The sequence below is a fragment of the Ylistrum balloti genome, unplaced genomic scaffold (genome assembly GCF_031769215.1).
Source record: "Ylistrum balloti isolate Yb309-2 unplaced genomic scaffold, AGI_CSIRO_Ybal_v1 Utg370508, whole genome shotgun sequence".
Classification (NCBI taxonomy): Eukaryota; Metazoa; Mollusca; class Bivalvia; order Pectinida; family Pectinidae; genus Ylistrum; species Ylistrum balloti.
In genome coordinates this window covers 855,258-959,781 of record NW_026782328.1, presented here as the reverse complement: position 1 = coordinate 959,781, position 104,524 = coordinate 855,258, and the positions used below count along the sequence as shown (strand labels likewise).

Genomic DNA, 104,524 nt, shown 5'->3' with positions numbered 1-104,524 from the left:
GTTCACTTTCGGTTTCAGTGGGTGATTGTGGTCTTGATGAAACTCCATAAATTTTGCCGTCGGGTTGTTGGTATGTGTCTCTAAACTGTGACCTATATATATTACACCGAGGCTTAAACTTTCTAATAAATGTTCATAGGCTTCGAATGTCAGAAGATTGTCTGACGAATATTTATCAAATATGTAATCTACGATAGCGTCAGCGGTGAGTTTGCTAACACTTTCTAGAGTAGACACTTCCTGTGTGGAAACATCAGACACTTCCGATGTTGGTGTTTTAGACACTTCCGGTGTTGGAACTTTAGACACTTCCGGTGTTGGTACTTGTGCAGGCGATGAATGGATGCTTTGTGAAATAATCAGCAAAGTGATAATAAATATGCTCAGGTGTGCCATTTTGGTCATTCCTGCAAAAAGAACAGTCCAATATATATTTGATATTTGATATAAAATATGTTATTAATTGACTTATATGTTTTCGATAATAAAATGACTTCACGCATATACATGATTGTATAGTGACAATGTAGATCAGGGTGTCGAACCGCTTTCTGAAATACTTGCCTCCATTGAACATGTTATGTTAAGAATTCAATCATTGTTATCATGATGAATCTGAAAGAAAGAACAATGAATAGGAAGTTATTGTACCGACTTACAAATTAAAACCATATGTACATACCTTTATCACCCGCCAGACGAATGAAACTAGGACGTAATGACGAGGTTGTGTAAAATTGTTTAGTGTGTATACGTCCCTGCATACGTAATGAAGTGGATGTTTATTTTGTGTGTCACATGGAGATCTCCATACTCACAGATGTAGTATCATTTGGCCGTGCTGCAGTATCATATATACAGACTAAACCCCATTGTGTTTAAAAGCCTTTTGTAAATCTTTTTTCAGATACAATGTTTTATTTTTGTACTTTTACATCACTGAGATGGAAATATTTGAGTCAGGACATACCGTAAAACAAGTGTACAAAGTACAATACTATATGTGAAATAAAATCCTTCACTTACCGTACCGCCTGGTTGATTTTCATTCATGCCGTTCTTCGTTGACGGTATCGTGTACACCAGGTTGTCATGTTTTTTTCCAAATGTATACGGTATCTATATTCCATGATAATTAGTTATGCACTAGACACCAACATGTGACTTAGAATTCATAATGGTGGACCTAATACCAGGGTATTATGGTAGTCGAGTTTGTTTACATGCACAATTTTTTAACCGTTTAAGACGATTCTCTACACAAGATACTTTGTATAAATAAAGATTTTTAAAGTTAAACATTTACAGAATTCGTTTTGAATCTGTACATACAACCTTACTTTAATGTTGACATGGATGAATTCCCATGTCTGGGGAGTTTGTTGCCGGTTAGGAATTTTTTGATGGTAGATATATTATTCTCTGACCACCACACTGCTTTAGTTAAGGTTAGCGTGGTAGGGGCTTGACCTTCTGGTCAGTTTAAATGGAATGTTCTCCCTCCATTCAAATATCCCATTTCGATTCATGTTTACATTCGTGCAATTAAGAGGAGTCTGTCTTCTTTCAAAAAACATTTGATATGCATGCTATTATTTATAATATGTGTTGTATGGTTGTCTGTTGAATGGTAAGGTGTCGCAGTGGAGTGTGACCAACCTGTCAACTGAACGGCCGGGTTTCGCTGTAGAGGATTTGACCAACCTGTCAACTGAATGGCCGGGTGTCGCTGTAGAGGATGTGACCAACCTGTCAACTGAATGGCCGGGTGTCGCTGTAGAGGATGTGACTAACCTGTCAACTGAATGGCCGGGTGTCGCTGTAGAGGATGTGACTAACCTGTCAACTGATAGGCCGGGTGTCGCTGTAGAGGATGTGACCAACCTGTCAACTTAATGGCCGGGCGTCGCTGTAGAGGATGTGACCAACCTGTCAACTGATAGGCCGGGTGTCGCTGTAGAGGATGTGACCAACCTGTCAACTTAATGACCGGGTGTTGCTGTAGAGGATGTGACCAACCTGTCAACTGAATGGCCGGGTGTCGCTGTAGAGGATGTGACCAACCTGTCAACTGATAGGCCGGGTGTCGCTGTAGAGGATGTGACCAACCTGTCAACTTAATGGCCGGGTGTCGCTGTAGAGGATGTGACCAACCTGTCAACTGATAGGCCGGGTGTCGCTGTAGAGGATGTGACCAACCTGTCAACTTAATGACCGGGTGTCGCTGTAGAGGATGTGACCAACCTGTCAACTGAATGGCCGGGTGTCGCTGTAGAGGATGTGACCAACCTGTCAACTGAATGGTCGGGTGTCTCTGTAGAGGATGTGACAAACCTGTCAACTGAATGGCCGGGTGTCGCTGTAGAGGATGTGACAAACCTGTCAACTGAATGGCCGGGTGTCGCTGTAGAGGATGTGACCAACCTGTCAACTGAATGGCCGGGTGTCGCTGTAGAGGATGTGACCAACCTGTCAACTGAATGGCCAGGTGTCGCTGTAGAGGATGTGACAAACCTGTCAACTGAATGGCCGGGTGTCGCTGTAGAGGATGTGACTAACCTGTCAACTGAATGGCCGGTTGTCGCTGTAGAGGATGTGACCAACCTGTCAATTGAATGACCAGATGGCGAAGTGGAGAGTGTGGTCAAATTGCCTGTTGAGGGGTCGGACCCCGCATTGAATAGTGTGGTCCGACTGCCTGTTGAGTCATCTGGTGATAAAGTGGTCCAATCGTCACGTGATGGTCGGCCGACCTAGTGTGATCTGATCGTTAGTTTCGGATGAGGCAGTGGAGAGTGTGATCAGACAATCGGATGAATGGTTGAATGACGCAGTAGATAGTGTGAACAGACAGTCGACTGAGTGGTCGGTTCGGGCAGTGGATAGTGTGTCAGTCGATTGAGTGGTCGGGTGACACAGTGTAAAGTGTGGTCGGGTCCTGCAGTGGATAATCAGATCAGGCAGACCAGTGAGAGGTCTGGCTGACATACAGTGGTCGGATCACACAGTAAATAGTGTGATCAGGTAGTCTAGTGATAGGTCAGGTGATATAGTAGATAATATGGTACATCTGTATGTTGAGTGGTCGGGTCCCGCAATGGGTAATGGTGTTTGTCTGTCAAAGGGTCGGATTGGTCAGTGGATAATGTGGACAGAGAGTTGGTTGAGTGCTGGGCTTGGACAATAGTACTGTGGACAGACAGTTGGTTAAGTGGTCGGGTGACGAAGTGGATAGTGTGGACAGACATTATGTTCATGTATTTGCATGTATGAATCAACCGAATTATTTATGCAAATACTTGTGTATGTATAAATTATTTAAAACATGAGACTGTCATTTTTCCTATCCTGACAAATAGTGTATTCTGTTTTATACACTATGAACATGCGTAGTAGTTCCGAGAGAAATGTTTCACTAACAGGGAGAAATATGCTGATTTCTACCTCCGTTTTTATGCGCTTACACGAACAGATGTAATATCGGCATATGACCCGGAAATGCACCGCAGTAACGCCAGAAACACAAGTGATGACAATAGCTTTGAGAGCGCACTTTATAAATGAATAGAACATGTTAAAAAGATTATAATAAAATATGTTGGAATTAGCACTTCAAACATGAACATCGGTTACCGTTTGTTTGTTTTCTGTGTTTATTCTGAGGCGGGGTCTCCAGGTAGTAGATAGTGGCTACCTCACAGAACACCATACGGGAAGCCAGTCATATGCCATACATAGCGATTAGGGTAATCAGATGGCTTGCCCAAGGACACACCACGTCACCACACACACCTCCGTTCCTGGGAAACAGATACCACCACGGATAGGTTTTACCTGAAGTTATCTAGGTCAACGACCTAACTAGCTGAGTATATCTCTGCACAAATACATTAATGTATTATAATTGAAAATATTAGTTAAATGCGTATAATTTATAGCCTTTTTCGTGTGATATTTATATTCTTGAAACGCATTTTTGAAATACGTATTGAAGACATTAAAACACATATTTTAGAGCTAACTTTTAATTTTCTTCCCATGACAAAAGGAGGCGAAATGGCCGAATGTCAAATATGTACCTAAGCACTCCTAGTCGCCCTAACCAATCTACATAATGAGATAGTTGCGGATAACCAACTCGCTTGATCTGCCGGTGATAAGTGGTAACATAAACATGTAGGATGCCTATTTGAGATAAATGTGTTGTGTATTCAATGTAAACAAATATTTACATATTTATATCGTTATATAGTCAATCTAATATCACCATCGACTTTTATGATTAAACTCGCGAAATCTTCATTTTATCACAGTGATTTGAATCGTAGTTTTTAAAAATACCAACCTGAATTACTTGCAACCACAATGACGTAAACTGAGCACAATAATTCTTGTAATTTATTTATTCTAATTGTATGTTTTGTGTTATTTATCTATTTATGTAAATGAAAGCATAATTTCTATTAAAGTTATCGTAAAATGGTGACAATTTCTGCAATTATCCATAACTTACTATACCCGTATTGTCCATGTTGATAGTTTGATAATTTCTGACGAGTATGTCCTACCGCCCGAACGTATCATGTTGCGAGTAGTGACACATTTAGTCTGTCCAGTCTGAACAACAAATGCTTGAATTGTGACACCTGTCAGCTGCAGATTGAAAGATTAAGTTTTACAGAATTCGTGAAATGTATCCCCTGAACAATACCAGAATTAATACTACCTTATTTAACTTTTTTCCCTTGACGTAACAATAAAATTCGTATGTTTTCGCTTCTTTTCCTGACATTTCTGGCTGGTTGATGTAATGTGTTGGATCTATTAATGTAAAGGTCACCCCAATGTCAAGGAAAATGTAATGGATCAATGAATACTTTCAATTTCATACTTTAACACGGTTTTCATTTCAAACTAAATAATAATTTCCATAAAACTTCTTTTGTTCCGTGTCACCAATTAATATTCTGTTTTTAACGATCAAATCGATAATAACTTGTCGTATATCTGTAGAATTTGTTACCAAGAAGCATTTCTCAGTTGTTAACGGTCCAAGTAAACATCTTTGTAGAACAAGACCAGTAAAATGTTCTTTTAGGATGGCAAGGGTGGCCGTGTGGAGCAGTGGTAACGCACTCGCCTTTTACCTAGCCGTTCGGGGTTCGATTCCCGGAATGAATGTGAAAAGGTATAGGGTCACCTGCCCGACCACGTGGGTTTTCCCCGGATACTGCGCTTTCCACCCACACTAAGACCCCTCGCCCACTTCCATCCGAGCAAACAAGAGTGATTAATATAAGCTGGAAAAACTTTCTTCGCAATTGTTTTAAAATAAACAAAGTTTAGTATTATTTAAAGGGAACAATAAAACCTTTTTTTTAATTTTGCCACGATTGCAAAATAATCCAACATATCAATCACACATTGCCAGGATGGAAGCCCTCGAGGAAACCGGAAAACCCGGTGAAAGCCCACGTAGTCGAGCAGGTCACTCTATACCTTTTCATGTCCGTTACGGGAATCGAACCCCGGACGGCTAGTTGATAGATGAGTGCGTTACCAATGCGCAACCCGATGTTCTTTTACACTATCAAAGTTCAGAGAAGGAATTTTGAACACTTTTTTATCAATACCATAAACGTATATTGATTTCAAGTCAACACCTTTAAAGAATCCGTGAAGCGTATTTTTTATCTTTTTTGTTGTTTAAACAAAATGATGATACGACCATCCATATTCGTGACTGTGATGCAAACAAGGAAGACATTTTGACAAAGACATTGTAAACTCTTCTGCTGTCCTTTATGTAGAGAATCCTGAGAGAGTTGTTATAGTTGATTAATCAGACATAACCTTGAAAGAAGACGGAGTCCCGAATACTAGATTTTCTTTTCTACTCTAACAGCTTTAAGTCTTCAGTCGTTATACACAAAACCGATACTAATTACATTAAAAAGACTGAAACAAAGGTAAAAAAATGCGTTCTTGAAATTGCCATAGGATTAGAATTTAAGAACTGGTATACTGTTTTGTGTTTCCATGGTGAACTATCAAAATGAAGATAAACTTGACAATAGTTACCTGAAAACTTCAAAAGGATTATCCTTTTCGGATAATGTGTCTGTCTAAACTATTTATTTCCATATAACTCGCCCACAAAAGAAAACACGACAGCATAAAATGCATTTCGCTTGCTAAACACAAAGCTGGTATTTATTTGAATACAGGTTCTACAACTTAATTTGTGCTGTTGAGTAATCCACTGTAAAAGCTAAATGCTGTGGTAAAACCCTTATGGATCATTACTTAGCTAATTAAGGAAAAACATTCTAAATAGGATAGTACTGAAATTTATCTATTGTATATCGTAATATATCGGATATCTTAAATGTTACACAAGTGTCCCTATACACATATGTATAATCTGAAGTTTAAAAATTACTGTTTACAAAGTAATTTTTCCACTTTGTGGAGTTGTTCTACCGAACCCCCACCTTTATATTAAGTGTGAGAATTATATAAATACTGTATTTTTATATTTGTATGTATCTTGTTAATAGCTACATATGTTTCCTATAATTTCTAATAAACTTGTCACCTTATGGTGGCCATTTTCAATTCATACTAATCTTTTAGTTTTCTGTATGTGGAGTATACATAAATGCTGGCTATATGTACAGCTAATTTTATGTGGCAACACATATAGAACTACTGTCCTCTATGTTGCCCCTTACTTGTTTAGGTTAACCCTTAGGAGCCTAATATAAGCTTGTTTTTGATTGGCTGAGATTTAAGCGATTGACGTCATTAGGAATCCAGCCTTCTGATTGGCTCATAAGGTATACCTTTCATCAGAGAAAAAAATTCACTGGCGCCATTTTGTTTTCGAAGAATTGCTCAAATTAATTTTAATTTAATCTACGAAAAACCAACCCCCCCCCCCCCCATTATTTTCCCACCCTATACTTAATTAGGCTATATATACCTTACAAGATTTCATTGTTCTCTTTATGTGGCGTTGTTTTACCGAACCCCCACCTTTATATTGAGTGTGAGAATTATATAAATACTGTATTTTTATAATATTTGTATGTATCTTGTTAATAGCTACATATGTTTCATGTAATTTCTAATAAACTTGTCTCTTGATGGTGGCCATTTTCAATTCATATTAATCTTTTAGTTTTCTGTATGTGGAGTATACATAAATTTATCTATTGTATATCGTAACATATCGGATATCTTAAATGTTACACAAGTGTCCCTATACACATATGTATAATCTATATGTATTACACATGTATAAACATATATGATACTTGTTCGCATATATGCATTATATACGTGTATGTTACCATGCATGCGAGGCGTGTTGTTTAGGTGATCCGTCTGTGTTCCTGTTATCGAACCAGTCCGTCGTGACATGGACATCAAAAATAACGCCCAACACTTTAAAGTGTACCCTGAGTGAAAATAGACATGAATATGGAATTATCATTTATGATTCGAAATCAATTAAGGTTGAAATCCGCATCAAAATTAACCGTTCCAATACCGAGATATTGACGTATAAAATGTACGATTTTCATCTGTCCTTCTTTCTATTGTTAACTTATCAGTCTAAGGTCGACTTGCGCTGAATGAGACACTATAGGCTGTGACGTCACAGGTTCAAAGAATAGACGAGATCGAGAAAAGTTGTACTACGCAACGTTAGACTGCAGATGAACGTTTTATAGTTTTGAGGAATTAGATGATTTTGACGATAACATAATGTAGACGCTATAGTCTTATGAAATTTTCTAGGATTTTCAGACAGTATCAATTAAACCATACTCAGTTTCAAACTTAGAACAAGGTATGAGACACCAGTTATACAACTTAACAGACTAACTGAAGGACTACACAGGTCTGTATATATTTGAATGAAGGTCTAAGGTAAGGTGAGGATTTCCGAAGAACATTGTATCCAAACTGAAGTGAACATCCAAAGTAGTGAACTTTTAGATCAAAATGTAAATCTCACTGGTATAATGAGTATAAAAAACTGTGAAAGATATTTTCACGAGGATAAACACAAGTGCACGAAATTGTATTTACTATTGAGTTTTTAATTGAACCCAAACAGACGACTCAATGGTGACGAGACCTGTTAGCATTATAAACAGTTTCCAAGCACTGATGATGAATTTGCCGTACTTCGTGACAGAATTTCTAAACTCCAAAAGCTACGGCCCAAAAATACAGAAATGTATCAGTGATAGATAGATATAAACTAATTTCAACGTTGGCGTCTACTGTTATTAGAATAATGAAATAAAATGGTTAGTTATTTATAGTTTTCTCTAAAATACAAATGAATCACGAGGTCTCATTTTTTCTACATATACATACACAAGCTATGATGTAGCATCTTGGTCCATTTAATCATCGCGGTTTCCACCACCCATACCACTACCCATACCACCACCCGTACCATAACCCATATCGAGCCCTAACTACGACGTACGCACTTTCTTGGTCTTTCATGGTAGAACATGAAGTATTTCATAGCTCTCTCTCTCTCTCTCTCTCTCTCTCTCTCTCTCTCTCTCTCTCTCTCTCTCTCTCTCTTATATTTAATTTTGTTGTTGGACGTTAACCTTAATTGCTATCACGATGGAATGGCAAAAACACCTGTAGTATTTACTGTTGCCATAAAGAAAATACATACTGTTGCAATATGAGCATGTGTGGCTGGGGTAGTGTTCGTTTCGGATGCTGAAAATATGTATGTTTATCTTGACTTGCGGGTTTGGCTTTAGATTAATACATAAACAAATACATGTTAAGACATTTATGACGATTTCATTTCTTTTGGTTCGATTTCATTTCTTTTGGTTCGGGTTGTTGTTCAACAAGTAGTAAGTATTCTCATATCATTCAACCTCTGACATATTCATAACATTCTCAGTCCTATCAACTGTCAATTTTATCGCAATACCATCTGATAGAGTGAAAAAGAAAGTCAATTTGTCAGGGATAATAACTTGCCCCTCCCATACTGCCATGTCCTGGAACATGTCATAACAAAATTTAAGGCACTAATGAAGTCATTTGATTGGTTCCAGGAGAAAAAAACCAGACCAATTACAAGCTGATACGCTCCGTTTGAAGACACACAACTTCAAATTCACTACAGTATATCGTTTTACGACCTCGAGATTCGTTTGGTGTATATCAAAATTTAATGATCAAACTATCTTTTTGTCTTGTCCATAGGATGTTTACAAATTGAACTTTCAACTTTGTATGACATGTTCCATAGGTGCAGAGAGCAAAAGTGGTTGGAATCCCTCGGGTATCGAGGATGTATGTGACAGACGAAAAATGTAAGCCATTTTTTCTGCTATATAACGAAACGCAGCAAAAAGTAATTATTTTCAGGCATGTGTACTAGCTAATTGTTCGGGGGTTCTGAGTACTGTATGCGTCCCCGGGACGTCGCGACTATTCCATATGTAATCTAGGTGATCGCTTGCTTTAACCGCTTGATTAAACCACTGCCTTAAATAAATATTGAATCGCCTCTTTTACACATCGCTCACGTAAATATACATGATAGTTACTTGTCCAAAATTATGCATAGTCAGCGTCTAAATTAGACTATAATAGTATTTTAGTTTTTATATCACAAGGGACGAAAATTCAAGTGACCTATTGCAATTGCCTTTTGTCCTGCGCCGTCCGTCGTGTGTCAGCGGTGTGCGTCGTGTGTCCCGAAACAATTGCCATTTTCGAAATCTTCTCAATAACTAATAAACCCACACTGCTGATATTGGGCCTGTAATATGCTGGAATGAAGAACTACCAAGTTTGATAAAATGAATGACATTGACCCAATATCAATGTCAAAGGGGTCAAACTCTTTAAACGGCTTCTTTTCAATAATCAAAAGGGCCAGAGTACTAATATTGGGCATGTAATATGATGAAATAAAGGGCTACCAAGCCATGTTTGTTTAAATGAATGATCATGATCTACTTTCAAGGTCAAAAGAGCCGAATGTGTTGAAATATTTAAAAACTTTTCGATAACCGAAAGGCTCAAGGTGCAGATCTTGGTCCTGTATCATGCTGGCATAAGGACTAATGAAACGAATGACCTTGACCCACTGTCAAACAAATATTGTTAGATGTTTGAATTACTTCCTCTCTATAAACAAAAGACACAGGGTGCCTCGGGCATACTGGGGTGAAGGACAGCCAAGTTTGTATAAATTAATTACCCTGAATTAATTTGAAGGTCACAGGTACCTATTATGTCAATATCTTTAAACAACGTCTTCTTAATAACCAAACGACCAAGAGTGCTGATATTTGGCCAGTAGCATGCTGAAATGAAGTTCTACCAAGTGTATTAATATTATTGACATTGACCTTTTTCCAAGGTAACATGTGTCAAATATGTCAAAATCTTTAAACAACTTCTTCTAAATAACCTAAAGGTTTAGGGTGATTACATTGGGTCTGCGTCATGCTGGAATCGACCATTGCTCTTTTTAAGGTCACATGGGTCAAATGTGTTAAAACCTTCAAATGACTTATTCTCAGTAATAAAATGGCCAAGGCTGTTGGTAATGGTTCTTGAAGTGGATGAAGGGCCTTGACTTATATTCAAGGTCTCTTGAGTGAAATGAGTTGTGATCGGAAAATATATTTTTCAACAAGAAATAGTTCCGGAGTAATGGCATGTGTGTATATTAGGAATATGACATTACAGAAAATGTTTTATAGACCAACAAATCTATAGAATAGTTGAGCAATTTTATAGGCACATTGACCTCTTGCATATATAAGTCTTAACAATCAGATGATCGTTAAGACCATGAAAAATGGGCTTCTTTGATCAGCATAAGTTGTTTATTTTCTTTCAGAAATAATTCAAACTTTATTCAAAATTCAAACATCTTCTTCTCAATCCCCGGATAAAGTAGAAATAAATACTCTTCATGGATGGTGGTGTCTTACAGCTCTTTACCAAAATTGTGAATTTCATGACCCCAAGGTATCCCATTTCCGATGGAGGAGGAAGGGGGTATTTACTATAGTGTATATATTAAATAGATATTTTTGAGCATGTTTCCACATTTCAGAAATAGTTCAAACTTGGTTTAAATTATCAGTATAAGCTGGCAGTTTCATGTTATGCACATATTGACCTATGCTGACCCCAGGGGCTGAAGGACGGGGCCAAAATGGGTCAAAGATTTGATATAGAGTGAATTTAATTTCTTTTGATTCAAACTTGGTTAAAAGCCTTAGCATGGGACAGCAGATAATGTTTTGCACAATTTTCATTTGCATTGTGTGTACAATGTAGTTAAAGTTATCTTACCTTTTTCACAAAAGCATTTCTTTGACAAGTAACACAAGCGCTTTTGTAACTCGGGTGACCGTTCAGGCCCTTGGGCCTCTTGTTCTTGGTTATACTATTTTTCGACAAAATCTCGAAACATTCCCGATCAAGCTATCCATCAAATGGTGACTGGTAATGTCAATACATCTTTATACAAACATTTTCGTCGTTATTTTCAGTTTGACATGACTCGTCATTGCATCTTAAATATCTTTACACTTAACTAGAAACATTTAAAACAACAAAAGACTCATTTTTAACATGTTAAGTTATTTGTGCCAAAGTTATTTAACCTTCTTGCCAGTTGAAAATGAAGTTTATTTTCTTCTTTCTTTCTTTTTCCCAATGGGAACGGAATTACCTTTTCCTTTTTATTTCTTTTGTTTTTATATTGTTACAACGGCTAGCTGATGATTTCCCTGCAGTCAATGTCTTAATACGACCTTTCTGATAACTCGGGCTCGAACTTCAGTAAATCATTAGGTGTTACTGGGGTATCAGGGACTACATATAATGCGATCTACCATTTTTTCTTGTGGAGAGTAGTCCAAATTATTCTGAAGTTCCATCAGCTTTATTTTATGAACAAACATAACACGAGTACTGCCGGACGGCACGCCCGTTCCATGCCAAAGAAATATTCAGAGTTTATTGTAACGAAAAACATAGATATATGGAAATGGTAATAATAAATCAAAGTTTTAAGAGAAAAAATGCAGCCACATCTATCTACATTAATGTTCAATTAAAGCATATCAGGTTTTAAAGAGATGGGTGGAAACCTGGCGGAAATTTCTGGACAAGATTAGAATGCTGAAAAGAACAAGGGGCAATAACTGTTTTGAAATACTGTAATGGTTTTCAATCCTACCAAGCTCACAGAAACTGTCTGAAGTTGTTCCACACACAAAGGGCAATAACTCTTTCCAAAATTGTAAAACCACAATGCCAGTGAGGACACCACATTTTATGTAATGGTTATAAAGTCGTCAAGTTTCCGATAAATTGATGAAAAAAAATGAGGAAGAAGATTCTTACAAAATTATTTCCAGTGGGAAATAAACAACGATACACTCAAAATGCAATTTTTCTGTAAAAATTAAAGTTAAGTTAATCTCCTCTCCAGGAAGACATGAGAGAGCCATTTTGGTAATTAAAGCACCTTAAGACAATTCCATCCAAGAAAAGCATTTGATTTGACCAAATCTTGGTGTTGAAAGGAAGATTTTTGAAATTTCAGTCACTTTGACCCCTTCTGGCCATACCCATCAGTCTCTGTGGGTAAACCAGGATCAATATGGGCATGTCATCAAACCATCATCCTTCACTCACAATCCTAACCAAGTTTGAAATATTTTGTATGGAAATTAAACAGATTATGCTCAAAAATCCTATATAAACTATAATAAACTTTACCCCGTTTCCACAGAGAAATGTGAGACTTAGGGCCATGAAATTCACAATTTTTGTAAACCACCTTAAGATGCTTCCAACCATGAAGAGGATTTGATTATACCTTATCTTGGTGTTGAGAAAAAGATTTTTGAAATTTGAGTAAATTTAACACTTTTGGCCGTGGTCCTCAGGCCCCCATGGTGTGGGGACCATATAATTCAATATTTTGTTTCATCTTATGCCAGGGAAAGTTTCTTCAAAATTTCATTGAAATCAGTTCAGGAGGTTTTGAGAAGTAGTCGACAATATTAAATTGTTTATGGACGTATGAGGATGAAAGCAGCACCTTCAATCTGAATTTCTCTTTTTTAACGTAAGGAAAGGAATTAAGATACCACACAATGTATGTCTTTTCAGTAAGTTTTATTCATGAAAACAAGGAATGAAAACAGAAATAATTTTTTCAAAACTTATTAGGAACAACATTTACACTACAAAGTATAAGTTACAAGTTTATACATTCTAAAAATAAACATTGAAAGAAATTTGGATTGAATGTATATTGTAAAATTTACTTTTAAAGGAACTTAAAAACAATTTAAACATTAATTCAACAGCTTAAGATGAACAACAAATCTACATATCTGATTGTAAATTATGACACAAAATGGAGATTGTTATCACAAATAAACAAAAAGAAACAGACTCAAACAGATATACTGCACTACAATTAAATCATACAAAAATGAGATATCTAAAAATTGTGCCAACAGACTGTCTGCTACTAGTTGTCATGACTTGATTAAAATGAACATTGTATGAATATCTTGTATAAATTCTATAGAAATTGGATATGCACTTTTTCTTGTGTACAAAATGCAGGACCTATGAAATTATTCAATTTTCACATGTTGGTATAACTACCACCTTCTTCACAAATTCAAGTTATTTCAAGAAATTACACAACCAGAACCTAAAATGTTCCTTTGCTCATAAATACATATTTTTTTCTAATTCTCTGGACACAGACATTTTGGCAATACCCATAAACTTATTCACACACAAAAGGAAAATTCTGATTTTCTGACATCATAGTGTTACTGAGCAGTATAGCCTAGGCATCTATTTTACAATTCAAGGAAAATATTTGGCATTAGGAGTATCTGTGAGATACTCCCTACCAAAATTAACATTTGTTAAACAAATAAAAAAACAAAATATCCGAGTAGCAATATGAAAAGAAATAAAATGAAATTATGGTTCACATGCTTCAGCTGTGAGGGAATTAAAAATTCCGAATATATATTTAGTGCCCTCTATTTGATATGTGTGCATGAGGTAAGTAAGTAGCTACATAATGGAAATTCATTAGGAAATAGACTTCTTACAAAAAATAAAATCATTAATATCTGACATCAAGTTGTTTACAATATAAAATGTCTACAAAAAAGAATGGTTTCTGATGCTGGTTTAACATGATAATAATGCTGATGATTTATCACAGATTGTAGTCAAAATTACCATAACATCTGCAAATCCTACCATTCTATGAAAACTGAACTATCCACATAATACAAGAGATCCGAGAGGGATCTTGGCACCAACCATTGTGTGATCTTTATTTGCTCTTTGAATGTTGGATCTTATCTCTTCTTTTCTCTTCTCTGTTTTTACTTTTAATGGTAAGATATTGGAACATTCCTTAGCAAAAATCACAATGATAATCTTTACTTGCCAAATCCAAGATGGTCACCTGAAAGCCATTTTGTTTTTTCTGATCAGTCCCAAAATCAAAAGGGCACAAGAAGAGACCAAAGGGCACCGACACATGAAATTTGGGAAAAATCCATCCAGTATTCTCAAGAAATAGTGATTTCTAAAATAGTTGACGAATGGACGACCGAACAATGGATGGACGGACCACAGATACAGGGCGATTTGTATAGCCTACCATCATCAGATGGTGGGCTTATAAAAGAATCAAACTTCTTTCAAATACCACTGAAGAAAAAATAAACCGTCTGTAATTATCAGTTTCTTTAAATTTATGGCTTTGTGAGAGATTTTTGCATGTTTCATTTTTTTAATCAATCTTCGAAAAAATTCTTTCTAGATATACCTTCAGGAATGCCATACAATACAATGAAAACTATGATTATTTAAACTTGCATGACTGGGACTTTTCTTGTGAAAAAAAAAAAACAGAAACCATAAAACATTTATGGTAAGATTTTGATGTTTGGTAATGTCCTTCCGTTGTCTACAAGGTAAAGTCATCATCAAATTCTCTATACCTGCGCTGAGTTCCCTGTACTGCCTGGCCCTGGAACGTGGCCTGCTGTGCTCGGTTGGGGAGGTAGCCCGGGGGAGGTGGCTGCAATTAAGGAGAAACACTTGTCTGTTCAGAAGATGCTTTTTCTTTTGAAGTTAAAAATAAAATAACAAGAGAAAGACCACATTTCACGCTAGTTCAACAGATATTTGTGAATAGATTATGGGAATACAATACAGCAACTGGCCAAGACATAATCACCTTACAAGTTCATCATACCAACTTTGAAACTACTTTGCATTAAATGAAAATTTCATTGTCTTGACAACCATCATTTCATTCTTTTATTCTTACCTCTGATGACCCGAGATATTTTTAACTCTTTCTGACTGACCAATCCAATACGTACAAAGTCCATTTAGATGGCTTTCCTGGAAGGATTTTTCTTCTTTCTTAATTTAGACTAATTTTCAAACAACCTTGGTACATTTCTCTTTGTGTTTATAATTCAATGTAACAAGAACAAACCTTCCATGATTATTACATGGCCTCCGTATCACCTATTTTAGCAAAGAAATAGTGGTCTGAAATAAAACAAGCCTGATTGATGGCATTTTCATCTCATTTTTCAAATAAAATTTGTTAATCAACAACAGCAAACACATAAATGTGTTACAGCAGGATTTAAGTCTGCAGACAAGAACTCTCTCCACTATGTATCTAGTGTCATTTTGACAGAGAACATAACTCATCATTCTAATCACAGGCCATGAAGTATAATGTAAAATAATAACAAAATCAGGTCTAGACTGTCTTTAAAAAAACAAATTTATTATTTATCAACAGGTATAAATATGAAACAATAAATTCCAAAGCAACTTAAAATTGCATGATTTAATTAAAAATCATTATAAATTATAACTTTCATGATCTCCCATCCTCAGAAATGTTGGAATTATGATTGAATGTACAGTTTATGATAAATTTCATGTTTTGAGAGGAAAAATACAAGTAATCACTAACCTAGATCACTGGTTATCTACTGCAAAAAATAACAGAAAGAAAGGAAAGGAAAATTGTCAGCCAATCATCTTCAACGGCTAGCTCAAATTGTTAAGAGTTTTGCCATTTACTTTGCCCTGAAACATCGCAACAGTCCAAGCAAAATTAACAATGCCAGAGACTATGCTAATTGTAATGGAATTCTTTAAAGGATTGAGGTTTAATACACAAAGATTTCTTTATAATGTTTTATACATAAAATCCATTATCGACACAATGAAATATTTGAAATATGAGTATTTTAACTATGTTTCATGTATCTCAATCAATTATTTGAAATGAAATCAGTTTAATATGGTCCTCTGTTTTAGATACATTGTATTTGCAAAAGCAAGCCATTCCTGACAGCAGATTGGGAAATTCATGCCATTTGGTATATATATCACAGATAACTGTAGGTAGAGCAAATGTGGCTGCATTATCCAAATCCTTAAAACATATCATGCAAATGTTATGAATTGTCAATCAAAAGTACCTGTCATTTTTACTCCTTCATTGCTTGTCTGAAGTACAAAATTTATCAATAATTCTGAAATCTTAATTCCATTTCAAGATGAAAAGGCTTTAAATATTGGGTAGTAATGTGCCATATTAATATCTATAAACAGTCTATCATTTAAACATTTAATAACCCAGAGGTAAAATACACCTCCTTCATTAGTACCAAATTCTGTGAAAAGGGAACATTACAATTAGATAAGAAATATCACAATGAAGTTTTTACATTTTATATTGATTTTTATTGTGTTATAAATCCTCAATACATTTTATTCTGAAGTAATCTGATACATTTGATTCTAGTGATTTGGAATGAAGGCAGGGGTTCTCAAATTTGAACAAAATCATTTTCATACACAATTCATTGACAAAATATTCTGACAATAATTTTCTGTTTCTTTAGAGATAATTGATATCTGTGTAAAAGTATAAAAAAAAAAGGGGGGGGGGGGGTCAAATCCATTGATCACAACTTTTCTCTCATATTCTTAATACTAACTGGTAAACTGGGGGCCAATTTTGGGTAAGAACGAAAAGTTATCTCCCTTTAGATTGACAGAAATTATGATCAAAACATTAAAATTCACTGCACTCACATGTACATTTAATGTTGTTATTAAATTACAAAACATTTTTGGGTTCAGATGTAAAAGAAAATCTAGCACACACATTTCCTATTAATTGTATTTACTAATGTTTTTTAGGTATTCCCTTCTCCTTGGTCCTCATACTTCATAAACAATTGTCGAGGATTCTGATAAATCTCCACTTTCCTACCAGGTGAAGCCCTCATCACACTTGCTTTATCTTAGTTCTCTACCAGGTGATGTCCTCATCACATGCACTCTACCAGGTGAAGCCCCCGTCACACTCTCTATATCCACGTGTAGTTCCTCTTACTGCATGACCTTGGGCTGCAGCCATCTGTGCCTGATTAGGGAGGTAACCAGGGGGAGGTGGCTGCAATTCATTGTTGAAAGAAAATTAGGATGTGTAACAATAAAAAGTCATGAATAAAGACAATTTATCATAAGTGCTTGTTTTTGTTACCTTTGCGATGGGACTTAGTCTTTTGATTTTTTTTTTTTTTTGGGGGGGGGGTTGGGGGATGGGGGGGGGGGGGTTGGGGGGTCTGACCGAATCAATAAATAAATTATGAAGAAATGTTAATTCAATCCTATTATGATATAGACAAACAAATAAATAAATGTCATCAAAATAACGTATTGGAATATAACAAATGATCAAGAACTTGTCAGAATATTTCAGTTTAATCATGTGTATTCTGTCTCTGTATTGGAAAAAAAAGTTAATAAAATTGTGAATATCAAGCATTGTTTGTATAGTAAAATCTTTGAAATTTTCTTGTGAAATGATCTTTCATTCTATAAGAGGTAAGTAATAAATAAATCTGAGTTCCTGATTTAACACCAATATTACAAGATTAAAACCAATACAATATTCATTAACAGTACATGAGGATATTCGGATAGTTTAGGTTCAAAGAACAGGATTTTCTCTGTATGTCATTCCATACAATTGCAGCACAAATCCATGAAGAAACTAATGCTTGCAATATATAACGTAAATACTTACACTGGTGGTAGAAGAATAAGCTACATTCCATCAACTTTAATGGCACAGGGTTCACGCCAGCAGTCTTGTCTATCACATTTTGCAAAATATTATCATTAAATCTGGAGGCCGACAATATTTCCCGTGAATAAAGATCCTTTTCAGTTATGAAGGTAATGACCCTCAGGGAGATAAAGAATCAATTTGTCCCTTCAGGGAGCCCATTCCTGTTAAGGTATCAGCTAGGTGAATTATGTACTTGTCAATACAAGGTGTATGGGATAGTTGAAACAGTTCTGAATATCTACCCATGTTTTTATTTCTGTCTAGGTTGTGGTCAAGTATAAAATTCCAATGACAAACAATGTTGGAAATATAACCCAGACAATTTTTTCTTTGATGTAGATCAAAGGTTAGAATATAGCTCAGAGTGATCCAGTGACAAGTATTGAAGGAGAATGAGTCTGAACAAGATTGCAGAAGGACAGATGAAAGGAAGGAAGGAAGGAGAGATGGACAAAGTACTCAGTGTTCTGATTCATTGAGAAAGCTTGCCATGTAATCCTAGACAATATCAGTAATCAATATTGTATTCTCAAATGAGACATGGTTTTTGTTACTGATAATCAAATGAAACAGAAAATCACAGATACAACTGATTATGGGAGATCATTATCAATACAATAATGTATATCTGTCAACATAGGTGACATCAGTCTATACTACTGAAATATATTGATCAGAACAATACGTCATATTTCATCAGTATATCAAGGAAGTACAACTTACACCTGGTTAATATCAATACATAGGTCATCAATGATTACAGAATTGATAAACTAAATATGGTATACTTTCATTTATAAATCATATTACAATCTATGTTAGTTTAATCTATCCTTGATACCCAGTTAAGGATATGAAAAACTCTATATGATAAATATCAATAAAAAGATAAACAATCAACATAAAAAAGTTTACTGTAGTGAACTATGTAATCTTTCTTATCAACATTTGTAAATAGAAATTTACAAATTGATGTTACAAAATAAAATTTGGGGAAAAATGGAACAAAAATGTCAAAAGCTGGTGTGAACCCTGGCCCAATTTATAAACACTAACTGCAATAGTGGGCTCCATTACATATATATTGGTATACAAAGATATTTACAAAATAATCAACAGTGGCTTGGTTCATGGCCATTATCTTTGATTCAGGAATGAACAATGTAAAAACAAATGTACCACAAACATAAAACTGGCATCTAATAGACCTTGAGTAAGACTCAAGGCCAGAAAAAATTAATATTTACTATGAAAAAAAATGTCATGCCAGAAGATTGCTTCAAAATCTATATGTGGGCTCAAACTCTAGGTAATGATATATTTCTGTAGGATACAGGAATAGATGGTTAATAACAGACTATTTCAATAGAAATACTTACAGGGATTCTTGGTTGAGCTACTCCATCAAATCTACACCCATTGTCAAAAGTTGCACCAACATTTACGGTCTGTTGAGGTTGTTGGTAGTATACAGCTGGGGGTGGGGCCTGCCCACCATAGTGCTGTGGCATTGGGTTCTGTAGAAAACGAACATAGAAAATTCAAACTAAATTCAATGAGACTATGACAATATATCAAGGAGAAGATCAGATATTCCAGGATAAACATCTTTTGCAACAGACTGTATCTGCTGTGTAAATCTTTGTCAATCAAAGTAAGTAATGTCATGCTCCCAAAAGAGAAAAAGGTGAGCGACATTGGAACCATTGAGCAAACATGATCAACTTCATATGGAGCAAAATGATCCCCTATAACCCTTATCAACCAGGATCACTTGAAACCATGTGTGGTAAATTCATCTATCAGTTGTCCAAATCTTGCATAAAAATTGTATAGGTATAGGTCTATTAAAAGATCTTACCACTTACCACATTTTTGATGGTTTCATCCTTTGCATACTTCTTTGATTTTGAGACATTTAACAAGAAATACACTACTGTATTTAGTTTACAGCCAAATAATTGTACCACTGTCTTTTTAGAAAAGAAAACTCTTATAATGAAGGCTTTCCTTGGAATGGGGCATGGTAGTATATAGACTAGAAAATCAAATGTTCTTATAGCAGAAATGTACTTCAGAAGGAGTATAAGATCATACAAAAACTCTTTGCAGTCTACATACCATCAAAATCACTTTTCAAGGAAACATATAATTACATTACAGTTTCACTGAAGAACTGTAACACTGATTTGATAGTTCTAACAATACAAGAGTTCCTCAGAACTGTATGTGTCGCCTGCATAAAGTGTCACAGTCACCCAGAAATTGAACTGGATGTGTAACAATCAACTATAAAGTTGTAATACCAAATTTCATTTCTATAACTTTAAGCATATAGGGAAAACTGCGCAAAGCAATATTCCTGAGAAATTTTCCAAGTTCAAAGGGACATAACTCAGCCAAGATCACAGACAGCTGGGAATCGAACGTAATCTGTACCCTTGCAACAAGAAGCCATATGCCAAATTTCATTTTGATACTGCAAAGCATTACCGGAAAGCTTTCGTACGGACGACTGATACCACCACCGCCAACTGACGACGGACAAACTGATCCCTAAGTATCCGCCAGCTCTGTAGGCAACACAATAAATGAGAGAGGTCTGTATTCTTATCATTAATAGCTAATCTAAATGATTGTAATACTGAAGCATGATTACCCAGTATATCTTCTTTAGAAATATTGCATAATGTATAGGTAGGGTTTCCTTTGTTATTGAGCATACTTCATAAAAATATTTCTATAGTAGAATGGAAGAATATCCTCCCCTCAATCTCACTGACAGAGGGAACATATTGTTAATCATGGAAAACTTTGATTTTTATGTCTTAACCAGAAACATTTTACTTCTCGGACATTTAATGGATCCATCTACATTTGTAGCTAATACACATTTATAACAGAATATTTCAAAGATGCTGATATTTCTAAATGAAGATATATAGCACCAAATGGAGAGTAACACACACTGGTGGAATGTTGCTATCTTGTTATCTCCAAAAGGAGATTAGTACTGGGAAGGGACTTATATTCTAGATTACATAGTACTGGTAGGTACTCACTGTGGCTACAGGTGTGTACGGAGGAGGTGGAGCAGAGGCATAGGCTGGAGGCTGCATCACTGGAAAAAATTAGTTTTTTTTAATAACTTATAACAATATACCACATATTAGTAAAAACTATAAAAAAAAAAAAAAATTCAAATTGACATACATATATAAATACATATATATATATATATTTATCCTGCAACTGTCACTGCCATTGTTGGAATAGACCTCCCAGATATATTTTTGCTGTGTAACAGAAAACAATTGTATTTTTGCATGCGCAGTAATTCAACAGAATTACTCTCTGAATTCACTTAAATATAACATTCAGAAATATAAACAGTTGTTGAAATAAGCGACCTTACTTGTTGTAATAAACATGTTGATTTATGAAAATCCATAAAATTGCTGTTATACCCGAGGAGGTCTGGTACTATGTACCATGTGGAGCAATTATTTTGGCGTCCATAATCAGGCAAAATTCAGCATAACATCAATGTCAGGTGAGCAAAGATTGAACAACAAAACTGTTTAAGTTTCAATAGTTTGATTTTCAATCAATTTTGCAGGATAAATAGAATACACTTTTGTCTTTTTTCATTTTAACCAAAATACAGCTTATATTTTAAGACACTGACCATGTATTCTCTCTCTCTCTCCCTCTCTCTCTATATATATATATAAGTATTTTGCATTTGTTTGGATTTTTTTAACCATATGAATTAGTGGCAATGCATAGGTTGTTTTTTAGGTCTAAATATCTCAATCTTTAAAAGCATACCTCGCATTGAATCAACTGACTGATGAAGTCAATCAGGTTGACTTCAATGTCAAATTTGCTTGGACTTACCATCTTACCATGATTTTAACCCAATTAAAGGGATAATCTGCACACGTTAGGATTTCATGGGATGTTTTTGAAGAAAACTTTACAAAATCACTACTTCTGTTCTTATGGATTTCAGACAATTCAATTTTCCATGTAAAATTCTTTATAAACCCAGCTTGATCAATTTATAAACATTTGTACAGCCCTGATTGCATCAAAACAAGTTTGTGTTACAGAATGAAATATTTGTGTAAATCATGAAATCAACACAAAGCAGTTTAATGATGTAATAAAATTGTAACCCAAGCAAAAAGCATAATGTACAGCATACACTTGTGTATTTACTCAATACCCGGCATATTACTATGATCCAGTGACCTTTCAATTCCTGATTTCCTGATGTGCTCTATTTAGATGGTTTGGCTGGGAGCATTTCCACCCAAAACTGACCACAGGATAGATATTTTGATGATAACACTAGTTTTACAAGTCATTAAAACAAGTTCTTAAAAAGATACATTTTCTTTCCGACTTGGATTTCATGGGAAAACCTTGCTCACAAAAACCACTAGCAATATAATCCTAGTCAACTGTTATTTGTTTATCTTTTTGAGGACAGATAAGTACGTGGATATATTGCACTCACAATGTCAATGAAAATAAATCTCCAATGAAAATTAACTCTTTCTTTTTACATTACAGAATGTCTGCTGCTATTGATATGTTTTGTGTGGTCGTTATATATTTTTTTTTACTTTCAAGTGACACTTGCTTCAGTTATTTTCGTAGAATTTTCTTTATCCTGATGAGTCCAGAGCATCAGTTTCAATATTTTACAAATCCAGCGAAGAAAAAGTAGGGTGGTTCTCAATATCAGAGCGAGTCCACAGGAACAGCAGGGATCAGAGACTAAAACGAAGTATCTGTCTTAAAGGAAGAAAACATTTACCTGCTGATGGCTGTGGTCCCATGGCATAGCCTTGTGGCATCATTTGTTGGTGGTATTGTTGTTGTGGGTACCCACCAGATGGCTGTGTCGGATAGGGGGGCTGTGTTGGATAACCACCTTTTCCTAATGAAAGAAAGATGTCAAAATATTGAAACGGAAGACTGTATCAATAAAATACAATGTCGCATAAAAAGAGAAAAGATAAAATGTGAAATCAGCTTTATCATCACTAAACACACAGATCAACCCACGACTTGACCTATTGGTTAGTTGTTTGTTTACATTTCTTCTCTCTTCCTGCCCTGGTGACAACCCGTCTTGTAAAAATCCATCTCAAACTTATTTACTTGACATCTATAACATCAAATAAAATTAATGCATATTTTTTATTCCACTGAAGACTTACCAGACATTCTTGTGCTGTGTGTCCTTTCTAAAGACTGTCCTTTTGTGGAAATATTGTGAGATTGCTCAATCACGGTCTCAGTAAACACTTGGTGGCGCTGTGAGTAATGGTCAAGTGATCAATGAACAGAAGGAAAATATAATCGATAAATATCTGACATTGTATATATTCACTATAATATGTTGTCAAAAGTTGTACTTGCAAAGATGAAGAATTTTTAATCAATTTTTATGTGTATGTTGATTCTGTATAAAATTTTCTTATTAGATTTCAAAGATATCCCTGTTATCGGTTATTTTTCAGATTTAACTTCGCCTAGCGGTGAATATTTCTGTAGAAGGGAGATAACTATATCTGAAAAAGAGGGAAATAGTCTGACCGTGTGGGAAAAACTAGGCCATTCTTCGAGGGATTTGACGAACATCGTATAGCTTGAAAATGGATTTAAATGAGACAAGTTTGTTTGTAAGATTGCGTTTCTCACTATAAACTTTTGATGTCGTACATGGAACCTTAGGTTGTAATATGGAAATAACATTTATGTTTCGAAATTCCTTTTTTGTTTGGTCGCCATATTGTTCACAGAAAAATGCCAATATACAAACATTTGAGTGACTCAGCTTCTATTATAGATATACATTTCTCGATATATATCACTTGGTACCTTGATCGAAAGTCATTTATTCGTATGCCTATATCTTATCAGATTTTGTTGGAGACGTGATTTTACGGTTTTTTAGTTGTACTGAAAATCGATTTTCGAAAATGAAAATTACTAGATCCAAACCTATTTTTTTAATTATACCCCTCCCCAATCCTCAAACACGTTAAACTCTGTTGGTAAACGCGTGTTACTTTGTTTAAGAAACGTCTTTGATACTAAAACTGGTGACAGTCTACTTATATATATGGAATAGAACTAGGATTTGGTGAGCCTGTGCATATTGATTGTGGTATAGACGTCAACATCTAGTTTTTAGCAATTACACAAAATAAAAATTTAATTCTTTTCTTATTTTAATCATTAAGAATGGCTGGAATTGCTAGTAGCCTATTATATGTATATGTATTATGTTAAAACTGAATTTTGTTATGAAATTGAAATATATTTATTCATAAGAAACAGCATCCTGTGTACTCAGGTGTTACAATTACTTCAGCTCTCTGCACCCTTGGAACATGTCGTGGCAACATTGAAGGCACAAATGAAGTAATCTGATTGGTTCAGGAGGAAAAAAAGACCACACTAGTCATTTTCTCCCATCCACAAGGTGTCGCACATGAAATCTTCGATTTTGCCATGACATTTTCAAGCTACAGAGAGCGAAAATGATCATAACCCCTCGAGTATTAAGGATGAAGAAACAGCTATGCAGTGTAACTGTGTATGTTATTTTCAATATTGTTCACAAGTTCAGTTATTATAAACTTTGAATGCTCATATATAGATTGTAGTTTACTAGTTGCTGTAATCACTCTGCAGATTTTTTATGTTTTATTACAGGTTGTGTCTCCAGAAAATCTAGGATAAGCTACCATGGAAAAGTGTGGATAAAACCTAATTTCTCCTCTGGATTTTGTTAGAATACCAGTGGGATTGAAGGAGTTTTGTTACCACCTGTTGTTGTTTCTGTTGTGCTAAATTTAAATAAGTTATTTTGTTGAAACAGTGTGATAAGTTTTGTTAATAAAAATGTCTGGATCATCAAGAACACAAAACCCACACGGGTTAAGACAGATAGGATTGGACCAGATTTGGGATGACCTACGCGGTGGCATTCAACATGTTTATAGACGGCAGAGTATGGCTAAGACTCGATACATGGAACTCTACACGTATCCTTTTATTACCTAGCAGAAATAAGCTATGCAAAACACATATTTGGACAAGAAAAAAAGTGTTTATGTCAGTTTGTTGCCTCAAGTAAAAAACTTTATTCCCCCACCAAGATATGATATGAAATATTTCACGTGATAGAAATGGTTAAATCTCTTTGTTATTTCAAAAGATCAAGTTTGAATGAAAGAATGCCAAATTATGGCAGTGGTTTGAAATTTAAGTTAGTTTTAATTACCATTTTTGAGTAAATGAGACAAATGTTCACCAAGATTTATTTTGTTGTTTATAGACCAATGTGTACAGTTTCATAGCAAAAAAATGTAGAGTTAGCTTTGTATTCCTGTAGTATGATTGTTTTACAGTTGTAGACATCCTGAAATACATTTGTTACATTGTGTTAAGTGTGCCATAAATATACCATAATATGATACTTTTGTAATCATTTTCACCAATTTTTAGTCAACACCAAATGTAAGATTAAAAGAACATGGAAAAAATGTAGTGGCTAATTTCTACCTTGTGGAACAGATCGCCCCATGCAGTGATCCCTTATCCCTGCTCTTTTATTATACATTGCTAAAGCACAGTTTCCTTGGATCCCTTAATACACACATATAATTGTCAAGGTCACACAGCTATATATAGCTAACAGTCTTACTTTCAAATGCTGATACTCATATACTGATATAACATTACTTGTGTGAATTTTCAGCATACTAAAGTATTGAAAGTTGTGCTTTTCTTGGAACGGAACCATCAGTCTGGCAGAGGACGTATAGAGAAGTAACTCAAAATTTGAAATACCAGAAAAAAAACATGATCCTTAACCTGTATGCAGACATGTCTATAATTATTGTACAAGTGTCCACAACCCAGGTCAAGGTGGTCAACAGCAAGCCAGAGGACCTGCTGGGCGTCGCCAAAGACCTCCCACTGGAGGAGCACAATTTGTTGGCCTAGAGCTATATAAGAGACTGCGAGAGTTCCTCAAATCCTATCTCGTCAACTTGTTAACAGTATGTCTCTATAAGAAAGTGTGATAGTGTTTATCAGTTTATACAACGAATTATGCTATTCCATGTCATAATAGATCAAGGAAGTTAATTGAGTGATATCTCATTGAGCTGTTCATATATGAATTAAGAAGTCCTCAAATATTTCCTGTCAGTTGGTTTGTCATATCATCTCTTTTAAGTTCAATTCCTTTTTAAATGATATCATTACATTATCAAAATGTAATTTTATGATATTAATAATTTTGAAAAAAAATATGTATGTTTGAATACATGTCTTCATCATTACACTGTCAGTCACTACTCCTATATATTATTTTTAGTCCCTGAGGTTGACAGTAACTTGCAAGCCATGTTATTATTCATCCAAATAATGGCACAGTTTATAGTATACACATATCAGTCACATTCTAAAAGGATCAGATATATATATATATGAAAATTACAAAATTTATTGAATTATGGGGCTAGTCTCTTTTGTACAATCCTTATGACCTGTACCTTTGTTATAGAATGGGCAAGATCTGCTGGACGAACAAGTGTTGTCCTTTTACACCAAGCAGTGGGAGGACTATCAGTTCTCGAGTAAAGTGCTGAATGGTGTGTGTGCCTACCTCAATCGTCACTGGGTTCGACGTGAATGTGATGAGGGTACCAAAGGCATCTATGAAATCTATTCTGTAAGTTAAGCAGTACAAGACATTAAGATAAACTTTTTATACTACAACTGGTTCTGCCATTGTTGGGAACACCTTCAACATGTATTTTTTCTGTATTTGGCAATGACAGAATAGACAAAATTGCTTTCTGACTAACCAGACTATTGATGTGAAAATATATATATATAGTTGTTTAATTAAGAGAAAATTCTTAAAATCGTCGTTTTGTCCTCTAAAATTTTAAACTATAGTTTTGCATGGAGCAAGTGTTTTTGTGTATGTCATCAGGAAAAATTCAGTGATAGGTCAGCATCAGGTAATCAATAAAGATTGAACAAGAAATTGTTGGAAGTTTTGACAGTCAGATTATTCAATGAATGTTGCACAAATAGATGGTCAGTGTCTTACTATTTAGTATTTAAGTTGTAGTCTGGCTGGGGATAGAAAGGCAATAATGGCTCACCAAGGTTTTCTTATTTAACCCGTGCCAAAATAAAGCTTATTTTTAAATCACTGACCATGTATACTCTATGTAAGTCTCTGCTTGTATGAAATATGAAAAAAAACACATCAATTTGATAATGTTGGACATGTCAAAATAAGTGACATAGTCTGCTGTTCTTTTTTGACATGTTTACAAAGAAAATTTGTGATCTTGCTCTCACTCTGAAATTTTCATTGTTACAGCTTGCACTTATAACCTGGAAGGACAATCTATTCAAGCCTCTGAACAAACAGGTAACAAATGCAGTGCTAAAGTTAATTGAGAAGGAACGAAATGGAGAAACCATTAAAACTGGCCTAGTGAGTGGTGTCATCAACTGCTATGGTGAGTTCTGTTTAGGTGTTTTCCACTTGTGTTCATGCAATGTGCTTGGTATCGGAAATATCGGTCTTTTTTCATAATTGTGGATCATCATTGAAATTTGTTTGATTATGGCATTTGTTAGTACTGAAAAATGGTGAAAATAAAAGTTGAATAAGTGTAAATATCAGCAACTTTTTAAAAGCGTTCTTAGGAAAAAAAATTAATAGTATGGACTTGACTTGTCTCATTATAATAGTATGTTAATGTATAAGGATCAGATGAAATAATCATTTCTGTATCTGACAGATGAATGATCAGGTTTGAGCATAATAAATTGTATATTGAAGAACCAACTTTGTATTTTTGCTGCTCCTTGCAAAACTTTGCTTGATAACCTGCATTGAGGTATTTTTATCACAGGATTTGGGACCAAATATGGACTCCTTTTCCAATGACAAAACCTGTATTATTTTATCAATCAGTGAAGTTTCAAAGAATGATAGTTAAAGTATTTTCTAATAGACGGTGCTGTCCATTGTGTAACTTATTGACCGTCCGTCCTCGATTAGAATGGTTGAGCTTTTAACTCGGGATTCTGTGATAGTGTAGGAGAGAAATACGTTATGTTTAGATTTCCCAACTTGAGATTTTGACACACTTTTCTCCCAAATTCAAAACCATTGGCCATATCCAAAGTAATGAAAAAGGGTCCTGATATTGCTGAAACACTCTTGTAGAGGTAACCTATGAAGTCATATAACTAGTTAAGAAAGAAGAAAAATTAAATATAGTCGCTGGTAACTGGGAGCGATCATGAAAACTACACAATTCGAGCTTAAATATGTTTAATACAGTAAGATACGGAAGGGTATATGTATCTCAAAAGTAGTCTGAAATGTTTTGGTAAATTTTCTCTTCACAGTGGAACTTGGTCTAAATGAAGAAGACCCTACAGCTAAAGGGCCAACATTGACAGTTTACAAAGAAAACTTTGAGTCCCCCTTCCTGGATGATACAGAAAGGTTCTTCACTCGAGAGAGTACAGAATTTCTACGTCAGAATCCAGTTACAGAATATATGAAAAAGGTAGAGTATCACATCATTTCTCATTGGCATGAATTTGTGCTTCTTAGTAACAATTTATATTTATGAAAATTTGTAAAACATATTTTCATGAAAATATTATAAGTGATGTTGGGTTAAAACTTTCAATACATGTATTCTTTAGAAGATTGCTTTTTGACATTCTGAATATTTGGCACATCATTTCTTTATCCTGTTGTATGAAATTGCTATCTGTAGGCCGAAGCTCGGTTGATGGAAGAGCAGAAGCGTGTCCAGCTGTATCTGCATGAAAGCACACAGGACGTCTTAGCACGCAAGTGTGAAAAAGTCCTCATTGAGAAACACTTGGAGATTTTCCATTATGAGTTTCAGAATCTGCTTGATGATGACAAAAATGATGGTAATTTTTCTTTCCTTTTCTGTTTCGATATTTATCGATTGAAATTGTCTTGTACAGCTGGGTTCTAGTAGGTAATTTTTCTATCCCCTTGTTAGAGCATATGCATTTTATTGATTGCACAATACAATAGTGCACTATACTGTTGTTTTAACATTGACTCTGGCACATGCTTGTAATAAGTCATATTCTTAAAATTTTTGCCATCTACCAAATAGAGGTTGAATTATGGTATGTAAAATGTCTGGTAGAAATATTTATGCTTTCTGCCATATACTTGTGTAATTTAACCTGTTAAATGAAAGTATTTTGAACTTGAAACCTGGTGGCAATTACATGTGCAGGGAATGTTGTTGTTCCAGATCTGGGGCGTATGTACCAATTAGTGTCAAGGATTCAAGATGGGCTTGGAGAGCTAAAATCCCTTTTGGAGACCCACATTTACAACCAGGGAGTGGCTGCTATAGACAAATGTGGAGAATCAGCCCTTAATGTAAGTCACAATGGGCCTTATACCCCTGAAGAGAATCTGTACTTGCTAATATAACCATGAGAAAGCTGTATATAATTACATAGAAAAACAACTTTCAATGGTGTAATTTATGCTGACATGTTGCATTTCTCCTATTCAGATGAAAAAAATCTTCAAATCAAATTTTAATAAGTCATCCTGTTCAAAATTAAGTGTAACCTTGCATTACCATTGTTAAATACCAGAACACAACTTCAGAATTACTGGAGATAATAACTCTTGTTTTTGTTGTAGGATCCAAAAGTGTATGTTCAGACTATCCTTGATGTCCATAAGAAGTACCATGCTCTCGTCATGACGGCCTTCAGTAATGATGCTGGATTTGTTGCTGCCCTTGATAAGGTAATGAAGACTGTAACTAGTTTTTATACAGTTACTTTAAAAAACACAAAGTTAAAATTCAGAGAGAAAAAAAGTATTTTGTGAAAGAGCTAATCACCAGAATTATAGAATTTTGTTTCATAGTGTGATTTTTTGTTCAGTTATCAAATATCACTGGACTTGATTGCATTTTTATTTGACCTATTTGAATTTTAGATTTAAAAACTGTTGTTTTAATTAATTTAATTAAAAGTTTAAGGTTTTTTTTTTTTTTTTTTTTTGAGTGAGGTGTCAATTCCCAGCTCTATAGGATGATCTTAGAGACATTGTTTTGCTAGTTTGTTGTTGTTGATTGACATTTGATAAATGTTTTTTTTCCAGGCCTGTGGCAGGTTCATTAACAATAACTCTGTAACCAAGCTAGCCAATGCTTCCAGTAAATCACCAGAGCTACTGGCACGATACTGTGACCTACTTCTCAAAAAGAGGTGAGCACTCGATTAGTCAGAGGAGATCAATCTTGAATTAAAGTTTTTGTGCTTTTAGAAAAAAAGATCTGTGAAATGTTATTGAATGAAGTTTCTTTTGAGTATTTGTCAAATATTGTACAACATATGAAAAATGGAGTTTAAAGTAACATTACACTTTGTGCAATCTACCCATAATACATTTCTGTACATTTCTGTAATCTCCCTGAATTTGAATACACTATTTTCTTTCATTTTAAAACTTTCAAAATATTCTTTCACTAGTAGCTGATGCTTGTGTCATCTTTAGTAAAAACTTGAATGTAACATTTAATCATTAAAAAATTATTGGTAAGTTGGTACGAAAAAAAAGTATAAATTAAAAATATAGTAACTTCTTGATGTATCAATATATAGCAATATCTTTCCTTATGAACATGAATTGGTAATTGGTTAAAATTTGGATTTGTTGACCAGATGAATTGAATTGTAACGAGATAAATTAAATTGTGACCATCCGTTTTTCAGTTCAAAGAACCCAGAAGAGGCAGAACTTGAAGATACCTTAAACCAAGTTGTAAGTATCAGATAGTAACAGATCCTTCAATCTTCCAGTTTGTCCTTTTCATGATCACAGTATAACTTTGTCTACATTTTATCAAGTACTACAACTTATATGTAGTACATTTCAAAGTCCCAATTCTTTGAATTCTTTATTATCTCCCACATGATTGACAATACAAGAAGGCTCATAAAAACACATGATAGAAACAGTCAGTGCTTTTAGTAGTAATGTATATTATGTATCAGACTGAGTGAAGTATTTCCATTGGGCTTTGTCTTTTTGTGAGTGGCTGTATTTATTTGATTCTGGAAGCAAAATCATTTCTTTGATTTAGATAAGGTAGATGGTGAAGTTGATTGCATGTAACAATGTAAAATTATGCATACATTTTAAATTCATCTATCACTCACTTTTTTAATGTTTTTCATTTTATGGAGGTAGTAACTGACCATTGCTTTGTTGTATAGATGGTGGTTTTCAAGTACATTGAGGACAAGGATGTGTTCCAGAAATTCTACAGCAAGATGCTAGCCAAACGGCTTGTACAACACATGTCTGCCAGCGATGATGCTGAGGCTAGCATGATCTCCAAGCTAAAGGTCAGTATACTTCTGATGCTTGAACGGTCCTTAGTCTTGTCAAAGTAGTGATCCTCTTTGTATATGAAGCTATGCCTTTATCTATAGAAGAAGCTAGATATCTGTAAAGGAAGCTGTCCTTGTATCTATAAAGGAAGCCAGATGTCTGTAAAGGAAGCTGTGTTTGTATCTGTTAAATAAGCTCTGCTTGTATCTGTAAAGGTACCAACATGATTGTTTGTATAACATCTATGTCTTAATATAATGAATTATATGTTAATTAATGCAAGATTGTGTTTTCTGGTACACACCTAAGAATTTGGATATACCCAGGTACATTTTAGTTTTTAACATTTTTTAATATCAATATTCTGTTTTGTGTATATAAAAAAGGCAAATGGATTATAAAATTGAATTATGTAAAGTTTGTAAAGTTTCTTTGTTGTGTTGTTGCAAGTGTGTTAGTTTGAATACAAACCAAGTTACAACACAAGTGTTCAAGTATTGCAACAAGTTATGGTACATATGTTATAGTACATCAAGTTACAGCTCAACATTGTTTATATAACATTTACAATTTATTTTTAACAGCAAGCTTGTGGGTTTGAGTACACATCAAAGTTACAGCGCATGTTCCAGGACATCAGTGTCAGCAAAGAGCTTAATGATCAATTTAAGGATCATCTCAAAAAATCATCGGAGGATGAACTCGACAGTAAGCAGTCTTTTTTCTTTAAATGTCTTAATTGTTTAATTTCAAGTTGTAAAATTTATGAAAATGGAGAGCAAAGATTTACACGAAGTTTCAATAAAATGTTTATTGAAAGAAGCCAAAGAAAATTTCAGGTGTTTAAATTTCAATTATTGGCTTTATACATGTATTTAGCTTTGTTTTGAAAGTGGGCATATTATGTGTTTGTATGTGACATCTTAACACGACAGAATGAATAGCCATCATGTTTCATCCATCGTCGTGTGTAAACCTTTTACTTTAAAACCCTACTCATCTGTCATATTCCTGGATGGTTTTCTACCAAATTTGGTTTGCTTCATCATCGGTTAAGGGTAAGCATTTCTCAAAACCCTTCCTCTCCTGTATTCCTGGGTGAGTTTCAACAAACTTTGGCCTGGTTTATCAATTAGGGTAGGAAATTATTTCTTAAATTCAGAAATTTTATTCAACCCATAGGGACTTGGGGACAGGGCCCAAAAGAGGAAGTTAGACAAGATTTTGCTTCCAAATGCTATTCTTATTTAATGCTTGAATGGATTTTAACCAAATTTAGACATAATCATCGCTATGTGTGGGGAATCATTTCTTAAATTTAGAAAATTGATTCAACCCCTAGTGAATAGGAATGACCTTGATCTGCTTGAAAGATCACAGGGATCAAATAGGTTAAAATCTTTAAATGACTTCTTCTCAATAACCAAAAGGCTAAGGATGATGATATTAGGCCTGTGGCATGGAAAGATAAAGGGCTACCGACTTATATAATATGAATGACATCAACCCATTTTCAAGGTCACAGGTATCCAGTATGTTAAAATGTTTAAATGACTTCTTCTCAATAACCAAAAGGCCAAGGGTCTTGATATTGGGGCTCCTGTAGCTTGCTTTTTCAACAAGCGATATATCAAGAGTAATGGCAATTATGCAGTGCATGTGTAAAGAATATGATTTCAAATTTGCAGAAAATGTCTTGTTGAACCAATAATTTCTTCTGTGTAAGCAGTACAGAAATTGAGCATTTTATTTTAGGCCTATTTTGCCTCTTTCAATAAAAGGCTTTATAGGCGGATGACAGTTAAGGCCCATGGGCCTCTTGCAATTGTTATACACCATATTATGAAGAAAATAAAAAGAATGTTATGTTTGATATTTTAACACCACTGACACTAAATAAAATGTGTTTGTATTTTCAGTTGACTTCAGTATAGAAGTTCTGAGTTCTGGATCATGGCCATTCCAACAATCGTCGTCAGCTTTCTCTTTACCTCAGGAGGTAGGTTTGAGCTGGTAACACTGGCAGTGCAGGCGTATTATCTTTATGACTTAAAATTCAGTACCAAAAGTTATTTGGATATTCCCTAATCATAGATTTATTGAAACAGTAGCATACAGGTATTTTTGGATCTGTGAGGCTGAACATTAGCATCTGAAGGGAACATTAAACAGTTTTATGGTAGAAGTTATGCTGGGAGCAAAAGAAATTCTGTGACATACAATGTTTGGACACATGTATGTATTCCTGTTTTCATTGCAGGCATTCAGGTCAATTTTTTTCTGATTATTTACTGTTTACCTTATACCATACCCCAAACTTTGTAATAATCACTTTTCAAACAGGCTTTTACATCAGATGATGTCATGTTTCAGTAGAGACGATAGCTTTTGTTTTATCATGTCGGACTGACAAATCTTAACACAAGCTGCTATATTTCTTTTAACTTTTAAGACTTTGAAAAGGATGACAACTGCAACATTTTTACCAGCATTTGTGTAAGAAAGATGAAAAAAAATTATGTAATGACAATTTAAGAAAAAGATGTGAATTTATAATATTACATGTAACAAGAAATTTTGTATTCTTTTAGATGGAAAGGAGCTTCCAAAGATTTACATGTTTCTATAGCAATCGTCACAGTGGTCGAAAACTGAATTGGTTATACCACATGTCTAAAGGCGAGTTGGTGACGCATTGCTTCAAAAACAGATACACTCTACAGGTTGGTGTTGAAATTTTCATGTCTTCGGAAAACTTCTAATGATTTTATAGCTTTAAGTATGATCACTTTAAGTTCTGTTGTGACTTCATTTCATTGATGTCTGCGGTGTAAAGGTAACTCAGGTCAAACCATTAGAATATTTATGAAGTATTCCATAATCATTTTATTACTACATTTTATTCTCAATGTGCTGCCGGCAGGGATTCTTGTTACACTGATATATTTATTCCAAAAATATTTTGGTTTTCTAAATATAGGTGCATTACTATAATTCTCACAATTCCTCTGCTTTGTTTCCAATATGAACAGATATGGCAACCATGTAAACAAGATTATGATTATCATTTTTCACTTATGCATTGACTGACTTCATTCATATTCACACCCACTAATCGAGCCCCGGATCACTTTGCTTTATTTTACCAATTTTCTCAGAAATCTTTGAATATTAGTGGGCAGTATTTCTACTCGTTTTACTAGTTGTGAGATACAAATTGAAAATGTGTAAGCATCTTTCTGGTAGCATTATTAGAGATAACATTAATCATGCTGGAATATGAAATGGGAGAAGAAAACATGTAAATTTGAAATAAAAATGACAAATGTTATAATTCAGCGATATCATTTTAACTAGTGATGTAGATTTTGGTACTTATTGACTTGACTAAAAAAAATTGTCACAAACCTATCTTCAGGCAGTCTGGGTGCTAATTTTGTAAATATGGTATAGCTTATTTTATATGAAATCTTGCTTAACATAGATTACGGAAGCTATTTAAGATGCTAATACCACTGATTCAGTATTGTGCATCAGGTTGACACTGGTGTATATATTCATCTGATCTATTTCAGGCGTCAACTTTTCAAATTGCCGTCCTTCTACAGTTCAACACTACAGACTCTATGTCTGTTCAACAAGTACAAGACAGTACACAGATCAAAATGGTATGTATGTAATAAGGAACAAATTATCACAGGTCAAAGTCCTATATACATCCATTCAGTTTTGTATAAAATATTACTGACATTAGATTGCAATTGAAATAATATGTTTCACAGCTAAATTATAACTGAAGAAAAAGGTAGATAACAAATGATAAATTAAAGATACATAATGATCAGAGGGAAAGAAGAGATGCATTTAGGTGTCATAGTTTCTATAAACGTCCACTCTCTGTCTACAGGACACTCTTGTACAAGTACTGCAGATCCTGTTGAAATCCAAACTACTGGTGACCGAAGATGATGAGAACTCTCTTTCGCCCTCTACACAGCTTTCGCTATACTTTGGCTACAAAAAGTAGGTAGAACTGCAATTTTGTACATCATATAGCTTTTAAAAGTTAAAGGAGTCTTAACAATCTATTTGTTCTCCTTCCTAGCTCATATGATTGGATTGTTGGCAGCTTAATATTCAAGGCAAAAGATAGTGAAGTAATGGATTAGCTAAAGGACTTAATTGTGAAGTGACAAAATTGTAAAGCTGGCTGAATTGTCAAGGCATTAGCTTATGAAGTAACTGGATTGCCAGTGCACTAAATTGTGAAGTAACTGAATTATAAAGCTGAATGAATTGTCACGGCATTCGATTATATGGAGTAACTAAATTGTCAAAGCACTTAATTTTCTCTATGAAGTATGATCAAACGTTGACTGTAAATTCTGACACATGATTACAACTAGACAACTGCATCAAAACTGGTTGACAAAGATGACTTAAATTGGAGTTTTAGATCATCTTACTATAAGGGTTTCAAGAACTTAAAGGCCCATGGTACTGAAAGAATAGGCTTATAGCATACTTGGATACAGGGCTACCAAGTTTGTTAAAATAAATTACCTTGACCCACATTGAAAATCACAGGGATCAAATGTCTTTAAAATCTTTTAACAACTTCTCTATAAGCAAACAGCTTATGGTGCTGATATTAGTCCTCTGACATGCTGGGATAAAGGGCTACCAAGGTTTTTTCGAGTAAATGATTCTGTCCCATTTTGAGGTCACAAGGATCATACATATTAAAATCTTAAATATCTTCATCTCAAAAACCTTCCTTGTAAGCTGTAGAACAGATGAACAATTCAGGCCAATTGGACCTCCTGATTGCCTGCCCTTGAAAACATTCTGAGTCTGAACTGTTTTTATCTTTTATATTGAAGTCTTACTTTTATACAAGAGTTTATGAGTTGAACAACGTACTTCAGAATGTGCTGTTTACTTACTAGTATGTTAGGTTCTTGGACTTTTGTCATGTTTTCTTGCTGATTACACTAACAGAAAAAGTGTTTTTATTTCAGTAAAAAGCTTCGTGTGAATATCAATGTCCCCATGAAGTCTGAAGTGAAGACTGAACAAGAGGCAACACATAAACATATAGAGGAGGATAGAAAGCTTCTTATACAGGTCACTGTCTTAAACTGCAAATTCAACTCCCTTTATTTTGTCATTTTTTCGGGGCTGAAAAAAAGTTTTTCATGGCAAATTACCACCATTAAAATACAACTTAAAATCAACATGTAAGAATGAATATCTCAATGTGAAAGTGGTAGTACACAGTGATGAGTTTTAGATGTTATAGAATGAGGGCCAGTAGAATTTTAATTCTGGCAGGAGTTGTTTCTATTTGTCATATCCCATCTTTTATACTTACAGGCGGCCATAGTTAGGATAATGAAGATGAGGAAAATGTTGAAACATCAACAGTTACTGGCTGAAGTGCTCAACCAGCTTTCTTCTCGATTCAAACCCCGTGTTCCTGTTATTAAGGTATATTTTACTTTCTTTAATCTTTCTTTCACATAAATGTAAGCAAGTTTTCATAACATTTTCAACAAAATTCTGTACAAAAGATTATTTTGTGCAGCTCCAAAGAATAGTAGTCACTTAAAAGTATAATAAGTATATATAAATAAAAAACTTTTGAACAAAATAACAAAGATTGTATTATTGAACAATTTTCTGATATTGTTTTGACTTTGTGAAGTACATTTTACCAACTCTCAATTATTTACATTTTTGTCTCTTTTTCAGAAATGTATAGATATCCTGATTGAGAAAGAGTATCTTGCTCGTGTGGAAGGACAGAAGGACACATACAGTTACCTAGCCTAATTGGAGGTGCCTTTCTGTCTGTCAAAGTCAGACCTGGACTAGTGAGATTAGAGTGGGTGATTTGCATTTATTTGTTTCATCTTAAACAATTGCAATCACACTGAACAGGATGGAGAGTTTTCAGAGGATAATTGAGAGACTGTGATTACTGAAGTATTATAGCAGACTTCTCTGTTTTCTTCTTTTATCGTGGACTGATGGAAAGCTAGAATTTTCTTACTGTCAGTACAGATGAACAGTTCTTTGGACAACTGTAAGAATCTGAAATATACCGAAAAACTGTATGTTTTGGTATTTTGGGAAAGGTCTTTGGGGAAAAAGAAATGATATTTCATACAATATCCAGAAGAATCGTATGGGAATTGTGATTGGAAGAGAAATGTATTTTTAAATAAAATGACAAGGGATGCATAAACTTGGGGGTAACTCCCCTTTCTTTAAGACTTGAGCTGGTAAAGGACATGTACAAAGTGTTTTCTTTTCTGTGAAAGGAGACAAGGTACCACAAAGACATATTTAAGATTATCTGGAACAAAGTAATGAATTAGTTGAATGAAAGGTTATATATGCAGGATGTTTGTGAGCAAAGCTTGTTTTGTTTTTTGGGTTTTTTTTTTACTAAAGTTCTGGAAATGTGCTGTTTGACTAATGTTCAAACATTAATTTGGTACTTTGCGATGAGATGACGAACATCTCCAGTGTCACTGAAGATGTGACATTGTTTAGTTGTCACATGTAAGAAATTTTCATGGATTACAGCTCGCGACGTGATACATTTGTTGCTGGTGTTGTAGCATTTTTTCTGGTACTGCAACAAGTCTCATTTTAGCAGACCTCTGTAACAATAACTTTTGTAATATCATGGAATACATTGTTTGTATAGATTTGACTAAATTTTTATGTGAAAGTTAGTGATGCATTGGCGAGTGTCCTGATGTGTGTGCGATGTCATTGTTGTGTATCACTGGATTCAACACAACACTACTGAAGTCATATGTACATTTCAGATATATTTATTTCTCGAGGCATCAAAATGCTTATGATTGCAAGAAATTTGTAATGTCTTTTAAGAGAAGGATGTTAATTCTCTACAAAAAATATCTGATATTTACTTAAATTCATTAATATTTCTGATAATTTTAGAAATTAAGGGTTAGTTAAGAAGCTGGAACTTATAGACCAGTGTTAACTGAAGCTGGTTGTGATTGTAATAAAAATTAAATTATTCTGTATTATTACTGTCAATTAATTTGGATTTCAAAAGAATGATCAACAGATAAAGAAAGACACAATTACAGCTGAAACTTCAAAGTTTTTGATTAAAAGTGAAACAATTTTCACAAAATGTATTTGTTCTTTCAGTAGATTCTTACTTAATAACTTTTGTTGGGAACATATTTCTTTTATCATGATACCATCAATCATTTGATTTTGTCAGTCTCTCATCGAATACATTGCAGTCTTTTACATACATTGCTGTGTTATGTCATAGATATCACTTAAAAATTGCTTACATTGAATACAACAGTGTTTGATTACTGTTGTGATTTCATCAGTTAAGATTAAGATATTTTTAACGCAGTCCCATGAACATTAACTATTTTTTCTATGTTGTTAGATCAACAAAACCAAAATATACAATGTGATTTAAGTTCAAATATAAAATTTGATGAAGGAAATGAACTTTTGTAGCTTGTAATAAAATTGATATCCCTGTTGGCCACGGCTCATCAACTCCTATCTAAAATACTTGTAATTATGCTGCTCTGTCCGGTTGTGTCCATCTTGATACCAACAAAAATCTTTGTACATGAGGTCAAGCAGTGCATTCTCTAAGCCAGTTGGATGAATTGAAAGCAATGGAAGAGGCCTCGGAGGATAATTTGTTTTTGTATTTTGACATTCATGCATAAAAACGAAATTGAATGTATAAAGTTTGGTAAAAGTGTAGACATTGCTTTAGCTATACAAGTGCTTAAAAAGTTAGTCACAAAGTTTTGATGGCAATATTCTGTTACATGTACAAACTGTTGTGTCAACATATTTTCCTAGTGTTTGAGCTAAATCTACTGGTTTGAGAGTTGTTGAATGATCCTGATTGTGTCTTCTGCATGTTAGTGTAGTAGTATGAGAGAATTGATTGTTATGGAGATATGAATCCAAGTTCTGAAAGAAACCTTTTTCTCCCATCTTCTTTTGTTTGATACATAGCTGAAAAAGAGGAGGTATGTTTGTATTGCCTACCAGATAAGATTTTTATAAGAATATGTTCCACTGTGACTTATTTTCCACGGTAGCTTATTCTTTAGTGTGCTGGAAATAAAACCATCGAGAAAAGAGTGAGTGTGAACGTTGTTTAGAGAAATGAATTATTTATTTGACTCCGAAGTGTAGTGCTGGAAGAGCTCTGTGCTTTTTTGTTTCACTGTAGACTTGATTGAAGGGTAAACCGCTGTGCACAGTTATTTTCAACCTGTTTGTTTTCATCCTTTCTAATCTCATGCATTTTCTAAAAGAGGGGTTGAATTTGATGGCCTTACTTTGTATTTTGCTGCAGCTGTTTGCATATATTGACTTACTTTCTCCATATCAGTTTTAGTTACCATGAATTCTACATTATATTTTTCATTCAAGAAAGTTCAGAATTCAATGTAGAAGTAAAGTGATGAATTTTCTGCATTCTCATGAAAAGATAACATGCATCATTATGCCTTTGTTTTGGTTAAAAGGGCATAAATTGATGTAAGATTAACCCACTATAAATCTGTTTTTAGGAAAAGATATTGTGATTTATGGTACAAAACATTCAAAATGTCACTGAAGAATTTGAAGAATATAGTTTAAAAACCAAAACCAAAAGCTGTATTGAAAATAAAAAGATGATTTGTATCTAATGTGTAACAGACGACTGGTATGTTGGTTGTTTAGTCGATACTGGAATATTACACTATTTATACCACAGATGATTCTGTTTTGTTTTTGCTTCTTCAAACGGTATTTGCACTTGTTTACAAGAAATCAGGATGGTAAGAAAGAAAAGAACATTTTATGATGTATGTTTCAATAAATTTACAGTGATAAATCACAAGTGAGTTGAATTCTTGTCATGCATTGTATCTTTAATTTGTAAGCCGTGTACCAGCACAGAATATAGCATTGATTTGGAAATGAGGATGTACCGGTATAGGGTACAGATATAACATGAAGGGTGCTAGGTATATGATCTTGTATATGATGGTAGATAAATGATGACGTTAAAGAACAGAAACATCAGCTCTTCAGAGGATTAACATTACAACAAAAAAGACAATATTACAGACATCCACATCACAAAAATGTATGCCAAGGATACCCTTTTAGGTAGAAAGATGGATACAAATAGTGTAAATGAAACATGAAAAATTGATATCGTGCACAAAATCACATGTACTAAACGTTTGAAATCATGACTTATGAATTGAACAAATTGGCACTGATGCAATACTGGAGTGCATGTGATACCTAGTGTATAGAATATGATAAAGGAGTAATTATACGGTATGTTAAGAGAAAAAGGTGACATTTCAATACTGTACAAACGAACGAGCATAAAAATAAGTTAGTATATGGTAAGTATGATCAAACTGGGGGCATTGAAGTAGGTCAACAGCTGCCAATAAAGTCACCCTGGACATTTTTAAGTTCAGTTAAATTTTAGGGTTTTAAGAGACGAAAAAATGACGACTATAAAAACTTTGACCATTAATTTAACGCTCCTCGCATGTAAAATAAAACCCTCCAACTTGCAGTACATGGTGTATTTTGAATTTGTGTATAAGGCATTATAAAATTACACGTAATAATCTTTTCTGTGTCTTTAATACAGCGATGTTGCTTCCTGTGGAAAATGCCAGATTGAACATTAAAAGTTTGATTAAAGAAAGGATTGCTTGATGGAGACTGCAATATTTTCGGGTTATTATATTTGCTACTTGTAGAATGAGAAGCAATCTGATTAAAATACAGATCTTAACTTACCACTCTGAATACTTCACGTTTACGGAAAGCATGGTGAGGTAAATTAAGATCAGTATTTTTAATTAGACTGAGGGAGAAGAAAAGATATCCAAATTTTGGACGCCTCTTATAAGGTTAGTGTAGTATTTCATTTATTTTTATATTGAGCTAGGACCGATCTTTTTGACGAGTCAAACTATTCATTCAGAAAGACCCATTTAGACCCGCAACTTCAGTAAATCTAAATAAACATTCTTAAATGTGAGCCTATCGGGGTGTTTCATGGAAGGCTGACATTGACTTTAATTACAACTACGTAATATAAAAGGCAAACCGAACCCTTATATGCTGACATAAAGAGATGATAAATAATGACTACTTGTATGTACGGACTTGAAATTCAATGATAAACATATTAAGCATCCATGCTGTCATAGTGACCAGGAAAAGAAAAAAGAATATTCTGTCTTGACCTATAAACACAATAACCATTTCAATTCGCAAAAAAGAACTAGGATGAAAGATTAACCATGAGATATTGTGAAGTATAATTTAATTAGTTTTCTGGAAGAGAGGCCTTATATATATTTGTCTTTTACAGCAGTCCACCACAAAATGGACATCAAACTCTTATGTCTGTGTCTATAGTTACCATGGTGAAGTAATTCATTGTAAGATATACCTATCTTTCCTATGTAAGCCTTTTTAACAAGTTTTCCTGAGCTACTGTATGACTATTTCTCACAAGACTAATCCATTCCAAATTTTCATTCCATATATTTTACAGTGTGAACGCATTCGTTCTTTTGTTGCGAGGTTTTACTTTTCAGTGAAAATAATCGTTGATGATATTCATTACTGGAGTTTGGTGGCGATTCCTTACTGGGAAAACGTCGATATTGTGTCTCGCCGTTAATGGGGACAAATTCAAACAAAGATTTTATGGTATTAGTGACGAAAATAAAAAAAAAGAATTAACGCGCTATAAGTACTTGCCTATTTCAAGAATTCACACAGAGTATGGTTAAACAACACATACGGAATAAATAACACATGTTAACAGCAAGTACTTAATCAAAAGACATTCCATGTACTGTATGTATCTAACGTTATAAGGAGTAAGATAATGTACGTATTTTATTGATGTCAATTGATATGTTTAAGAATGTTTTAGATTTGCTCCATGAAAAAGGATTCTACGATGGAACAACAGTGTCGGATGACATTCTGCGCTTATTTCCCGTTCGGCAGCAGATCATATTCTCCCCGCGTTTACACTCGGATATCTCCAAAATAATCGACACAAATATTTCGGTTAATGCTACAGCTGGAAAGGTACGTAAGTCATCCAAGACAACCAGCACGAGGTTGACATCAGCCGGAAGTGATGTCACAGTTGTGAAAGGTTTATACACTAGTGTTCGGTATGACATCACAAGAAAAACAGCGGTACTGTTCCCAACATGGTACGCCGGAAATTTTTCTCTTCGTTCTCGTGTATTGGCAATGATCACATACAAGCGAGGAAAGACTGGACTGCATACCCTTCAAATGCTCATCAGACTGGGATTGAAGTCTGTCACAGCGACTTGGATTCGAGCATGCACGTTGCCAATTACGAATACTTACGTTATTGTACGGAAACAGCAACAGACGCCTCTTTATCTGGGTACTTCAGCCAATATCGCCGAGACATGGATTGGTACCTATTATTAGAGCTTGATTTCATCCATGTGGAAGAAACTCGAGCGGGAGAGACATTCGTACTTGGCCCATCAAGATAGTCCTGTCATTTATTTTTCTATCCACCGTGATACAACTGCCGTTGCTGTTTCTACGTTTAGGTTTGGATCTGGTGAAATGACAGCTTCACTTTAACGAAAATGACAGAGGATGCATAGAAAAGAATGCTATAAAATGCGTTGTGAAGTAGCGGACTACAATTCCAGCTCTATATTTACATTACCAATATCTATAGAGGCTTCCGTTATCTAAGAAACATGATGGCACAATAAGGTGTTACTTTGACGTTCTTCACTGTGAAACACCAGAAAATACAAATATTTCATCAGAAACTTACTCCGAACTCAAAAAAGTTGGTGTTTTGGTCAGGACTTACTCTGCCATGCTGTCCGTCACTTAGTCTTTACAAATCTGTCTCTAACCACAAGGTCTTATAGTGCTCATTTCCTGTCTGATGTTCTCAAACATCTCTCTGTCCACGGTAAGTGTTTCCGGAACTTCAGACCATCACTATGCTAGAGGATCTTCATGACTTCAAGTCAGGTCCAGGTTTAAAGTGTCCTTCAATTAGTTCCAGGTGAGCCTGTTTTAGGTGATGATGGTATTTGCGTGTTGAAGTTTGATGGGCGCATGTTCAGTGATAGTATTGGTCAGAGGAATGAGACTGTATTGTATGTGATCAGTTTGAGTCCTACAGAGTTGATCGTTTAAGGGAGAGATTCAGTAATGGGGCTGACTCTGAGGTCATAACTGCCATTTCTGAAGTGTTATGTAGAAAAGGGACTTGACCGTGAGTTTGTAGGAACTTTAGTGGGATACACAGGAAAGTGTGGTTTAAAGAAGGAGTTGTTATATATTATAAAAACCTGTGTATGTAACAGGTTCGGAACCAGATCCTTGGGTCACTTACTACAGCGTTGATGGACGACAGGGGTCATCATGTTCTATGATGCTGTATTCAAATTTAGGAGGATTCACACCAGCGACAATTTCACCATCAACTTAAGAACTGGACCATACAAATGATGTCTTTGTGATTTAGGAGAAGATTCACACAATTTCTAGTCGAACAGCAGCATGTTAGTGCAGGTGACTTCATACGTGTATTTATTTCTAATACATGGAATTACCAAAGCTATTTAACACGATAGTATAGTCAACTTCCTCTTTATAAACTGTGTAATGATAGTGAATGTATCTATAATACATAAAAACACCTAGGTCATGCTATTTAGCATGGGGTGTATACATTTTTCAATTGATGTGTAAAGGCCTATTACACCAACGGGGAAAAAAAGGAAAGTGTAAAATGGACTTTGACAAGTCATTTTATGTAAATGATGGTCATGTCTTGTTTTTATTAATGTTGTAATAAATAAGATAGGGCTACACTATGTTTTCTGTTGAATTGTTGTTCTGGTTTTTAATGTAAATGCAAATCAAATGTAACAAAATAATAACCTTTCAAAACGATATTGTTAGATATTAAACACCAGAACATATTAGTTGGTGGAATATGTAACTGAAAGCAAAACGATAAGCTTCATCAATCAAAGACTCTTAAAAACATTCCAACGAACTGGCTCCAAAGTATTATAATATTTGGCGATAAAAAATTGAACTTTGCACATATTTTGGTGCCAGAAGTTCAAAAGCTGGCGTGAACAGTAGGGAAAAGCTATCTTGCCGTAATGTTGCTGGACTGTATTTTTTCTACTCCAGTGTTGACCACTATATAACCGCAGAAATGATGACCGAAACTATTTACCTGAAACCTAAATGTAGTAGAGCATATATCCATTCAAAACTAGTCCATTGACAGCAGTTAATTACATTTCAAACTAAACATTTGATTCATCGTTTGGTGGTTTACATAAGTATGTCTATATGGGTTAATTAATTTACCAGTTGTGGAGAACGGAGATATATACTGAAATTTTAGTTTTTTAATTTTAATTTTCGTTACTACTGAACACCAGTGAACAATTTCAGATTCATTTATTTCACACTGACACGCGTATTGCGTGAAACAAGGATCATTTTATAAAGTAAGAATTGAAGCATGGCTCGCAAATTAAGTTTTGGCTAATTACATAATTATACATAGTAATACACGTATGTTTAAATTACAAAAATGACATTTCTCTAGAAATCTGATATATGTATGTATGTCCAGTGAAAACTGGAAACAGTGCATGAAGTGAATAAAGTTGTTGTAACTAGAAATAAACAATATTGATATATCACTTCATAGTATGTTCAACTTTTTAAAAATCTACAAACGTTTAAAATTAAATGCTTATTCAAATGGAAAACGATCCCTTCATTTTAATGGGATTTTAAAATTTGCATTAATAATCTGGGATGAATTTCATAATAGCATTGTAGCGTCTGAAATGGTATAGTCGCAGGTGAAAAAGATTAAATAATAGTTTAAAAACATAGATGATGTACGAATATATCGACTCTGCCTTTTTTAACCAAGTGGAGGCCTCGATAGTGTATAGCTGATGAAATATTGACCCTCGCAATCTTAGCTGAAGGACTCTATTAACCCATTACCGGTTACTGACCTTGATGACTCTTCATACATGTGCACAAGGTTTATGTTTTCCGTTGAAAATACAACAGGATATATAATTGATGCCTCATTGATATTACACATTAAACATGGTTGAACAGCGATAAGAAAACAAAAACCGTGACAGACTCTACGCTGTACAACGTTTTACAAAATTCCCAGCGTTACAGATTTCACTATGAAAAGATATTATCTCCTTTTTACGTGTATCTAACAAGGGGACATAATTGTAGAAAATGATATTATCTTCCTATATGTAACTAACAAGGGGACACAACTGTAGAAAATGATATGATCTTCCTATATGTAACTAACATGGGGACACAACTGTAAAAATGACATTATCTTTTTAGGTGTATCTAACAAGGGGACAAAACCGTAGAAAATGAAAATGACTTACTACGTATATCATTGTGAAATATGATTGTGGCTAGACATCAGCTAAAAATCTTTATGATCTCATAAATGACGCATTTAAATATCGAATTTCCAAAAATCGATTTTGTTTGATATAATTTGCATTCCCTGTACATACATTGTATAGAACATTTATGGAAATGCTGTTTCTTCTTCAACTATATGTCTGCTGGTGTACCGCAATGATTTGTCCTCGGCTCCCTTTTGTATTCGTTTCATTTTAATGATCTTGTCGACCCTATTAAAACTGTTACAAGCTGTTTGTCGATGACTCTTCTCTTCAAAATTATACGGCAGACATAAACGTTATAGAACAAGACAAACTATGTCATTCAGTGAGTTACAAGATTGGTCCAATCAGTGGTTAATGCAGTTCAACGGCTATTCTCTTCTCTTGATAGAATATTACATTACAAATTTTGTAGGTATAATTGAACCAGTGTGTGATTCAGTTGTTTGGTCGAAGATATCTAATCGTCTAATTAACAATAAAGAGAAATTGTATTTAGCATGTACTTACTCGTCCTCGTCAAATTATCTTTATTATAATTTATACAGTTGTGATTTGTTTTTCGAGTATGAAAACAGTGTTGGAAAATATAGTTGATTTGGTGATGTAATGTTGGGTGATTTTAATAGTCGAACAGGTAATCAATACGATTTTTTATTAAATGATGTAGTTCATTCCAGTTTCCATGATCTTTTGTCAGACATTTTTGATTATGAATCCGATGAAGTATTTAGTGCAAGTAATAACCCGGATGTTTTAATTAATACCTTTGGTAATTGTCTAATCGAATTATGTATATTTTGTGATATCCGTTTATGTAACGGACGAAACAGACGGATTTTGGGCATAATGATATGAGTACTATTGACTATTGTATAATTGTAAAAATACTACTTCATTATCAGCATTCAATATGAGAATATCGACTATACCACGTGTTTTACCTAAATATCTAAATACTGGCAAACACCGAACGATTCCGTTAACAGGAATCACACACAAGTGCAGTGATCTTAAAGGTGATTTATTTCGTGTAGATGTATGTCCGTCACGCTTTTGCTATTGCCGTTTCGGTAATGGACATGTGTAGCATTATTGTTTCATATGTTCGCAATTTTCGAATTCAAGAATAGCGTTCTTAATTCTCTATCGGACATTAGCGTCCGACCGGTTCCCCAACGGTCAAATCAACAAAAATGTTCGAAAAATGATCTGTGGCCAACCTAGGCACTAGAACTTCCCCTTCTTATCTTTCAAAAACAAAAGCTAATGAAAAAAAGAGTACACTGGACAGTTGGGCTTGTGAATCTCAAATGTAGGTCTAAATTATATAAAAAATAAAAAAGCTAATAAGTCTTCAAACTGACTGAATACGGACATGTATAAGAAATTGATAATAAGATCCATGTATAGTAACGTATAAAAATAAGATTTCTGAAAATGCATGTGTAATGCATTAATTCTATACAAAAGAAAAAGTTCATGAACTTTCCTCTCAACGATTACGGATTGACCAATGAAAATCTAGGTCACTGCGTTCAGTCTCACCGGCGACAGAACCGCTCAACACCTGCTGTCAGAAAACCGAAACGCCATGGCTTCTGGGGAAATTGGTAAGTGTTTTGTGAGTAACTTGGATGATGACAACTAAATGTTTGACTGTTACGATCTTAAATGGATTATTTATGACGTATATGTTTGATGAAAAATTCTTTCACCGTTTTAATTTGACTGAATTGTTGTCTCTTTTCATCGAGTTTGCTCCACTCCTTCAAATTGTCTAACCATATCCCTGGCGGTCGGATTTGAGCATTTTTTGTTTCAAATCTACTCGTCTTGCGGATTTAAAATGTTAAGGGGATGACAAAATAGGTTTCTCCATATACCATTTAACGTCGGGATAAAATGAAAAATAAATGACAAAACACATGTATCAGGGTAGATTTGTCACTCGTGATCGGCTGACTTGCCTGTAAACAATTGCCTTACACAAGCCCGAAAAAGTTGACAATACGAAAATCTGCATACTATACACCCGATCAGTTTACAAACGTACTACTCTCAACACACGTTTGAAAGATAATTTTATGGAAGTTACGTGTAAGCCATGTGGTCAACCCTCAGCAGGGTCAGTATTTTTACCGACACCGTACATGGTGAAAGTATATGATTTACCCGATTATAAAGTAACACGATTTGCACCATCCAAGACATACTATGTATTATAGGGTTATTTGTACACCTGGATGATAATATAAGGATTTATATATATATACACCTATGTAAAGTTGTATAGCGTGCTTGGATGAAGTTTGTTCAAATGAACTATCTTAACTTACTTTCAAGGTCACAGGGGTCAAATTCAAATAACTTGTCAAAAATCATGAGGCCAAAACCCAAAATATGTGAAGAAATCTTTATTGAAAAGAAAACAGTGACAGCAGACTAAAAAAAGTCTGCAGTGACTGGTTTCATCTTACCAAAATGATAAAGTGAAGCCCCATGCCCCACCCTAACTTTTCCCCACCCCAGACATATTCTAGGTTGTTACTGTGTTTAATAAAATGAATCAAGGAGATCTCAAAAAGATTTGATGAAAAAGTTTTTATAAAAAAAAGAAATGGTTAAGTGATTTTGACATGGATATAAAACTAAATATAGGCATGGCATCACTTTACCATAATGGGGAAGTGAGGTGTGGACCACTTTACCATGGGCTCCACTTTACCATACTACTCCTGGTCAAATGTTTTAAAATTTTGAAGTACATGTAAATTCTTGGAAAAAATCAAGAAACCTAGGCTATTGTAATAATAGGGATGCCAGGTTGGTTCAGATGAATGACCTTGACCTGTTTTCAACTCAACTTTGTTACCTTCACCATCCAGGCCTTTCGAAACTTCACTTAAGGTACTTGCTAGTCAAGAAAGTATGACCTTTACAGTAGTGTTAGAAAAGCTGTATAGTGAAAAATTTGGTGGATGACGCATGATTTAGGGTAATAATAGGAATACCAGGTTGGTTCAGATGAGTGTCCTTGACCTGCTTTCAACTCAACTTTGTTACCTTCACCAGTCAGGTCTTCTGAAATTCACTCAAGGGACCTGCCAGTCAAGAAAGTATGACCTTTACAGTAGTGTTAGAAAAGCTGTATAGTGAAAAATTTGGTGGGTGACACATGATTCTCCCCACCCCAAGTTTTCCACCAACCTCTCTTTAACTTGGCAGGCTTTATAACCTTATAACCACATAAAATTGTGTTTTCTTTATTGGCCATGTCATTTGCAATTTTTGGGTGAGTTTTTTTTCTTCTTTTTGATCTTGTCCAGAGATCTCCACTCTCAGTGTTTGGACTAGAATTAGTTCCATATAACATTAATCATCAAATATATTAACTTACATTTAGAGTCAAACAACAGTTAAGTCATTTTCCTTTGTTTTTAAATGTTTAGTGAGATGTTTTTTTCTGAAGAAATCTTTGATTGTAGTTTATACATCAACAAGGGTACTGCAGAGCAAAGTAATGTTATATGATATTGAATTTTGAAGTTATTTTGAGTCCTTCCATACCTTAAGATAATTTATTGTTTGTGAATTTATTAAATGATGTCTATTTTTTTTCATCAATTCATTAATTACTTCTGTTTTGTTTTCCTTTAGCACTGATCAGTGTTTCAGACAAAACAGGTTTAATTCCATTTGCAAAAGAATTAGTTGCCCTTGGATTGAGGCTTGCTGCATCAGGTGGCACTGCGAAAGCTATCAAGGATGCTGGGTTACCAGTCAGGTAAGATCAAATCAAACAGTTGTTACAGTGATATTGTGTCTTTATATGTAGATCACCCTGTTTATGTATTTGTGGTCTCATTTTTCAACACATGATGACATGCTGATAAACCTACTCCAAATACACTCTAGGAAGGGTATGCTTAATGACAAAATTTACAAGACTGATGCTGTCTTTACAGCTGTGTATCAGAGATCACTGGAGCAGCAGAAATGTTGGGAGGTCGTGTCAAAACTCTCCATCCTGCTGTTCATGGAGGTAAATATTAGATAATGTTTTGGAAATAATATTACCCTGAGTTTCTAGAGCCTTCCATCTTGCCCTTTTAAAAGTTGTATTCTTAGACCATAGTCAAAGATTAACAAAAGACACAAAAGTGATTGGCAGCTTTTACTACAAATTTTAAATTAGAGTAAAACAAAATACTGAATTAGACTGCATCATACAGCTGTTTTGTTCATCTAGGAATGGTCAGAGATGCTAAAGGCCTAACACAAATGTTAAGTTAAGTTCTCTATTATCAATGCTGTCTTTCAAGGTATTTTGGCACGAATGACAGAATCAGACCAGGCAGACATGAAAAAGGCAGGATATACAATGATACGGTGAGTCTGGCCGCTGGCAAAAATGAAAGTAGGTTGGTTGAAGGTTGAAATTTTGTTAATTTTACTAATATGTACAGCAGTGTCTTTTGACTGAAACGCCACAGTTATTACTGAGAATAATGAAATACTTTTTGTTGAAAATATAATTTATACCTGGTAGTTTATTGGTAAAGGAAAGTAACATTCCATTAAATATACCAGTACATACACCACTACAGGAGAAAATATTGATACTTTAAACTTATACCTGGTAATATTAATACAATTCTTTTTTCAGTTTGGTAGCATGTAACTTGTATCCCTTTGTGAAGACTGTAGCTGACCCGAATGTCTTGCCCGAGAATGCTGTGGAACAAATTGACATAGGTTTGTTGATCTATATATACAAAATTTGATTTGGAAACATTAATAATAATGTATGGTGCATTTTCATGTTTTATGTCTGTTCTAAAGTTTTAGACATGCCATTGTCTCATAATACTTTACTTCCAAAGTTTTACAGTTGATGTGATAGTCATAAATTTCAGGGGGAGTAACTCTGCTGCGAGCAGCTGCCAAGAACCATGCCCGTGTAACAGTAGTGTGTGATCCTGCAGATTACAGCCGGTTTGTATCACTCTTTGAATAGCCACATAAAAATCTCTTCCTGACCTAATCAAGAAGTTTTTCAATGTTTTATTGAGGATGACATACTTTCAAATGTACAATGTTGATCATTATTTCAGTTCTGAAAATGTTCAACAAAAAATATAGAAAAATGATTTATTGTAAAAAGTAGTGCTTTCCAGTAAGATTTTACATATGAAATGAATTTTAATGAACAAAGCAACTTATCATTGAAGCATTTTGGAAGAAATGAAGAAGACGGACAACATAGATACAACAGTGGCCACAAGACAACAATTGGCGGTCAAGGTGAGAAATGATAATTAAATTGCTGCAAAGCATTGATTTGCTGTGTTTTTTGTGTTGCCAAGAATGATTTGCTTTTAAGGTGCCTTTGGAGTAGCCTGGTAATGATTTGCAGACACTTAGTAAAGTAGCATTTGAGGTACCCATACATGTACGAAAGACACATTGGCAGTAAAATATCAGTATTCAACTGTTGGCTAAATCTGATCAAAAAGAAAAAACAGCAATGCCCTATTTTTTTTTATACTTTTTGGTGCAGACTTGTTTTATAGCCTGTTTGATAAAGGCTCTTAAGTTCTGTATTTCTAAGTTAGTCATTGTCATTGTGAACACAAACAATTCTTCATATTATACAGACCAACGATTTTCTTGTTTCAGGCATTTAATCATACAGCTGAGTATGATGCAGCCATATCTGATTATTTCCGCCGTCGGTACAGTGCAGGTGTTTCACAGTTATCTCTTCGATATGGAATGAACCCACATCAGAAACCTGCTCAGATATCCACCACCCTTCCCAACCTCCCAATTAAAGGTATTAGTCTAGAAACAACAGTAGAAACCTTTTGTATCTGAAAGTCTATGGTCAAATTCACTTAATGTGGATGATTGGTAAAATAATTTTTTAAAAGATATACTAGAGTTTCTTGAGCTAAAATATTTTCAGAAGATAAAGTAGAGTTTCTTGAGCTTACAAAATTCAAACTCCACATACTGATTCCTTGTTTAAAGTGCTGCTTGGTGTTGGCTTTAATGTTTTAAACTGAAATGTTTAGGTTACTCATAGTTTGTATACAAAACTTTATTTCAGTTTTACTGCAGTTCCCACCTACATCAAACTTCATACTATGGTTCTTTACACTAATGGAATCTACTAGTATAATTCAGACTGCTGCATTAAAATATGGTCTGATGAAAAAGTTTAAATCAATTAAGGGTTTTCATAAGCTAGATATTTTTCTTTAATGTGATTACAGTACTGAATGGCTCCCCAGGATTCATCAATTTATTAGATGCTCTCAATGGTTGGCAGTTGGTACGAGAAATCAGTCAAGCTTGCAACAAACCAGCTGCAACTTCTTTCAAGCATGTCAGTCCAGCAGGTAATACAGGGAGCAGGTATCAGACAGTATTCAATATCTTAATGTTAAAATTTCAGGATAGCCATTTTATTTTAGCTGATAACTTGAAGTAGCTTACAACCTTTTTGATCTTTCTACCAAGTTATGGTGAATCTGCATTAATCATATGAAGGTCTACCTATGAGATTATACTGAACCAAAGAAATTTGAATTTCTAACACTGCACTATTAATGTTTGAAGTTCTCTAGTTGATAAGGCCATTTTCAGAAAATTATTCTTGGCATGAAAGTACTACTTAAGGATGTAGATTGTTAATGGTCCTACTTTGATGTAAATCGTCTAGTTTTTGGGACAGAGAAATGTAGGAGAGTCAGTCGTATAAAATTTAACTTGAACTATTGTTGCCAGGTGCAGCCATAGGAGGGCAGGGGATGAGTGAGGCTGACCGTAAGGTCTGCATGGTGGACGATATGGAGGGGTTATCTCCCTTGGCTGAGGCATATGCAAGGGCAAGAGGTAGGTAGTTTGTATCAAATGTTTCAAAGTGCATAAATAAGAACAGATTTTATTGTCTGATGCAGCAGTTTTCCTTTGTTGTCTTCATACACCACTAATGAAATGTTGGGTCTGTTACACAGGAGCAGACCGGATGTCATCTTTCGGAGATTTCATTTCTCTATCTGACACATGTGATGTTTCCACTGCCAAGATAATCTCACGGGAGGTAAGGAAATATGACCTGATATCAGTGTCCTGGTAACTTTAACTAAACAACTAATAATGTCTTCTAACTTCTATCATAAGGGCTTTTTGTTTCAGGGCTTCTTTGGGCAGATAATTGGCCTGATTCTCAATTAAAATTTTTATTTCATTTTTAGCTCACCTGGCCCGAAGGGCTTAAATAGTTCTGAGGTCAGTGTGAATATTATTTCTATATAGTATATGCTACTATTAAATTTTGTTATCAACAGGATTTTGATGGATAAGTTGTCACAAACCATAATATGTGTGGTGTATGCTTTGTATAACAGGTATCAGATGGTATCATCGCACCAGGCTATGACAATGAAGCCTTGGAAATCCTACAGAAGAAGAAAGGCGGAAACTATTGTGTTTTACAGGTAAGAACAGTGTCTATTTTACAGCCTTACTGTAGTCATTCTCCATTTGATAATGAATGTATACACCATGTTAAGCCGATATAAAGGTTGTCTTAAGAACAGTGATTAATCTGCAGTGTATTTTCCACTTTTTTTGCCAAAAAACCAAGTTGACATTATAAAATTAAAGTATTTCTAGAAATTCTGTACTCATTATTTTGTGTTTAATCTTTCATTGTCTTTATCATGTATATAGATATAGCAAGTGATTGATATTGTTAAATGTTATCTAAGGGTATGTCAGATTTCTATTATTGCAGAGTTCTGCTTAAAATAGACATATTTATTAATAGATCTATCTGCTCTGCACGTTTTGGAGTAAAATTACAGTTGACAAGCTTAAAGAGGGCTAACATAAGAGGACTGTCGATGAGGGATTGTTTTTCAGTGGAAAAAGAGGGCTAACATAAGAGGACTGTTGATGAGGGATTGTTTTTCAGTAAAAAAGAGGGCATAAGAGGACTTTTCAGTCTAGATGAGGGATTGTTTTTCAGTGAAAAAAGAGGGCTAACATAATTGTTTTTCAAAGAGGGCTAACATAAGAGGACTGTTGATGAGGGATTGTTTTTCAGTGAAAAAAGAGGGCTAGCATAAGAGGACTGTAGATGAGGGATTGTTTTTCAGTGAAAAAAGAGGGCTAGCATAAGAGGACTGTCGATGAGGGATTGTTTTTCAGTGAAAAAAGAGGGCTAACATAAGAGGACTGTTGATGAGGGATTGTTTTTCAGTGAAAAAAGAGGGCTAGCATAAGAGGACTGTCGATGAGGGATTGTTTTTCAGTGAAAAAAGAGGGCTAACATAAGAGGACTGTCGATGAGGGATTGTTTTTCAGTGAAAAAAGAGGGCTAACATAAGAGGACTGTCGATGAGGGATTGTTTTTCAGTGAAAAAAGAGGGCTAATTGTTTTTCATAAGAGGACTGTCGATGAGGGATTGTTTTTCAGTGAAAAAAGGGCTAGGGACTATGAGGGATTGTTTTTCAGTGAAAAAAGAGGGCTAACATAAGAGGACTGTCGATGAGGGATTGTTTTTCAGTGAAAAAAGAGGGCTAACATAAGAGGACTGTCGATGAGGGATTGTTTTTCAGTGAAAAAAGAGGGCTAACATAAGAGGACCGTCGATGAGGGATTGTTTTTCAGTGAAAAAAGAGGGCTAACATAAGAGGACTGTTGATGAGGGATTGTTTTTCAGTGAAAAAAGAGGGCTAGCATAAGAGGACTGTTGATGAGGGATTGTTTTTCAGTGAAAAAAGAGGGCTAGCATAAGAGGACTGTCGATGAGGGATTGTTTTTCAGTGAAACATTAAGTTATCTCATTGACCACTTCAGATTGACCCAACTTACGATCCACCAGCCACTGAAACACGGACAGTGTTTGGACTTCAGATGCAGCAGAAGCAGAATGATGCTGTCATCAATGCAGCAATGATGACGAATACAGTTACTACTAGAACAGAGGTCTGTCAATTTACATATAGATTTATAACATATCTAGTTTACTGACTGATCTAATATTGATAATTCTGATTAGATTGAATTGACATGATGATATTTAAATCATATGACTGCAATATCAATCTAAGGTTTTGAGTTTTATAGTCTTAATTCTTGAAGGGCTCCTTTCCTTTATTCCTCTTCAAGCTTTCATAGTTTGGAGTTATTATTTTATGTGATAATCTTTTTGGATTTTGTTTACAAAAATTGTTTTCCACCAGGATACACTTTGGAATATTTTTGTCAAAGAAACACTACCCATTTTTACAAAATTCATGGAACTTTCTTCCAGTGAATAAACCCTCCTAAATGGAAATGTTCTTATTTTACAATTAGACAAATTATACTTTAATTAGACTTACTCTTTCATACAGAAAACAAAAGTGCATTACTGTACAATTAACATTACAGCTGGAGCAAGGTGTATTAGAGGACCTGATTGTGGCTAGCATCACCCTTAAATACACACAGTCTAACTCTGTCTGCTACGCCAAGGGTGGTCAAGTTATCGGAATAGGGGCAGGCCAGCAGTCGCGTATACACTGTACACGTCTGGCTGGGGACAAGGCTAACAACTGGTAGGTCTACATATGAAGCTTTACAGACTTGTAAACACTGAGAAATGACATTTGGTGTATAAGCAAGCATGCAGTGAAAAAGTTTTTTCAAAGTCATAAGAATCTAAAGATCATTAAATTCCACAGATTAAAAGGAGAAATTTCCATAAAAGGCATCAACTTAAATTTATGATATTGTATTTCAAATTCAAGAAAATCAAATGAAATGTAAAGCATTCACATATGTTATATGTTGGGTTAGAGTTTCTGCTATCATTCATTGCAGTTAAACAAAGCTAAAATCTTGAATGTATAGTTCCAGGAGCAAAGTCAAATTCCTGACCATGTGAATTGGCAGACTTTTTACACTTGAAAACTGTTCTGGTTCCATTGTAATTGACAAAATGATGGATATGGTAATGATATTACATTAATTTGTAGGTGGTTGAGACAGCATCCAAAAGTCATGGAGATGAAGTTCAAGAAAGGAGTGAAGAGGGCAGAGAGAAATAATGCAATAGATCAGTTTGTGCTTGGTACAGTTGGATCAGTAAGTACACAACATGTTACATGGACCTTTTCCACAACCATAATAGATCCACCCACATGTAGTGGTCATTGATAAAACATGCAGAAATAAGAAAGGATGACTTTGTAAGGGGTCACCACATGCAACAAGAGAGACTTGATCATGTGAAATTTATCAACTGCTAGGCATAGGATGACTCATAACACATTTAACCTGGAGAAGTGGTGAGAACTTAAGGGATCTTTTAAAACTCTGTTGTAGGACATGGATGTTGAGACATGGCAGGAGTTGTTTGAAGATCAACCACCCACATTGCTCTCTCAGGTAAAAACATATATGTTGACTCACAGGTGTGAAAGTAAAACATTTAATTTATTTCTAACAGAAAAATATATGATTTTAATACTCACAACTGAGAATAACTGGTTATCTATCATTTTCTCAAATAAATTTGCTCTTCAGTTGACATGCCCTCCTTCATGTACATGGGTAAAAATGGTAATTCAAAATTATCATACAAGTATCACTGAAGTAATGGATCTGTGAAACTGTGATTCTAGTTCTTTTTAAAAAAATGTGTGTCAAATTCTCTCAATGGAGTTACTAAATCAACTATATTTAACATTTACATATGATATTGTGCTAGGAGGAGAAAACTCAGGAAAAAATATTCTATATGTGCCAATTTGTTGTAAATAATGTATTCACTTTTTTAATTTTGAGTGGATGGTATCATTTTTTCTTTCTGAGAGTGCGTAATAACCCTTTTTTCGTTACTGATTTTTATGTATTTTATAACTTAAAATGTTCCTATAACAGGAGGAAAGAAAGGAATGGATATCACAATTAAAAGGCGTGTCCCTCAGCTCAGATGCCTTCTTCCCTTTCCGAGACAACATCGACCGGGCAGCACAGGTGAGTTAACTGATAAACTTTTGGAGGTATTAACCTGGGTTTTGTTGACTTGATAGCATGTGTTAGTTACTTGTAATTTTTTAGAGATGTCAACCTGGGTTTCATTGACCAGGATACACAGTTCAGTTTACTGGTAAAATTTTGGAGGTATCAGTCTGGTTTTCATGACCTGGCAGCACAAGCAAGTTAACTAGTAAATTTTTGAAGGTTTCAGTCTGGGCTACCAATCTATCTATTCTGAGGTATAAAACTGGTTCACCAGTAATAAGGAGGTATATAACTGGGTTACCAGTCTATCTATTTGGAGGTATAAAACTGGGTTACCAGTGTATGAGGAGGTATAAACCTGGGTCACCAGTCAATGTGGAGGTATAAAACTGGGTTACCAGTCTATGAGGATGTATAAATCTGGGTTACCAGTCTATGAGGAGGTATATATCTGGGTTACCAGTCTATGAGGAGGTATATATCTGGGTCACCAGTCTATGAGGCGGTATATACCTGGGTCACCAGACTATGAGGAGGTATAAACCTAGGTTACCAGTCTATGTGGAGGTATAAACCTGGGTTACCAGTCTATGAGGAGGTATATACCTGGGTTACCAGTCTATGAGGAGGTATATACCTGGGTTACCAGTCTATGAGGAGGTATGTACCTGGGTTACCAGTCTATGAGGAGGTATAAACCTAGGTTACCAGTCTATGAGGAGGTATACCAGTCTATGAGGAGGTATATACCTGGGTTACCTGGGTTACCAGTCTATGAGGAGGTATAAACCTGGGTCACCAGTCTATCTATTTGGAGGTATTAACCTCAGTTACCAGTCTATGAGGAGGTATATACCTGGGTCACCTGTCTATCTATTTGGAGGTAATAACCTCAGTTACCAGTCTATGAGGAAGTATATACCTGGGTCACCAGTCTATCTATTTGGAGGAGGTATATACCTGGGTATATACCTGGGTCACCAGTCTATCTAGGAGGTATAACCTCAGTTACCAGTCTATGAGGAGGTATATACCTGGGTCACCTGTCTATCTATTTGGAGGTAATAACCTCAGTTACCAGTCTATGAGGAGGTATATACCTGGGTCACCTGTCTATCTATTTGGAGGTAATAACCTCAGTTACCAGTCTATGTGGAGGTATATACCTGGGTCACCTGTCTATTTATTTGGAGGTATTAACCTGTTACCAGTCTATGAGGAGGTATATACCTGGGTCACCAGTCTATGAGGAGGTATATACCTGGGTCACCTGTCTATCTATTTGGAGGTAATAACCTCAGTTACCAGTCTATGAGGAAGTATATACCTGGGTCACCAGTCTATCTATTTGGAGGTAATTACCTCAGTTACCAGTCTATGAGGGGGTATATACCTGGGTCACCAGTCTATGAGGAGGTATATACCTGGGTCACCAGTCTATGAGGAGGTATATACCTGGGTCACCAGTCTATCTATTTGGAGGTAATAACCTCAGTTACCTGTCTATGAGGTATATACCTGGGTCACCAGTCTATCTATTTGGAGGTAATAACCTCAGTTACCAGTCTATGAGGAGGTATATACCTGGGTCACCAGTCTATGAGGAGGTATATACCTGGGTCACCTGTCTATCTATTTGGAGGTAATAACCTCAGTTACCAGTCTATGAGGAGGATTATACCTGGGTCACCAGTTTATCTACTGTGGATTCATTTATTTTCGTTGGGTTCAATTTTCGTTGTTTCTACAAATTAGACAGTTTCGTGGACTCATAAATTCGTGGATTTTTGGTTCTGTGGGAAAAAAATAAAAACCTCTTTTTGCTTCCAGTCTTTTTTTCTGTTTGTATTAAGGCTATGTTCACAGGAGACAAGTATTTTTTTTTCATACCTGTGTTTTTATAACGCTGTTTACCAGTCTATTAATATCAAACCACAAATCAGTATATATCCTGGAGGTAATATTGGTAATTATCCAATTGTTTTCAGTGGATAAACAGTGTGCTATGAGGTGTAGGTATATACCACGGTATCGACCAGTGTGTAAACAGGTGTGTATCTGCATTATTAATAATTATTGTGAGGTATATACCTGACCAATCTTCAATCGACAGGTTGGTCCGATAAGCCTAGTGTCCAGTGTCGCTAACGACTGCGATCCCATCATACTTAGCATCACAATGGGTACTTACCCTTTGTTACCAGTAATATATAATTATATATCGTTGACACCAATTTAGCGTATCCATGTCGACCTCAGTTACCAGTCTATGAATTACGGGGGTATATACCTTTCCGGGTCACAAAGATTACTTGGTCAAATTTCTTACTTTAGAGGTATTTCGTTGTGTTTTTAAATTCGTGGACCATCCACGAAAACAACGAAAATCAGTTACCAGTCTATGAGGAGGTAGTCTATGAGGAGGTATATACCTGGGTTACCAGTCTATGTATATACTATTTCTATCTATTTGGAGGTATATAACCTGGGTTACCAGTCTATGAGGAGGTATATACCTGGGTTACCAGTCTATGAGGAGGTATATACCAGTGGGTTACCAGTCTATGGAGGTATATACCTGGGTTACCAGTCTATGAGGAGGTATATACCTGGAGGTATGTGGAGGTACCTGGGTTACCAGTCTATGAGGAGGTATATACCTGGGTCACCAGTCTATATATACCTACCAGTTATTAACCTGGAGGTATGATAATACCTCTATGAGGAGGTATATACCTGGGTTACCAGTCTATATACCTGGGTTACCAGTCTATGAGGTATATACCTGGGTTACCAGTCTATGAGGAGGTATATACCAGTCTATGAGGAGGTATATACTTGGGTAACCTGTCTATCTATTTGGAGGTAGTTACCTCAGTTACCAGTCTATGAGGAGGTATATACCCGGGTCACCAGTCTATCTATTTGGAGGTGGTAACCTTAGTTACCAGTGTATGAGGAGGTATATACCTGGGTTACCAGTCTATGAGGAGGTATATACCTGGGTCACCAGTCTATGTGGAGGTATATACCTGGGTCACCAGTCTATCTATTTGGAGGTAATAACCTCAGTTACCAGTCTATGAGGAGGTATATACCTGGGTCACCAGTCTATCTATTTGGAGGTAATAACCTCAGTTACCAGTCTATGAGGAGGTATATACCTGGGTCACCAGTCTATGAGGAGGTATATACCTGGGTTACCAGTCTATGAGGAGGTATATACCTGGGTATACCTGGAGGAGGTATATACCTGGGTCACCAGTCTATCTATTTGGGAGGTAGAGGTATATACCTTTGTCACCAGTCTATGTGGAGGTATATACCTGGGTCACCAGTCTATTTATTTGGAGGTATTAACCTGTTACCAGTCTATGAGGAGGTATATACCTGGCTTACCAGTCTATGAGGAGGTATATACCAGTGTTACCAGTCTATGAGGAGGTATATTCCCTGGTCACCAGTCTATCTATTTGGAGGTGGTAACCTCAGTTACCAGTGTATGAGGAGGTATATACCTGGGTTACCAGTCTATGTGGAGGTATATACCTGGGTTACCAGTCTATGAGGAGGTATATACCTGGGTTACCAGTCTATGTGGAGGTATATACCTGGGTTACCAGTCTATGAGGAGGTATATACCTGGGTTACCAGTCTATGAGGAGGTATATACCTGGGTCACCTGTCTATCTATTTGGAGGTAGTTACCTCAGTTACCAGTCTATGAGGAGGTATATACCTGGGTCACCAGTCTATCTATTTGGAGGTAATAACCTCAGTTACTATGAGGAGGTATATACCTGGGTCACCAGTCTATCTATTTGGAGGTAATAACCTCAGTTACCAGTCTATGAGGAGGTATATACCTGGGTCACCAGTCTATGAGGAGGTATATACCTGGGTCACCAGTCTATCTATTTGGAGGTAATAACCTCAGTTATCAGTCTATGAGGAGGATTATACCTGGGTCACCAGTCTATCTATTTGGAGGTATATACCTGGGTCACCAGTCTATGAGGAGGTATATACCTGGGTTACTAGTCTATGAGGAGGTATATACCTGGGTTACCAGTCTATGAGGAGGTATATACCTGGGTTACCAGTCTATGAGGAGGTATATACCTGGGTTACCAGTCTATGAGGAGGTATATACCTGGGTCACCAGTCTATGTGGAGGTATATACCTGGGTCACCAGTCTATCTATTTGGAGGTATTAACCTGTTACCAGTCTATGAGGAGGTATTAACCTGTTACCAGTCTATGAGGAGGTATATACCTGGGTTACCAGTCTATGAGGAGGTATATACCTGGGTCACCAGTCTATCTATTTGGAGGTAATAACCTCAGTTACCAGTCTATGAGGAGGTATATACCTGGGTCACCAGTCTATGAGGAGGTATATACCTGCGTTACCAGTCTATCTATTTGGAGGTATATACCTGGGTCACCAGTCTATGAGGAGGTATATACCTGGGTTACCAGTCTATGAGGAGGTATAAACCTAGGTTACCAGTCTATGAGGAGGTATATACCTGCGTTACCAGTCTATCTATTTGGAGGTAATAACCTCAGTTACCTGTCTATGAGGAGGTATATACCTGGGTCACCAGTCTATGGGTGTCTATGAGGAGGTACATACCTGGGTTACCAGTCTATGAGGAGGTATATACCTGGGTTACCAGTCTATGAGGAGGTATATACCTGGGTCACCAGTCTATCTATTTGGAGGTAATAACCTCAGTTACCAGTCTATGAGGAGGTATATACCTGGGTCACCAGTCTATCTATTTGGAGGTAATAACCTAAGTTACCCTGGGTCACCAGTCTATGAGGGTAATAACCTCAGTTACCAGTCTATGAGGAGGTATATACCTGGGTCACCAGTATATACTACCAGTCTATTTGGAGGTATATAACCTCAGTTACCAGTCTATGAGGAGGTACATACCTGGGTTACCAGTCTATGAGGAGGTATATACCTGGGTTACCAGTCTATGTGGAGGTATATACCTGCGTTACCAGTCTATCTATTTGGAGGTATATACCTGGGTCACCAGTCTATGAGGAGGTATATACCTGGGTTACTAGTCTATGAGGAGGTATATACCTGGGTTACCAGTCTATCTATTTGGAGGTTACCTCTAGTATATACCTGGGTCACCAGTCTATGAGGAGGTATATACCTGGGTCACCAGTCTATCTATTTGGAGGTAATAACCTCAGTTACCAGTCTATGAGGAGGTATATACCTGGGTCACCAGTCTATGTGGAGGTATATACCTGGGTCACCAGTCTATCTATTTGGAGGTATTAACCTCAGTTACCAGTCTATGAGGAGGTATATACCTGGGTTACCAGTCTATGAGGAGGTATATACCTGGGTCACCAGTCTATCTATTTGGAGGTATATATACCTCAGTTACCAGTCTATGAGGAGGTATATACCTGCGTTACCATTCTTTCTTTCTTGAGTTTTTCTGCTGTTTTTACGTTTTATGAGGAGGTATATACCTGGGTCACCAGTCTATCTATTTAAAGGTAATAACCTAAGTTACCAGTCTATGAGGAGGATAATACCTGGGTCACCAGTCTATCTATTTGGAGGTATTAACCTCAGTTACCAGTCTATGAGGAGGTATATACCTGGGTCACCTGTCTATCTATTTGGAGGTAGTTACCTCAGTTACCAGTCTATGAGGAGGTATATACCTGGGTTACCAGTCTATGAGGAGGTATATACCTGGGTTACCAGTCTATGAGGAGGTATATACCCGGGTCACCAGTCTATCTATTTGGAGGTATATACCTGGGTCACCAGTCATCTATTTGGAGGTAATAACCTCAGTCTATGATGAGGAGGTATATACCTGGGTCACCAGTCTATGAGGAGGTATATACCTGGGTTACCAGTCTATGAGGAGGTATGTACCTGGGTTACCAGTCTATGAGGAGGTATATACCAGTGTTACCAGTCTATGAGGAGGTATATACCTGGTTTACCAGTCTATGAGGAGGTATAAACCTGGGTCACCAGTCTATCTATTTGGAGGTATTAACCTCAGTTACCAGTCTATGAGGAGGTATATACCTGGGTCACCTGTCTATCTATTTAGAGGTAATAACCTCAGTTACCAGTCTATGAGGAGGATTATACCTGGGTCACCAGTTTATCTATTTGGAGGTATTAACCTCAGTAACCAGTCTATGAGGAGGTATATACCTGGGTCACCAGTCTATCTATTTGGAGGTAATAACCTCAGTTACCTGTCTATGAGGAGGTATATACCTGGGTCACCAGTCTATCTATTTGGAGGTAATAACCTCAGTTACCTGTCTATGAGGAGGTATATACCTGGGTCACCAGTCTATCTATTTGGAGGTAGTTACCTCAGTTACCAGTCTATGAGGAGGTATATACCTGGGTCACCAGTCTATCTATTTGGAGGTAATAACCTCAGTTACCAGTCTATGAGGAGGTATATACCTGGGTCACCAGTCTATCTATTTGGAGGTAATAACCTCAGTTACCTGTCTATGAGGAGGTATATACCTGGGTCACCAGTCTATCTATTTGGAGGTAATAACCTCAGTTACCAGTCTATGAGGAGGTATATACCTGGGTCACCAGTTTATCTATTTGGAGGTATTAACCTCAGTAACCAGTCTATGAGGAGGTATATACCTGGGTTACCAGTCTATGAGGACGTATATACCTGGGTTACCAGTCTATGAGGAGGTATATACCTGGGTCACCTGTCTATCTATTTGGAGGGAATAACCTCAGTTACCTGTCTATGAGGAGGTATATACCTGGGTCACCAGTCTATCTATTTGGAGGTAATAACCTCAGTTACCTGTCTATGAGGTATATACCTGGGTCACCAGTCTATCTATTTGGAGGTAATAACCTCAGTTACCAGTCTATGAGGAGGTATATACCTGGGTCACCAGTCTATCTATTTGGAGGTAATAACCTCAGATACCAGTCTATGAGGAGGTATATACCTGGGTTACCAGTCTATGTGGAGGTATATACCTGGGTCACCTGTCTATCTATTTGGAGGTAATAACCTCAGTTACCTGTCAAACTAAAGAATAGTTGTAGTTATGATACTTTAACTTTAATGACCACAATTTGATACTGTTTCAGAGTGGGGTGGAGTACATTGTGTCACCTGCAGGATCCACAAATGATGGGGGAGTTATCAAGGCCTGTAACGAACACAAGATGGTCATGGTTCATACGAACATGCGGCTCTTCCATCATTAGAGTGCAATCCCCACTCCAAGAACCTAAACCGAAGGAGTGGCTCTTTAATTACTAGTGTAACAACCCTACATAAAAATCCTAGGGAGTGATCTCGGTTGGTGTAGATACAAGAAATTCACTTGAAAGATTTACACATCAACAACAGCTCTCTAAAAGAGACACTTTGAATCGGATATAAGCAATACTCAACAATTATTGTCAATATGTTGCATGTTATTCATTAATTCAATCATTCCATAGTTTATTATTGATCATGTTATATTGGTTCTATGTTTCTCGTTGTTTCAAAACTTGACAGATCTGAAATAGCCATTTGATCAAATAAATTGCATTTGAAAGCAAAAATGTTTTCGCTTTTTAAGATTATTAGTGAGCTGTAGCTGGTCTTGTGTAGTTTTCGTGTCACTGCCAGAACATGGTTCCATCTTGTGATTAATGCATCAATTTAGTCAAAAGAACACTATAGAGAAGTCTACATAGTCACTTTCTCAATCTGAATATATCTAAAATGTAACTTATGCAGTCACTGTGGGACAATCACCAAATGCCATTTCACACAAAGCAGAGGTCATGTGTTTCCTTCTACAAGTTGCCACCAAATCAGTAAGCAGTCCAAAGTCTTGATTATTGATAAATGAATGACCTTGACCCACTTGCAAGGTCAAATTATTTAAGTCATTTGCTACATCCTCTCATTCAACAAGACTAATAGTCATGTTTTTCAAGCATTAACTTAAAAAGAAAGGGTTTATTAGCATGCTCGAATTCAATAAAATTACATTCATGTAAATTATACAGGCCCAACAGGTCTCTTATTAATACTACACACATGATATTCATGGTTGTCATATTAATTTTACAGCTCTTTTGGCAAATTGAGAAAATGCTTAAAAACTGGTAGCTTTGTTTTCCAATTAACCGCTGACCACGACTACATACAGTGATACAAGCTAGGGAGTCACTATTTAAAAAATTGAGTATTTCAAAAGAATTTATTTTGATAAAAACATCTTTATTTCTCAAACAAAAAGCCTCAGAATACTGAAAATTAGTTCAGTATTACAGTCTTCTTAATATCTTACACAGTAAAAAAATACCCATTTTGAAATGTCATACATTTTCTTTATCATTGATGTGGATTAAAACTTATGCCTAGCTTTGCAGCCAGTAACAGCCAGCACAAGCTGGACTTTAGCGGAGGTCCTGCATTGGTGCTGTACATCAAGCTGTCTAATCCTGATGAGCAGGAAACCTGCATACACAGAACAATCAGCTCTAGAAATCATCCAAATGATGATTTAAAGTAATACACATGAAGTTGCTCCAGATATAGATTGAAATGATTTGTGTAAGGTATGCTGTGTGATAGACTGTTTAGTGTTAACTGTGCTGTGTGATAGACTGTTTTGTGTTAACTGTGCTGAGATCGACTGTTTTGTGTTAGGTGTGCTGTGTGATAGACGGTTTTGTGTAAGCTGTGCTATGTGATGGACTATTTTGTGTTAAATGTGCTATGAGATAGCTGTGCTGTGTGAGAGGTTATACGTTTCGCGTTAGCTGTGCTATGAGATAGACTGTTTTGTGTTAGCTGTGCTGTGTGATAGACTGTTTTGTGTTAGCGGTGCTGTGCGATAGACTATTTATTCTGTATAGCCAGACGGTGTCCACTCCTTCACCCAGAGTCAGGACTGGCTCCCAGTTTGGGAATCGGAAACGACAAGCTACAACAACACTTTCCTGTGCTAACTCTTTTTCGAGTTTTTGTTCCAAGGGCTCCATCTGAAACAGACAACCAAAGATTTATACAACTTGTGGGCTCATGATGTATTTACAGTAAATTTCTGAAGGGATTCTTTCAAACTTGAGGAAACGGTAATACATATGTATACATTTGTTTTAGCATTCAGCTGGATTGAATAAAAGTTTTGCAATGATTTAAGAAAATCTGTTACAAAATAGATGTCAATTTTTGTATAAACCAAATTCTCTTTGACAGAAATTAACATAAGATTATATAACCTCATATATTTTACATGTATACAATATCATGGTATAATTACACCCTGGGTAACTTACCATTTGTCTCACACCAAATATCACCACATTGTTGTAAGGACTGACATCAGTCTGGGAAGCAGATAAGAAAGGTAAGAAATCTTCATTAGTATTGAAAAACTTGGGGACCTGATTATAAACAAGTTTCACAAAATTGGAATTTCACCTGCATTACCAAATACTTTTGTAAAACACTTTTAATTTAATTATGAAATTCCACATGCTACCTTGAGTTTTGATTTTTTGACTAAGGAAAAAAAACATTTTAGCAAACCCAACATTTTAGAAGGCACTGATATTTGAACCTGATCAACCAAAAGTAACAAGAGATCCCAGAGGGATCTTGGGGGGCCCATCATTGCATGCTTTTTCAAAACATTCAGCAAGACACAAATCGGATATATAACTGATGCCAAAAAAGTAATTCTGAAAGGTGACAAGATCTCTTTTTTTAAACACTGTATAAGGAACTTGGAACATTTGCAAAAGAGAGACAGCAGTAAATGGTGATGATATTTCAGCACTGATGAGGATTAATATTAGTATTATTGTAAATCTCAGATTTGATCATTTATATGGAGAGTTTTGCATTATATGCAGTGAGGAAGCAAGCAACCATTCTTCTCTTTTTTGAAGCGTTTTTATCTTCTGTACAAGAGGTATACAAGGGAGACAAGTCATGCACACTTAATTTACAGTTTAATATATTGAATTGGAAATAAATATGAATATTTTGCTTTGAATATCTTTGTTAATATTAAGGTGTTACAGAAAGATGTAGCACAAAAACAAGCTTTTTTATTTTGGCAATCTCTTTCACACCTACTTTCCACAGATCCTGACGCTTGAAGGTAGCCTGTGTGTTCATGCCTGCTCGTCTTGCAGCCAAGCGGGAATAAAGTACCAGCCACATATTCAACTCAATCCCTGAAGCTTTGTAACCATTTTTGGCGGCTTCGATCACCTGATACAGATTTTCATACATTTACATAATCATAAAAGAAAAAGTTTGTGAATTACCTTCAAAGCACAATATAAGTATGACTCTGATGCCTATCATATAAGTTCTTTATCAAAACCAGAAACTTTTAACAACTAGAAGCTCATACTGATACAAAATCTAATAACATCTTTCTGACTTCAATTTCTCAAAACCTACTGCAAGGCCAATATCTATTTCATATATGTATGCTTGTTATGCATGCAACAACATAGAGGGGTCTTGAAAATGTGAAATCCCATCTCTGTTTTAGTTTATTAAAATTTATTAGGAGATAGTGCATCTGCTGTAAGCAAGTTTTCAAAAATGTGTACTTTGTTGGTATGGAACTCATTCTCTAGACAGTTATCTTGATGTTAGAGCAAGGGTACAGTCAGCTTGCAGTTTAGCCAATTTAATGGGCAACAAATTAATGCCTCAAGAGATGGGTATTTGGTAAGCAACAAGGGGCCCAATAAACCTGTATCATTTGCCTGTACATCAGTTCATGAAGACTATAACATAACTTAAATGGAAGAGTGTACCAGCAACTTCAATATTAATCATAAACTTTCTACCACATTTTCCTATTTTTTGCATACAAATAACATTATTCCAGATGTTTAGCTTAATTTGAAATCATTTGAAGATGATTACAATTTGACCTGTGACCTCGAGAGTGGGTGAACTTTATACTCTAATTGATTATTTTAGCTCTTGCCTTTGTGAAATTTACATTGAGTCAAGGTTTTTCACATTACCATCTCGATATACCATGAGCATCATATCATGATCATGGACATTTTGATTATTTAGAAGTTGTTTTTCATGAAGATTTTTAAACATTTGACCCTTCGATCTTCAAAGTTGGTCAAAGTTATTAATTTGGACAAACTTTAGAGCCCTTAGTGGGCCAAGGTCATGATTTTTATTCAACAAATGTAAAAGCTATCTACTAAACTAAAAGTTGTTTAAGGAAAAAGATGATGGAATGAATTAAAAATAACAAGCAAATTAATAAATAGATAAATCAATCAATCAATCAATAAAATTTTTGAGGTATGATTAAATTATTGCATACAATTCGCCCATCTCCACTTCCAATATCCAATAGGCTTCCCTTTCTGCTGCCAAGTGCTTTAAACACATTTCTCATTTGTGTAGGTGATGCTGGCAGAAATGGTAAACAAATTTTTCTGAGGGCTGGGGCCAGAAATGGGCCGGTTAATGTGTAGACTCCAACAAACAAGCCACCAAATACTCCAAGCAGGACACTTCCCTTTTTTGTTAGTCCAATACTGGTCTTGTCATCTTCTGATGATTCCAGCACCGACTCAATGCCCATGCTGAATACCTGTAAAGTATAAATATAGCATGTATAATATAAAAGGAGAAGAGGTGTGATATCAATCACTTCAGTTTATTAAGACCGTTATTTGAGTAGTTACATTGAAATATACATTCGTAATATATATGACAAAAAAGCTAGTAAAGCTACTTGTGCTTAGAGGCTGGAAGGGGCGTGACGATTTACCCAAATACACCCAAATATACCCAAATACACCCCAATACACCCAAATCTTTCACAAATATACCCACAATCTACCCAAATAAAGCCAAATCTTACCCAAATATACCCCAATATACCCAAATTAAGCCAAATCTTACCCAAATATACCTACAATCTACCCAAATATACCCAAATCTTACCCAAATATACTCAAATAAAGCGTGCCGTAACGGGCTCTGTATTATCAGGGACGTATATCTGTTATATACGTTCCTGGTATTATATTTTATTACTAATAAACGATATACACATGATCAAATAGACTATCTTTGTCTAATTTTAGCTTCCATTTACTAAGGCAATTCATATAAATTCCGTAATACCATATAGGCTAACGGACAAAAATGAAGCGGGGACGAATTTGGGTATATTTGGGTAAGATTTTTTTTTCGATGTACATGGATCCGATTTGGCTTTATTTGGGTATGCTTGGTTTTGATTTGGCTTTGTTTGGGTGTATTTGTGTAGATTTGGGTAAATCGTCGCGCCGGCTGGAAGGGTTCCTGTACAAACATTAATTGCCTCCTACCCCGACCGGCAAAATCTAACAATAAATTCATAATGCTGACAGAGCTTATAAAACAACAACTAAATAATCGAGTTGTGTTTAGTGACTGACATATGTATTCTTTCACCAGTCTCAAAATGAACCAGTCCATTCTACATCGTATAAGATACAGGTGTCTTTGGGCTATGCACCGGGTGTACGTGACGTCCTTCGACGAGTGAACAAGAGATGAAAGATTTTAAAAGTACATCTATTCGAGAGGGTAATGCTTGCCAAACTCAATACTTGAATTTAAAAAGAAACATTACGATTGAATTCGTTACCAGTAATGAGTCAGGAAACTAAGAATTCCAATTACATGCTAATATGAACTTCTCGAGTGCAGTTTCATGAGCGCAGACATCTTGGACAAGGGAAATAACTCTAAATGTATTTAAGATTTTATACAACATATACAGAGAGCAAGAAACAGTTAATTTGCGTTTTTCCTGAAATTATCTATCATGTTTGAGATATACAGGTATAGCAGATTGTTCATAAATAATAGACCTTTCTATACATATATACACAACAAAACAATTGCACTAACAGTGGAGAAATAAAGATTGTGTAAACACTCTTGTTGGCTTGACAGCGGTTTTACTGGACGAGCTGGGAGAAAGATGTAAATGATAGAGTTGAAACCTGTGGCCATTGTCATAGACGCAAGACTCCAGTCAAACCTAAAACTGGACTTGTTCCCATTCAAAGTTCTAGACAATTGGAAATTGTTTGTACTGATTTACTCAGTCTTGAGCGGTCAAAATGTGGATTTGAAAACATTTTTGTCATTACTTATCATTTCACTAGGTATGCCCAGGCAGTGCCGTGCCGAAGTCAGAAGGCACATGTGACAGCTAAGGCGCTTTTACAGCGTTCCTGAGCGTTTACATAGTGATTAGGGACGTGACTTTGAAAGCAAAGTAATCAAAGATCTCTGCAAGCGTGCAGGAGTCTCTAAGTCCCGAATCACACCATACCATCCAATGGGAAACGGCCAAGTTGAAAGGTTCAACAGAACTTCGTTAGCAATGCTCGGTACCTTAGAGCATGACCATAGAGCTGACTAGAAATCTTACGTAGCGCCTCTGGTGCAGGCCTACAATGCCACAAAGAATGACTCCACCAGGAGTGAGGGATCAGCAGAACCAACTTCATATGTTGGCAAGCTCAAAGATAGGATGGAATATGCCTATAAAGCTGCTCGAGCATCCAAGAATGCTGCCCGCAACAAAGACCGGTATGATCGGTCCATACGGGTATCTCGGCTCAATGTTAGTGACCGTATACTGGTTAGAAATGTCGGTCTCCAGGGAAAGCACAAATTAGCTGACAAATGGGAACAGGAACCATATTTGGTTTTGAAGATACCAGATAGTGATATTTCAGTCTACCAGGTGAAACTTGAATCGGGCAAAAGTGGCGTACGCACCCTGCACAATGCTGTAGACGTTCCTGAGGAGGTAGTTATCCTCAGAGCAAGACCCTCCGTTCCAGCTACAGCCGAGAATGAGAATTCGTCATCTGCTGATGCCGACAGCAGTGACGACTATACTTCTGTTCCTCTTCCGTGTCCAAAGAGGCGTTCCAGGGTCCAGAATGTGAGGCCAGCGGAGCCAGTCAGTGAGGTCATCACCCTAGATGACACTCAGCTCACGGTGAATGATAGCTCTACCCGTGAAACAGTTTTTGAAGCTTGTCCATACCGGAAGTGCGCCCGCCTTCTCCGGATGTAAGGACCTGTGAATAGTACTTAGCCATGCCCCACGTTGGGCGGCGTTTTGTAACCCTTTGTAATGCAGGGCCGGCCATTTAATAGAAGAAGTCGGGGGGTTCTTGTTTAGCACTTTATTTCTGGTAAAACAGGAGCATGCAATGCACATTACATGCATTACGTTACATATAACATAAAACAGTTAATTATAATTAACTTACAACGCAATATTACATTTTGGACCAATACTCAACAGGGGAGAATGCGCTTGTGCACACGGTGCCGGCCAGGTGCGGAATGACGTGACTGGAATCCGAGGACAGGGTGCTTCGCGACACGCGCATGCTAAACTCTCACAGTCTCTCACAACTCGTGCTAATTTCGCGCGCGCTGGTGACATAGAGAATAATGTACACCTGAATACATAAATTAAAAATATCCCTGATTTCCAAAGGCCACCAACTCAAAAAATGCCTTAAAATGCGAACACACGACTAATTTCAACATAGCACTACAACTGTATAGATAAAATTATTAACTATAGTACTAACAGCTGTAGCTTAGCTCGTCCGCTGAAAGGCCGTAAAAATACATATAATGTAGCTGTAGCTAGATAAGGCATTTCTCCATGTTGTCTCTAACAAAAGTAATTATCCATGTTCCTGCAGGTAGTTTAATCTTTATGGTAACTGTTCGATTTTGTTTCATTACAATGTACACATTTATGACAATACTGAGTTGTTCTTTATCACGTGCACACCTGACTCACTCTACGCTCCTGACTTTTACAAAACAATCATCCCGATAACAAAACAATGTGCCCGGTTATACATTCAACTCGGCGCTAAAATATTCAATATTTCCTCCATCGATAGAGAAGTATATTCAAGTGATAAAATATTTTTACGAGGACAATGGTTTTTTGCTATAGTTTAGAGTAACTCTATCATAAAGTAAAATCGAAATGTGAACTATCCATTTTAATGGTCCCTTTTTATAGTTTTCCGCAGTAGGGTTCGCGATAAGTATTTTATAACCACATATTTAAGCGTAAATCAAATACCAATTTCTTGTGTAATTTTGAAATAAAGAATCCATCTACACGTTTACCGTCGACAGATGTTCCTAGAATATTCATAAAGTTGACAATCTATTAAAGATCAACATTTTACCTAGTTGAATGCCTCCTTTCTCTTCCAGAATCTGCTGCTGATCTCGTAGTTCCAACAGTCTTACACTCACAAGTGGTATTGATAAAACATGATTGATATCAAACCTTTATTAGGATTTCGAACATTATTTTCCTTAATGCAGATTTCGTTAGAAATGCATCAACTTATACGGAATTAACAACTTCAGCTTGATTAATGAAAAATAATGATAAAGATTGCACCGACAGGATGTAGGATGTTTTTTTCTCTCACACATCGGAGTAATCTTTGAGTTTTGTCGATTCAATATATTTTCATATTTGTTGAAATTTTATGTTTGCCAAGTGACGAAAGTCTTAAGAAAAAATGTTTTGAAAATTATGTTTATTTTTTGACAGAAAATACGAAAATCAAAAGAATAATACATGTATTTTGAGTAGGGACTACATTAAATGGAATCGTGTACAGAAAATTACGTATACATGGGATGCAACATATCAAGAGGTTTGATGGATGGATGGATGGATGGATGGACGAACGGACGGATGGATGGATGGATGGACAGATAGGATAGGTAGGGTAGGTAGGCAATGTTAAGTTCTATGGCAAGGTCATTCACCATTACTAAAATGACAATGCAGATAACACTCGGCCTTGACCGAAGCCCCGCATGATGTCATAAGGTTCTGATAGACGTCCTTTAAACAGCACACGCGATGTTACTGAACTAAATGAGTCCCGGTGCAATCGTCATGTATTGCCGTTGAAGCCTAGTTTCAATAACTTGTAGAACAATCCGTTAATCCAAACCTGGTAGAAAGCCTTATGGCTGCCAAAGAATGCTATCAAAACCGTAGACCCTATATCCGTAAAGTGTATGATAACTATCCGGTTGTAACACTATCATACTGTAGTCTCAAAACTTGTAGGGTAGCATGGACCCAAGATTGTCCGATCGTTTAAATATTCTACGATATAGAAGTTTAAAATTTAAAAAAAAAATCTTCAATACGAATATAAAAAATGTGATGTCGCGACAACTATTGACGTCCATTTGGTTTTTCTTGCAGCCCTTGAATAAACTTATATAACAATTCGTGTTATGAAATCACCATCAAATACCACTTATATCGCAGCGAAGCGTCTTTGTTGTATTTGCTTACATGTATACCTGGTGTACGCGCGTGTTTGCGAGTCACGAGAGAAAACGATCCACTACAAACGTTCATGGTGCATATCATCTGATAATTTGGTTGCCTCTAAATTACAATCATAAGAGGTGCCGATACCTCTCTCCCTATCACCTATGATTGGGAGTAAATTCGTTTTACTCGTAAATGGACGTCCGATATGCCATTAGTTATCAGGACAGAAGAACATCCGTTCTTATATTTGCTGACGAGCCTTCGTAATACCTCTTCTATTATGCTGTCGCTTTGCGGATGGTCGGCTGATCTTCGGTTTTTTTCCGTTTCCCAAGTAACTCGAATATTTCTGTAAACATTCAAATTGGTGTCCATGGTCTGAGTACCAAATCTGGCTATAACCTCCTGAACCAAAATGTTTGCCACAGCCAGCGTTTCCTGATCCGTCATCACAAAAGCTTCAGTCCATTAGGTGACGTAGTCGGCCACGAATAGGATGTACTGGTTTCCATCCTTGGTCAATTGAAGAGGTCCAGCAGTATCGACGGAAATACGTTCCATTGAAAGACCACTCTGCCCAGTCTGCACATGAGCCTTTGACGAATGTAAAAGCTTACTTTGATGGCACTCCTGCGATAAAACGGCGCCAATCAAAAACAAAAACTATTCTTCTTTGTAAGCGCGTTCTGCAATGGACGATCTGCACAAATTCTAAATATATTTAAAAAAAAAAAAAAAAAAGCAGCGGCATACACCGAGAAATTACAGAACTTGCGAAACGAAGGACGGTAGGTTTTGCGACTGTGCCGGATCAGTAGCAATTCGCTTGCATGACACAATGTGCCCTAAGAATGATACGTCCTTAGCGAAATAACCTAGATGTTTGAATTGTTTCTACACTCCGTAAACGGTTCCTCCGTGCACGACGATGTCGTCTAAGTATATCCAACAAAACAACCTGGGTAAGACGAGTTCCATTTATATATATAGGACCACTGCGCATCACGAACACCAATTTTGTGTTTGCAAAAGAGTCCATTTCAAACTGCCATTACCCAGGCGAATGGTTTTAGTTGAGTGATTCATCCAAGCATGAAAGCGGATAGGCGTCGTAGACCGTGTCGTTGTTAAACTGCTGATAATCCACAATAAAGCACAGACTTCCGCCTTTCTTGCCTTGGAGAATTATTCGAGATGTCCATGGTCACGACGAAGGGTTTATTATATCTTCAACCTGGTTGTCTTCTTCTATTTTGGGATGATGCGGAAGCCTTACAGGGGTTGAGCTGGACGGGTCGGTTGTTACCGGTGTCTATGCAGTGCTTCATGATTCCCCCTTTCCCGAAATAATTATCATCTTTTCAGGAAAGGTCATTGAACCTGTAAAATAAACGCTTAAAGCATTTGAATTAATTTTTGTTAAGCCTTAGCTTTGTCTCATGTTAAAGCGCATCTAGGTTCGACGAGACATATTTTGTAGATTGTCGTACAAATCCGATGGCTGGCTCAAACTCGCAAACAGCAGTACTTTTATATAGAATTTGTGGGTGGCTATCTGATGATACTTTTTAAAATCCCACCGAGACAACGAGCTCATGGCATGCGGGGATCGTGATCGTTTCCACGAGATGAAGAAGAGCGCAACTGAATCTGCGAATAACTTAATTGGTATTACCGCTGCGCATCCATTGATTTTTTTTTCAGAAGATCGACTTACCAGTTTTGTGTACGCTCAATATCTAATAGCACGAAATATTGGCAACCACTGTGCTAATTTAACGTCGAGCTTGGTTGACCAAAAGTATGTTTTTATCATCATTAGCGACCAATACGTCTTTCTAAATTGCTCACGTGCGGATGTTTTATCTCTGACATCACCGTAATTATTATGCACGGTTTACCATACATTACGGCTGTGAAATACAAACCGCGTTTTAGTTGCTAATTCCCAGCACACATATTTTTCTTCGTGTTACTGATTGTGTCATCATTGGAGAGTTCAAAAAGACCCAATTTTCCACATTTGTAATAGTGTCTTCCTCCTTTGCAAAAGGTCTTCCGAGATGCTTTCAGAGCCTAAACGTCAACTTGAAGGTTTGTAAGCATTGCTATGCATTTGTACGTCTTTGTAAAATCATGACGAATACGATTCTCATGGCAAAATGAATCTGTTGCCTTCCACGGTCATTCTGGCATGACATTTGTGTTGGCAACGTCTCGCTTCGAAAGCCGCTAATTCTACTGCTGTAGGTTTTGCATCATTTAGGCCAATTAGTTGACTTTGTTGGTCGCTCAGACGGATTTCTGAGGTAGTCAAACGAGAACGTATATTTATATCTCTCAACGTTCCGGCAAGCGCTATGGCATGCCATCTGCACAGGCTACACTTTTTTAGCAGTGATGAAAACTTTTTTTCACACATATCAAGACTTATCTTTAAATAAATCATGGGGTATGATCTCTTATATGTGTCTAGCTCTACGTGACCCTTTCCGCAGTCCACTGCACACAGCCGCTTTTATAGGCAATGTGATAAAACGCGCCTCGGTAGCTCGTAATTTGATACCTTTCCATTGTAAGAGATATGAATTATGCAGTGATTTCAACATTTAACGTTCGCCCAGGCACACCACAGATATCACATCCGTGAGAGCCTACAGATAAGGAAACATGGCGGTGACAACACGACGTATTGACAACTGGGCGGACATTCTAGTCCTTGTTCTATACTTCGTGGCAGTGCTAGCGATTGGATTATGGGTATGTAAACTAAGTCTTTGTGCACCTAACGATAATAGTAACATTCCTGAAATAGACTCAAAATATAAAAAGGGACTGGGTACACGTTCTTACGAGGTCATTTCTTAAACATAAAAAAAATAAAAAAAAAATTGGGTTTCCATCGAGTATGAAAATGGTCTGATTTATCATGAGATATATGTTTGCTGATTCTTTATAGCTTGGGGACATGCAATTTATCAATCAGATTGATAGGGGATTTCGTTTTAGTCTAAATTAAAAATTTTAATATGATTTTAGATTAAAACGTTCAATCTGTTATATTAGCTGCAAGTACTAAAATTTTAGATATGTTTATTAGGATACTGATATCGGGTAAGAGGGTAGTTTTGGGTTGTATGAATAATTGAGCAGAGTGAATTAAGTGAATTAGGGTTTTTACATTTGACTTTTCCCCTATGATAACGATATCTTCAGGTCAACGTACATATGGGCATGGCAGGCATTTTCTAAATAACGAACTATGCAGCATTTTATTGCCCTTTTAAAAAAAGTTACTGACAACACAATGTCATATATAATAAAATTTGTTTTTATACTATGGTTCAACATTTCATGGTTTTGTCAACGTTTGAATGCATAAAAGGTGTATTTTTCGCAGAAGTCATTAAAGCGGACAATATTTTTTACTATAAATAACATCTTTAAAGATATAGCACAAAATACAACTCAGCCAGAGCAACACAATATGATACACTTGTATCATATTATCAATTCTTTGGAAAGGAACTGTTTTTGTTTCTGCATTTTCAGTCAATGAGGCGACCCAGCCGTGGGAATGTGAAGAGTTATTTCCTCGCTGGACGATCCATGCCTTGGTTAGCAGTATGTAACATTCGTGGTTTCTATCTCGGCACATGTTTTTCAGGCTGATGATGTCACTAGAATATAAATTCTTATAACATACCCATTACAAGATGATGTTTTAATGACTACACCGTCACCTTCAAAAGACAGACTGTCTGCAGGACTGATGAAGGTGACCGCGTAAACATCAAAACATCTCACTCTAATCTTCTACTTATTGTGTTATAAGAACTTCTATTCCATTTTTGTTTTCCTAATTATAAACATTAAATTTGATATTCACATATACTATGGGATGTGAGATATAATAAATGAGAACAATTATATGTTGTGGATATGTACAGATGGAATCAACAATTTATTTACCTCATTATCTTATTCATACCTCCATGCTGAAGATAAAATTCCTTGCTGACACAACTACGATAGTCATTAATATGTTTGTTCAAGCAATAATGATACTCTTTTTTCCAGGTAGGCGCTTCCTTATTCTCCAGCAATATCGGAAGCGAACACTTCGTTGGTCTCGCAGGATCTGGTGCCTCTAGTGGGATCGCCAATATCATGTTTGAATGGCTGGTTTGTTAACCCTATATTACAATATTTTATCAATGTAACATGTGTTTGTGAAACTACCTTTTCATTTTCATTAAAGACGGGGCAACACTATCACAAAATTAGTCACAATGACTTAACAAAACGTAACAAAAACGTATGCAGGAAAAACGCTTAATTTTTTCTCATTGTTCTGTTTGCTAAAAACATCATGAGTCGAGGCCTGCAGCCACAAATGTAAACGTGGCTTTATAGCATATTAAAATCATAGTTTATCTACATTTTTATGATGATTGAGAATGTTTCAGCCATCCAATCTGTGAAGTGATGTATTCTGCTTTTATTACGGTGAGATCTATACTTCTTTTCCTGTCACGATACAGTACAACAAGAGTTCGCAACCACTGCAATCAGCAATGAATATATCATTGCTATCTTTTTATGCCCCTAGGGTATATTGTTTTTGTGCTGTTTGTTTGGATGTTGTTAACTTTAACCTTTCCCCATACCTTTTGCACCGTAAGAGGTAGGATTTTCATATTTGGCATGTGTGTTCCTTATGATTAGACCTTTGTTTTTTTACCATGTAACCATGACCGTTACGTTTGACCTACATTTGAAAATGAAAAAAAAATTACTACAATGACGACATAAGTATTTCACAAAGTGTGATGCAATTAGCATATGCCCAGGCCTTACAATGTACAGTTTTAATGTCCAACTTCAGATTTTTTTTGCGACATAGCGTTTCATAAACATATCTTGATTTTTATGTTTTCCCACATTAAAATTTATATTTTGAATTGTAAGATTGATGTTTCAAAAGTCCATTTAAGAAGTTAATGGAATATTAACGTTGTTGAAGAGACTTAAAGTTACTGTAAAAAAAATGTTTATTTTCTGTTTTGTTTACTTTCAGCCGGCAATGCTTATTTTAGCACTTGGCTGGTATTTTATTCCGGTATATATATCTTCAGGGGTAAGTTTCCAATCATATTAGTTACTCAAGTATCTTCAAAATAATTGTAATGAATTTTACAGATAAAGCTGATAAATACAATTATCACCGTGCAATATCCAATAAATTGTTGTGCAACATTCCTCTTATCTCTGCAGCCTATTCTAACTAACTTATTAAAGTAAGACGTTCCGAGATATTACAGCTACAATTCATACTGATTTGGTCAGAGCTTATAAAAGACGCCCTGTTGTTTGAGTTGTTTCACAATATTGAATCATTTGTTAGTATTCTTGGCATTTTCATTATGACAGCTCAACTTCATTTGGACATTTTTTAAAAGGATAAACATAAAATAATAAAAAGAAGTCAAAAAACGGAGAAATACGATTAAAAAGTTATGAAACATTTAGATAACGAAATGATATACTTAAATAATTAATATCTTGTATTTTCATATTTTAGGTTTATACTTTACCTGAGTATATGGAAAAACGTCTCGGTGGCACAAGGATCCGAATATATCTCTGTTGTCTTTCTCTTCTACTCTCCATCGTCACTAAACTGGCGGTAATGTGCGACGAAAATATAGCTATGTTGCCTTTCTCTACCACTCTCCATCGTCACTTAACTGGCGGTAATGTGCGACGAAAATATAGCAATGTTGCCATTCTCTACCACTCTCCATCGTCACTAAACTGGCGGTAATGTGCGACGAAAATATATCTCTGTTGCCTTTCTCTACTACTCTCCATCGTCACTAAACTGGCGGTAATGTGCAACGTAAAATATATCTCTGTTACTTTTCTCTACTACTCACAATCGTCACTAAACTGACGGTAATGTGCGACGAAAAAAGTTTTTGCGATTTAAACGAATACAATTTTCGCGATCTTGACGTTAAAGGACATCTATACACACTGTCCCATTATTTCACGGATTATATTTTTGCGATCACGTTAATGTAACTCGAAATAGCGAAAATATCATCCTCGCGAAAATAAGCGGCTTTACGGTAATATATTCAAATCTATTGAACATACTATATTAAATTTGCTTATATATGATTATAGAGACACACTATGTACATTAAGATCTTCGTATGCATGAATTCCACTTGTAGCTTATTTTTTAATATTGATATTCAGTATGGTAATCATTATGATATCGTTTTTCACGGCAATAAATTGAATTTATTCACCTTCAACAGCAATAACATTAACTGGCTTTGTGGTTTGTTAATGACAGCCCTATTCAAGAAATCCATTTATTTTTAATAAACCACATGTATTTCACGCTAGTTATAAATATGGGATTTAATTTTACTTTGTAAACCATAAATTTGGTAAAAGTGTATTACTATTTCATATATATATATATCCACTATTACGCCCTACATATTTGAGAAGTAAAGGAAGCGTTGTACATCGTTTCATTAACGCACATCCAGGAAAATGGTGGTATTTAAACAATTAGTGACAGAAAACACAACACAAATACCCCAATGTGTAGCTCTATTGGTACATTTATTATGATTGTTATTCAGGTGAGCATGTTCGCGGGTTCCCTTTTCTTACAAATGGCTACAGGCTGGAATATGTACGTATCTGTTATCATCCTACTGGCTGTCACAGGTTTTTACACTATACTGGGTTAGTACTTTACGTATTCCAGGCAGAATGTAGCAATGTCAAATCCACATTAATTAGTAGTATGAGTGTGTGTTAAAGACAGGATTGAATGGCATCATATGCTTTGGTGTTCTCATATTGATGGATGATTTAGAAGACTACTTGCGAAAGTAAAATTTTCAGACCACTAGCACGATTGTTTAATAAATTCTAAAACAGTTGTTATTCTAATGAACAATTATCAATCAAAATTCAATTTTTATGCCTTGGATGTATGCTATGGATGAATATATGTAGGTACAGGCGTCAGTGTTCTTTATCACAAGACATATTGTTCTTTGTATATTTGTATATTGTTGATGGTAAGTAATCTATGTAAACCAGGTGCTTTCATAAGATAATTGTTTATCTTAATGAATGAATAATACTATAAACCGTATACGCTTTTTGTATTTTAGGGGGACTTACAGCTGTCATGTATACCGATACCTTTCAAACAGTTGTCATGACTATTGGAGCTTTTGTATTGATGGGTGTAGGTAAGTCAAAAGACCTGAATAGGAATAAACCAAAACCGCAGAATATTTCATGTGTAACAGTAGCCAAATTTGCCAAAATCTTTATAACAACTTCTTTATAACAATTAACCAATTGTTTGATAAGTTCCATAGATGAAACATGACATATCTTGCGGAAAAAAATGAACATAATTTTTTTCAAGGTCACAGGGATCAAATTTGATAAAAACTTAATACACCTTCTGATTAACCGAAAGGCCATGAAACATGGTATTTGGCTGACAGGTTCCAAGTATGAATTCCAACAAGGTTAGTGAAAAACTGACTTTAACCAATATTCAAAGTTACAGGGGTAGACATTGTTAAAACCTTAAAACGATATACTACACTGTTATACACTTTTGATAAAAGGCCTCAATGCCAAAAAGGCCTCAATGCCACTTTTACATAAGTCATTTTCTTGACTGTTCAGAAGTCCTCCAAAGGTTAAGATTAGCACTCGACAAAGTTCACCTGTTACGCTTCTGATCAGCTGTCAGAAGTCTTGGTACCTAACGGTCTGAGAGCTTTTTCACTGCAATAGCTTCCGAAAGAATAAAACGTGCTCTTTCCTGTGAATCCCAACTGTACTGGCTATATATCTCTCCGTAATTCGCCTGTCAGCTAGAACTATATCATGAGAGACCTTCCAGGAGAGGCGTCATCAGCAAGGCTCGCTTAAATTCCGCTATAGGCGTATGGAATGGCATCAGTCCCTGGTGTTGCTATCATATCAGTGTTGCTATTCTTAGGTATTAAGCCTTTCTTATGCAAATATTGAATCACTGCTCTTTCAGTGACTTAGTCCACTTTGCGAAAGTCACTTGCCTTGTTTACTTTAGAAATTAACTGACTAGTACACAGCTTAAAAAGTCAGGGAAAAGAAGAGCTGAAAAAGGACATCCCTGCTTAACTTCATTTAAAGGCTCACAACTTTTTAATCAATCCTCGAAGATTTCTTGTATGAATTCTGACCTAACAGGTTTATTCAAGGCAGCAGAGGACAAGTTTGCTAAAACCTTTATAGTATCGTCTTCTGACTAGCCAAATGACCCAGAAAAATCATATTTGGTTGATGAGTTCATCACGCAACTCCTGACAAAGTTTGCGAATAGAAACAGCCTTAACCTATATTCAAGGTCACCGAGGTCAACTTTGTCAATATATTAAAATATCTTCTCACCAAAATCCACAAAGGCATTATATTTGACTGTTATGTTCTTGGTATAGAGAACCCTGACAAAGTTAAAAAAAAAAGAAATAAACTTGACCCATATTCATGGTCATAGGGGAATAATTCATTACAACCTTTAAACGACTTTTGATTAACCAAAAGACGAGGATCATGTTATTGGCTGGTGGGTTTCCAAGATAATGCCCGTCAACAAATCATATTTGGTTGATGAGTTCATCACGCAACTCCTGACAAAGTTTGCGAACAGAAACAGCCTTAACCTATATTCAAGGTCACCGAGGTCAACTTTGTCAATATATTAAAATATCTTCTTCTCACCAAAATCCACAAAGGCATTATATTTGACTGTTATGTTCTTGGTATAGAGAACCCTGACAAAGTTAAAAAAAAAAAGAAATAAACTTGACCCATATTCATGGTCATAGGGGAATAATTCATTACAACCTTTAAACGACTTTTGATTAACCAAAAGACGAGGATCATGTTATTGGCTGGTGGGTTTCCAAGATAATGCCCGTCAACAAATCATATTTGGTTGATGAGTTCATCACGCAACTCCTGACAAAGTTTGCGAATAGAAACAGCCTTAACCTATATTCAAGGTCACCGAGGTCAACTTTGTCAATATATTAAAATATCTTCTTCTCACCAAAATCCACAAAGGCATTATATTTGACTGTTATGTTCTTGGTATAGAGAACCCTGACAAAGTTAAAAAAAAAAGAAATAAACTTGACCCATATTCATGGTCATAGGGGAATAATTCATTACAACCTTTAAACGACTTTTGATTAACCAAAAGACGAGGATCATGTTATTGGCTGGTGGGTTTCCAAGATAATGCCCGTCAACAAATCATATTTGGTTGATGAGTTCATCACGCAACTCCTGACAAAGTTTGCGAATAGAAACAGCCTTAACCTATATTCAAGGTCACCGAGGTCAACTTTGTCAATATATTAAAATATCTTCTTCTCACCAAAATCCACAAAGGCATTATATTTGACTGTTATGTTCTTGGTATAGAGAACCCTGACAAAGTTAAAAAAAAAGAAATAAACTTGACCCATATTCATGGTCATAGGGGAATAATTCATTACAACCTTTAAACGACTTTTGATTAACCAAAAGACGAGGATCATGTTATTGGCTGGTGGGTTTCCAAGATAATGCCCGTCAACAAAGACCTTGACCCATATTCAAGGGAACAGTGATCGAATTTATTATAACGATGAGATATGACCTTGAACCAAAATCAAGGTCGCAGGTGTATGATATGTTATACCTTTGAACAATTTCATCTGATCTAGAAACGTGCTATTTGGCAGGTCGGTCTCAAGGATGAGGCCTAACAAAAGTTTGCAAAAGCAAATGACTTATATGACCGATATTAAATGTCACAGGGATCCAATTTGTCAAAACCTGCACAAGGCTTCTTAAGGTAAACCAAAAGTCCGAGAAGCAGTATATCTAGTAGGAAGGGTTTTCTAGGTGACAACCCTACACATTTTGAGAGAGGAAAAAAAAGATGTGACATTAATCCAGGTCATACATGTCACTCTTTAGAGCTGAATATTAGAAGCTTTAGTTTAGCTTTGGTCTGGGAATTAGTTAGAACTGATTTAATATGGCCACTTTGATTGTCAATGTGTTAATGTGTCTGTTTTGAACATTGATTTATCTTTTATTAACATTGAATACCAGATGAGTAATGCAGATGCTTGTTTTCTATCATTTCAAATCATGAATATTTGACTTCCTATGTACACCATTTGAGAATTCAGCTACAATATGTGAACTAGTCGCAAAACATTCAATATTTTCAGGAATGAAAGAAATAGGAAGTCTAGAAAATTTGCAGAAACGGTATATGAATTCGACAGCAACCATCCAGATTGTTAATTCTACATGTGGGTTACCGAGGCAGGATGCTTTCCACATATTTCTTGATCCGGCCGGAAGCGAACAGCCGTGGCCTGGACTTGTCGTGGTTAGCTCCCTTGGATGTGTTGCATACTGGTGCTGTGACCAGGTGATCCCTGTATTTTTATGATTACAAATATGCAAAAGTTATATTGTTACAGTAACATTTCATAATAACATGCCATAATAAACACATAACTAAGTTATACCTGTTACCTCCATATCCGCAATGTTGAATCACCAAAGATTATTTCTTGAACATAAATATATAAAAGAGACTTCGGAAAATAATCTAATGTATTAATTTGTAAACTAAATCAACAAGAACGAATAAAAACATGTTAACAATGTAACTGATAAGCAATGTGTTACCTACTTTGCTATCTTACAACTTTGAAGATGATCGTACAGCGAGCCCTAGCTGCAAGGAACCTTGAGCATGCTAAAGGAGGATCTGTCCTAGCGGCTGCTCTGAAGATTCTGCCGCTGTTCCTAATTGTAATTCCTGGAATGATCAGTAGAGTGTTATTTCCAGGTGAAGCAGTTATTATTAGTTGATATTCAACATTTACAGACTATTTCATAGTGATAAATACGTTTATTTTGTCTGTAGCATTCTCACGTTTTTGTTTTTTTACTGTCAAGTATTTATTTATTCAAGTACCACTGATGAATGCCGGACATTGATCAGATTTTGCATTTGTATGTAATCAACATGAGTGCAATCTTGTATACAGATAAATAGGAATATGTATGGGTTTAGCCAGTGATTTTCTCATATTTGTTATCATATACATTCAGTGCACTGCAATCGTATGTCACGCAGTAGAAAAAGCTGACTGGCTTATCGATAAAATAATATCAAACAATGCACGTTGCGTAATGTAATTTATATACTGCGATAAACATTGCCTACAAAATTCCTTGGAATCAATAGGCTTGCTATAATTTGACCTTACAGATGAGGTTGCCTGTGCCGATCCTGACGAGTGTATGAGAATTTGTGAAAATCCTGTTGGGTGTTCCAACATTGCCTATCCTAAGATGATTCTGGAACTTCTTCCGAAAGGTAAGGTTTTATCTATTCGTGTTGTATCAACGTTAATTTTCTATACAAACTTTTATAACTTAGTTTATAATTGAATGCTAATATACAATTCATTTTGTATCGTCATAGTTTATGTCATTTGTCATTTATATGACCAGCTTTTTATTCAAAACAAATATAAGATTCTGATTATCTCATAGATACTTAGATACTTCAGTAACATTCGTGAAAATACCATTTCGTTAGACAGATAACAAGTCTGAACTGACGAGACACATTCTCATTCTATATTTCTTTCCTTGTTGACGTCAAAATGATCGGTCGTTACATACAGCCAGTGTTTGATGAATTGAACTGAAATGAATTTCCATCTTTTATAAAAGCTTGCTATCAACCAGAGATTCCATTAAAAAAATGAAAATTTGAAAATGTATCTTTTCGATACATACGAGATTCCTATATACAATCATCATAAGTTCACCATTGAATGGTTCAAATGTAGAGGTACAATTGCGCCAGTACAGATTCTATGTAAATATAGTATTTTCATGATTACCGACGACAAGATATGCAATTGTGCAAAACGACGCAATTTGATCTCAACTTTTGAAATTTTTGTTTATTTCGAATGATACACATACTTACCAGGAGTAAGAGGTTTCCTTATGGCTGTAATTTTGTCGGCCATCATGAGTTCCCTGACGTCCATCTTCAACAGCTCGAGTACCTTGTTTACCATGGACCTGTGGAGACGGTTTCGTCCACGATCTACTCAGAGGGAATTACTTATTGTCGGCAGGTACAGATACAACATAATGGTAACAATGAATATATTTGTATGAAACAAAAAGTATTCATTCACGGATTATCGATCAGGAATTTCACCCACGCATATGTATACGTATCACTGGGAACCAGGGGGATACAAAAGAAATTTCGATTGCCCATAGCAAGTGTTCTCTGTTTTTGAAAGCATGTATATGATTATTATCATTAATTGAAGAAAGGTTCCTACATTACTTTTTCTTGGGGTGGTGGTTAGTTAAACATTCGAGTTTGTGTAACCATGGATGAATTTGTAATGTTGAGTGAAAAAAATATAACTGACTTAACAGTATAATTCTTTATGATTAAACAGTTAATCGTTATTGGGTATTATCATATGATTTTATGTATAACATTAACGATTATATTAAAATCACGGAATATAGATCAATTGTGATTTTGTTTTCGCAGAATCGTTATCTTATTCATGTGCGCAGTCAGTATCGCATGGTTACCATTAATCAAGGGGTCACAAGGAGGACAACTGTTTAATTACATAAACATGCTACAGGCTAACTTAATGGCGCCTATTGGTCCAGCATTTATGATAGCTATACTCTGGAAAAGAACAACAGAAATGGTAGGAATTAAAGTATTATAAACTTCGTCACAATGATAAATTTAAGTTTACCTTTGTTATAAAAGTATGTGCGTCTTGATAATATTTTACACGGCTTAATTTGGGAGCAAGCGTGCGTTTGTGCATACGTATACAAAATGATGCGTTGTCGCGTTCTTCGAGTACTTGATACATATTTCCGTTTGGTCTTATGTCACTTTCTAGTAATCAAATATTCCTGCCTGTACAACAATCATTGTCTTTCTTTACATATAAATTTCTTAATATATCTAAGTTTTGCTAATTGTTCATTTTTTTTAAAATGGTGTAACGATCTTTATGTCTGCTAGCAAGTAATGTGCTCTTGGTTTGTTGTTGTTTAGGGTATCGTTGGCGGTTTAATAATCTCACACGTTTGTGGAGTGATAAGGATTGTACTCGAGTTTACTTACCCAGCCCCAGGGTGTGGCGAACCTGAAACAAGGCCATCCATCCTATATAAAGTTCATTTTCTATACTTTGGAACATTCCTGGTTTTATTAACTCCATTTGCCATAGCTGCTATAAGCATCATGACACCACCAAAGGATGAAAAAGAGGTAAGATTATACACAATTTAATTTGCTGCACCTTTCTTGAATTTCTTCTACTGAACTTTTATTTTTATCCGTCGTTAAATTCTCGATTTCTCATGAACAAACACCGTGCAATGTGGTAGTTATGCTTTACTCTTTGATAAACAGATTAGTGAAAAAGCATCCAATATCGTACACAAGAACATCTTTGTTTCGTTTGCATATGCTTCTACAAGGAAAACCATATGGAATTTGCTTCCAAATTATGAAAAATAAATTATAAAGATCATGATAATAATTCACTAAGAACTCAAACAGGTCTTAAAACATGGTATGAAATTCATAAAAATAAGATAAATAAATATAGGATACCATCAATCAAGTTAAGAGTTACATGATGCTATGCATTCAGCTAGAGGGTCTAACTTGGTGGACACGGGTAAAGGCGATACACGTGTCGAAGGAGGAAGAGGAGAACGACGTTGAAGAAGGTGATTTCTCTTCGAATGTTGAAGATCAATTAAAACTACGGAATGACAGTGAACCCGATAATCAGCTTAAGAAGATCAACACAGGTAAATATTAGCCGCATCTTAAATTTGAAAACGTGACACCCGTCATTAATGGCATAGAGACTGCCTCAGTTAATCCTTGGTGAAAACACAGGCTTTTTAGTCATATTTTAAATGTGTCAGGTTTCACTTTAGAATATGGCAGAGCGACAGAAAATGCTGTTCATTGGTAGCAATATATTCTTGACTGCTGAAATTAATTCACATATAATTTTTCAAAATCTCCTAATCCATGTTTCTAATTAAAGACAAAGATATTTCCTTAATGAAATGATATGATATACCAAATGAAGCAATTGATTTCCTTTTGGAAGATCTTGTCATTTTCATTTATTTAAGATATTTATTAAAATCAGAACTCAGCTTACTTTTGGTTAAAAATGAACTCAAATTACTTTAACACTTCAATATTCCTCTGCATTTACTTAGATTGATGATAACTATTATCTCTTCCCAGATCTCAAAACAGTTTAATTTATAGGAATTGCTTGCACTTCATGCGTCAGAGTTTACAACAAATACACCAAATCATGTAAAATTATTTTAACAGAATCTGCTGATTCGGAAGAAGATTCTTTGTCCGCAACAGAAAATGAGGGGTTGATATGGACGGAGAAGGTTTTGTTATTCCTCTGTGGAAAACCGGAAGAAGGAAGGGAGATCACTGTTATGAATTTACGTCAGAAACAAAATTTCATGAGGGAGCGACCACAATGTCGATGGATATTAAACTTTAGCGCCATTCTTGTTATGGGCGCAGTTATGTTTTTGTTAGGTCATTTTGCATAGAAACGATGCTGAATCAGGTTTATCAGTGTATCTTGTAGGATGTATTGTAAGAATTATTTCCTGACCTTTGGTTGGGATATGGAACATGAAGATGATAGAAAATGCTGGTATGTAAACACCATGATCTTCGTCTAAAAGAGATGATAAGATGGCAAAGTATCAACGAAGACGTAGCCTTATTTGAAGTAATTTGCCGGGTACCTAAAATGAACCAGACTAAAAATGTTGAAAGACGGCTCCTCTTGTTCTTCAGGGTTTTCAATCTTTTTTTTAAATTCGAACTAACGGTTTGGTTACACAATCTGATACTCTCTCTGTCATGTTATTTTCATCGCGAACATGGTGGTAGTGGTGAGGGGGTTGGATGGTTGGTTGATATATTATTGTTGTTGTTTTTTTTATGTTTTTGAGATGGAGAGAAACATTATTTTGTCACATAAAAGAGATGAACTGTAACAGGACTATGGCTTGGGGATTTATCAGCAGATTACCTTCTTATTTACAGTTGTATTTATCTAAGTGATTGTAATTGGCTTTTGGAAGATAAGAATTTCGACTTTCTTCATTGCATTACTTTTAATGAAACATAAATTTTGTGTTTATATACTGGAAATACTTTTTTATATGACTTTATGTGTCAGGTATCATGTGTTGGATTTAAAAGGATATCAAAGTCTGTTTTTTTTACTTTTTCTGTTTTCCTATCTGCACTCAGTTTTCTGTTGGGAGGTATATTTGTGTTGGTGCTATGTTGCTTTCATGGTGTTTTGATTATTGTTTGTTCAGGAAATCTTTTTATAGGAAGTATGCAATTTTTCTACCATGCAAATCAGATTATATCGGATATATTTCAGACAGGGACAGCGACCAGTCACTTTACGGTTAAGAGGCATTTCAAAATATCAATGAAATGCAGATGAGCTGGCGACAACATTTTTGTAGCCACCAATATATACCAGTATATCATGGATTTACATGCAAGGAATGGTGTAAAGTTTAGAGACTTTGTAGCTGTGTGCCTAAATGGATTCATGAAGGTAGCAGGAGCTTTGCGCTTGAACTACATGTGGAGATGTGTGATCAAGAGCTGTGTGCTCAGAAGAAACAGAGAAAGTAAATACCCATACTTTTATTTCTAGTTATATCTATATGTTCAATGCAGGTCTACTTTTTCATTAAGAGGGCTAAAGTGTTGGTGAACTCCTGTGAGCTTGGGAACCTGAACAATTTGGAGTTATACACATATGTATAAAGGAACTGAACCTTGGTTCGAAGCCTGATATACTTCTGTGGTACAGTTATGAAGCTGAGTTTACCTTATGTAGGATACTGGCATTTCAGTTATTATGATTAGGGGTTAAACATTTTATGTTAGGCTTGCAGCTTAATCAGTGTATTGTTATGTGGTTGGTTGAGTGAGGGTGGTAGTAATGAACATGTCGGACATATGTTGTACCTGATTTTTTATGACTATGTAGAAATGTAATACATTGTTGTTTGTATTTGTATTTTACATCTTGCAGTCAGTTATCTGTGCGTTGTTAACCGGCATATCCTCACAATTCTTTACAATAGGTTTCAAAAAAAAATACAAATTTTCATTTGCGAAACAATGTGAGGCTTTACAGTGCAAAAATAAAAATAAATACATATAAGGATGTGTTCAACACAGTTACTGTAGTATAAAGTCACTATTTCTAGAAACATTTTCATATGGTAGTGTTTTTGGTTTGTGCATTTATGTTTTTCTATCAATTCATATAGTCTTATTTCCTCACAAACAACGGGTCCTTTTTAACATCGATTTGTCTACAATTTGAACATTTTCATATAGTTTTCATAAGATTTAACATTGGTTACATTTTTACTGCTGTTCTTGACATGGTATTTTGAAAAATGTAACTACATGTATTATTTAACAGGATCTTCTTGATGTAAACAGCAAAATCCACAACACATATTTTGGCGTCACCCAGATATTTTATATCAACACACGTTGGTTGAGCATAAATCTTCAACTTATTAGTTAAGATTGAAACAATTGTCCGAGGAGGGTTGAATCTGATATCATCTATAACGATGTTACATTTATTTGCATAACTAAAAAAGTATGGAAAACAAAAAGGATTCTGGTTTCCGGTAAACCAGCAATGCAAATAATTCACATGAAGGATTGACTGTTCCGATTAATACAATTTTGCTTCTAAAGTAAATTATCAGCGTATAAATATATGTATAAATTTAAACGTGTTAGATTGCATGCGATGAGAAAATATTCCACTCCACATCGTTTTTTTCATATTGCTCACCTGATCGTCATCTAATAATTTTGTAACCATATTGATTATGCGGATACACAAGTATCGTATATATATTCTTTTTCCTTTCTAGACAATGGTGGACATGCAAAAATAAAATTTCCAACTTTATACTCGTCACTGTCTAAAAGACCCAGTAAAATCAAATGACCACCGTCTTTCAATAATGAAACTGCATTTTTGCACACTCTTACTCATAACCGATTTTTTTCTTATCGTATCGGACTGATAACGGGCATTCAGGATTTTATTTTAGGTCATGCATATTGTGCATTGATATGGATAAGAGCTATCTAAAAATGCAGTGCAGATGATAAGTCAAGTGTAAGATATCAAATCTAATTCAGTGTTAGGGTTATACATAAGGAAGTACTGTTCCCTTTTTGTTCATTTAAGGAAACTTTATTTGTACACAAAATCTTGTGTATAAATTCAACAAATCAGCAGCTTTAGAATTACACCACCGATATCACGTAATTCAACAGTCAGCATTTTACGTGGAATGAAGTAAAAAACATTCATAACTTGATTGATATTTTGAGATTCATCAAGGACTCCCTTATCTGGAAGAAAAAAATACTTCAGTAATTAGCGTTTTGAATTTCATATAGTTGTTTACCGCTGTTAGAAATAGTATGCATTGCATCAAAGATGAATCGGTACAGAGCTCTATCGTCCCATTCTCAAGATTCAGTCAATTTTGCGTCGGTTTTCGGATCGAAACAATTGTAATCAATCGTTTCTAATTTAATATTTTGGTAGATACTGCATCGATTGTAAATTTGTATCTATAGGCACTTTCCATTTTGTGTCTTTTGTATATGTTTGGATTGAGTGCAATCAAGGTTTAAGTACAATGATTATCACCATTATCACAGAGAAATGTAATCACTTTTCCTATAAGTATATGTTGTTATCGCGTACCTTTACGACACACTAAGACTATGGATACAATACCACGACACTGTTTACAAAGTCAATATACGGTTTACGAATGGAAGAATGTTATATGAAGATTAATGCTACATGTTGCAATAGGAATGCCAACAATATTATCACTTCACCATCTAAACACATCAGCAGTTATATCTTGGTTAAGAAAATATGACAGAAATTGACTGTAACGGAGACGGAAATGGGTTAGTATGGCGGATAACATGGGCAGTATAAACAACTGGCCGGACATTTTGGTACTTGCTGTATATTTCACAGCTGTGTTGGCGATAGGATTATGGGTAAGTACGTGTGCAGCTATTTTACTCTGTAAAACGTAGGAAAGAACTATTTGATGTATTTAAGTGTATTCATGTATTTAAAATCAGGAACAATGACAAAAATGTAATTGTAATCAAATGTCAAATGTCATTCAAGTACATTGTTAAGAGTTCATCATTTTATTCTTTCGACCATCACTGGATACTGTACGTGTATTTAGTTTAGCGGTATCCTAATATAACCCCCATTCTCGCTAGTTTAAATGCAGTGCTAAAATTTCTCCTTTCTGTTGTTTGGTTTACTATCTAAATTTCGCACACTAATTAAAACATGAGTTGAAAACAGTTTTTCATTCAATATTGTTCATTTAAACAAATAGTTAGGCTTAGTAAAACCTTATACCCATGGGCGTATGTTTATAAAGAGTCCCTATTTCTTTAAATGGTATATCATTTATGTTGTTTAAGTCTTATTACCGATACATCTTAATACAAAGCCATATATTAACTTTCGATAATTCTAATTGACGTACGCATTGCTATGATAGCTTTATGAGACTGATAAACTAGTCGCAATATTATACTACACCATTACGTGTAAAATGCCAAAAGTCGTTCCGGTCTATGAACATGTCATAACAGATGTGCTTCCCCTGAACATCTTGCTGCTTGTTATGTGGGCTGTCATGACCAGTTAGCAACAAGAAATGGAGCTAAGAAAGGGTTTAAACTTTATTTTTACCATTTTTGCGCGAATTTAATATTCGATTCTGTCAAGACACGCACGCATTTATTATGTCTTTTTGTTTTACCTTTCTGGAACTTTTGACAGGTTAAGATGCAATGTATGTGTATGTAATGTTAAATGAAATATTGTTTTAAACTAGTATCTATGCTCAAAGGAGAAATGACATATTTCTGAAGAGTCACACTTGTGCTGTTATGAAGTTGTTCACAATTTCAGTCGATGAGGAGATCGAACCGAGGAAGTGTCAAAAGTTACTTCCTCGCTGGACACTCTATGCCATGGATAGCGGTAGGTTTCACATCACTGAAAATACTTACTCGATTTATACAACAGAACAGCTGGAGGAAAACATAAATGTATATATATACAACACCTTAACCAGTATCAACAAAAAAAATGATTCAAAAGTCTTTTGAACAACATGTTTTAATCCTACGAAAACGGTTTCAAATAAGATAGAGACATTGTTACTGGTTATACAATACTTTGAAGGTGATGATTTCCTGCCTTCAAAAGGGTAATGTAAATATCAACTTTGTACAAAATACACGTAAAATGAATAGCACATATTACTGCAAATTACGAATGAGATAAAGTGGAGTCAAATAATGAATTGAATTTCATCACAGATAGTGTGCTACCCTTCTAGGACTCGTCAGTGATTTTATAACACATGCTATATAAACGTTATGTATCCCTTTCAGATAGGAGCTTCCTTATTTTCTAGCAATATTGGAAGTGAGCATTTTGTCGGTTTGGCTGGGTCGGCAGCGTCGAGTGGAATCGCCAATATCACTTTTGAATGGATGGTATGAGGTTGTTTTCTTATTCTTTGTTTAAATATCTACACACCAGCTTATGTCGACACATTTTCATTTCATTTCAATACGGAATTTCATATGAGTATCGCTTAAATAATTAAACGCACAGTATTCTATACCAGCGTATACTCCGAGAGTCTTTGTTGATTTATAGACACAAAAGAAATAATGGAAATCATGAATAAATATTTTTCTAATCAGATTCTAATCTATGAAGACTCCAGTGGGTGATTTTTAATGGGCAGACGGCTTTCACCCTTCTTTCTTCCACCATACACTAGGGTGAAACATTTAAGTTGAACAGATGTTATAAGTTTTTCATTTCAGAATATTTTCATTGCGATGATTATGGAAATTAAATTGTATGATTATATTTACATACGTAATTCAAAAGCTCATGTAAGGACTCACACATAAACAGGTATTTGTATGATATCGATTATGTTTTATAAAACTATGTGTGTCGTCTATTTCATTTCAGTCAACATTCCCCATTTTGCTACTGGGATGGTATTTTCTCCCCGTCTACATTTCTGCCGGTGTAAGTAAATTCTAACAAAGTATTTGTGTCTTCCCTCTATCATCATGTCAAACATCAAACGCCAGGAAACCTTTCGAATACTTCAATGATTTCATAATAATCCATTGATATTCATGTTAAGCAATGTAACCAGCAACTTATTTATACATGAGAACACTTTAAATTTAACCATTGATAAATGTTTTCATCTCCGAATTGTTTTTTATAATTGAAAAGACACAAATGTTAATTCATGTTTTGTATTTGTATTTTTTGCTTGTTTGATTTCTTTGGAAATAGACAATTACATCACTTCACCAACTTAACATTAATTTAGATATTTGTCAACATAAAAATTGAGCAAAATAATAATTTCTACCTAAATGATGATGGACCGTTTAATGTTTCACTCAAGATAGGAATGAAAAGATAACATTTAAAATGAATGCTTAGATAAATCTGTTTGTCATTTTCTATACATAACCTGTGATATGTTTGTGTCATTAAGGTATACACGTTACCCGAGTATATGGAGAAACGTCTGGGAGGTAACAAGATCAGAATTTATCTCTCCTGCCTCTCTCTCCTCCTCGCTATCGTCACCAAACTTGCTGTAAATATAACCACTTAGTACTGTACTCTAAAAATAGTAATACTCGTACCATACCCAATCTCGCGGACATTAAAGGAAATTAAATGCTCAGTAAACATTTTAATAGTGAATTAATATCGAAGAAAATATACATTTTATGCCTGGATCAATGGATACCATTTATAGACATGCGCGAAATTTCCTAAAACAGAGGAAAAAAGTAGTCTCACGAAATGATACAGCTATACAATGACACATACTACATAACATAAATGTTAATTGTGCTTCACAGAAAAGAATAACGTAGCTGTTACCATGGAAATGGAAGTTGAATTTAAACAATGATTTACTGTATATCTAATAGCATGTAGAGTAAAAACAATTCGATAGAAAATATTCAAATTATTGGACAGAAATATATGTTTTTAAATGAAAGGGTTTTTCTCCAAAGATATCGAAAGAAGATGGAATAGTTTAATTCTAAATAGTCTTTATAGAAATTATAAAGAAAACTGTCAATGACAAGATAACACTTTGATCTGAACAGATGAGTTGAATAAACATTTATACATATGATTTATTCTACATAAGTTTTGATGCTATGTTTAAAATATATGCAGGTGAGCATGTTCGCTGGTTCCCTCTTCTTACAAATGGCTACAGGTTGGAACATGTATGTATCTGTCATCATCCTTTTGGCTGTCACTGGTTTCTACACCATACTTGGTAAGTAGAAAATCTACACTTTATATGATGATGGTGATATTTGAATTTCACGATTATTATTATCTAGAAAGAAGAAGAATCCCCACTTTGAGTTCTTTTCTTTCCATAACGTCTCATTTTGATTTTTGTCCTTCAAGTTGCCATTTTCATAAGTATTTTCATATGCTTACCTGTATGCTGAATAAATTTGTTATGTATACATACTTCGAAGGTTGTTATGTTCGATACTAAGAATATTTACTGTTTTACGAAAACAAATAACGCCTAAGTGATGTACATTTTCTCTGGGTTATGAAAGGGACGAAAGTTTTGGATTCAATTGATCTTTTTTTCGCGGTTTGATTCAATCCCTGAATAAAGCCCATTGAAAATGACAACAGTACTTGTCGATCTCGTTAGCGGTGGTGTCTACTTGTTTGACATTTTGGCACACGTGTTTATTTGTAAGGGGGTCTTACAGCTGTAATGTTCACGGATACCTTCCAGACTGCAGTGATGACGGTTGGTGCGTTTTTGTTAATGGGAGTGGGTACGTAAATAGTTGTTCCATATTAATAAAATCAGGATTGAAATTGTTATATATGATACCGTACGCTCATTATTTATTATTATTATTGTATTTATTAATTTTCAAAATGTTCTTTGTATGTAACATATAAGAATCGCATATATTTTCTGTAATCAATTTGTGTCAAGATCAAATATAGAGAACAACCGTTAAGTCACATTATTATATCTTCAGGGATGTATAAAATTGGAAGTCTTGAAAATCTAGAAAGGAGATACATGAATTCATCTGCTACTATACAGCTTGTGAACTCCACATGTGGCCTACCAAGGCAAGACGCATTTCATGTGTTTCTTGATCCAGCCGGAAGTGTGCAGCCATGGCCTGGACTAATCATATCTGCTTCTCTCATTTGTTTGGCATACTGGTGCTGTGACCAGGTGGGCGAAGCTTGATTTTAAACAAGTCTCTTCTAATTCAGGATGTAGTTGTCGAAGACGAATGAAATCTTCAGAATGGCAAGCAGTTTGAGACGCATCTTTCACTTCTGTCCGTCCTCTGGAATTATAGAAATATTGGCCATGTACTAGCTAATTGAATTCATGGTTTTAAATTCAAATAGATAAATCATTATCCAGATTACATCAAAGTATGAACGATTAAGAAGCTGATTTCGAATATGGGGATCCTTTTGACAAATCAAGTGTTAGAAAGTTTATTTCAGCCATCCTGTCGTGTGCTTTCATTAACAATTTGTTATTTTTTAGAATGATCATGTGTATTTCTATTTACTAGATAGTGGCAAAACGAATGCATCAAGTTTGAATTTAACAAATCGAAATAATATCTTAAAATGAAGGTAGGCGGGAAAAACTATCAAGAAGTACAAAGTTGCCAAAATGGCGTTGCTTTCATAGTTATTGAAATTATTGTTGTAGATAATTGTACAAAGATCACTTGCTGCGAAGAACATTGAGCATGCTAAAGGTGGATCTGTCGTAGCGGCTTCTTTGAAAATTCTTCCGTTGTTTCTCATGGTCATTCCGGGATTGATCAGTCGTGTCTTATTCCCAGGTGAATAAAGAAAATAGATTAACATTACTTCATATCAATGCATTTTCATGGCCCAATTACTTTTCATGATCTGTCGATTTTCTGAGGCGGGGCCTGACTAAAAGAAAGTAAGTTCTTGGAAAATAGTATTGTGTAGATGGTAAAAAGGATAAGATTTTTTTATAAGACGTTCTCATTCCCATCTTAAAATGTCTTATGTATTATATTTGCGTATCGTTGTATACTATTCTACTACTATATGAACATCAGCGAAGAGCTGTATTTTGAATCATTAATTACTTTACACCAAGCCGCTGCATACAAACAAATAAATGAAAACAAAGAACTATAATATCGGACTTTTGATTGTTATAGATAACTATACCTAAACATGTACAATAATAACGAGCATTCGAACAAGTAATCAAACACAAACTACCAAACAAAGAAACAAACAATGAATCAGACCCGGTGCTATAGTGCATTCACAAAAAAGTTCTTATTCCTTTGTAATGTCTAGACGAAGTAGCATGTGCCGATCCTGAAGAGTGTATGAGAATTTGTGAAAATCCTGTTGGATGTTCTAATATAGCCTACCCTAAGATGGTTCTGGAACTTTTACCTGACGGTAAGTAAAGTTAAACACAAAATCTGAAACATGCTGTCACTTCAGATACAACGAATGATCTCCCATACGTTGTTTCTTTTTTCCAATTTTTGTATGTTTTTCCTACTAAAGTGTTATTTTGGTCTGATATTACCATCAACGTATGTTTTTATTTGAAAATTGTTCACATTTCAAATGATCTTATTCTGTACAGTTTTTGCACCAATGATACATTTTCCACATATATTTTGTTACCTACATAGAACTATTTGTTTTATAAGGATTACGAGGATTTCTTATGGCTGTAATTTTGTCGGCCATCATGAGTTCCCTGACGTCCATCTTCAACAGCTCTAGTACTTTGTTTACCATGGACCTGTGGAGACGGTTTCGTCCAAGATCTACTCAGAGGGAATTACTTATTGTCGGCAGGTAAAGATAACCTACAACATAATGGTAACTATGAATGTATTTGTGTAAACAAAAATGATTCATCTATGGATTGTCTGCAGGTATGTCACATGTTACCATATTAGATCGACGGATGTATTTAGAAAGTTTCGACCACGGACTAAACCATGGAAGAGATATTCTATTCAATGTTAACGGTTAATGAAAATGTTTATCAATAGTTTCTCAGTAGATGTAATCAAGAACTATTCGATTGTCATTTTAATTCTTTGTTAGTATATATATATATATATATATCAGGGTGGGTTGGGTATGTTTGTTTGGGGGGTGGGTGTGGGTTACAGATAAACTTGAAAATAGAAAATATTAACTCACATTAAAAAAACAACAATCTATTGAGTAATCAAGAAATACTAAAGTAATAAGACAGAGTATGTAATACAAATGAATTTCTCCATTACAGTAAGAGTTTGATTAAAAAGATTGGTTGTAGTTTCAATAAAATACCATCTTGTGAAAATGATATTTGAACACTCTATTGCTGGAATGTATATTTATCGTTGTTCTCCTAACACAGAATCGTGATTCTGCTCATGTGCGGACTAAGTATCGTTTGGCTCCCTCTTATTAAAAGTGCCCAAGGTGGACAACTCTTTAACTACATCAATATGATGCAGGCCAATATTATGGCTCCTGTTGGGGCTGCCTTCGTAATGGCGATATTTTGGACGAAAGCCACAGAATGGGTGAATAATTTGAACGTCCTGTCTTTCCGTGTCACTGTCTGACAATGTTAACAGATTTTCTCTTTTCTAATTGTGAAATGTGAAAAGAGACTTTTAAGCGAGAATGCTTCGATATGTATAAGAGAGTTCCTATATTGGATATGAATATTTAATTAACATAACGTTTTCAATTTTTATTTAAATGAGATATTTTACCCATATAATTTTTTCAAGTGAAAAGAAATAGCAGACCATAATAAGGCATACTTCACTCTTTTTACATTAATTTAGCAACATTATTCTTTTTGCTGGTTCTTTTCTCTTTAAATCTACATTCAGGGTATAATCGGAGGGTTGATGATAGCCCACGCTTGTGGGATTATACGACTGGTATTGGAGTTTGTGTATCCAGCGCCACCGTGCGGAGAACCAGAAACTAGACCAGCAGTTTTGTATAAAGTTCATTTTCTTTACTTCGGAGCGTTATTGGCATTCATTACGCCTATTTCCATAGCGATTATCAGCATAATAACTATGGGGCAGCGTAAACAAGAGGTAAGATATATATTTCAGTTAATCATTTGTTAATTAAAAGATCGAGATCGGGACAAGTACACGGCTTGATACAATATTGCCTCTTTAGAACGAGAGGTATTGATATAATGACATCCTGCCCCCTGTCCCCTCCCCCCACCACTCTCTAGACATTAAACGAATTTTTTCAGAACAGGAAGTGCTGTATCATTTTAAAAAGACGTGTTCGAAAAGGCATTCCCGAAGAAGATGCTGATTCCATTGTCTTTTTGGAATAGATTCGTCATTAAAAAACAAAACAATTAAAAAGATAATCAATCAACAATTTCTATTGTGCATGAAAACGTCAATATCGGTCATACTCACTACGTTGTCTCATACTATTGACCAGACGCTGAAGCTTAATCTGAGGAAACCTCTGCCACTCCTGCACCCCGTTATTCTCTAAATAATTTGACTTTTTGTCCGATTTGGGTTTTTGCTTGATGACGTGTGAGCGTCTCTGCTCACTGTTGACGATAGTTTAGCACTATGCGGGCTTTGTGTGGTTTGGCATTACCATCCAATGCAAATGCCGATCTGCCAATGGATGAGCATTGAAATGCGGAACGGCTTAAAGTCGATGGTTCTGAGTACGGTGCTTCTGCCCATTTAAAGTTTTGTCAGTGTCTTTCAAGCGAAGCTTACATTATAGAGAAAATCATATCCAAACAGTAACACCGCCACCGCCAAATGCTGTTGCGTCCAGGTGGTATGTTCGTATTTCTTGGTCTCGAAACACAGACCCTGCCGTCTGTCGGTCTCAATAAAATGCGACTGTCATCAGACCAATAAACCCTTTGCTAAGACCTAACGTTCCATGTTCGGTTATCACGTGCCCATTGTGTTCTTGCTTGTTTGTACCTTCCAGTCAACAGAGGACATTTTACAATTTGGCGAGAGCAAAGTGGCTTGATGTTTAAAGCTCTCTCTGAGTCAAGTTGACAGTTGTGAATGAAGCTTCCCTTGTCAGTCAACACAATCTTCTCTGTAGACTTTCAAGTCTGGAAACTCTCGTCAACACGCCTACTTTGTTCAGAAGCTAATTAACCGTTGAATAACAGAATGGTGGACATTAAAACGCGCAGCCATTTGCCTGAATGGCACATCACCTTGAAACGTTCCAGAAGCGCGATTTAGCAGGATTTACCAGTAATACTCGTGCAAACGCTGCTTCAACTTTTTACCCTATTTTAAATGGAGCTATCGTTACGTTGGGTATATTGCTTGGTGGCTTCCGGCACCAAACATAAAAGGAAACACTGGAAGGCGAACAATAAGGTTTTCATTTTTACAAAGGAAAAAAAACTTTCATTACATACTGAAATTGATGGTCCCTAATTCATGGCCAAATGTATATGAGGAAGTTGAATCCTCTTTCAGATTCTACTAATTTATGAAGAGACCCTTGAAAGAATAATATCACAGCACGTCAAACTATGACGAATATACCAAAGGAAATCATTAGAACGACGCTCTCAATAGCATTATACTATAGCATAAGGAATTCCTCTTTTCTAGTTAGAAGGACTCACCTGGTGGACGAGAGTAAAGTATAAATCAACTGAACAGCTCAGTGAGGTCGAAATATCGACTGACTACGACAGCAAAGTCAAAAGAAACACAGAAATACCGGATACAGAAAAACAGAACTCAGGTACATGGTCCCGATTGCGTCAGGGAAATACTGAGAAACGCTGGAAAATATTTATAAAATTTGACCTAACTTTTCATTTGATAGGTAGCAAAGTAGAGCCCTATCATTGTTATATTTTGCTTCGTTTTTATGAGCATGAATGACAGATTTTCATTGCTTGTCAGTATTTATGATCTTCATTGTACTTTTTCATGGGTCTCTGTTTAAATATGTTGTCTATACTTTCCTTTGGGTTACATCGAAGTGCCTTTCAATTCAAATTCTGTTGACATGTCTTTGCTATTGTAATAGTCAGCAACATTTTTGAAGACAGATTCAAGTTCCCCTTCAAATGTACGGTTTCATAATTTCTTCATGCAACGTTTTTTCTTTTAATTACAGTTAACTTAATCTGATTTGTCGATTCTGAAATCTTGGTTCTAATTTTCCTAATTTTGAGATAATGCAGTTGCTTGTAATTTGTTTAATTCGTATGATAACGTGATTTTTTTTTATATAAAGATACATATTTACCTCACTGTTTTTTACAGATGAAGCAGAAGGACACTTGGACTTTCCTCAAGTCGAGTGTGAGAAAAAAACCCGGAAGCAGAGGTTTACCATCTTTCTATTTGGAGAGCCTGAAAAAGAACGGGAGATAACCGTGATGACTTTACGTCAGAAACAACTCTTCATGAAAGAGAAACCAAGAGTTAAAAAGATCCTAAATGCTTGCACAATGGTCGTTATTGGTGCTGTGGCGTTCCTTTTTGGCTATTTTGCATGATTGTTATATGTACTTAGATACTAGTTCGACTGATATATATGATATATATATGATTACCAGAACACGTGACTTATCCATCAGAGATTTAGGGTATAATTCAGCTCATCTTGGACGATAAAAAAAAACAAATTTGATATTTTGCAGCGATGTAGTGTCGGGAAAAAATCCACTGGAAATGACTTAATACCTATATGCTGTATACCAAAGTTTAAAGAAAGCAGTACCTATTCGTTTAATATTACCTGAAAATGCGTTAGGTTCAAGTGCTTGATCTCACTACAAAAATAACGTTGAATATTTTTTGTATACAAAATTCCAATCAATATTTTTTTGTTTGTCACATTTTGACCACTTTTCAATAAATTACAAGTTGTCTTCGAAATAAAAACTAAGCTTGCTAATTTTATCTTCTACTGATATCAAACTAAGCGGAAATGATACATCTACGGACTATACACACTAAAGTCCGATCATGACTGTGAACCCAGCAACTGACTTTCCAAGAATCGCCTATATTAGCCCCCTGCCAAGGTGTTTCGAAGGTCCTTAACTCTGCACCGTACGTGACGACAACCCACGGCTTTCAGCATCCGTCTGCCTTTAACATTCAAGGCAATGCCCTCAGTGTCCTAAATCTGACATAACCTGATATACAGGCTATAGTCAAAACGGAATTGTGCCACTCAGCCGAAATCAATGCACTTTAATCTGAAAATGACGATTTAATATATAAACTAGATGATCAAAGAAATCACAATGGTGAATGAAGAGCTTACAAAGCTTAGAAATCCAACGCGAGGAATCTTGTGAAGTCAAAACATATCTTTTACACAACGATACTATCATACTTGACAATATCATTAGTACAGAGCAAGACGTTTCTGGCGCCATTAAAATATTAGACAACATTACTAGTACAGTAAAATATTAGACAACATTACTAGTACAGTAAAATATTAGACAACATTACTAGTACAGTAAAATATTAGACAACATTACTAGTAGAGTAAAATATTAGACACTATTACTAGTAGAGTAAAATATTAGACACTATTACTAGTAGAGTAAAATATTAGACACTATTACTAGTACAGTAAACATTAGACAACATTACTAGTACAGAGCAAGACGTTTCTGACGCCATTAAAATATTAGTTGTTTCTAAAGCATCTAATCCTGACCTTATAAGTGGGTTCTTTTTAAAGGAGGAAACAACATTTCACAGGGCCTCTTTGTAATCTTTTTAACAAATCACTGTCCAATCAATATCATCACGAAATGTGGAAAAAGAATTACGCAATACCTTAATTTTTAAAAATGCGACACAAGTACTGTATCTAATCATCATCCAATTCCATTGATAAGTATACCAGGAAAAGTAATGGAATTTTTAAATATGTATATAATTTTTTGCGTGGTACGTCATTTTTTCGCTGAACATATGTCAGGTTTTAGAAGAGGCGGTTCCACTATAGATAAACTCTTGGCCGTTACACATGACATTGGTAAAGCTTAGATAGTGGGAAGGAGGTGCAGGTTCTTTTTCTAGATATAAGTAAAGTATATGATCGAGTGTGGCATAAGGGCCTCATTCATAAACTGAACAAAGCAGGTACTTCGGGAAAACTTATAAGGTGGTTCAAACGTTATTTTTGTGATAGGAAACAACGAATTAAGATTAACGGAGAATTCTCAAATTACAGTACTAACAAAGCTGGGGTTCACCAGGGCTTTATATCAGGACCTTTATTGCTTTTTATATAATGATATAATTTCGGATATTAGCACTATTGTTTGCTTATCACACTATCCTTTATCTCATGATAGACATCGCTGTTATTTCAGTCAATATTATAAATAATGATCTATTTAAAATTGATACGAAGGCTAAATAATGGTTAGTTACCGAAAATAAAACACAGTCATTACTAATAAGTAAGAATTTGAATCTTCAACAACTCTGTATGGACAATGCGAACATGAACCAAGAAATAACACACAAACACCTAGGTATACATATCAACATTCACTTAAGTTTAACTAACCACGTAGACAGTATCATTTCAAAGGCATCTAGAAGGCTAGCTAGTTTTTTTTTCGAAGTTCTGAGGACAGTAGGGTTTGTCATAAGGGTTATATAAGTTTATTTTTAAGAGGGGAAGTCGTTTGTACAAAAATAATAATATTAAAAAAAATCGCTTTGGCATCATTGCTTTTAGTTTTATAAAAATATATATTGTTCATAATATATGCCATCAAAACCCTCGCAAGGTAAATTGATTCAATAAATTAGATATATTCAATATTCAATATTAGATATATTCCATCCAAATTAGATATCAAATTAGATATCAATATTAGATATATTCCATAAATTAGATATCAATATTAGATATATTCAATAAATTAGATATATTCCATAAATTAGATATCAATATTAGATATATTCAATAAATTAGATATCAATATTAGATATATTCCATAAATTAGATATCAATATTAGATATATTCAATATTAGATATATTCCATAAATTAGATATCAATATTAGATATATTCCATAAATTAGATATCAATATTAGATATATTCCATAAATTAGATATCAATATTAGATATATAAATTAGATATCAATATTAGATATATTCCATAAATTAGATATCAATATTAGATATATTCATAAATAATATCAATATTAGA

General features: G+C 35.3%; 7 protein-coding genes and 1 pseudogene across 9 annotated transcripts in view; 5 read left to right on the top strand and 3 right to left on the bottom strand.

Moving 5' to 3' along the window:
• The window catches only part of LOC132555608 (zinc transporter ZIP5-like), a 15,213-nt gene extending 14,160 nt beyond the window's left edge, over positions 1-1,053 (bottom strand). The window contains exons 1-3 of the mRNA XM_060219957.1: positions 1,027-1,053; positions 683-758; positions 1-407 (exon numbers count right to left, since the gene is read on the bottom strand). The exon at positions 1-407 is cut by the window's left edge and continues 630 nt beyond it. Coding sequence (XP_060075940.1) covers positions 1-407; positions 683-758; positions 1,027-1,053 — 510 coding nt within the window. The remainder of the gene's footprint in view (positions 408-682; positions 759-1,026) is intronic.
• Positions 1,054-13,350: 12,297 nt separating this feature from the next.
• LOC132555589 (DAZ-associated protein 2-like) lies at positions 13,351-23,580 on the bottom strand. Of its 2 annotated transcripts, XR_009554448.1 has the most exons (6): positions 23,500-23,580; positions 23,094-23,216; positions 21,328-21,386; positions 19,645-19,782; positions 17,316-17,584; positions 13,351-15,166 (listed from the first exon to the last, which is right to left on the bottom strand). XR_009554448.1 is itself a non-coding variant. In XM_060219933.1 (5 exons), exons 1-5 carry the CDS (start codon positions 23,504-23,506, stop codon positions 17,471-17,473), a joined length of 441 nt encoding a protein of 146 aa, XP_060075916.1. In that variant the 5' UTR covers positions 23,507-23,580; the 3' UTR covers positions 15,875-17,470. The 2 variants fall into 2 exon arrangements, 1 of the variants encoding a protein (XP_060075916.1); XM_060219933.1 differs by lacking the exon at positions 13,351-15,166 and having other exon boundaries at positions 15,875-17,584.
• A 291-nt stretch (positions 23,581-23,871) lies between these two features.
• Positions 23,872-40,674, top strand: LOC132555582 (cullin-1-like). Its single transcript, XM_060219927.1, has 20 exons — positions 23,872-23,964; positions 25,004-25,335; positions 26,178-26,355; positions 26,865-27,032; positions 27,699-27,840; positions 28,742-28,905; positions 29,122-29,284; positions 29,644-29,774; positions 30,048-30,155; positions 30,516-30,622; positions 31,130-31,178; positions 31,634-31,765; positions 32,336-32,459; positions 33,671-33,750; positions 34,343-34,474; positions 35,327-35,419; positions 35,659-35,774; positions 36,773-36,878; positions 37,128-37,241; positions 37,506-40,674. The coding sequence occupies exons 2-20, from the start codon at positions 25,193-25,195 to the stop codon at positions 37,584-37,586; spliced, it is 2,331 nt and encodes a 776-aa protein (XP_060075910.1). The 5' UTR covers positions 23,872-23,964; positions 25,004-25,192; the 3' UTR covers positions 37,587-40,674.
• A 2,063-nt stretch (positions 40,675-42,737) lies between these two features.
• LOC132555607 (uncharacterized) lies at positions 42,738-43,460 on the top strand (annotated as a pseudogene).
• Positions 43,461-47,815: 4,355 nt separating this feature from the next.
• Positions 47,816-64,817, top strand: LOC132555606 (bifunctional purine biosynthesis protein ATIC-like). Its single transcript, XM_060219956.1, has 18 exons — positions 47,816-47,946; positions 49,980-50,120; positions 50,302-50,378; positions 50,659-50,725; positions 51,003-51,091; positions 51,253-51,331; positions 51,568-51,640; positions 52,016-52,172; positions 52,615-52,740; positions 53,129-53,236; positions 53,359-53,444; positions 53,752-53,841; positions 55,209-55,337; positions 55,785-55,951; positions 56,372-56,480; positions 56,721-56,783; positions 57,279-57,374; positions 64,514-64,817. Exons 1-18 carry the CDS (start codon positions 47,816-47,818, stop codon positions 64,631-64,633), a joined length of 1,908 nt encoding a protein of 635 aa, XP_060075939.1. The 3' UTR covers positions 64,634-64,817.
• An 807-nt stretch (positions 64,818-65,624) lies between these two features.
• On the bottom strand, positions 65,625-70,143 carry LOC132555631 (ATP synthase subunit C lysine N-methyltransferase-like). Of its 2 annotated transcripts, none has more exons than XM_060219979.1 (5): positions 70,104-70,143; positions 68,749-69,021; positions 67,515-67,652; positions 66,710-66,760; positions 65,625-66,412 (listed from the first exon to the last, which is right to left on the bottom strand). In XM_060219979.1, exons 2-5 carry the CDS (start codon positions 69,010-69,012, stop codon positions 66,218-66,220), a joined length of 648 nt encoding a protein of 215 aa, XP_060075962.1. In that variant the 5' UTR covers positions 69,013-69,021; positions 70,104-70,143; the 3' UTR covers positions 65,625-66,217. The 2 variants fall into 2 exon arrangements, with proteins under 2 accessions (XP_060075962.1, XP_060075961.1); XM_060219978.1 differs by having other exon boundaries at positions 70,069-70,141.
• Positions 70,144-76,464: 6,321 nt separating this feature from the next.
• Positions 76,465-88,587, top strand: LOC132555640 (sodium/mannose cotransporter SLC5A10-like). The gene is made up of 15 exons (XM_060219992.1): positions 76,465-76,554; positions 77,347-77,418; positions 77,875-77,979; positions 78,875-78,934; positions 79,379-79,483; positions 80,460-80,565; positions 81,003-81,083; positions 84,123-84,328; positions 84,619-84,754; positions 85,181-85,288; positions 85,916-86,066; positions 86,504-86,672; positions 87,035-87,250; positions 87,639-87,801; positions 88,349-88,587. The coding sequence occupies exons 1-15, from the start codon at positions 76,465-76,467 to the stop codon at positions 88,585-88,587; spliced, it is 2,007 nt and encodes a 668-aa protein (XP_060075975.1).
• A 3,463-nt stretch (positions 88,588-92,050) lies between these two features.
• LOC132555641 (sodium/mannose cotransporter SLC5A10-like) lies at positions 92,051-101,826 on the top strand. Its single transcript, XM_060219993.1, has 15 exons — positions 92,051-92,140; positions 93,084-93,159; positions 93,576-93,676; positions 94,170-94,229; positions 94,717-94,821; positions 95,421-95,526; positions 95,975-96,055; positions 96,269-96,474; positions 96,973-97,108; positions 97,608-97,715; positions 97,976-98,126; positions 98,683-98,851; positions 99,170-99,385; positions 100,925-101,060; positions 101,591-101,826. Exons 1-15 carry the CDS (start codon positions 92,051-92,053, stop codon positions 101,824-101,826), a joined length of 1,977 nt encoding a protein of 658 aa, XP_060075976.1.
• Positions 101,827-104,524: the final 2,698 nt, after the last annotated feature.

Coding starts and splice junctions, on each gene's coding strand:
- LOC132555589 (XM_060219933.1), bottom strand. Junction 21,387..23,093: donor GGGACCACAGCCATCAGCAG/GTAAATGTTTTC, acceptor AATTTTTTCCAG/TGATGCAGCCTCCAGCCTAT. Junction 17,585..19,644: donor TAGCTCAACCAAGAATCCCT/GTAAGTATTTCT, acceptor AATGAATTGCAG/CCACCTCCCCCTGGTTACCT.
- LOC132555582 (XM_060219927.1), top strand. CDS start 25,193: ATGTCTGGATCATCAAGAACACAAAACCCACACGGGTTAAGACAGATA. Junction 27,033..27,698: donor GCATCTATGAAATCTATTCT/GTAAGTTAAGCA, acceptor TCATTGTTACAG/CTTGCACTTATAACCTGGAA. Junction 30,156..30,515: donor TTGTTGCTGCCCTTGATAAG/GTAATGAAGACT, acceptor TTTTTTTTCCAG/GCCTGTGGCAGGTTCATTAA.
- LOC132555606 (XM_060219956.1), top strand. CDS start 47,816: ATGAACTTTCCTCTCAACGATTACGGATTGACCAATGAAAATCTAGGT. Junction 50,379..50,658: donor CCATCCTGCTGTTCATGGAG/GTAAATATTAGA, acceptor CTGTCTTTCAAG/GTATTTTGGCACGAATGACA. Junction 56,481..56,720: donor TGCTTGGTACAGTTGGATCA/GTAAGTACACAA, acceptor ACTCTGTTGTAG/GACATGGATGTTGAGACATG.
- LOC132555631 (XM_060219979.1), bottom strand. CDS start 69,012: ATGGGCATTGAGTCGGTGCTGGAATCATCAGAAGATGACAAGACCAGT. Junction 66,761..67,514: donor AGCGTCAGGATCTGTGGAAA/GTAGGTGTGAAA, acceptor TCTGCTTCCCAG/ACTGATGTCAGTCCTTACAA. Junction 66,413..66,709: donor TATTTGGTGTGAGACAAATG/GTAAGTTACCCA, acceptor TGTCTGTTTCAG/ATGGAGCCCTTGGAACAAAA.
- LOC132555640 (XM_060219992.1), top strand. CDS start 76,465: ATGGCGGTGACAACACGACGTATTGACAACTGGGCGGACATTCTAGTC. Junction 77,419..77,874: donor GATCCATGCCTTGGTTAGCA/GTATGTAACATT, acceptor TCTTTTTTCCAG/GTAGGCGCTTCCTTATTCTC. Junction 86,067..86,503: donor GAATTACTTATTGTCGGCAG/GTACAGATACAA, acceptor TTGTTTTCGCAG/AATCGTTATCTTATTCATGT.
- LOC132555641 (XM_060219993.1), top strand. CDS start 92,051: ATGGCGGATAACATGGGCAGTATAAACAACTGGCCGGACATTTTGGTA. Junction 98,127..98,682: donor GAATTACTTATTGTCGGCAG/GTAAAGATAACC, acceptor CTCCTAACACAG/AATCGTGATTCTGCTCATGT. Junction 99,386..100,924: donor TGGGGCAGCGTAAACAAGAG/GTAAGATATATA, acceptor CCTCTTTTCTAG/TTAGAAGGACTCACCTGGTG.